The 103072-nt window shown below is 42.6% G+C and overlaps 1 protein-coding gene across 1 annotated transcript; it reads left to right on the top strand.

The window, feature by feature from the left end:
• The first annotated feature begins 10093 nt into the window (after positions 1–10093).
• Positions 10094–81986, top strand: LOC121552836 (sodium/potassium/calcium exchanger 4-like). Its single transcript, XM_041865903.2, has 17 exons — positions 10094–11661; positions 22162–22278; positions 58713–58789; positions 62109–62183; positions 62523–62607; positions 63726–63829; positions 64527–64601; positions 64856–64881; positions 65070–65123; positions 65908–66005; positions 69114–69283; positions 69569–69713; positions 74712–74878; positions 74960–75074; positions 75288–75400; positions 76055–76120; positions 80370–81986. The coding sequence occupies exons 1-17, from the start codon at positions 11505–11507 to the stop codon at positions 80517–80519; spliced, it is 1794 nt and encodes a 597-aa protein (XP_041721837.1). The 5' UTR covers positions 10094–11504; the 3' UTR covers positions 80520–81986.
• Positions 81987–103072: the final 21086 nt, after the last annotated feature.

Genomic DNA, 103072 nt, shown 5'->3' with positions numbered 1-103072 from the left:
CCACCAGGTTTGCACACATCTCAGGAGGGATTTTGTTCCACTCCTCTTTGCAGATCTTCTCCAAGTCATTAAGGTTTCGAGGCTGACGTTTGGCAACTCGAACCTTCAGTTTCCTCCACAGATTTTCTATGGGATTAAGGTCTGGAGACTGGCTAGGTCACTCCAGGACCTTAATGTGCTTCTTCTTGAGCCACTCCTTTGTTGTCTTGGCCGTGAGTTTTGGGTCATTGTCATGCTGGAATACCCATCCACGAGCCATTTTCAATGCTCTGGCTGAGGGAAGGAGGTTCTCACCCAAGATTTGACGGTACATGGCCCCGTTCATCATCCCTTTGATGCGGTGAAGTTGTCCTGTCCCCTTAGCAGAAAAAGACCCCCAAAGCATAATGTTTCCACCTCCATGTTTGACGGTGGGGATGGTGTTCTTGGGGTCATAGGCAGCATTCCTCCTCCTCCAAACACGGCAAGTTGAGTTGATGCCAAAGAGCTCGATTTTGGTCTCATCTGACCACAACACTTTCACCCAGTTCTCCTCTGAATCATTCAGATGTTCATTGGCAAACTTCAGACAGGCCTGTATATGTGCTTTCTTGAGCAGGGGGACCTTGCGGGCACTGCAGGATTTCAGTCCTTCACGGCGTAGTGTGTTACTAATTGTTTTCTTGGTGACTATGGTCCCAGCTGCCTTGAGATCATTGACAAGATCCTCCCGTGTATTTCTGGGCTGATTCCTCACCGTTCTCATGATCATTGCAACTCCACGAGGTGAGATCTTGCATGGAGCCTCAGGCCAAGGGAGATTGACAGTTATTTTGTGTTTCTTCCATTTGCGAATAATCGCACCAACTGTTGTCACCTTCTCACCAAGCTGCTTGGCGATGGTCTTGTAGCCCATTCCAGCCTTGTGTAGGTCTATAATCTTGTCCCTGACATCCTTGGAGAGCTCTTTAGTCTTGGCAATGGTGGAGAGTTTGGAATCTGATTGATTGATTGCTTCTGTGGACAAAAGAGTGTACTCCTGTCCCTTTAAGAGTGTACTCCTAATCTCAGCTCGTTACCTGTAAAAAAGACACCTGGGGGCCAGAAATCTTTCTGATTGAGAGGGGGTCAAATACTTATTTCCCTCATTAAAATGCAAATCAATTTATAACATTTTTGACATGCGTTTTTCTGGATTTTGTTGTTGTTATTCTGTCTCTCACTGTTCAAATAAACCTACCATTAAAATTATAGACTGATCATTTCTTTGTCAGTGGACAAACATACAAAATCAGCAGGGGATCAAATACTTTTTCCCTCACTGTAGCTATTCACCCTCCCAAAGTCAATACTTTGTAGCGCCACCTTTTGCAGCAATTACAGCTGCAAGTCTCTTGGGGTATGTCTCTATAAGCTTGGCACATCTAGCCACTGGGATTTTTGCAAGGCAAAACTGCTCCAGCTCCTTGAAGTTGGATGGGTTCCACTGGAGTACAGCAATCTTTAAGTCATACCACAGATTCTCAATTGGGTTGAGGTCTGTGCTTTGACTAGGCCATTCCAAGACATTTAAATGTTTCCCCTTAAACCACTCGAGTGTTGCTTTAGCAGTATGCTTAGGGTCATTGTCCTGCTGGAAGGTGAACCTCTGTCCCAGTCTCAAATCTCTGGAAGACTGAAACAGGTTTCCCTCAAGAATTTCCCTGTATTTAGCGCCATCCATCATTCCTTCAATTCTGACCAGTTTCCCAGTCCCTGCCGATGAAAAACATCCCCATAGCATGATGCTGCCACCACCATGCTTCACTGTGGGGATGGTGTTCTCAGGGTGATAAGAGGTGTTGGGTTTGTGTCAGACATAGCGTTTTCCTTGATGGCCAAAAAAGCTCAATTTTAGTCTCATCTGACCAGAGTACCTTCTTCCATATGTTTGGGGAGTGTCCCACATGCCTTTTGGTGAACACCAAACATGTTTGCTTGTTTTTTTCTGTAAGCAATGGCTTTTTTCTGGCCACTCTTCCGTAAAGCCCAGCTCTGTGGAGTGTACGGCTTAAAGTGGTCCTATGGACAGATACTCCAATCTCCGCTGTGCTTTGCAGCTCCTTCAGGGTTATCTTTGGTCTCTTTGTTGCCTCTCTGATTAATGCCCTCCTTGCCTGGTCTGTGAGTTTTGGTGGGCAGCCCTCTCTTGGCAGTTTTGTTGTGGTGCCATATTCTTTCCATTTTTTAATAATGGGATTAATGGTGCTCTGTGGGATGTTCAACGTTTTTGATATTTTTTTATAACCCAACCCTGATCTGAACTTCTCCACAACTTTGTCCCTGACCTGTTTGGGGAGCTCCTTCGTCTTCATGGTGCTGCTTGCTTGGTGGTGCCCCTTGCTTAGTGGTGTTGCAGACCCTGGGGCCTTTCAGAACAGGTGTATATATACTGAGATCATGTGACAGATCATGTGACACTTAGATTGCACACAGGTGGACTTTATTTAACTAATTATGTGACTTCTGAAGGTAATTGGTTGCACCAGATCTTATTTAGTGCTTCATAGCAAAGGGGGTGAATACATATGCACACACCACTTTTGCGTTATTTAATTTTTTGAATTCTTTGAAACAAGTTATTTTTTTCATTTCACTTCACCAATTTGGACTATTTTGTGTATGTCCATTACATTAAATCCAAATAAAAATCAATTTAAATGACAGGTTGTAATGCAACAAAATAGGAAAAAACGCCAAGGGGGTTGAATACGTTTAGATAATGAAGTTACTTATGTGAGGCTCATTACAAATGCCCTGTGCCCTCGCCGTGATGGCCCACTCTGTGCTCCTGTCCTCCATCCATCGTCTGAATCCTCTCAGACCTAAGGACAAAACTTGAATGTGAATCGTGGAAACATTCTCCCCTTTTATTTAAATTGAGGAACACCAAGTGACACTTTGGACTTAGTCACAACAAATTATCAATGGAATCCTAAAATGTAAACAGTTTGCCACTGAAGGGAATGCTCAAGGTCCTTGTATATCTTTGTAATGAGTGATTTTAAAGACAGTTACACCAATGACATAACACTGAGGGACAGACATTATACTAGTAAAAATATATATATATATATTAAAAGTTTTCATTGATCTATACAATATATTAAATACTTTTCACTTTCTAGCATTCAAAATAATAGATATCTCTAAATCCCCAAAACATGTCACTTTAACTCTACACAGCACTGCTGGGACAAGCACATTTTCTTACCCTAAGTACGTTAAACAATGCTTCTTGTTTCATTACTGACAAACAGTTCAATATAAACAAAAACATGTATGATGTGTAGCTATTTGTAATTTTTAAAGTGTTTTTCATGGTTGCAAAGGCAAGGGTTGCAACTGCCACTGCAATTCAAGAACGACCCTACTGTCAATCCACATTCCACATTCCACGACATCGGTTGACTAGATCCAGCTTTAGCCTATGCTTCAACCTCAAATAAATGTAAAAGATCGGAACCTGGAAAACTTGGGGAATTATACAGTGATTATCTTTTCAGTCCATTTCAGGTATATGCTTCGTAGTCAATACAGGTGATCTTGATCATTCTGGCACATTATGTCTACCTGCGTTTGAGAAATAAACCTCTTATGGGCAAATTGTGTTTGCCTGGCCTGGCTGTATCGGAGGTGACACTCAATGGGTGATTGAGTCCACTTGTTATGGAGCTGATATCAGTCAGTCATAGTGCTGGAGATGACTGTTGGATCCAGAATGCATACATCTCTTTGCCGCTTCTCTTGCTGTGCTGTTTACTCTTCACACCCGACCAGGCATACAAACAAACCTGCGGCGCTGCCACAGAACCAACGCTCTACGTTGATGATGAATATGCCATTTTTCCTGCAGCTGACTGAAGAGGTTTTTGCAAGAAGTAAATTCAGCCCTTCCACAGGGACGCTCCTTGTACACGACGACGCTGTAGTGTACTGTTTGTTCCACAGGGACGCTCCTTGTACACGACGACGCTGTAGTGTGCTGTTTGTGGCATCCGATCGGGTGGGGGAAGTAGGGGAACGGTATGGGGCGGCGTTAGCACATGGGAAACTGACAATAAAAAAGGGCAGTCCTGACCTCTGTGTTATGCTATTAATACAGAACCAGAGACTAGTGGACTAGCGTCCCTTGGACTCCCTCCCTCTCCTCCACCAGCTCCCGAACAATTAGCAAAATATTAGTTACAATGCCAGCGAGGCATTAATGCAAGGTGTCAGACTTCCTCCTTCAGCTCTGTGTCACCCAGGCCCAGGCAGCCTCTCCTCCTCCGCCATCCTCTCCTGTCCTCTCTAGAGAGACGGACACGTATGCTCGCTCGGCTGTCTGTGTGTTGCTGGTGGCCTCAGCAGAATTTGCCACTCATGAACAGTATGGGATATCCCAGCTCACCCTAGCAACTTGACATCTGATCCCATCCAAAAGAACATATCACTGTCATTATTTTTCTTTCCCCCCACTGCAGATGCAGTTTACGTAAAGCCTGCTACCAACTTCAGAATAAAAACAAATAATGTACCATGATAATGCAGACATTGCTCATTTGAATTGTGAATAGTGGGGCATGAATCACCCAACTGCTGAGGTACACAGCGGGAGAAACTGCTGCATGGTTGAACACACCAATTGTTATGTGTGTCACACAGTCCATTGTTTACGGCCTCAACACTTGTCTTCGCCGGGTAAGGACATGACACATGCTTCACACTTGGACTGAATGTTTAGTTTGACAGGCTGCTCGCCCCTATTAAAAACCTTCCATTCAATTAGGTTAGTGTTTTTTTTGCTTTTGCATCATATATAAGTTGTTTGGCCACAGCAGTCCACACACACACTGCTCTCTCTCTCTCTCTATCTCTGTTTCTCTGCTGCAGGTCAGATACACAGAAGGAGTAGGAGGGAGAAAGCAGGCAGACAAGCAGGCAATGTGTGTAGCTTTGAAATGACCAGGGAGTGTAGCACAGTGGATAAAGTCCTGTAAGGAGGCCCTGTCACTGCTTCCCGATTGCCTGCCTGCTGTGTGGGCCGTGGCCTGGGGGGGAACTCATCCCTTGACGTGTGTCAAGGGGTGAGATTGTAACTTCCATCAATGTAATTGTCTGCATCACTTCCAATACCCCATATGTATGCAACTTTTTGGTTCTGAAGCATAGATGAGAATTTAACGACTACTTGCGGGCAGTGGGTTCAGAACAACAACAAAAAATGTACATAAAATTATACCATCACTTAAAAGGGCACTTTGTAGACTGGAAGGGCAAAGGGGCATGTGCTCTGCATAGGTAGAGCCATATCTGTGCACGTGCCTGGTGCAAGGAAGTACACGTGAAGGTGCAGTACACGTGAAGGTGCATGCGCACACACACACACATTGCCTGGCTACCCAAACTCCTTGCTCTAGCCAAACGCTACACCACACCCACGGACGTTACGTTTTTCTCCACAATGATTCTGGATCTCCAATGACTTCTAGAATGCAAAGAAATTCTAACTGTTCTGATTGGTTCCAGAAACCGACGAATTGGTCCAGAGCCAGAACACACGTGGGTAAAGTGGAGTTTTGAAAATTCATGATTTGATACTCTTGTTAGAGATGATCCAATCGCTGATGACTTTTTGTACAACACCCCTCATTTTGACATTACCACAAATGACTTCAACGATGGCAGACTCAGACAGAAGTACAGAAGTACAGTATGTAGCGAACATATAGTCGCGGAATAATTCAGTTTGAGTCATCAGGCAAACACACAGGTGCATGCACATGACAAGCACACACATGAACATAAATGCTTGGACACAGCCTTTTACATATAGTAACACACTTTGGGGGGGACAGAATTGTATTTATTAATTTATTAGGGGTAAATCAGCTTTAATATTGCAGATTGATCGTGGCTTCCATCAATGTAATTGTCTGCATCATTTCCAATCCCCCATATATTCTTTGGGAAATATATACAACAACAGTCAAAAGTTTGGACACACCTACTCATTCAAGGGTTTTTATTTATTTGTACTATTTTCTACATTGTAGAATAATAGTGAAGACATCAAAACTATGAAATAACACATATAGAATCATGTAGTATTCAGTATTAAGTATTAAACAAATCAAAATATATTTTATATTTCAGATCTTTCAAATAGCCACCCTTTGCCTTGACGACAGCTTTGCACACTCTTGGCATTCTCTCAACCAGCTTCATCTGGAATGCTTTTCCAATAGTCTTGAAAGAATTCCCACATATGCTGAGCACTTGTAGGCTGCTTTTCCTTCACTCTGCAGTCCGACTCATCCCAAAACATCTCAATTGGGTTGAGGTCGGGGGATTGTGGAGGCTAGTTCATCTGTTGCAGCACTCCATCACTCTCCTTCTTGGTAAAATAGCCCTTACACAGCCTGGAGGTGTGTTGGGTCATTGTCCTGTTGAAAAACAAATGATAGTCCCACTAAGCCTAAACTAGATGGGATGGTGTATCGTTGCAGAATGCTGTGGTAGCCATGCTGGTTAAGTGTGCCTTGAATTTAAAAAAAATTACAGACAGTGTCACCAGCAAAGCACCCCCACACCATAACACTTCCTCCTCCATGCTTTACGGTGGGAAATACACATGCGGAGATCATACGTTCACCCACACCACGTCTCACAAAGACACGGCGGTTGGAATCAAAAATCTCAAATTTGGACTCCAGACCAAAGGACATATTTCCACTGGTCTAATGTCCATTGCTTGTGTTTCTTGGCCCAAGCAGGTCTCTTCTTCTTATTGGTGTCCTTTAGTAGTGGTTTATTTGCAGCAATCGACCATGAAGGCCTGATTCACACAGTCCCCTCTGAACAGTTGATGTTGACGTGTCTGTTACTTGAACTCTATGAAGCATTTATTTGGGCTGCAATTTCTGAGGCTGGTAACTCTAATGAACTTTTCCTCTGCAACGGAGGTAACTCTGGGTCTTCTATTCCTGTGGCGGTCCTCATGAGAGCCGGTTTCATCATAGCGCTTGATGGTGTTTGCGACTTCACTTGAAGAAACGTTCAAAGTTCTTGAAATGTTCCGTATTGACTGACCTTCATGTCTTAAAGTAATGATGGACTGTCATTTCTCTTTGCTTATTTGAGCTGTTCTTGCCATAATATGGACTTGGTCTTTTACCAAATAGGGCTATCTTCTGTATACCTTGTCACAACAAAACTGATTGGCTCAAACGCATTAAGAAGGAAATAAATTCCACAAATTCACTTTTAAGAAGGCACACCTGTTAATTGGATAAGAGCGTCTGCTAAATGACTAAAATGTAAAATGTAACTGAAATGCCTTCCAGGTGACTACCTCATGAAGCTGGTTGAGAGAATGCCAAGAGTGTGGAAAGCTGTCATCAAGGCAAAGGGTGGCTATTTGAAGAATCTCAAATATAAAATATATTTTGATTTGTTTAACACTTTTTTGGTTACTACATGATTCCATATGTGTTATTTCATAGTTTTGATGTACATTTTACATTTACATTTTAGTCATTTAGCAGATGCTCTTATCCAGAGCGACTTACAGGAGCAATTAGGGTTAAGTGCCTTGCTCAAGGGCACATTTACGTCATTTAGCAGACGCTCTTATCCAGAGCGACTTACAAATTGGTGCATTCACCCTATAGCCAGTGGGAAAACCACTTTACACTTTTCTTTTTTTTCTTTTTTTGGGGGGGGGTAGAAGGATTACTTTATCCTATCCCAGGTATTCCTTAAAGAGGTGGGGATTTCAAATGTCTCCGGAAGGTGGTGAGTGACTCCGCTGTCCTGGCGTCGTGAGGGAGCTTGTTCCACCATTGGGGTGCCAGAGCAGCGAACAGTTTTGACTGGGCTGAGCGGGAACTATGCTTCCGCAGAGGAAGGGGAGCCAGCAGGCCAGAGGTGGATGAACGCAATGCCCTCGTTTGGGTGTAGGGACTGATCAGAGCCCGAAGGTACGGAGGTGCCGTTCCCCTCACTGCTCCATAGGCAAGCACCATGGTCTTGTAACGGATGCGAGCTTCAACTGGAAGCCAGTGGAGTGTGCGGAGGAGGGGGTGACGTGAGAGAACTTGGGAAGGTTGAACACCAGACGGGCTGCGGCATTCTGGATGAGTTGTAGGGGTTTAATGGCACAGGCAGGGAGGCCAGCCAACAGCGAGTTGCAGTAATCCAGACGGGAGATGACAAGTGCCTGGATTAGGACCTGTGCCGCTTCCTGTGTAAGGCAGGGTCGTACTCTCCGAATGTTGTCTTCACTATTACACTATTATTCAACAATTGTCTTCACTATTATTCAACAATGTAAAAAATACTAAAAATAAAGAAAAATCCTTGAATGTGTAGGTGTGTCCATACTTTTGACTGGTACTGTATATATTTCAAAATATATATATTTTCCTTTATTATTTTCCCCTAACCCTACCATCCCTCCCCTAATTGGAGTAAACTAATGGACAACAACAGGTAGTCTTCTACTTCCAGCTTATACATACTATATACAGTGAGGGAATAAAGTATTTGATCCCCTGCTGATTTTGTACGTTTGCACACTGACAAAGACATGATCAGTCTATAATTTTAATGGTAGGTTTATTTGAACAGTGAGAGAGAGAATAACAACAAAAAACGCATGTCAAAAATGTTATAAATGTATTTGCATTTTAATGAGGGAAATAAGTATTTGACCCCTCTGCAAAACAAGACCGGCAAAACCCTTGTTGGCAATCACAGAGGTCAGACTTTTCTTGTAGTTGGCCACCAGGTTTACACACATCTCAGGAGGGATTTTGTCCCACTCCTCTTTGCAGATCTTCTCCAAGTCATTAAAGTTTCAAGCCTGACGTTTGGCAACTCGAACCTTCAGCTCCCTCCACAGATTTTCTATGGGATTAAGGTCTGGAGACTGGCTAGGCCACTCCAGGACCTTAATGTGCTTCTTCTTGAGCCACTCATTTGTTGCCTTGGCTGTGTGTTTTGGGTCATTGTCATGCTGACTATGGTCCCAGCTGCCTTGAGATCATTGACAAGATCATCCCGTGTAGTTCTGGGCTGATTCCTCACCGTTCTCATGATCATTGCAACTCCACGAGGTGAGATCTTGCATGGAGCCCCAGGCCGAGGGAGATTGACAGTTATTTTGTGTTTCTTCCATTTGCGAATAATCGCACCAACTGTTGTCACCTTCTCACCAACCTGCTTGGCGATGGTCTTGTAGCCGATTTCAGCCTTGTGTAGGTCTACAATCATGTCCCTGACATCCTTGGAGAGCTCTTTGGTCTTGGCCATGGTGGAGAGTTTGGAATCTGATTGACTGATTGCTTCTGTGGACAGGTGTCTTCTTATACAGGTAACAAACTGAGATTAGGAGCACTCCCTTTAAGAGTGTGCTCCTAATCTCAGCTCGTTACCTGTATAAAAGACACCTGGGAGCCAGAAATCTTTCTGATTGAGAGGGGGTCAAATACTTATTTCCCTCATTAAAATGCAAATCAATTTATAACATTTTTGACATGCGTTCTTCTGGATTTTTTTGTTGTTATTCTGTCTCTCACTGTTCAAATAGACCTACCATTAGAATTATACACTGATCATTTCTTAGTCAATGGGAAAACGTACAAAATCAGCAGGGGATCAAATACTTTTTTCCCTCACTGTAAATGCTAGGTTACACAGTTTCTTCTGATAACATCCTCCAGTATCACCATTTCCAAGCAAACAAAAACAGGGAGAAGAGAGAATCTGTAGACATCCTGAGATATGATTATCACTCGATTTACATCATTCGGTCTGGTTGGCTGATAGCCTATGCTCAGCAGCATTTTATAATTTATTTCCTTATAGAATCATTGCCGCGGGAAGGGTGCTGAAGGTGATGCAGCACCCCTGATACATTGAAATAAATGTGCCAAAATTATAGCATAAATTCTGTCTGAAATAAATTAATAATTCAGAATAGCCTACTACACCATGAGTAGGACTATTATTTAGCCACAGAGGATCAATAGCTTATTTTTAAAATAGCCTGGCTGTGGATTGCCTGTAGCCCAAGAACAAGACATAGCCTGCAGTCGGGAATGCGCCGCAAATCTGTCAGTGAACAGCATGCAGACAAAATATTTCAAATACAATGGAGGGAAAACACAGGTTGGAAAGCAAATGGCTCCTGCTGAAAAGAAAATACAAATCTGTCTGCTGTAGACTACCAAAATATTTGATAAACATCCAAATAGGCCTATTGAGCAAACATTGTTTAGGCTACAAGAGAGACAATATGTTGGCACAAGCGCATCGGCCATTGCCGGCCAGTGAGCTGCACATCATTGGGTGTGTCAGTGAAACTGGAAAACTTTTTTAGGACTATAATTTCCTCCTCCTATTGTACAATATGTGTCTAGGCCTAGGCTGTTGATGGATTCAATAGGAGGTTGTTTTTATTGATCTCAGTTTGTCAAAGCCTGTCATTTCAATCATTTGTGCAGTAGGCTATTAAAAAGATTATGCCAAAGTTTCCAGTCATGCAAAATGACATAGAATTGCATGAAATGTGATTTTATGTATGCAATGCTTTATAATAAAGGTGTTGTTTTTTTGTCAAAGAAACAGACGTTCGAGTTCGGAGTGGTCGATAAGCTGCTGTTGGGATTTCAGGTTGGATGGTCCAGTTGTTTTCAGTTCAGTTGTAACCGAGCTCTAGACAAGATAATTATCTATTGCTGCAAACTATCACGTGTCCGCACATGACACCCTCGGAAAAGTTGCAGTTGGAGGAATCCGTCGAGGTGTTTTAAATGGACCAAAGAACGTAGCCTAAAAGAAAACAACACCCGGAGCGACGAAGTTGATGATAGTCTTACCATCCGCGCGCTTATTCTTCTGCTCTACGAATTTAAGGGGAGGTGTTCGAACGATGTGACATGACTGCTACCCGAATGTAAAAATGAGGTTAACCTTGATGAAATCAGATTGCGCTCTTCCGCCGCGTATTAATTGAAACCAGTCGGGTACGTACAGTTCTACGGCCATATGCAGTTGAATCATTAACTGAAGAGGATGCTTTAAATGTACATTCAGTAGAACATTTAAGGCTACTTTGAAGGCAACCCGGAATAGCCCACAATTAATTTCAAATGCCATGGTAGCTTATTTGCTTAAACTTAAAGGGTAGAATCTGGGATTTGCGAGATAAATGCTTAATTGATTGGAGACCTTTGGAATTGACCGCCCTGTCATTGCCTGTTGTGCGGGCACGGAATTTTCACGCGCTGTTCTAGCAATCCAACAGCTGAACAGCATTGTCTCCGTGGCACATCCAAACTGACCGCTCCACTACTTCGCTTCTGCGCCCCAACCACTTGAAATGAGGACCGCGTCCGGATCCTGTTCTGTGTGAAGCGGCGAAAACGGTTAATTCCTTCGGACTCTCCCGTCCGCAGTGAGGCAAGGACAATACATCTCCGTTTGGCGAAGCTGCAGCCATGGACCAGGACGAGAACAAGAGCGTCTCGAAAAAGACCATAATCACAAATATTTTCAAAGTTCGCAAGAGGAGAGAAATGCTTTTCGTTCAAGTCTGTTTTCTCTGCAGTGTCCTCTGCATGACGTGGAGCATGTCAGTATTGCTGACAAAGACAGGTGAGTGTGAGCCGGGGAAACTGCTGAGAAACGTGGGGCAGGGAGGACGGAGCGGAACAGCTGAGAATTCTGCAGTGTAATCGTGCACCCGCTAGCCATTAATTATATACAGAGAATTGCCTTTCACCAGGCTCATAAAAATAGATTTTCAAGGACATGCAAGCAAAGAATTGTCCGAATCATTTATGGTGCGCTTCCCCCCAGCATTTCCAGATATTCATCTGCATCAAAACGATGGAGAGATAAGATGGAACCACTGATAAAGTGCATGGTTATTGCTCTTAATTATTCAGTGCAAAATGCTTAGTGATGTGATGGTTTATACCAATGTCGTGAGGTTTTGAGAAACTCTGCATTTAGTCTCAATGTAGACGCAGTGGCTGTAGCATGTTTGCCTCGGCATTATGACCCAACGCTCTCATGACAACTCCCATGTAGGGCCTACCTGTTAATTGTGAGGATACCTTATCTCTGTGATATGGGTCACTATCATTTTTCCTCATCGTGTTCGAGTATGCGTTAGTCTTTCCGTATGCCGCAGTGTGCGCGGCTGCAACACGTTTCTAATTTAAGAAGCGGGCAAGGTGTCTCACACCTCGACATCCATATACATCACCAAGAATGTAGGCTATCATGAAACCTCAACAATATTTTATCGTGTGTTGGTCGACATTTGGTTTGAGGTTGTCACCCAATGGCAAATGCCTGAGCCAGGCGCGAGAGCAACCAGCCTGGCGCATCAGTCACTCAGTGTTTGAGAGAGAATTAACGTAGGCATGTGGTAATGCTGGCATCATCGTGTTTCGCCCAGGGCTTCACACACAATTGCACACTGGACAGGGCCAGCTCTATTGGGGCCCCCCTATCCTGCAATACTACATATTTTGCCATGGGGCGGTGAACATTTAGCAATTTTATAACATTTCCAGAAATTCTACACATTTTGCCATGACTAATGCCAAGTTAAAATTATCTGAGTGAGAGTGGCTAACAAAATCAATGGGCGTCTGGGCCCCTGGGCACTTGCCCTTCATGCCTGGTCGTTAATTAAGCGGTGATAGCTGGCTAGACTAATTTACCAATCTAAAAAATGTTAGCTGACATTGGCTAATTGAGTGACTGACATAAGAGAATCTGCTGATGCACAACCACATTTTTAAACTTGCACCTTGTGTAGTCTACTATTCTAACTCTACAGTAAGTTGAGACCCTGACTGAGTTGCCCATTCCTGGGCTAGATGGTAGGCTACAGACTGAAGTGAATCATAAATCGTCTTGAGTCGTTTCGGGGATAATTTTTGTGTTGTAACTAACCCGAAACCTAACTATTGTCCTAACCTTAAACCTAATTCTCATAACCCGCTACATTATCCTAACCGGCTGTGTAAGTTCTAACCTGCTGGGCTTCCTGAGTGGCGCAGCGGTCTAAGGCACTGCATTGCAGTGCTAGAGGTGTCACTACAGATCTGGGTTCGATCCCAGGCTGTGTCGCAGCCAGCCGTGACCGGGAGACCCATGAGGCGGCACACAATTGGCCCAGCGTTGTCCGGGTTAAGGGAGGGTTTGGCTGGCTGGGATGTCCTTATACCATCGTGCTCTAGCGACTCCTGTGGCGTGCCGGGCGCATGCACGCTGACTTTGGTCACCAGTTGAATGGTGTTTCCTCCGACACATTGGTGCGGCTGGCTTCCGGGTAAAGCGGGCAGTGTGCCAAGAAACAGTGCGGCTTGGCAGGGCAGTGTTTCGGAGGACTCATGGCTCTCGATCTTCGCCTCTCCCGAGTTCTTACGGGAGTTGCAGCGATGGGACAAGACCGTAACTACCAATTGGATATCATGAAATTGGGGAGAAAAAAGGGTAAAAAGTACAACAAATATACCATGTAGTCTTCACCACTCATTTGGGACATTGCCTAAACATGGGGAGGTGTGTGGCTCTCTCTCTAATACATGATTCACAGCTGCTCAGGTGTGCTCTGTGTAAACCTTTTAAGGCAATAAACTTGATAGAAAAGCCCGTGGCATCGATTATTAGAAACATTTATTCTCCTGTCAAAATAGACTAGTGTAAATAGGATAATTTTGTTCAGAAAGTCAGCCTCGTCCAAAAGAGTTTGAGTTAGTCATGACTTACTTGAGGGATGGGTTGAGTAGGACAATGCTCACTTGCCCACTAATGGGATACACAGCTGCAATGATTGCGCTCTATCCAGTCCTACTGTATAACAGTGTGTGACAGACCTGCCGATCAGCGCAGCAGAGACATAAAAACACATCATGCACTTAACTTGAGAAATACTGCACCAAACACCTTAATGTAAAATTGCGCAAATGAAACTTCAGCAAAAACGTCAGTTTCTGGAGTTATCCTATATCCATTGACTGTTTTGAGGAAGTAATTCTGGCTTTGTAAGGTCTACACCTGTTGTATTCGGCGTATGTGGCAAATACAATGTTATTGTATTTGTTCCTATGGTGTCTCACGAGAGACAAACCTCTAACTGCCACATCAAACCACACCCAAGACTGAAATCTTGTTTTTCTTAATGAGCAACATGCGGAATCAGTGCGTTCAGTCGCTCTTTAAGTTTGATGGCTGACCATGTGCGTGACGTGCCCAAAAACCAAAGGACATGGGCCCCCACGCACCTGTCATAACTCACCTCAGGCACGTGTGAACATTCAGAATGAGTTGCTCACACATTAGCAAGATGTAATCAGACAAGTAGCCCTGTCAGTTTGCTTTTGAACAGAACATATGACTGATAAGGCCCACTTATAAGCACTGTCACTGACATTTTGTTATGACATGAATAGAGGTTTCACCCTAGATGAATTCTAAATGACCAATGGATGTCAGTCATCCTGTCTTTAGGCAGCAGTGTTTAGGATTGACACTAAGCTCGAAGAGCACAACTAAAACAAAGGACTGGAAGTTTTTTATAGGACTGTCTGGTTTAGGATTTCTGCTGTCACAATGGCACATCAGTCAGAATGCAATGAGGAGAGGGAGATGAGAAATCCAGGTTTAGGTGTATTTATTATTCGCAGTTGAACAGAGGCACATGGGGGGAGGGTTTGGATGGAGGTTAAGAGTTTGTGGCGGAAGGGCTGTGGCCTAGGGTAATTGGAAGCAATTGGAGTCCTATAGAGTGCCATTACCCTTCACAACACCACAACATGGGCCGTATGGTGTTTTCAAGACAACTCTGAACAAAAAAAAACTAGGTTAAATCATGACGTCAGTGATGTTCAGGTTGGAAATCTGAGCTCTAGAAAGATGCCAGAGTTTCCGACTTGGAATTCTGAGTTGAAAGACAGAGTTCCCAGCTGTCTTGAACGCTCTGATGTCGGAGATTTCCTAGTTCAGAGTTCCTAGTTCCCAGTTGTTTTGAACGCGGCAACAATCCTAACCATTATGAAACTTCTATTCGATCAAATAAGCCTCACGTAGCAAATTAGCGATTACATTTTTGGTTGACCAAATTCGACACTCATTGACCTCCATACAAATATTCCTCACTTCGTGGGCTTATTTTTCGTGTACAGATTTTGGGTGTAGAAACCTCTCGCTTCGCCTCTTCCTCTCTGCTGTGACCCTCCACCTCTCCAACCCAGTAGTGGAACATGTCCATCTGCGTCCACTCAGGCCCCTGAGCGCAGAAACCCACCACAAATCAGCTTATTATGGCATGTACTGTAGGCCGATTTCCACCCGCACTGATATATTGGAGTTTTTATTAATTACATTGGAAAACAACAAGAGGCTTAAAAGATTATTCTGGAATTATATCATACAGACGAGCTTGCCGCAAATCTCTTATCTCCAAAAGGCGGGCTCTACGGTGACCAAAGTTAAAGCTTTATTGTCAGTAATGGCTTGCCTTTTTTTGCATTTAATCAAGGTTGCATGACCTGTGTGCCGTGATTGGGGTATTTGATAAGAGAGCATGCTGTGTGAATGCCTACCATGATTGGACATGTCACGTTTGACCATCACCTTTTGTGAGGCAGATGTTGGAGGCAGGTGTTTGATCAGAGAGAAATACAGGTATAACCCCTCACCTCCCCTCCATTATCCTCCTGTATTCCTCCCCCCTGAACTCATCCGACTGCTCTCCATATTGCTCTCAATCCTGAACCACCATAAGAATAGGAACCAGGCATTCGTAATGTCATAATATGCCCATGTCCCTTCTCTGACTCCTGTTTTTATGGATGGGAGTACTCTGGGGTTGGTTGTCTGTGACAAATGTAGTGCCAACAGAATAAGGCCAGATGGATAGGAATTGAGCGATGGATTACTTAAGGGTTATGTCTCTCTGTCACCCTCCATTCTGATTGGAGCAGGGTATGTCTCCATGATGGGGAAGGTAGAGTATGTTTGAGAGTACGCCGGGTGGTTACAGAGCTAGGGCCAGGCCGGGTCTGACAGGTGTGTGTGCTGTAGGGTGATGGTGAGGGAGTAGGCGCTGGGACATCTCAGCAGTGTCAGGGCAGGGAGGCGGAGAGGAGCCGTGTTTGTGTGGGAGCCGCTCGTGGCACAGGAAGTTGGCAGAGATTGATGGGTGTCATTGGTTCATCTCCCTCGCCAGATGATTGGACCGAGTTGCAATATGATTATTGTCTCTCTCTGTCTTTCTGTGTCTCTCTGTGTGTGTGTGTGTGTGTGTGTGTTTGCAGTCCTAATAGGGCCCTATAAAATCTGTTTTTTATTTTTTTTGGCTGATTCTGTTTTGTTTTTTCCCAATTTCTGTTTTGTTTTTCCAGGTTTCAGTTTTCCCAGTATTTTTCAGGTTTTTGCTGACAAAATCACATTTTGATTTTTTTTGAGAAAAACAACACAATTTGATGTTCTAAGTCCACAACAATGCTTAAACCAGATCAGGAGACCACTTTTGAGGTCTGGGAAAAAAAGAAAGAAATGTAGATCTACATTTAGAATTGTGTGTGTAGTTACCCTTTAATGCAAGTGAGCACCAGCCAGAGATCAGTGTTTCTGTAGCGCTCATGTGATTGCAGAGTTTGTTAAACAAACGGCCACTGGATTGATGCAAATAATCATGATATCATTCTGCCAGGTATACAAGGGCTTCTTTGTAGTTAACATTTAATTGAGAAGGTTTTTGGGAAAGCCTTTCCATCTACCAGCAGACAGTTATCATTAGCATTAACGCTAATGGCTACACAACGTGTAGACCAGACATACGTATGCAAGCACCTCCCACAACACATCGATGGGGGCATTCCTGTTCCGTTTCAGAAAGTTGCATGTAAATATGAATCACTGATGCATTTTGTTCATGTCTTTTTTATTTTTATTTTTATTTTTTATGATTAACTTGGGCAAATTAATGCATTTTCCAATAACTTCAATACATTTAGTTTATTTCCTACTAAGTAAAAAATATAAACTGTAAACATTTACCTCGACCTTATGGCAAAATGTGTAGAATTGCAGGAAATTGCCTGTAAAACTGCTACATTTTCTCTCCGCCCCATGGAGAAATATGTAAAATTGCAGCAAACTTGCTGTAAAACGGCAACATTTTCTCTACGCCCCATTGCAAACTGCACAGAATTACACCCCCATCCCTGATCTACAGCTACCCTTTGGTCTCCCATCCAAGGTTTTACCCAAGCCCAGTCCTGCTTAGCTATGATATGTCACTGACTATTACCAAGAGCGTGATTGTTGAGAGATCCCCACTTAAAAACGAAATAGATTCACTGCTGCTATCGAAGTCATTCCAAAGGGTACATTTAACCATTCTTTATCAATCATCAATTATGCTATTTAGGCCTATATATTGTTTGAAAAGTCATCAACAGCAATTGTTTGAATTCAATCCAGAATTCAACAAAAAATTGACAATACAATAGGCCTAGGATTTCAAGCACTGGTTGATTTAAAATGTTATGATATTATTGAATTGTGTTTGGTTGTCAACGCAACCAAATATCAACATTTTGCCATCAGAACAGCCTTAATTCGTCGGGGCCTGGACTCTACAAGGTGTTGAAAGTGTTCCACAGGGATGCTGGCCCATGTTGACGTCAATGCTTCCCACAGTTATCAAGTTGGCTGGATGTCCTTTGGATGGTGGACCATTCTTGAGACACACGGGAAACTGTTGAGAGTGAAAAACCCAGCAACGTTGCAGTTCTTGACACAAACCGCTGCGCCTGGCACCTACTACCATACCCCGTTCAAAGGAACTTCAATTTTTTTGTCTTGCCCATTCACCCTCTGAATTGCACTCATACACAACTCAATAAAAATCTTTCTTTAATCTGTCTCATCCCCTTCATCTACTCTGATCTGAAGTGGATTGAACAAGTGACATCAATAAGGGATCATAGCTTTCACCTGGTCAGTCTATGTTATGGAAAGAGCAGGTGTTCTTAATGTTTTGTATACTCAGTGTATATGTTGGATTCACGTCTCCATCTCAACCAAAAATCTAAGTTAAAGTATAGTAATAAATCAAATCAAAGTGATTTAGTCCTACTATATAACTTAGATTTTTGGTTGAGACGTGAATCCAACATATCAATTATTCATTTGTAGACAAACTGGAATTAATGGCAGAATAAGTCAGTGGCACAGATGGAACTATCCAAGCAGAAGATGCATCTCCTTCAAATGTTGATATTTGGTTGCGTTGACAACCAAACACAACTCAATATCACTTTTGAAATACAACTAATAGCCTTTTTTAACTTGTCGACAAGTTAACAAATGATATGTTGGATTCATATCTCCAACTCAACCAAAAATAAAAGTTAAAGAATGGGATTAAGTCGGTGGCTCAGATGGAACTATCCAAGCAGTAGATGCATATCTTTTTAAATGTTGATATTTGGTTGCGTTGTCATCAAAACACAATTCAATATTACTTTTGTAATGCAGTAAATTCAGCTTAAAGTTAAGGCCATCTTACAAACCAATGTAACATTCAACCTTAAAATGAGTAACACATTCATGGCCACATTTTGAGGTTATTGCAACTATACATTTCTTATGTACACTACCGGTCAAAAGTTTTAGAACACCTACTCATTCAAGGGTTTGTCTTTATTTATTACATTGTAGAACAATAGTGAAGACATCAAAACTATGAAATCACACATATGGAATCATGTAGTAACCAAAAAAGTGTTAAACAAATCAAAATATATTTGAGATTCATCAAATAGCCACCCTTTGCCTTGATGACAGCTTTGCACACTCTTGGCATTCTCTCAACCAGCTTCACCTGGAATGCTTTTCCAATAGTCTTGAAGGAGTTCCCACATATGCTGAGCACTTGTTGGCTGCTTTTCCTTCACTCTGCGGTCTGACTCATCCCAAACCATCTCAATTTGGTTGAGGTCGGGGGATTGTGGAGGCCAGGTCATCTGATGCAGCACTCCATCACTCTCCTTCTTGGTAAAATAGCCCTTACACAGCCTGGAGGTGTGTTGGGTCATTGTCCTGTTGAAAAACAAATGCTAGTCCCACTAAGCCCAAACCAGATGGGATGGTGTATCGCTGCAGAATGCTGTGGGAGCCATGCTGGTTAAGTGTGCCTTGAATTCTAAATAAATCACAGACAGTGTCACCAGCAAAGTACCCCCACACCATAACACCTCCTCCTCCATGCTTTACGGTGGGAAATACACATGCAGAGATCATCCGTTCACCCACACTGTGTCTCACAAAGACAGCGGTTGGAACCAAAAATCTCTAATTTGGACTCCAGACCAAATTACACATTTCCACCGGTCTATTCTTATTGGTGTGCTTTAGTAGTGGTTTCTTTGCAGCAATTCGTCCATGAAGGCCTGATTCACACAGTCTCTTCTGAACAGTTGATGTTTAGATGTCTGATTCTTGAACTCTGTGAAGCATTTATTTGGCCTGCAATTTCTGAGGCTAGTAACTCTAATGAACTTATCCTCGGGAGCAGAGGTAAATCTGGGTCTTCCATTCCTGTGGCGGTCCTCATGAGAGACAGTTTTATCATAGCGCTTGATGGTTTTTGTGACTGCACTTAAAGAAACATTGAAAGTTCTTTAATTGAAACACAATCCAGGTGACTACCTCATGAAGCTGGTTGAGAGCATGCCAAGAGTGTGCAAAGCTGTGTGTATGTATATGTGTGTATATATATATATATATATATATATAAAAATTAACACTTTTTTGGTTACTACATGATTCCATATTTGTTATTTCATAGTTTTGATGTCTTCACTATTATTCTACAATGTAGAAAATAGTAAAAATAAAGAAAAACCCTTGAATGAGTAGGTGTTCTAAAACCTTTGACCGGTAGTGTAATCATCTAAAATGTGCATGTTCAAGATACAGCAGTATGCATAGGTCATCATCGCAGTTCTGTGGAGATCTTCACAATTGCTGGAATAATCGGTGCAGAATCACTTGCAGAATGCACTTTTAATGTAATCTCAACTGCAATCCAGGTCATTTGGTTCTGCTATTAGATGAAGCACCGTGATATCACATTTAATCTGTATACATATTCAAAATATCTGACATTGTATTCTCATTTGAACTTTGCTGTGCTTTTAAATGGTTGAAAGTGCAGTGATAGACATTTGGGTGACAACTAAACCAAAAATCAGACTTTGTTTTTCCATTGGAATTTGGTTGTGCTTTGAGATGGTTGAAAGCATAGTGACAACACATTGGAGATTCAACTAACTTTTGACTGTCTTTTTGAGTGGGTGAATATAGGTTGTGATCTCATTGATCAACGTGTCAACCAAATATTACCCAATTATCCATGTCGAAATTACGTAGGCTAATGTCTTTGTTTTCTGCCTCAGGAAAGCAAATTCGTTTTGGTTTTTAAGCCCCTTGCTCTGTAACCTAGCTTGTTCTGCCTTGCAATTATCATGGTTTCATCCCGAGGCTTCTATCTCCTATAGAATTCAGACGTCGTAACGCATCTTAATGTCTTACCTCAAAGCTTGAGTCTGGTTGGTCTGTTCAGTTCTTGACCGTGACTTGACCAAAAATCTATACCCTAGGGTAAAGGTTAGTTAGTCAGTGATTCGGTTAAGACACTAATCCTTTTCTGTTGGTGGTTGAAATCAGTGAGCCTATACTCTAACTAGGGTCCAACACTGACATCTTGCACATTCCAATCTCATTGAAAACCTTTGAGAAATGACTTAACAAAAGCCACAAGCATCGCAAGTTGGCCGTGTGTATGGGTGATTTGCATCCAGTAATTGGGAATTAAGCAGTTCTCATTTTGTATTCATCCCACTTGAAACCCTTAACATTCAAACCTGAAAGGAAGGGGGAAATTAATTGTAATGAAACCTACTCCATCCTACAATGTGATTCATTATCAATCTAGTTTGTGGTAGAATTTCCATGCGTATCAATTTCATTTCAAATGATCAGCATTCAAATCATTGTCACGATTTATGAATGCATCAGTATTTTTTTGCACCTTTTTCATAGATACATTGGTTATGTCTCGTTCTATGTTACTTAGTGGTGGGAAAAAGTACTCAATTGTCATACGTGAGTAAAAGTAAAGATACCTTAATAGAAAATGACACAGTCACCCAGTAAAATAGTACTTGAGTAAAAGTCTAAAAGTATCTGCTTTTAAATGTACTTAAGTACAGTGGTGGAAAAAGTAAAAAATGATCATACTTGAGTAAAAAGTAAATGCTATACATAAAATTCCTTATATTAAGCAAACCAGATGGCACAATGTTATTGTTTTTATCTATTATTATTTACAAAAATGCAGTATTTGTGTTTAGTGAGTTAACCAGACCAGAGGCAGTAGGGATGACAACGCTTTATATTGCTAGGTGCATGAATTCAACCATATTGCTGTCCTGCTTGAGCATTCGAAATGTAAAAAGTACTTTTGGGTGTCAAGGAAAATGTATGGGAGTAAAAATAACATTTTCTTTAGGAAAGTAGTGGAGTAGAAGTTGTCAAAAATATAAATAGTAAAGTACAGATACTACTTTTTTTTTTTTTTTTTTTGTGACGAGGTGTGAAAGGAGTCAGGCGCAGGAGGTAAAATACCGAAGTCCAGAGTTTATTCCGTTTACATAAATCAAACGCACCAAGCGTCAAACGAAACTATACAAGGGAAAACATCCACCTTGGCAATAACACAGTGAAATGTAGCTCAACCGAGCTACACGCTCTCACAACAAACAATCACTCACAAAGACAAGGGGAACAGAGGGAACACTTATACACATACTAATTAGGGGAGTGTGTGATTGACAAGACATAACAAGTGGAGTGATGAGAATGGGATCGGCAGTAGCTAGTACTCCGGTGACAACGAACGCCAAAGCCTGCCCGAACCAGGAGGGGGGGCAGCCTCGGCGGAAGTCGTGACAATTTTAAAGTATATTTACTTAAGTACTTTATACCACTGATGTTACTCTACTTATTTATGTAACGTGGCTATGGTTTTTTTTATGAGCAAGGATGCCTCTTTTCTTCCAGGGCATGGAATAACATTAAAAAATGGACACGAGAAGTATGAACATTGGGGAAGGAGGCTCATGGGACATGAACCCGACAACGACAACGAGACAGAGTCGAAGAACTGCACAGAGCCAGGTATGCTTCCATCACTGGGGAAAAATACTGCCGACCATGGCCATAGTTTTGTATTTATTATTTGAACCCTGATTACTGTTATGTAGAGCTTGCCAGCTTGTAGTCCTAAAAAACGTAAATTAGTTACCTCTGGTTTGTTCAGCCATTCCTATGGGGGAGATTAATGGGGAAAGAATGAGGTTTTGGGATAAATGCTGAAAATAAGGTCTGAGGTTAACACAGGCTTAGGAGATCTTTTACGTTTTGTTCTGAGATAATATCAGTCAGTTAACATGACCTTTATGAATTATGAAGCCTTTATGCTTTATGTTCTTGTTTTGATTACATACCCACATGAAAAAATACTATAGTATACTATGATATAAATACTATAGTATAACACTGTAGTATTTTTGCAGGCTTTACTGTAGTATTCATCAGGGTTACCCAACTGGCGGCCCATTTTATTTGCCCCCCCACAAGTTTTCTGAGCAAAATGTTTTTAAGTATTTACATTTTTTAGAGTTTTCATTGTTGGACATAAAAGATTGTAAAAACACCAGTTATTTTAATTTTGGAAATCTGTTCCCAAGTATTCCCATGCATAATAGAGACACATGATCGTATACAAATGTAAGCAACGTTTGAAATTATCATGTTTTTGTCAAATATTATATCTGTTTGTGATCAAATTGCAGTCTACAAATGATTTGTAATTATGTTCCGGACCCTCGACCATCCGCTCACGAAAAAATCGGCCCGCGGCTGAATCTAGTTGATGATCCCTGCTGACATGCAGTAATGTTAAATAATGGTGTAATAGCTTACAGCATGTTGTATTAATTGTGATAGGCTCACGTTTTACCGGTACTGCGTACCCCCACTATTTATTTTAACGGGACGCCGTACCGGACCGTACTGCCTTACTTTAACCCCAGAATGTGCTACAGCGACAAAATCACTCTCTCCTGCTGCGCTACGATGATAGTCGCTGTGATGTAGGGTTCAGCCAGGGGTTGATGAACAGTCGGAAGTGTGAATGAAATGGTAGGAGGGACATCCCAGCTTCAAGTGGTGTCAGATTTCACATCCTGCTTCACAAAGGCAAAAGAGACATACTACTGTGTCCGTGAGAATCAGGGCTACCGCTCAATGCAAGCTATTTCCATCTATGGTGTCCACCGATCAATTTATAAGCGGAAACGTAGGTCGGAACCGGTACCAGAACCACGCAGATCCCTAAAACAGAGGACTTTACATTTTTTAACACTCGGAGGGTGACACAAGGTAACAGACACTTTGGAAGGTAGTGTTGCCGGCTATTTATAGTTTCTTTGTGACACATATGGCCCAATGGAGATTGAGTGTCTCTTTCTCATTGCCGGCCACAGACAACAGAATCTTTTGAGGGCCTCACTGAAAGTGTTGAGGGTTGAAGCAACCTCTTATAAGAGGACGTTTTGAAGTGTTTTTAAAAAATGCAGTAGGGTCCTTTTGAGACGCGTGCCAGTTGACAAGATTATGTGCTGGAAATGTTACTACTTCTAATCCCGAGGGGGATTACCTATTTATTTATCTTCTTGCCCACTGCAGGCAGACTGCCCCAATCATTCCTCCTCTCTTTTGTACTACCCTTATCCTGGCAAACAATATGTTTTTATAAACTAAAATCATGGCTATTTTCCACGCTGCGCTCATTTGAGACCACGGTTTTGTTTCCAGGAATAGGCTCAGTATGACCGAGACGCCCACCTAACATCCTAGCGTCTCCCCAAGCACTCCCCCTCTGCCTTGGACACCTGGGGCAGAGCAGGGAGAGTTGGGGATGGCACCAGGGTAGTCTATAGATGGATGAGAATGATCATTATCCTAGGCCTTTTTCCTGTTGGTCTTTTAAACGATTGAATTTCTTTCAGGCCCACCTAACATCCTAGAATTTCTTTCAGGCCCACCTAACATCCTAGCGTCTCCCCAAGCACTCCCCCTCTGCCTTGGACACCTGGGGCAGAGCAGGGAGAGTTGGGGATGGCACCAGGGTAGTCTATAGATGGATGAGAATGATCATTATCCTAGGCCTTTTTCCTGTTGGTCTTTTAAACGATTGAATTTCTTTCAGGCCCCCAATGCTAATTTAAAGCTGCAGACTTGACACTGTATTGGTGTGGGGGAGAAGGAACGCAAGGTTAAATCGCAGGAGGAATATATTGGCCAAAAACATGTACTTTTTTTCCCCAGTAGCATAATTAATATTCTATGGTGCATTAGAACTGAATGCTAGTTTCAAATACATGCAACTTAAAAGTTGCACATCAGAGCAACCTTGAGGGAATCTTATTTGGGTCAGAAAAGGATGATCATATGATAGGGAAGATATCCAAAACCTTGCAGAGAGCATATCCAACTGACAATGTCTTAGATTTTTTTTTTTTACTATTGGAACCAAGACTTGAAAATAACTGATGTTTGCACAAGATGGAGGGAATGTTGAAGCATATGTCACAAAATTACAGTTAACAAAAATGTACACTTAATCCATTATAAACTAATGTATAGAATTTATTATACAAGAGACAAAATTTACAAATTTTACAGCACAACGGCAGAGTCATGTCTTAAGTGTAAAACCAATAATGACTCAATAATCCATGCTTTCTGGGAATGCAATGAAGTCCAAAAGTTATGGGCGGAGCTAGAAAGTTGGCTGTCAGAGGTATTACAATGTAAACCTTTATTCCGTCTGTCTGCATATTTCAAGACCTGGCATATGGGAGTGCAGTGAGATACCCAATGGGCTGGACACTTCTCTTCTCATCACTCATCTTGAAATAACAAATACTAAAAACGTGGAAATCAATCCGCCATCATTAACACATCAAATGATTTATTATTGAAATAGCATGGGTGACCGAGAAAAAACAAATTGGTACAATTAAGTGGCAAAAAATAATGCAGGCACTAGGGATTGAGGTGTGAGCATGTGGGACTGGGCAGATGAAATGTAGTCATTGTTTGTGTGCGTCTCTAAGTTGTTGTTCGTATGTATACGTCTGTATCTGGAGTAAACATTTTTTAAATAAAAATAGATTTGAATGCTAAAAAGCAAAGTAGAACTGAACAATAAAGGAAAGGTTTTATTATGGCTTGGTTTCTAGTATGTAATAATCCCCGGGGGGATTTTTTGATTACAGTGGTTTTAGATACTGCATCACACTAATCTGGAAGAGGGAACAAGGGAGGGAGGGATGTGGCGGCGTAGAGGTGTGTATGTTGTGTTTTTTTGGCAGAGGTGGCGTGAGAGGAGAAGGTGAGTCACACTGCCCCAAAAACTGAAACGTCATGGCGCTGGCATCCTTCAAACGGCTGTGTCTGCGTTTTTTGTGTGTTGTGTGTGTATGTATATACATATACAGTAACAGTCAAAAGTTTGGACACACCTACTCATTCAAGGGTTTTTCTTTATTTTTTACTTTTTTCTACATTGTAGAATAATAGTGAAGAAATAAAAAATATGAAATAACACATATGGAATCATGTAGTAACCAAAAAAGTGTTAAACAAATCAAAATATATTTTAGATTCTTCAAAGTAGCCACCCTTTGCCTTGATGACAGCTTTGCACACTCTTGGCATTCTCTCAACCAGCTTCACCTGGAATGCTTTTCCAACAGTCTTGAAGGAGTTCCCACATATGCTGAGCACTTGTTGGCTGCTTTTCCTTCACTCTGCGGTCCAACTCATCACAATTGGGTTGAGGTCGGGTGATTGTGGAGGCCAGGTCATCTGATGCAGCACTCCATCCCTCTCCTTCTTGGTCAAATAGCCTTTACACAACCTGGAGGTGTGTTGGGTCATTGTCCTGTTGAAAAACAAATGCTAGTCCCACTAAGCCCAAACCAGATGGGATGGCGTATCGCTGCAGAATGCTGTGGTATCCATTGCTGGTTAAGTGTGCCTTGAATTGTAAATAAATCACAGACAGTGTCAACAGCAAGGCACCCCCACACCATCACACCACCTCCTCCATGCTTCACAGTGGGAACCACACATGCGGAGATCATCCATTCACCTACTCTGCGTCTCACAAAGACACGGCGGTTGGAACCAAAAATCTCAAATTTGGACTCATCAGACCAAAGGACAGATTTCCACCTGTCTAATGTCCATTGCTCGTGTTTCTTGGCCCAAGCAAGTCTCTTCTTATTGGTGTCCTTTTAATAGTGGTTTCTTTGCACCAATTCGACCGTGAAGGCCTGATTCACACAGTCTCCTCTGAACAGTTGATGTTGAGATGCGTCTTACTTGAACTCTTTGAAGCATTTATTTGGGCTGCAATTTCTGAGGCTGGTAACTCTAATGAACTTATCCTCTACAGCAGCGGTAACTCTGGGTCTTCCTTTCCTGTGGCGGTCCTCATGAGAGCCAATTTCATCATAGCCCTTGATGGTTTTTGCGACTGCACTTGAAGAAACTTTCGAAGTTCTTGAAATGTTCCGTACTGAGTGACCTTCATGTCTTAAAGTAATGATGGACTGTTGTTTTTCTTTGCTTATTGAGCAGTTTTTGCCATAATATGGACTTGGTATTATACAAACAAGGGCTATTTTCTGTATACCAACCCTACCTTGTCACAACACAACTGATTGGCTCAAACGCATTAAGAAGGAAAGAAATCCCACAAATTAACTTTTACAAGGCACACCTGTTAATTGAAATGCATTCCAGGTGACTACCTCATGAAGTTGGTTGAGAGATTGCCAATAGTGTGCAAAGCTGTCATCAAGGCAAAGGGTGGCTACTTGGAAGAATCTCAAATATATATTTTGATGTCTTCATTATTATTTTTATTATTATTATTATTATTATTATTATTATACAATGTAGAAAATTGTAAAAAATAAAGAAAAACCCTGGAATAAGTAGGTGGGTCCAAACTTTTGACTGGTACTGTATATGTATTTGTATATATTTACATTTACATTTTAGTCATTTAGCAGACGCTCTTATCCAGAGTGACTTACAGTTAGTGAATGCATTCAGTGCCTTCGGAAATTATTTAGACCCCTTGACTTTTTCCCAAAAAAATTACGTTACAGCCTTTTTCTAAAATTGATTAAATTTCCCTCATCAATCTACACATAATACCACATAATGACAAAGCAAAAACAGGTTTCTATAAATGTTTGCTAATTTATAAAAAAAAACATTTACGTAAGTATTCAGACCCTTTACTCAGTACTTTGTTGAAGCACCTTTGGCAGCAATTACAGCATTGAGTCTTCTTGGGTATGACGCTACAAGCTTGATACACCTGTATCTGGGGAGTTTCTCCCATTGTTCTCTGCAGATCCTCTCAAGCTCTTTCAGGTTTGATGCACAGCTATTTTCAGGTCTCTCCAGAGATGTTAGATCGGGTTCAAGTCCGGGCTCTGGCTGGGGTACTCGAGGACATTCAGAGACTTGTCCCAAAGCCACTCCTGCGTTGTCTTGGCTGTGCGTTTAGAGTTGTTGTCTTGTTTTCATCAAGGATCTCTCTGTACTTTGCTCCATTTATTTTACCCTCGCTCCTGACTAGTCTCCCAGTCCCTACCGCTGAAAAACATCCCCACAGCATGATGCTACCACCACCATACTTCACCGTAGGGATGGTGCCAGGTTTCCTTCAGACGTGACCCTTGGCATTCAGGCCAAAAAGTTCAATCTTGGTTTCTTCAGACCAGATAATCTTATTTCTCATGGTTTGAGAGTCTTTAGGTGCTTTTTGGGAAACTCCAAGCAGGCTTTCATGTACATTTTACTGAGGAGTGGCTTCGGTCTAGCCACTCTACCATAAAGGCCTGATCGGTGGAGTGCTGCAGAGATGGTTGTCCTTCTGGAAGGTTCTCCCATCTCCACAGAGGAACTCTAGAGCTCTGTCAGTGACCATTGGGTTCTTGGTCACCTCCCTGACCAAGGCCCTTCTCCCCTGATTGCTCAGTTTGGCCGGGTGGAAAGCTCTAGGAAGAGTCTTGGTGGTTCCAAACTTCTTCCATTTAAGAATGATGGCCACTGTTCTTGGGGACCTTCAATGCTGCAGAAATGTTTTGGTACCCTTCCTCAGATCTGTGGCTCGACACAATCCTGTCTCGGAGCTCTACGGACAATTCCTTCGACCTCATGGCTTGGTTTTTGCTCTGACATGCACTGTCAACTGTGGAACCTTTATATAGATGGGTGTGTGCCATTCCAAATCATGTCCAATCAATTTCATTTACCACAGGTGGTCTCCAAAAAGTTGTAGAAACATCTCAAAGATGATCAATGGAAACGGGATGCACCTGAGCTCAGTTTCGAGTCTCATAGCAAAGGGTCTGAAGACTTATGTAAGTAAGGTATTTCTGTTTTTTACATTTAATACATTTGCAAAACGTTCTAAAAACCTGTTATTCTGTGGTATTGTGTGTAGATTTCTGAGGATTCTTATTTATTTAATCCATTTTAGAATAAGGCTGTAACGTAACAAAATGTGGAAAAATTCAAGGGGTCTGAAGGCACTGTATATACTTCCCGAAGGCACTGTATATGTATTAGTATATGTGCGTGTGTGTGTCTGTTAGAGAGACAGGGCTGGAGAAAATGAGGTGCAGTAGAGGCTGTAGTGTTGGGATAATTGATTTATGGGGCGAGTGCCAGGGCCGGTGCCGGGTGGCGAAGAGAAACGGTAACCTGCTTACCCACCCTCGGTGGCGAGTCACGCAGGTTAGTCCATTTTGGGGAAACACCAGAAGGCATTTTAAAAGGGGAATTACACAAGCAGAGGATTATGCTGCTACCTCATAATGGAAGCTGACCTTGCTTCTGCTTCTTGCTCACAAGCCAACAGGAAAAACAATACAGGGCCCTGTTAATTTGCCACCAAACTGTGGGGGGGTGTTGCTTAACTCAATATTAGGAAGGTGTTGCTAATATTTGGCAAACTCAGAGTACTTGTTGAACATAGCTATAACCATCAGTCTTGCGCGTTTTCATGGCCACTCACTCACTTAAGTTTGTCAAGGTATTGACATCAGCGTTAAGAAATTGCTCTATTGCAAACGCTAATTTCCTTTTTTCCGTTGCAAAATGTTTTAAAATGTTGGGTGCCCTATTGAACAGAACCCAGTAGAGAGAATGGGGGGGTGTGAGTGAGTGTACCAGGAGGGTGAAAAGATTTGGCATGGGCCCTCTAATCCTCAAAGTTCTACAGCTACACCATTGAGAGCATCTTGACTGGCTGCGTCAACTGTTGGTATGGCAACAGCAAGACAACTGACCGCAAGGCGCTACAGAGAGTGGTGAGTACGGCCCAGTACATCACTGGCCCCCAGCGCCATGCCATCCAGGACCTCTATACGAGGCGGTGTCAGAGCTCAGAGGAATTCCCAAAACATTTTCAAAGACTCCAGCCACCCAAGACTGTTCTCTGCTAGTTCATGGCAAGCCGTACAAATGCACCAAGTCTGCAACCAAAAGGATCCTGAACAACTTCTACCCCCCATGCCTTAAGACTGCTAAATAGCTTATCAAATGGCTACCCAGACAACCTGCATTGAACCTTTTTTGCACGAAGTCTCTTGCACTGACTCTATGTGCACACACTGGACTCTACCCACACACTCACACATACTTACACTGACACCCCAACACACACACTACATACGCCCACACACACATAACATGCGCACACATGCATACTGACGCCACACACTTTCACACTCACCACATACGGTGCTGCTACTGTCTATTATTTTGCCTAGTCACTTTACCCCTACATACATGCCTTCAGAAATTATTCACCCTCCTTGACTTTCTCCACATTTTGTTGTGTTACAGCCTGATTTTTAAATAGATTACATTTAGATTTTGTGTCGCTGATCTACACACAATACCCCATAATGTCAAAGTGGAATTATATATATTTTTAATGTTTACAAATTAATTTAGCTGAAATGTCTTGAGTCAATAAGTAACATAAATTGCATGGACTCACTGTGTGCAATAATTGTATTCAACATTATTTTTGAATGACCAAGTCATCTCTGTATCCCACACAAACAATTATCTGTAAGGTCCCTCAGTCGAGCAGTGCATTTCAAACACAGATTCAACCACAAAGACCAGGGAGGTTTTCCAATGCCTCACAAAGAAGGGCACCTATTGGTAGATGGGTAAAAATCAAAAAAGCAGATATTGAATATCCCTTTGAGCATGGTGAAGTCATTAATTACACTTTGGATGGTGTATTAATACACACAGTCACTACAACGGATACAGTTGTCCTTCCTAACTCAGTTGCCGGAGAGGAAGGAAACCTCTCAGGGATTTCACCATGAGGCCAATGGTGACTTTAAAACAGCTACAGAGTTTAATGGCTGTGATAGGAGATAGCTGAGGATGGATCAACAACATTGTAGTTACGCCACAATACTTGTAAGAGTGTGATTTGAAGGAGTCAGGCGCAGGAGGGTAAATCACTGAATACAGAGTTTATTCCGTCGTACACAGTTACGCTAGATAGCATCAACAGTCCAGTGCGCTAAACAGGCGCACTGGAACAAATACAGGCACACAGGGAAAATATACCCCGGTAATACAACGTACAGGTAGCTCCACCGAGCTATTATCATCTCACATGAAACAATCACCCACAAGGACAAGGGGGCAGAGGGAACACTTATACATGTATTAATGAGGGGAATATGAACCAGGTGTGTGTAATTGACAAGACAATTGGAATAATGAGATATGGAGCGGCAGTGGCTAGAAGGCCAGTGACGACGAATGCCGAAGCCTGCCCGAACAAGGAGGGGAGGCAGCTTCGGACGAAGTTGTGACAATACTAACCTAATTGACAGAGTGAAAAGAAGAGAGCCTGTACAAAAATATTCCAAAACACACATCCTGTTTGCAACAAGGCACTAAAGTAATACTGCAAAAAACTCTGTCCTGAATACAAAGTGTTATCTTTGGAGCAAATCCAATACAACACATTACTCAGTACCACTCTTCACATTTTCAAGCATAGTGGAGGCTGCATCATGTTATGGGTATGCTTTCTATTGTTAAGGACTGGGGAGTTTTTCAAGATAAAAAAATAAACAGAATGGAGCTAAGCACAGGCAAAATCCTAGAGGAAAACCTGGTTCAGTCTGCTTTCGATCAGACACTGGGAGATGAATTCACCTTTCAGCAGTACAACCTAAAACCCAAGGCCAAATCTACACTGGGGTCGCTTACCAAGAAGACGGTGAATGTTCCTGAGTGGCCTATAGCAAGACCTGAAAATGGTTGTCTAGCAATGATCAACAATCGATTTGACAGAGCCTGAAGAATTTTTGAAAAGAATAATGGGCAAATGTTGCACAATCCAGCTGTGGAAAGCTCTTAGAGACTTACCCAGAAAGACTCTCAGCTGTAATCGCTGCCAAAGGTGCTTCTACAAAGTATTGACTCGGGTGTGAATACTTACGTAAATGAGATTTCTGTATTTAATTGTCAATAATTTTGCAAACATTTCTAAAAACATGTTTTCACTTTGTCATTATGGGGTATTGTGTGTAGATGGGTGTGAATTATTATTATTATTATTATTATTATTTTTTTTTTACCATGTTGAATTCAGGCTGTAACACAACAAGTACCTCATACCCCTGCACAACAACTCGGTACTGGTAGTCCCTGTATATAGCATGTTATTTTTACTCATTATTGTTATTCACTGTGTTTCTATTCTATTACATTGGTTATCTTTAACTCTGCATTGTTGGAAAAGGACCCTTAAGTATTTCACTGTTAGTCTACACCTGTTGTTTATGAAGCATGTGACAAATAACATTTGATATGACTGTCTCTCTCTCTCTCATCTACAGTATATGGTCCAACACGCCTGTATCAGCCTCATGTATATATTTATATTCCAGTGGTGGTCCCTGAGGGGGAGTAGGTGTTTTGCCTATTGCCCCGTTACGCCGCTGAATGCATGCATTCCACAGCGGTGCCCCCTTTAGGTTATTGAAGCAGCAATCTTCTGGTCCAACAAGTCTGCTTCCCTTCTCGCCGCTACATCTACCTTACCCTGGCACTCTATTGCCATGTACCCTACTCTTGCACATTATTGTTATGTTCGCTATGTAGCCCCTAGGGCTGGGCGAAATGGCCAAAATATAATATCACATTATTTTATATTTATTAATAATAAAAGTTCTAAATATGCTTTGAGTAGTTCATTACCTTAGGGTGGCAACACATACATTATAAGGGATTTCAATGGGTCTTCCCCATTCTGATTGTTTTATACTGTTCAATCCAACTTCAAACCAAAATAATTTTAAGCATTTTCATCAATTTCTGTATTTCCTGCACTTTTGTTATTATTTCCACACTGTGCTACGCAGGGCTGTATGATATGGGCAAAAAATCTAGGGTTAGTTAATTGGTGAACTGTTGGAATCATGAAAATATAATTATTTTTCTAATTCTAAAGTTGGAATATAGTGGGAAGCAACTTGAATACATTGTTGTCTGACATGACGACAAATAAATAAGCCAGGGAGGAATTATTGACAGGTTAGTAACCAAATTGTTGGGACGTTTGACTTTCAGAAAAACATATTGGTCAAGCTCAAGCACATGTATATATTTTAGGTGCATTTTCCAACCTGTTAGGTGCCTAATTGAGCTAGTATAATGGTGAACACTTGAACAGGAGTTTTTGGCCAATTTGCTGCAAATTTGCGGCAAGCTCATATTTTCACGTGCAAATTAGTTTTGTGGCAAACTGTTGCAGTAAACTTGCGGCAACTTGTAAACTTCTGGCAAACAATTCTGGGAAACTTTTGGTGAACATTCTGTTTGCTGCAAACTCCATATGAATATGCAATATAACTTACAGGGAAAAAACGAATGTAGTTAATATACTAAACAACATGTATTCAATGTCTAACAGATAAAAATAAATCCAATAAAACTTGAAATCATCAGCATGGTAATGAAGAAAATAGCAAAGACTGGATATTTCTCAAATAAATTGTTTTATCTTTTTATGTAGCTACAACATTAACATGGGAGAAATGTGAACAATATGGGGATGTTGACCTTAGGACGTTTAAAGGGACAACTACAGAATGATTTACATGATCTAAGTGATAACTGAGCAATAGATTAAACAATGGACGTTTTTAAAAGATAATTTAAATAATTAAAACAACAAAAACGAAATTAAACCCAGTACAGAACTCTTGCCTTTTTGCTTGAACTCTGGAGATGTGTAAGTCCTTCGTCCAAACCTTGTAGAATGCATGCACTGAAACAACCAGAAAACAAAACAAAATTAGGATACTGAAAACAAGTACTGAAAACAATATTTTGGCATCTTCAAAAGTAGAAATTGAGTTATGCTTAATGGCAATTCATATTATTTTTCCAAAATGAATTATTGTTACTAAATGCTGGGTAAAAAATAACCCAATTTGGGTAATTTTGATAACCCAAACACAGCCTTGGGTTAATTCAATCCAGCGGGTTTGGGTTGTGCTTATAACCCAACACCTTGGGTTGAGTGCTTGACCCAACTGCTGGGTAAATTAGATTATATTGCTGGGTTAAAACAACACAGTCTGTTGGGTTGTGACATAAACCCAGCACATTGCGTTGGGGGATTGACCCAGCAGCTTGGTAATTTATATAATCCTTGAGTAATTTTTTTGTCATCACGTCAGAGAATGTACAAGAATATATACAGTAAGGGGAAAAAAGTATTTGATCCCCTGCTGATTTTGTACGTTTGTCCACTGACAAAGAAATGATCAGTCTATACTTTTAATGGTAGGTTTATTTGAACAGTGAGAGACAGAATAACAGCAAAAAGAAACAGAAAAACGCATGTCAAAAATGTTATAAATTGATTTGCATTTTAATGAGGGAAATAAGTATTTGACCCCACTGCAAAACATGTCTTAGTACTTGGTGGCAAAACCCTTGTTGGCAATCACAGAGGTCAGACGTTTCTTGTAGTTGGCCACCAGGTTTGCACACATCTCAGGAGGGATTTTGTCCCACTCCTCTTTGCAGATCTTCTCCAAGTCATTAAGGTTTCGAGGCTGACGTTTGGCAACTCGAACCTTCAGCTCCCTCCACAGATTTTCTATGGGATTAAGGTCTGGAGACTGGCTAGGCCACTCCAGGACCTTAATGTGCTTCTTCTTGAGCCACTCCTTTGTTGCCTTGGCCGTGTGTTTTGGGTCACGACCCATCCACAACCCATTTTCAATGCCCTGGCTGAGGGAAGGAGGTTCTCACCCAAGATTTGACGGTACATGACGCCGTCCATCGTCCCTTTGATGCGGTGAAGTTGTCCTGTCCCCTTAGCAGAAAAACACCCCCAAAGCATAATGTTTCCACCTCCATGTTTGACGGTGGGGATGGTGATCTTGGGGTCATAGGCAGCATTCCTCCTCCTCCAAACACGGCGAGTTGAGTTGATGCCAAAGAGCTCGATTTTGGTCTCATCTGACCACAACAATTTCACCCAGTTCTCCTCTGAATCATTCAGATGTTTATTGGCAAACTTCAGACGGGCCTGTATATGTGCTTTCTTGAGCAGGGGGACCTTGTGGGCGCTGCAGGATTTCAGTCCTTCACGGCGTAGTGTGTTACCAAATTTTTTCTTGGTGACTATGGTCCCAGCTGCCTTGAGATCATTGACACGATCCTCCCGTGTACTTCTGGGCTGATTCCTCACTGTTCTCATGATCATTGCAACTCCACGAGGTGAGATCTTGCATGGAGCCCCAGGCAGAGGGAGATTGACAGTCTTTTGTGTTTCTTCCATTTGCGAATAATCGCACCAACTGTTGTCACCTTCTCATCAAGCTGCTTGGTGATGGTCTTGTAGCCCATTCCAGCCTTGTGTAGGTCTACAATCTTGTCCCTGACATCCTTGGAGAGCTCTTTGGTCTTGGCCATGGTGGAGAGTTTGGAATCTGATTGATTGCTTCTGTGGACAGGTGTCTTTTATACAGGTAACAAACTGAGATTAGGAGCACTCCCTTTAAGAGTGTGCTCCTAATCTCAGCTCGTTACCTGTATAAAAGACACCTGGGAGCCAGAAATCTTTCTGATTGAGAGGGGGTCAAATACTTATTTCCCTCATTTAAAATGCAAATGAATTTATAAAATTTTTGACATGCGTTTTTCTGGATTTTTTGTTGTTATTCTGTCTCTCACTGTTCAAATAAACCTACCATTAAAATTATAGACTGATAATTTCTTTGTCAGTGGGCAAACCTACAAAATCAGCAGGGGATCAAATACTTTTTCCCTCACTGTGTGTATATATTTATTTTTAAATAGCACATTGAAACAAAGCCCTATTGTGTGTCTAAATATGTATTATTTCACAAGAATTTATAAGATAGGATTATTATAATAATCTATTTGTATTATTTCATGAACCAAACAGTCCAAACATCAGACTAAAGCCTCAGTTGAAATGTATGTACACACTCCGATTGCAATCGGAGAAAAAAAAAGCATGCATGCGTGTGGCTATCTTAGGTGACAGCACACACACACACCATGCTGTTTTGCCATACAATAATGTTCTTAATTTGGGTCAATTTAAAACATTGTTACACAGAACAAGTATAAAATATTACATTTGAAGTTCACTCTACAAAGGACATGGACTAATGACTCATTACTTAATAACTGTATTTCATTCATAAAGCCCTTTTCACAATCCCCAATGTAGCATTTGTATTTAAAATAAATTGTGATAGAATGAAAGCATACGAGAACACACTTCAGTAGTTGAACAAAAGGCAAATGAGCCACATACAGTGGCTTGCGAAGGTATTCCACCCCCCCTTGGCATTTTTCCTATTTTGTTGCCTTTCAACCTGGAATTAAAATTGATTTTGGGGGGGTTTGTATCATTTGATTTACACAACATGCCTATCACTTTGAAGATGCAAAATATTTTTTCTTGTGAAACAAACAAGAAATAAGACAGAAAGAAAAGAACTTGAGCATGCATAACTATCAATACTTTGTAGAGCCACCTTTTGCAGCAATTACAGCTGCAAGTCTCTTGGGGTATGTCTCTATAAGCTTGGCACATCTAGCCACTGGGATTTTTGCCCATTCTTCAAGGCAAAACTGCTCCAGCTCCTTCAAGTTGGATGGGTTCCGCTGGTGTACAGCAATCTTTAAACCACAGATTCTCAATTGGATTGAGGTCTGGGCTTTGACTAGGCCATTCCAATACATTTAAATGTTTCCCCTTAAACCACTCGAGTGTTGCTTTAGCAGTATGCTTAGGGTCATTGTCCTGCTGGAAGGTGAACCTCTGTCCCAGTCTCAAATCTCTGGAAGACTGAAACAGGTTTCCCTCAAGAATTTCCCTGTATTTAGCGCTATCCATCATTCCTTCAATTCTGACCAGTTTCCCAGTCCCTGCCGATGGGGAAAAACATCCCCACAGCATGATGCTGCCATCACCATGCTTCATTGTGGGGATGGTGTTCTCTGGGTGATGAGAGGTGTTGGGTTTGCACCAGACATTTTCCTTGATGGGCAAAAAGCGCAATTTTAGTCTCATCTGACCAGAGTACCTTCTTCCATATGTTTGAGGAGTGTCCCACATGGCTTTTGGCGAACACCAAACATGTTTGCTTATTTTTTTCTGTAAGCAATGGCTTTTTTCTGGCCACTCTTCCGTAAAGCCCAGCTCTGTGGAGTGTACGTCTTAAAGTGGTCCTATGGACAGATACTCCAATCTCCACTGTGAAGCTTTGCAGCTCCTTCAGGATTATCTTTGGTCTCTTTTGTCTCTTTTTAATGCCCTCCTTGCCTGGTCCGTGAGTTTTGGTGGGCGGCCCTCTCTTGGCAGGTTTGTTGTGGTGCCATATTCTTTCCATTTTGTAATAATGGATTTAATGGTGCTCCGTGGGATGTTCAAAGTTTCTGATATTTTTGTATAACCCAACCCTGATCTGTACTTCTCCACAACTTTGTCCCTGACCTGTTTGCAGAGCTCCTTGGTCTTCATGGTGCCGCTTGCTTGGTGGTGCCCCTTGCTTAGTGGTGTTGCAGACTCTGAGGCCTTTCAGAACAGGTGTGTGTGTATATATACTGAGATCATGTGACAGATCATGTGACACTTAGATTGCACACAGGTGGACTTTATTTCACTAATTATGTGACTTCTGAAGGTAATTGGTTGCACCAGATCTTATTTAGGGGCTTCATAGCAAAGGGGGTGAATACATATGCACGCACCACTTTTTCGTTATTTATTTTTTGAAACAAGTTATCTTTTTTATTTCACTTCACCAATTTGGACTATTTTGTGTATGTCCATTATATGAAATGCAAATAAAAATCAATTTAAATTACAGGTTGTAATGCAACAAAATAGGAAAAACGCCAAGGGGGATGAATACTTTTGCAAGGCACTGTACCGTGCAGTAGGCAAAAAGTAGGCACAAATGCATTAAAAAACAAACTAAAAGTCAATTTAACAGAGCTATAAATAGTGTCTTAATAGCATATTAGAATTGGAATGAGACACTCATGGCTCTTCCAGCCATTGATCTATTAATTCCTATCACTTCTCACACTATATACAAGAGCAGATGCTTATCCACTATTGTTCAGTGGAAAAAAGACATGCGCGCAACAGTCTTACTGTGGGGGAATCTGTTCCTGGCAGCTGATACACCGTGGTCTGTAGGAATTCCCATGCAGAGGCACAGTGGGAAAGTTGTTATCAAGCACATAATAGGACTTGAAATACATCCAGTGCCCCAAGCAGTGTACCTTGCTCCAATGCCGGTCCACTAATGACTGTAAACACCTGTGAGCAGTCCCCAAGAGCCAACACAAATGGGTAGGTCTGGTCACATTCACCTGGTGCAGATACTCAACCATGTTGGTTCCAACCTGTTAGAGAAATAATTTGATTTTAGAATATGAGGACTTGTGCAACGCATGGAGGCACACTGACAATGCCAACACACAATTTATTTTGTATATTTTATAGCCATTTAAATCAATCAACACTTAATCCCTGATTTATGCCTACAGCTTCCGTTCATTTGGGGTTAGGTTAATTTACACAACACTTACCACGTTTCCATCCAAACATTCCATGCCGATGAATGTCCTGACACACTAATAAAGTCATGACCTGGCTGATGGAAACATGAAATGCCGGTACAATTGTATAAATGCCTACAGACTTGTTTGTTCGACATGGTGGGATCTTTTTTGTGTCGTTAAAATTAATTACGCGAGAAATGGCAGTGGAAACTCAGCAGTTTATTAGGCTACAAATTTAATTAATTATGATGAACTTCAAATGATGGTGAACATGCAAGGTGATGAGCTTGAGTTGAAAATGCAAGGGAAACCCATGTAACTGTTTTCTTTTCTTATTTTTTTACATGGGAATTTAACGGCAAAAGTAATTTTTATGTGCATTATGTCATCAAGCACAGCCTTTTAGCCGCAAAAAGTATGTTTCCTGGAAACATGTCCGGTGGGAAAATGTGCATATTGTCTAATGCAGATTTTAGAATATTCGCAGGAAAATCTGTCGCAAATTGGATGGAAACCTACCTAATGTCTTGGAGTGTGCAGTTATGTGTAACAGATTTTGGAATGCTGTTCCTTTCATTCAAGGATTACAAAATGCCATCTAATTTCCCCATGCCTATCCACTATTTAAACTTACAGGCTGCAAGTTAATGAAGGACTTTCTGGTCTCATTAAAGCTGGGTCGGAATGTCTTCCAGCCTATCTTGTAGACTGGTGTTGGGAGGACCACTGGCAGAAGTCTTAAAGCGATGTCACCTTGTGTATCTGGAGAGAAAAATGTTTAGTGAATAACTTCATTTTTTCCATGCTAAAAATAAATTGGCATCTGAGGCACCACCAGCAGGGTCATTTCAAACTATGCCTACACTTCGAAGAGAAGAACTTGGGCCTGCTTCTCACTGGGCTGGCAGTTTTTTTTTGTCATGAAGACCACGATCCAGTTATTAGTGAGTTTCCCCAAGCAGTCTGGGTTTAAAATGTAGAAGTCCTGAGCAATCTGTAGTAAGCAGACACATTCTTTATTTTTATTTTACTTTTTTTTATTTTTTAAACAACAACAACATAGATTGACAAAAACAATACACAACTTAACATTTATATACAGTACATATCCACAAAAATATATGACATCACTCTTGCTCAGATGTTCCCACTGAAGCCTTGACCTGTCTGGTGCACACACATTTCTCTGTCCTCAGTTTGATTGAATGCCTCAATCTGTATTTTTTTCCTTGTAACTGATTGCTTCTAGAAAGAAAGAAGGGACAACACATGATCAAGATGAGCTAGCTACTAGTTCAAAGCAAATAAAATATGTAATTGTTACAAAGAATGAATGTATGGGCTACATTTATGAGAATAATACATGCATTTACTTACCTTTATCAATCTTGAAGACAATACACTCATTTATCACGCAAAAAAAGTGTTATGAGTGCACCACAAACATGTTTCCAAGGTGTTGATGCATCCTCCTCCCAATAAAGCCTCTTCCAACACCACGGGTAGGGAAGTGGCAATAAATATTATTGTTGCCAAAGGTTTGCTGCAGATTCACCACTAGTGGCAAACATTTGCAAACTTTTGACAACATTTTGTGGCACACTATTTACTTTGCAGCAAATTGTGGGAAGTTTGCAGAAACAAATTCATTTTTGTAAGGGTAGTGATATCAGGGACACACAGAACATCTTAAATAAAATATACTGAACAAAAATATGACCACAAAATGTAAAGTGTTGGTCCCATGAGCTGAAATAAAAGATCCCAAAAATTGTTTTAGAGAATTTGGCAGTACGTCCAACTGGCCTCACAACCACAGACCACCTGTAACCACGCCAGCCCAGGACCTTCACATCCGGCTTCTTCACCTGAGGGATCATCTGAGACCAGCCACCCGGATAGCTGAGGAAACTGAGGAGTATTTATGTCTGTAATAAAGCCCTTTTGTGGGGAAAAACTCATTCTGATTGGCTGGGCCTGGCTCCCCAGTGGGTGGGCCTATGCCCTCCCAGGCTCACCCATGGCTGCGCCCCTGCCAAGTCATGTGAAGTCCATAGATGAGGGCCTAGTTAATTTATTTCAATTGACTGATTTCTTTAAATGGACTGTAACTCAGTAAACCTGTTAATTGCTGAATGTTATGTTTATATATTTTTTCAGTATAATAATCAATACAATAATTATGAAAAAAACATTATTGATGAGAGAATTTAACTAGAACTATAAAAAATGAAGAAAGAATTCTTATTTTATGGCTTATATTTCTTGTGGAATGTTTTTTTCTCCAAAATGCATAAAATTCCATTTACCTTAAAAACACAAAAAATATATTTAAAGGACACCTGACCTTTATATTTAAAGCCTTTTGGAATCTACATTTTACACTAAGTAAGAAGTGATATATTCATACCCCTTGACTTATTCCACATTTTGTTTTTACAGCCTGAATTCAAAATGTATTAGATTTTTTTTTCTCACCCATGTACACACAATACCCGATAATGACAAAGTGAAAACATGTTTAGATTTTTTTGCAAATGTATTGAAAATGAAATACAGAAATATCATTTACATAAGTATTCACACCCCTTTGCTATGACACTCCAAATTGAGCTCAGGTGAATCCAATTTCCTTTGATCATCCTTGAGATCTCACTACAACTTGATTGGAGTCCACCTGTGGCCAATTCAATTGTTTGGACACGAGTTAGAAAGAAACACACATGTCTATATAAGGTCCCACAGTTGACAGTGCATGTCAGAGCACAAACTATACCAAGTCCAAGGAACTGTCTGTAGATCTCCGAGATAGAATTGTGATGAGGCATATATCTGGGGAAGGGTTTAAAACAATTTCTAGAGTGTGGGAAGTTTCCAAGAGCACAGTGGTCTCCATCATTGGGAAATTGAAAAAATATGGAACTACCCAGACTCTGCCTAGAGCTGGCCGTCCGACCAAACTGAGCAACCGGGCAAGAAGGACCTTGGTCAGGGAGGTGACCAAGAACCCAATGACCACTGACAGAACTACATAGTTCCTTGGCTGAGATGGGAGAACCTGCCAGAAGGACAACCATCTCTACAGTACTTCACCAATCTGGGCTTTATGGGAGAGTGGCCAAATGGAAGCCACTCCTGAGAAAAAGGCACATGACAGCACGCCTGGAGTTTGCAAAAAGGCATGTGAAAGACTCTGAGACCATAAGGAAAAAGATTCTGTGGTCTGATGAGACAAAAATGTAACTCTTTGGCCTGAATGCAAAACGCTATGTCTGGGGAAAACCAGGCAAAGGGTGTCTATTTGAAGAATCTCAAATATAAAATGAATTTTGATTTGTTTAACACTTTTTTTGGTTACTACATGATTCCATATGTGTTATTTCATAGTTTTGATGTCTTCACTATTATTCTACAATGTAGAAAACAGTAAGAATAAAGAAAAACCCTTGAATGAGTAGGCGTTCTAAAACTTTTTACCGGTAGTGTATGTAAATTAGATTAGTCTGTTTTTCATTTTCAATACATTTGCTAACATTTCTAAAAATGTTTTCACTTGGGATATTGTGTGTAGATGGGTGAGAAATATATTTAATCCATTTTGAAGTCAGGCTGTAACGCAACATAATGTGGAATAAGTCAAGGGTGGCGTTTCCCGAGTGGCGCAGTGGTCTAAGGCACTGCATCACAGTGCTAGCTGTGCCACTATCCTGGTTCGAATCCAGGCTCTGTTGTAGCTGGCCGCGACCGGGAGACCCATGGGGCGGCGCGCAATTGGCCCAGCGTCGTCCAGGGTAGGGGAGGGAATGTAGCTCAGTTGGTAGAGGTTGTGGGTTCGTTTCCCACGGGGGGCCAGTATGAAAAAAATTCAAAATATAATGTATGCACTCACTAACTGTAAGTCGCTCTGGATAAGAGCGTCTGCTAAATGACTAAAATGTAAAATGTAATGAATACCTTCTGAAGGAGCTGTGTGTGTGTCAATGTGTATTGTGTGTGTGTGTCTGTTATGTATCGAGTTTAACCAGCCATGTGGTGGGGAGGTTGAGGGATGGTTGGAATGTGACAGGGAGGCACAGCTTGGACTGGTACGTCAACTGCAACATGCCAACAGTGGGATTTACAGTGTTGACATGGTTTCTGGGTGCCACGGCAACATACTCAATGTGAGGCCTGACCCTGACCAGCAACTCCCCAGAGAGTGGACTGTATGATTTGGCCTCCATTGATGTCGTGTAATTCTTGTGTACCTGCACTCACCTCTGTATTTATTTGGACAGTGTAGCTAAACATTTTACATTTGGCTCTATACTCCAGCATATTTTTTTTTTTGAGATCAAATGTTTCGTATGAGGCGACCGTACAAAATGTCACCTTTTATTTGAGGGTATTTTCATTTTTGCCCAATAGCAACTGAATGGGGAATAATGTATTGTCATTTTAGAGTCACTTTTATTGTAAATAAGAATAGATGTTTCACAATACTTCTACAGTAATGTGGATGCTACCATGATTACTGATAATCATGAATTAATCATGAATAATGATGAGTGAGAAAGTTACAGAGGGTCAAAGATCATACCCCCAAGAAAATAACCGTTTACCAATAATAGGGGAGGTTTTCAATTTTGGGGGGGTATGATTCTTTAACTTTCATCATTATTCACAATTTATATAGAGCTGAATTAATTAAAATTTTAGTTTCACTGTCCAAATAAATATGGAGGAGTGTATGATGTCATTCGTCATGCCTCCCAATGATGTCTGTCTGGTGACAGAAATGAGTAATTATCTACTTTTTTTTTTTTTTTTTTTACAAATAATGAGTCACTGCTTCGTGATCGGTTACTTGCAAGTTTAATCATTTGTATTTTCCAGTTGAATATTATGAAAGGTACGCCAGGATAAAACATAAAATGCATGCATTACTATAATTGTTTCCAAATCTCCCATAAATTGGATTCTGAATCAGAACATGGCATGTGTGTTTCCAAGGGGGTACATCTTTGGATCCCGTAAATTTGGCAGAGAGTGCAGACCATATGCATAAAACATCTACTATACAAACACATACTGTAGCCTATTCAGTCATGTTGATGTACTAATACATATGAAGATCTGTATGTCAAGTCCAAGCTTGACAAATGTAGTTATGTTGTGTGTGTGAGAAACAGAGAGATGTGGTGAGGAGAGCACTACTTAGGATCACAGGCCTAATGCCCAGACAGTTGTGGCCTATAGGATCTAGTGTGCGGCAGGAGATTGTTGGATAAGGACCGTATTGACCTATCAGTGGGTTGGCTAATGACTCGTGAACTTGGGATACGCTAATGCCCACGTGCTTAGCACTAGCAGGCAGAGACTTTTTCTTGTAAACCCTTCAACACTTCCTCTGCTTGGGCTCTGTGGATTACTCCAGGGGCTGATTATGTGTGTGTGTGCGTAGAGAAGATTGATGAACAAAAGTGTTGCCATTTATTGCATAAGCAGATGCCACTAGTCAGGTGTCCAAATTGAGAATCCAGTGGTTTATTTATAGATAGTTTAACCTCTTTAGATGATGTTGTGGTTTTCTCCCTCTCTCTGGCTTCACTGTTAGACTTCCCAAAGAAACAATCCCAAGCAATCGCGACAAAGGAGGAGCAACTTTGTTAGTTATTCTGCTGTTGTCCTTTTCAGAAGGTCCTTTGAGCATAGGATGTATTTACTTGGTATAAGAGTGTAGCTTGCTTGTTTATGCCAGACATTTTAGTGCAGGTGTACACCGACTGCCGTTTTGGAAAAATCTATCAATAGAATGCACATTTTGTAGACTTACTTTAATACTAATTGGGCGTTAAAAGGTCATAAAAACATCCTGCTCAGCTCCAGTGATGTAACGCAACTGTGACAGCATGCACTGCTACTATTTTTGGCCCGTAAAGTAATATGATAGAAGTTAACATATTATTTAAGGGCACCATACTATTTTAACCTCGCATGTGTGCTATATGTCACTAAGACAGTGTCTCTTTTAGCCAACAACTTTGTGGTTGTCATGACAACACAACACAAAGGTCTTCTAGCTGAAATTGATTCGCATTAGTATGACTTTGTGGTCTAGGACCCTGTACACACTCAAGTTGTGCAACTGATGTGCAACACATTTGGCACAAGAGTTGTGACTTGTGACACAAAGGACTTTTTCTGTACAATAAATGTTACACAGGATTTGTGGAGACACCGCACAATGGTTTAGGAAACATTTTAGTCCAAATGTTTACTGGGCAGACCTGGGATAACTATAGTTCTAACTATGCTTTGTGGAAAGTACTTATTTTTTTGGGGGGGGGGACGGACGACTAATATAATTATACAGATAATTATAAATACCTTGTGACGCTCTACTACTGATTTACTCTTTCAATATGTCACTGAAAAGGTTGAAAGCTGCAATTAATGTTAAGATATAAATTGCAAACAGCAAGCTGGATGCTTAGCAAAAACATCTTCGAAGTGTTCTTGTTTCAAACACACTATACCCCTCAAACTCAACTCTGGACCGCCAAGTTTTCTTAATTGTTCCCCTTTAATCAGGGACTGATTTAGACCTGGGACACCAGGTGGGTGCAATTATCAGGTAGAACAGAAAACCAGCAGGCTCCGGACCTCGTAGGGTAAGAGTTGAATACCCTTGCATGATACCATCTTTAAAGGGATAGTTTACTCAGAATACAAACTAACATGATTTTCTACCTTCCTTGGTCGTAGTTGATTTAAGACGGCAGTTTTTGAATATTGTTTCCTTTGAAACTTAATAGCCATATTTTGTTACAGTTAGTATTCTCAGTAACACAACATTAAACTGTTCTGGTGCCTGTATAATAAAACTAATTACTTTTGGAGCAACGTTTTATTAGAAGGTTGTTACATAATACTTTGGTAATTGCATTTTAAATGCATAGCAATGAGCTGAGTTTTTGTAACTACTGTACATGAGGAATAGTCACTGTTCCTTATTCCACTTATGTAATAACTTGATTATTATGCAATTATAAAGCAATGTAACAATGTTGCTATTTTAATAATCACAAAGTTAATACACATGTATAAGAACTTGATGTAAAGTGTTAGTTTTACCTTATGCCCTCATTATGAAAATATATTTGCTAGTCATTTTGAAGCTGCAAAAGTGGTCTACTCTAATGTCCCTCATGTATTTAATTTTAAGATTAAGATTAATATCTGAAAGCCCTCCAAACCATGTGCTAATGATCATATATTTAGACTAATTCAATTAACTGTTCTTCATCAAATATTTGGCAGCCATCAAATACATATTTTGTTTGTTTTCAAATAACTTGCATATATTCACATACCTTCAAATATAATTTGGTTTTCTGAGAGATATTCAAAATACTTAAACAAATACTATTTTATTCTGAGACTTGTATTTGAATATCAAAGAAAATAGTTGCCTTTTAGTTGAAACTCTATAAAAAACTATATTCAACTACCTTGAGTATTTGAAAAGTTGGTATTTTCAAATAAACTACAAAATAGTTTTCTGCCCAGGTCTGGTACAGTGCCTTGCAAAAGTATTCATCCCCCTTGGCATTTTTCCTATTTTGTTGCATTACAACCTGTAATTGAAATGGATTTTATTTGGATTTCATGTAATGGACATACACAAAATAGTCCAAATTGGTGAAGAAAAATTCAAAAAAAAAATAACGGAAAAGTGGTGCGTGCATATGTATTCACTCCCTTTGTTATGAAGCCCCTAAATAAGATCTGGTGCAACCAATTACCTTCAGAAGTCACATAATTAGTGAAATAAAGTCCACCTGTGTGCAATCTAAGTGTCACATGATCTGTCACATGATCTCAGTATATATACACCTGTTCTGAAAGGCCCCAGAGTCTGCAACACCACTAAGCAAGGGACGCCACCAAGCAAGTGGCACCATGAAGACCAAGGAGCTCTCCAAACAGGTCAGAGACAAAGTTGTGGAGAAGTACAGATCAGGGTTGGGTTATAAATAAATATCAGAAACGTTGAACATCCCACAGAGCACCATTAAATCCATTATAAAAAAATGGAAAGAATATGGCACCACAACAAACCTGCCAAGAGAGGGCCGCCCACCAAAACTCACGGACCAGGCAAGGAGGGCATTAATCAGAGAGGCAACAAAGAGACCAAAGATAACCCTGAAGGAGCTGCAAAGCTCCACAGCGGAGATTGGAGTATCTGTCCATAGGACCACTTTAAGCCGTACACTCCACAGAGCTGGGCTTTACGGAAGAGTGGCCAGAAAAAAGCCATTGCTTAAAGAAAAGAATAAGCAAACAAGTTTGGTGTTCGCCAAAAGCCATGTGGGAGACTCCCCAAACATATGTAAGAAGGTACTCTGGTCAGATGAGACTAAAATTTAGCTTTTTGGCCATCAAGGAAAACGCTATGTGTGGCGCAAACCCAACACCTCTCATCACCCCGAGAACACCATTCCCACAGTGAAGCATGGTGGTGGCAGCAAGTATCATGCAGTGGGGATGTTTTTCATCGGCAGGGACTGGGAAACTGGTCAGAATTGAAGGAATGATGGATGGCGCTAAATATAGGGAAATTCTTGAGGGAAACCTGTTTCAATCTTACAGAGATTTGAGACTGGGACGGAGGTACACCTTCCAGCAGGACAATGACCCTAAGCATACTGCTAAAGCAACACTCGAGTGGTTTAAGGGGAAACATTTAAATGTCTTGGAATGGCCTAGTCAAAGCCCAGACCTCAATCCAATTGAGAATCTGTGGTATGACTTAAAGATTGCTGTACACCAGCGGAACCCATCCAACTTGAAGGAGCTGGAGCAGTTTTGCCTTGAAGAATTGGCAAAAATCCAAGTGGCTAGATGTGCCAAGCTTATAGAGACATACCCCAAGAGACTTGCAGCTGTAATTGCTGCAAAAGGTGGTTCTACAAAGTATTGACTTTAGTGGGAGGTGAATAGTTATGCACGCTCAAGTTTTCTGTTTTTATGTCTTATTTCTTGTTTGTTTCACAATATTGTGTAAATCAAATGATACAACCCCCCCCAAAAATCTATTTTAATTCCAGGTTGTAAGGCAACAAAATAGAAAAATGCCAAGGGGGGTGAATACTTTCACAACCCACTGTAGTTGACTCACTGCATGTGATTTGAAGTTACATTATGGCAATACACAAATGTATGGTGTGCCACTTCACCTTCATATCAGTGCTAATTTTGGACATTTAGGTGCTACCCAGATATTCCTTTTTATGTATGGCTAGGTGGTGAGAGCCTGAGTTTGGATTATTGTTTACCATGTTCAAGAATGTTGATTCCAATCCAACAAGAACATTAGGCTATTTCAAGGTTGAATCATGTTGAAACTGAATGATACATAGCCTACTCTCAAAGGTATCCCACAAGGTTACTACACAGACACACACTGACGCATTGTTTCACACTGACAAACTGCAACACAGCAGAACGCAGCAGCGACTTTCCAGTGCAAAAATACCGTCAACTCTGATCCACTGACTTGTCAAATGTGCCACCTTTTTAAACCTCAAGCCTACACTAGTGGAAAATGTACCAAATAACTTGTCTATATGATGCTGTTCACTGGCCAGGTTTGGAACATGTCATTTAATCAAGCAGCACGGGAGCACCCTCCTTCTGCCATGCTATACCCTGCCTATCCCCATATGGAAATGGCTGTTGAAGCAAGTTCATGTCCGGACTACCCTCTGCAGGCAGGTACATGGGCAAACCCTGTGCAGATGGTGTCTGGTTCACCGTTACACCGGTGGCGTCCTTCTAAAGTCTTTTGGAATACTGACTGTCCAAACAGCAAGTTACCATATCGGATGTGTGTGTGTGTGTTCAGACAGCAGTCATTTGCTGACATGGTTACGCTAGTTGTCATAGTAACGATGAGTGTGTGCACAGTGGTGTAGGCTGATTGGTGGTGGTGCTCCTGCTTCTTATCACTCAGAAGTTACAGTTGAAGTCGGAGGTTTACATATACCTAGGTTGGAGTCATTAAAACCTGTTTTTTCAACTGCTCCTCTGTCTCTCACTGTTCAAATAAACGTACCATTAAAATTATAGACTGATCATGTCTTTGTCAGTGGGCAAACGTACAAAATCAGCAGAGGATCAAATACTTTTTTCCCTCACTGTATATACAGTTGAAGTTGGAAGTTTACATACACTTAGGTTGGAGTCATTAAAACTAGTTTTTCAACCACTCCACAAATGTCTTGTTAACAAACTATAATTTTGGCAAGTCGGTTAGGACATCTACTTTGTGCATGCCACAAGTAATTTTTCCAACAATTGTGTACAGACAGATTATTTCACTTATAATTCACTGTATCACAATTCCAATGGGTCAGAAGTTTACATACACTAAGTTGACTGTGCCTTTAAACAGCATGGAAAATTCCAGAAAATGATGTCATGGCTTTAGAAGCTTCTGATAGGCTAATTGACATCATTTGAGTTAATTGGAGGTGTGCCTGTGGATGTATTACAAGGCCTACCTTCAAACTCAGTGCCTCTTTGCTTGACATCATGGGAAAATCAAAAGAAATCAGCCAAGACCTCAGAAAAAAAATTGTAGACCTCCACAAGTCTGGCTCATCCTTGGGAGCAATTTCCAAACGCCTGAAGGTACCACGTTCATCTGTACAAACAATAGTACGCAAGTATAAACACCATGGGACCACGCAGCCGTCATACCGCTCAGGAAGGAGACGCATTCTGTCTCCTAGAGATGAACGTACTTTGGTGCAAAAAGTGCAAATCAATCCCAGAACACAGCAAAGGACCTTGTGAAGATGCTGGAGGAAACAAGTACAAAAGTATATATATGCACAGTAAAACAAGTCCTATATCGACATAACCTGAAAGGCCGCTCAACAAGGAAGAAGCCACTGCTCCAAAACATCCATAAAAAAGGCAGACTACAGTTTGCAACTGCACATGGGGACAAAGATCTTACTTTTTTTTTTTTTAAATGTCCTCTGGTCTGATGAAACAAAAATAGAACTTTTTGGCCATAATGACCATTGTTATGTTTGGAGGAAAAAGGGGAATGCTTGCAAGCCAAAGAACACCATCCCAACCGTGAAGCTGTGGGGGTGCTTTGCTGCAGGAGGGACTGGTGCACTTCACAAAATAGAAAAATTGTAATTGCTGCAAAAGGTGGCTCTACAAAGTATTGACTTTGGGGGAGTGAATAATTACACACGCTCAAGTTTTCAGTTTTTTTTGTCTTATATCTTGTTTGTTTCACAATAAAAAATATTTTGCATCTTCAAAGTGGTAGGCATGTTGTGTAAATCAAATGATACAAGCCCCCCAAAAAAATCCATTTTAATTCCAGGTTGTAAGGCAACAAAATAGGAAAGATGCCAATGGAGGTGAATACTTTCGCAAGCCACTGTATATCTGTTGTGACATGCAGCATCTGACCTTGAGAGGACTCTCCATAGACTGTATAAGGCTCCCTGCCTTACAGAGATTTCAGAGGGGGGTGTGGTGTCACGTGGCAAAGGACCGATACCTGCGCTAATATAAACAAATCACGCTACTAGCGGAGATTCAGTACCATGGACAACAACCAAGGAAATCCTGGACCCCTATCTGAAGTTTACAGTCCTTTTTTCTTTCCTTGTCCCTCTTTTTACCTGTATGCCTACTGGGTGAGGGGATATCATAGACTACTGTACATATCATATGATATCCCTTGGAAGAGTTGGGCCAAAGCAGTGTTGCCAAGGAGGATTCAGAACTTGGGTTAGTGTAACGATCCCGGCTGTCTGAGTCGGGTCCTGTCTGGTGACTAGTGTTCCGGTTCGTAATCTCCAGTTTCCCGAGGGTTCGGGAACGCTCCGGGGAGCGCTCTTGTTTTCCGCACCTGCATCCCATCAGCAATCTGCACACCTGGTCCTGATCATCACCCTTCTTAGGCTCTGGCCTAACATCCAGTTCCTGCCGGATCGTTAGCTATGAACAGTATGTTTGTCAGCGTATCAGCCTCTGAGCCATTAGTGTTAGTTTTGTTGTTTTGCACTTTGTGACTTGCTGTGTACTGACCTCCGTTTTTGTTCTGTCTGCAGTCTCTCACCCGGAACCTTCACCCAACCTCTGCCTGATGGTCGGGCGGCTGCCGAGCCAGTACCGGACCAACCACTGCACCCTCAACAACCCATCCACGCCACCCGCTCTGTTCCCTGGATTATTCAGCCTCACTCGGAATCTATTAAATAAACACTCACCTTTCTCTCAACGTACCTTGTCCTGGTCTGCTTCTGGGTTCTGGCATAGTAAACCGTGACAGAACGATCCGGCCAGTAATGAACCCAGCGGACCTGGACTCTGTTCGCCATGCTATTACCCAGCAGGAGAAGATGTTGGGCCATCATAGCACGGTACTACGGGAGATCGCGTTGTCAGTTCGGAACCTTTCTACCGGTCTGACGGAGGTCCAGAACCAACGTAAGTGTCCGGTGGAGGATCCACTACCGGTTTCACCCATCTCGCCTGCCGCTTCTGAAGCTGTGTCCATCCGTGAGCCCAAGGTTCCGACGCCGGATAAATATGAGGGGGAGCTGGGAAGATGCCGTTCCTTCCTTATGCAGTGTGGATTAGTGTTCGATCTACAGCCCTACTCTTATGCCACAGACAAGGCTAGGGATAGCCTTTGTGATTGAGTTGCTGCGTGGTCGAGCGCTGGAGTGGGCTTCAGCCGTTTGGGAACGACAGGATCCCTGCATGGCTTCATACCAGGGGTTCACGGCCGAGATGAGGAAGCTCTTCGACCATTCCGTCCGAGGGAGGGACGCAGCTAGGCGCCTGTTTTCGCTTCGCCAAGGAACTCGCAGCGTGGCCGACTTCGTGATCGAGTTCAAGACGTTGGCTGTGGAGAGTGGGTGGAACGAGGAGTCTCTGCAAGCGGCCTTTTACCAGGGTCTGTCGGAGCAGCTCAAGGATGAGTTGATCTCCTATCCGGAGCCTAGTGACCTGGACAGCTTGGTAGCCTTGTCTATTCGGGTGGATAATCGAGTCCGAGAGCGAAGGAGGGAGAAGCAATGGGGTCCGTCCAATCGATCAGCTTCTCAGTTCCCAGTCGGGTCGGGTGGTGGACCAGAACACGTCGATCATTCTCCACCACAATGGATTAGTGGAGAGGTCCTCTCTCCCGATTCTGAACCCATGCAAGTGGGGCGGCACGGGTTAACCAAGGGGGAGCGTCAACATAGACGTAAGACCAACTGCTGCCTCTACTGTGGTAGCTCGGGACATTACATCTCCACTTGTTCCCGGCGGTCGTCAAACTGCCCGGCTCGCTAAAGTTGGGAGGACTTTTAGCGAGCCAGTTTCAACCTCTCAGTACCTCTGTCAGACCCCGTTTCCCGGCTACCCTTGTGAACAGGAATCAGAGCTTAGCGCTTAACGCTTTTATCGATTCAGGTGCCGATGGAAGCTTTCTTGATGCCGAGTTGGTGGAACAGCTGGGGCTTTCCAAGGAGCAATTGCCGGAAGCCATTGAAGCGACCACTCTGAACGGCAGTAGTCTGGCACGTATCACGATGAGGACTGAACCGGTTAAGATGCGGTTGTCGGGGAATCATTCTGAGATGATTTCATTCTTCATTCTGCCGTCTTCCCATGTTCCTCTGGTCCTTGGATACCCCTGGCTGAAGGAACACAATCCCACGTTCGATTGGGTGACGGGCAAGGTAACGAGTTGGAGCCTTGATTGTCATGCTAACTGTCTCAAGACTGCCTGCCCCCATTCGGTTCCCAGTCAGGTGATTGAGGCTAAACCCCCAGATTTGTCCCTGGTTCCCGAGACATATCACGATTTGGGGGAAGTTTTCAGTAAGCAGAAGGCTCTGTCACTCCCTCCCCACCGACCATATGATTGTGCCATCAACCTGGTCCCTGGAGCTGTCTACCCCAAGGGAAGGTTATACAGTATCTCCCGACCTGAACGTGAGGCGTTGGAGACCTACATCAAGGAGTCCCTAGCTGCTGGTCTCGTTCGTCCCTCGTCATCACCCCTGGGGGCAGGATTCTTCTTTGTGGGTAAGAAGGATGGCTCTCTTCGACCGTGTATTGATTATCGGGGGTTGAATGACATCACGGTCAAGAACAAGTATCCCCTGCCCTTGATGAGTTCTGCCTTCGACTCCTTACAGGGTGCTACGGTGTTCACCAAGCTAGACCTACGCAATGCGTATCACCTGGTCCGGATCAGAGAGGGGGACGAGTGGTTGACGGGTTTCAATACACCGATGGGTCACTTCGAGTATCAGGTGATGCCGTTTGGACTGACCAATGCTCCAGCGGTATTCCAGAGTATGGTGAACGACGTCCTGAGAGATATGATCGGTCTCTTTGTGTTTGTTTACCTGGATGACATTCTGATCTTCTCGAAGGAACCTTCCGACCACGTCCAGCATGTCCGGCAGGTTCTGCAGCGATTGTTGGAGAATCGCCTGTTCGTGAAGGCCGAGAAGTGCGAGTTTCACGCCCACACGACATCCTTTCTCGGGTACATCATCTCCAGGGGAGAGATTAGGATGGACCAGGAGAAGGTTAGAGCGGTTCTGGAATGGGCCCAGCCCGGTACGAGATTGCAACTCCAGAGATTTTTGGGGTTTGCGAATTTCTACCGCAGATTCATCCGGGATTACAGCCGTGTGGCCGCTCCGTTAACTGCCTTGACTTCCAGTATCAGGACCTTCAAGTGGAATCCGGAGGCGGATCGAGCGTTTCTGGATTTGAAGAGGCGATTCACCAACGCACCGATTCTCTCTCAACCGGACACGGCCCGTCAGTTCGCCGTTGAAGTGGACGCGTCTGATGTGGGAGTTGGCGCCATCCTGTCGCAGCGATGCTCCACGGACAGTAAACTCCATCCCTGCGCCTACTACTCTCGCCGCCTTTCGCCTGCGGAGAGGAATTACGATGTGGGTAACCGGGAGCTTTCGCGGTGAAACTTGCCTTGGAGGAGTGGCGCCACTGGTTGGAGGGGGGCGGAGCAACCGTTTATTGTCTGGACTGACCACAAGAATCTTGCTTACGTGCAATTGGCTAAACGTCTCAACTCCCCGGCCAGGCCAGGTGGGCGTTGTTTTTCGGACGATTCAAGTTTGCCCTGACGTTCCGACCTGGATCTAAGAACGGCAAGGCGGACGCCTTGTCCCGGATGTTCTCCAAGACGGAGGAGAGTGGGTCCAAGACCGAGACAATCCTCCCCCGGAACTGCGTCGTGGGAGCAGTTATGTGGAAGATTGAGGAGGAGGTGCTGGCGGCCCTTCGGACTCAGCCCGGTCCCGGTAACGGTCCACCCGGTCGGTTGTTTGTGCCTGAGTCGGTTCGTCCTGCTGTCCTCAAATGGTCCCACGCCAGCAAGATGGCTTGTCACCCTGGCGTGGCTCGGACAATGGCGTTTCTTCGCAGACGTTTTTGGTGGCCTGCCATGGCCGAGGATACTCGGGGTTTTGTTGCTGCCTGTCCAGTGTGTGCGCAGAATAAGAGTACCAATCGGTCCAGTTCTGGACTACTTCACCCCCTTCCTATTCCCCGGCGACCATGGTCGCATCTGGCCCTGGACTTCGTCACTGGGTTGCCCGCTTCTGAGGGGAACACGGTCGTTCTGACTATCGTGGACAGATTCAGCAAGTTCGCCCACTTTGTGCCTATTGCCAAGCTTCCCTCTGCCTCGGAGACGTCCGAGATCCTGGTTAGGGAGGTTTTCAGGGTCCACGGTTTGCCCAGTGATATCGTTTCCGACCGTGGCCCTCAGTTTACCTCTGCTGTCTGGAAGTCCTTCTGTTTGGCCATTGGAGCTACAGTCAGTCTCACATCTGGTTTTCACCCCCAATCCAATGGTCAGGCGGAGAGAGCCAACCAGAAGATGGAATCCACGCTACGCTGTCTGGTCTCTTCCAACCCCACCTCCTGGGTCTCTCAGTTGCCTTGGGTTGAGTATGCCCACAATACTCTTCCTACATCTGCCACTGGGATGTCTCCCTTCCAGTGCCTGTATGGCTACCAACCTCCCCTGTTTCCTTCTCAGGAGAAGGAGCTCTCAGTGCCTTCTGTTCAGGCCCATATTCGTCGTTGCCACCGGACCTGGCATCGGGCCAGAAAGGCACTCCTTAGAGTTTCGGACCGGTATCAGCTCCAGGCGATCGTCGCCGGATCCCCGCTCCCACCTATACCATCGGAGATAGGGTTTGGTTGGCCACACGGGATCTTCCGTTACGGACTGAGTCTAGGAAGTTGTTACCGAAGTTCATTGGTCCGTTTGTGGTGGAGAAGGTGATCAATCCAGTGGCAGTTCGACTCAAACTACCGAGGACGCTCAGAGTCCATCCCACCTTTCATGTCTCCTGCCTCAAGCCTGTCTTCCTCAGTCCTCTGTTGCCTCCTCCGCCTCCTCCTCCTCCTCCTCGGATGATCGGAGGTGGTCCTGCCTACACGGTGCGTCGCATCATGGATTCCAGACGGCGGGGCCGGGGTTTCCAGTATCTCGTGGACTGGGAGGGGTATGGCCCTGAAGAGAGGAGTTGGATTCCGCGGCGACAGGTCCTAGATGCGGACCTCATCAGTGACTTCTACCGCCTCCATCCTGGCGCTCCGGGAGTCCGCCCGGTGGCGTCTCGCCGGAGGGGGGTACTGTAACGATCCCGGCTGTCTGAGTCGGGTCCTGTCTGGTGACTAGTGTTCCGGTTCGTAATCTCCAGTTTCCCGAGGGTTCGGGAACGCTCCGGGGAGCGCTCTTGTTTTCCGCACCTGCATCCCATCAGCAATCTGCACACCTGGTCCTGATCATCACCCTTCTTAGGCTCTGGCCTAACATCCAGTTCCTGCCGGATCGTTAGCTATGAACAGTATGTTTGTCAGCGTATCAGCCTCTGAGCCATTAGTGTTAGTTTTGTTGTTTTGCACTTTGTGACTTGCTGTGTACTGACCTCCGTTTTTGTTCTGTCTGCAGTCTCTCACCCGGAACCTTCACCCAACCTCTGCCTGATGGTCGGCGGCTGCCGAGCCAGTACCGGACCAACCACTGCACCCTCAACAACCCATCCACGCCACCCGCTCTGTTCCCTGGATTATTCAGCCTCACTCGGAATCTATTAAATAAACACTCACCTTTCTCTCAACGTACCTTGTCCTGGTCTGCTTCTGGGTTCTGGCATAGTAAACCGTGACAGTTAGTAAATCAGTCATGATCGCCATCTAATGTTAATAGGCGGTGGATGGCATTAGGTGTGTGGGACAGGTACAGTGTCTCAGGTGATCATTGTCATTTCATGGGTCCATATGCGACAGAAGATCAAAATGTATTGGTGCGTTCTGTGTTATACTGTGCGTAGTACTTCTGCTGGCTATGTGAATGGTAATGCATGATTGTTTCAGTTTCTGTTACAATGATCTGTGGTAAGCATTTTTATCAAGCCACATGCAAATGCACCAGTACATCAAAACAAGTCCCTACGGTCTATCTGATCTAAATGTAGCCTACTAAATATGTTGGAAAATCTATGATTATATAACTTCATGCTCTAGTATCCTTGCTGCCTGGCACATTATTGTACATTATGGAAGAGAGAGGAAGAGAAGGCACATGCAGGTGGGTGTACATCTGACATCTTGTGGACTTAACACCATTCCTAATCCAGACACTAGCTGCTCCCATGGAGGGCCAGTCTGTTTCTTTCTGCCAATAGTGTCCTACGCTGTCATCAAGGCAAAGGGTGGCTACTTTGAAGAATCAAAAATCTAAAATATATTTTGATTTGTTTACCACTTTTTTTGGTTACTACATGATTCCATGTATTATTTCATAGTTTTGATGTCTTCACTATTATTCTACAATGTAGAAAATAGTAAAAATAAAGAAAAACCCTTGAATGAGTAGGTGTCCAAACTTTTGACTGGTACTGTATATATACAGTTGAAGTCGGAAGTTTACACACACCTTAGCCAAATACATTAAAACTCCGTTTTTCACAATTCCTGACATTTAATCCTAGTAAAAATGCCCTGTCTTAGGTCAGTTGGGATCACCACTTTATTTTAAGAATGTGAAATGTCAGAATAATAGTAGAGAGAATGATTTATTTCAGCTTTTATTTCTTTCATCACATTCCCAGTGGGTCAGAAGTGAGTATTTGGTAGCATTGCCTTTAAATTGTTTAACTTGGGTCAAACTTTTCGGGTAGCCTTCCACAAGCTTCCCACAATAAGTTGGGTGAATTTTGGCCCATTCCTCCTGACAGAGCTGTTGTAACTGAGTCAGGTTTGTAGGCCTCCTTGCTCACACACGCTTTTTCAGTTCTGCCCACAAATGTTCTATAGGATTGAGGTCAGGGCTTTGTGATGGCCACTCCAATACCTTGACTTTGTTGTCCTTAAGCCATTTTGCCACAACTTTGGAAGTATGCTTGGGGTCATTGTCCATTTGGGAGACCCATTTGTGACCAAGCTTTAACTTCCTGACTGATGTCTTGAGATGTTGCTTCAATATATCCACATAATTTTCCTTCCTCATGATTGCATCTATTTTGTGAAGTGCAACAGTCCCTCCTGCAGCAAAGCACCCCCACAGCATGATGCTGCCACCCCCGTGCTTCACAGTTCGGATGGTGTTCTTCGGCTTGCAAGCCTTCCCCTTTTTCCTCCAAACATAACAATGGTCATTATGGCCAAACAGTTCTATTTTTGTTTCATCACACCAGAGGACATTTCTCCAAAAAGTACATTCTTTGTCCCCATGTGCAGTTGCAAACCATAGTCTGCCTTTTTTGGAGCAGTGGCTTCTTCCTTGCTGAGCGGCCTTTCAGGTTATGTCGATATAGGACTAGTTTTACTGTGGATATAGATACTTTTGTACCTGTTTCCTCCAGCATCTTCACAAGGTCCTTTGCTGTTGTTCTGGGATTGATTTGCACTTTTTGCACCAAAGTACATTCATCTCTAGGAGACAGAACGTGGCTCCTTCCTGAGCGGTATGACGGCTGCATGGTCCCATGGTGTTTATACTTGCATACTATTGTTTGTACAGATGAACTTGGTACCTTCAGGCATTTGGAAATTGCTCCCAAGGATGAACCAGACTTGTGGAGGTCTACAATTTTTCTTTACATTTACATTTTAGTCATTTAGCAGACGCTCTTATCCAGAGCGACTTACAGTTAGTGAATACATTTTTATTTATTTTTTATACTGGCCCCCCGTGGGAATCGAACCCACAACCCTGGCGTTGCAAACGCCATGCTCTATCAACTGAGCTACATCCCTGCCGGCCATTCCCTCCCCTACCCTGGACGACACTGGGCCAATTGTGCGCCGCCCATGAGTCTCCCGGTCGCGGCCGGCGGCGACAGAGCCTGGATTCGAACCAGGATCTCTAGTGGCACAGTTAGCACTGCGATGCAGTGCCTTAGACCACTGCGCCACTCAGGAGTACTCTTCTGAGGTCTTGGCTGATTTCTTTTGATTTTCCCATGATGTCAAGCAAAGAGGTACTGAGATTGAAGGTAGGCCTTGAAATACATCCACAGGTACACCTCCAATTTACTCAAATGATGTCAATTAGCCTATCAGAAGCTTCTAAAGCTATGACATCATTTTCTGGAATTTTCCAAGCTGTTTAAAGGCACAGTCAACTTAGTGTATGTAAACTTCTGACCCACTGGAATTGTGATACAGTGAATTATAAGTGAAATAATCTCTCTGTAAACAATTGTTGGAAAAATTACTTGTGTGATGCACAAAGTAGATGTCCTAACCGACTTGCCAAAACTATAGTATGTTAACAAGAAATTTGTGGAGTGGTTGAAAAACGGGTTTTAATGACTCCAACCTAAGTATATGTAAACTTCCGACTTCAACTGTATTTTTTTTATTTGTGTATCAATTTTGACCAGCCCAACCAACAATAAAATGGTCCGGCCCATCTGGCATTTGCCAGAATTGCCAGTTGGACAAGTTCAGGTAGTACATCCCTGTTTTATAGATTTCCAAAGGTTTACTCCCTACTGAAAATAAGACCCAGTTCGTGCTTTTGAAGTATTACCTCACTGTATTTTTTTAGGGGTTGAGGAGGATCCTTTGGTGACATAATGCAAATAGAAATTAAAGTAATGGGTTTCGGAGTTGACTTGAACATTTAAAAGTATTTTCAACCTCTTTGTCAGTGCCGCCACCACACAAGGTGAACTCATCCTTGGGGCAGGGACAAGGTGGCATCCGGGACATCAGTCACATTCCTGACTGACCATGATGATGTTGTTTTCTCTTCTCAGCTATCAAGGAGTTCCCTGAAGACATGTTTTCCAATGACGAGCGCAAGAGTGGGGCCGTCCTGCTGCACATCGTGGCGGTAAGAAAGCGCTTTGAATGCTTCTATCACTAGGTATGACACGTTTATCACTAACCCAGTCCAAAATCAACCTGTAGTTCCCCCACCTAGTTAGTGGACACTTCTTGATTGTCCCTGAGACTGTAGGTATTTTTATTTTTCACCTTTATTTAACCAGGTAAGCCAGTTGAGAACAAGTTCTCATTTACAACTGCGACCTGGCCAAGATAAAGCAAAGCAGTGCGATAAAAACAACAACACAGAGTTACATATCGGGTAAACAAAACATAAAGTCAAAAATACAAACAGAAAATATATATACAGTGTGTGCAAATGTAGTAAATTATGAAGGTAAGGCAATAAATAGGCTATAGTGCAAAATAATTACAATTAGTATTAACACTGGAATGATAGATGTGCAAAAGATGATGTGCAAATAGAGATACTGGGGTGCAAATTAGCAAAATAAATAACAATATGGGGATGAGGTAGTTGGGTGGGCTAATTTCAGAATGGCTGTGTACAGGTGCAGTGATCGGTAAGCTGCTCTGACAAACTTATACTTAAGCAATAAGGCATGAGAGGGTACGGTATATGGCCAATATACCACGGCTAAGGGCTGTTCTTATGCACGACGCAACACGAAGTGCCTGGATACTGCCCTTAGCCCTGGTATATTGGCCATATTCCGCAAACCCCCGAGGTGCCTTATTGCTATTATAAACTGGTTGCCAACGTGGCATACCCGTGGCTTTCAGCCAATACAACGGCTTTCAGCCAATTAGCATTCGGGGCTCGAACCACCCAGTTTATAACACACTACACTATATTCTACGCCAGGGGGATTCAAATCTTACCCTACGAGCGAGGTCCGGAGTCAGACTACTGCTAGTTTTCTGTTCTACCTGATAATAAATGTCCTAGGTCTAAATCAGTCCCTGATTAGAGAGGAATAATGAGAAGGAAAAAAAGCAGCGGAGCTGTTAAAAAACTGGCTATTTACACAAGGACACAGAAAAAAACACGACCGCACTGCTACGCCATCTTGGAATGGGCAATATAAGAATGACTCCACCTAGACCTTGCTCTTAGAATGATGGCTGGAGTTTCCACCAGTGGTGTCATGCACCACAAATGTTTGAAGGGGCACTGATGGCGTCATTCAATATCTTCACATTAATTATGTTTATCTTGTTTTTTAATATCCTGAAAATGTAAAAGATTTAACGGTCATAGGACCCCCACATTCTTTCAGATGTACAAGTATGATCAAGAGGTGTCTCGGTAGGGGGCCAAGGGTTGAATTTGGACTGGCATACCTCGATCTCCTTTACCCACAATACACCTCAGCTTGATCTCACACCAGGGGAGAACGACGTCCCCCTCTCATTAAAGCCACGGAAGTTCAAGGCCGACCGCGGTACTGCAGGTATTGTTAGCAGAAAACATAATCCCCCATTAGAGGGAATGGAAAAATGGCAATCTTCGTGGTCAATATTTGTGTAATTTTTTTTTGGGAAAACAATATCAATAATTGCATCTAATACACCAGATGTATGTCCTTGAACCGATTTATGAAGTTACGGTAAAACTTCAATTAATAGCCCAGCTGTTTATTTGCTTAAATCACTGAACACAACAGGCACTTATTAGTGACAGGTTTCTATTTGAGCCAGGTGTGCATCTATTTCCTTAATGCACACAGTTTTTGCTCATTTGCATAGTTAATTGTTTAATTCCAGCATTCACTTTCAGCATTTTAATAAATGTCTTCATTTCCTGCACTAATGTGTTATCATTTACACACTGTCATGTTTCTTTCGTCTTAGTATGCCTCTATTTATTTTTTAACAACACTTTTCCTTGACAGAATAATGATTCTCCTCTTTGACTGTGCATTTTCGGCAGTTCTTACTTTCGCCACTAGAGCGCGATCGGGCGATTTCTAGGGGTCTGTACTCCCGAAGTTGTTGACTGTTTTTGTGCTTGCCAGCTGTTCTCAGCTGTTAGCAGCAAATGGCTAGCAGTTTGCCATCATTTTCTCGAGTCATTAATAAATTATTTGTAAACAATACATGGTAATTCATGTTAACCTTGTAAACAATTCATTTAGACCCGGCGTTTATTTGAAAAAGGTGTTTATTTGCTGAAATGTGTGCCGTTGCCCGGCAATTAAAAGGGACAGGCGGCTATTTGAGACTGCATTTATTTGAAGTTTTACCGTATAAGGATAATTTAGTTGCTAATGGCAGCCTGCAGTACCCCAGTCGACCTTCAACTTGAGTTACTCAATGAGAGAGCCAGCAACGTCACTTCCTGGAGTAACTCAAACTGCGCATGTTATATCTCCAAGACTCAAGAGATGCTGTCTTTAACCAATTTAATTTGGCTTCAATGCGCTATTGAGTCTTCACATAGGAATGAATGGTGTCACGTGATCAATGGCTTTATCCATTCATATATACAGTCATTGTCTCACACTAAAGCAGGGGCTCATGCCCCCTCCTATATCCTCACAAACCCTGGCCTGCTGTGTTCTGCCCTGGTCTAGGAGCTATTTCTCAATTACTTGCTCACATTATGTAATAGGTGTGAAGTTAAGATGAGGAATCTTGATTCATTGTAATGTAATGCTATGAGGGTGAGATAAGAGGATGGATGGTAAATTGGAGCCAATATACAATGGTTGTACAGTGCCCCCTGTGGATGGGCTAGAGCACAGCACCCTCTCTGGAGCCCCATGATGTCAGTCCTGATCTATAATTTAAATAAATATCATGTCAACTGTACTGAAATAGGATTATTTTCTTCTCTCACACAAGGGTAAAGAACAATAGCCTGGTCCCAGATCTCTTTGAGCTGTCTTCCCAACTGCTATGGTTATTCAGCATGACAATGATCATAGGAGTTGGCTATACAGCACAAACCGAGATCTGGCACCAGGCTAGAGGAATACTATGCACTGCAGAAATTGTCTAAGCAATGAATACAGTTTTCGAAGTGATGGGATCAATCCCAAATCAACCCCTAGCCCCTACCCAACTAGTCAGTTGTTTAGATCTGAGAGGATCGGATCTGTATTATTCTACCTAATCCAGTAGTAGCTGTTCCATCTTTCCTCCAGATACGATATTTAGCATTTTCACCACATTTCTTACTAGATGTATCTAATCCTAGATGTATCTCATCTTCTTTGATGTAGTGCTCTTTAGCTTTATCCTTCAGCTCTCCTTCATTCCTTCATTGAGATCTTCCAAGTTTCCTATCAGTTCAGCCAATTTCTGATGAGTTAACGTTTCACACACACATACACACTGCCTCTTCTCTCCCGTCTCGACAGGCCCTCTATATGTTCCTGGCTCTGGCTATAATCTGTGACGACTACTTTGTTCCGGCGCTGGAGAAGATCTGTGAGGTGAGAGACCCTTGTCAGGACACACAATCTGGTGAAACTGGTCTGAGATATTAGCATGGGCCACCATGGCTCTAGCATTATGTCCTTACCACGGGTGAGTTTTCTGCCAATTTAGCAGCTAGGGCGGCACTTTACTTCTCTCAAGTAATGCTTTTGATAATCAATATGTTCTGCATGAGCTGAATAAAATCTTCCTATTGAAGTACTTTGCTATTCTATGAGTGGTCTTGGTTGTCGAGATGATAAATAAAGGGCCACATTAACTACAATGCTTTTGGGAAACTCAGTCCTGACTAACCACTCCTGTCTCCTTTTTCATGCTTTCTCTCGGTCTGTCAGAAACTAGACCTAAGTGAGGATGTTGCCGGAGCCACTTTTATGGCAGCTGGGAGTTCTGCTCCAGAGCTGTTTGCCTCCGTCATTGGTAATATATGACACACACATGCAAACACCACCACAAACACACACACACCCCCACACACACACCAATATACACCGGCACACTCACACACTCCTTTACACAACACAAAAAACCCAGAACTAAAATCTTGTCAAATCTAATTGTATTTGTCACATGCTCCGAATACAACGGGTGTAGACTTTACCGTGAAATGCTTGCTTATAAGTCCTTACCAACGATGCAGAGTATAAAAAATAAAATGGTAACACAAGGAATACAATAAAATACACAAGAATAGAGCTATATATAACAGGGAGTACCAGTACCAGTACCAATGTGTGACTAGGCATCAGGATAGATAATAATACCAGTAAAATATAGAACAGAGTAGCAGCAGCAAATGATGAGTGTAAAAGTGTATGCGTGTATGTTTGTGTTGTGTGTGCGTGTGTGTGCGCACGTATGTAGTGTGTGTGGGTTTTGTTTTGTGTGGGAGTGTAATTACGTCAGATGCTCGATTAGGTTCTGGGGGGAGTTGTATGAGAAAAGACACTAACGAAGTCTCCACCTCCCTAAATGGAAACTCTCAGCCGGGGGACAGGGGGAGCAAGGTATTGGCCAGTCTGATAGTTTTAGCCATGATGCTCCTGTACTGCCCGCGTCTGAGTGATGGAAGCAGGGAGAACAGGCTGTGACTCGGGTGGCTGAGGTCACTAATGATCTTCTTTGCCTTTCTGCGACACCTGGTGTTGTAGGTGTCCTGGAGGGCAGGCAGTGTGCACCCAATGGTACCCATGGGCATTCTATGTCTGTCTGCAAGAGATTAACCAACACACACCAATATGTCAAAATTCAACAACAAAAAACAGACACACCTACACACCAGGGCTGGGGTCAATTCAAATTGAAGGCAGTCAATTTAGGAAGTTATTTTAATGTAAAATTACAAAATTGAAAAACTTTATTGAGAAGTTATTGAAATTAGCTGCAGTTTTTATTTTTATTTTGAATTTGTATTTAAGTTTACTTCCTGGATTGACTGCTTTCAATTCAAATTGACCACAGCCCTGCTACACACACACACCCTCTCCCAGAAAGTTGTTGTCAAGGCTGATTGTGATTGGTTGCTTCCCTATGTACAGGTGTCTTCATTACCCACGGTGATGTGGGGGTGGGGACAATCGTCGGCTCAGCGGTCTTCAATATTCTGTGCATCATCGGCGTGTGCGGAATATTCGCCGGACAGGTGTGTGTGTGTTTGTGTGCGCGTGCAGGTGGCTGTTTCTGTGTGTGTTACTGTGCATCTGTGTGTGCGTGCATGCATGTGGGTCTCGTTTAGTGCAGCATTTGCATTTGGATCACTTATGGGCTGAGAAGTAAATAGAAAGATTGAGTTCTCCTATGGGGAACCATGTCCAGATGTCTGGTAGTTAGCAATTGCTCACAGCTGTCGTTCGTCTCTGGAAAGCATATTTCTGGGCCCGTATTCACAAAGAATAGGAGTGCTGATCTAGGGTCATTTTAGCCTTTTCAATCATAATAAGATTCTATGGAAATGTAACGTGTACGCTGGGAGTCGGGATGCAAGTACAGGGAGTGAATTTAATAATAAATGAAACAAAACAAGAAACACGAGTAGCGTACAGACATCAATAACGCCTGGGGAATAACCCGAAGGGAGTGACAGATATAGGGGAGGTAATCAGGAAGGTGATGGAGTCCAGGTGAGTCTCATAATACCGCGCAGGTGCTCGTAACGATGGTGGCAGGTGTGCGTAATGAACAGTCAACTGGCGACCTCGAGCACCGGAGAGGGGGAGCGGGAGTAGACGTGACAGGAAAGGAGGCACCTGATCCTAGATCAGCATTTCTAGGCTGAGACACTTTATATATACAAGGATGTGATCTCTTTCCTGACTGACTGTTCCTCTCTCTCTTTCTAGGTTGTCATGTTGGGTTGGTGGTCTGTTTTCCGAGATTCATTCTACTACGTCTTGTCGATCCTCGCTCTTATTGCGGTAAGTCTGACAGTAAAATGCACATTACATGTACTGTATGTGACCATAAGTAATATATTTATTTTGATATTTTATTAGGATCCCCATGAGTTATTCTGAAAGCAGCAGCTGCTCTTCCTGGGGTCCACACAAGTCATGAAACATGACATAATACAGAACATTAATAGACTAGAACAGCTCAAGGACAGAAGTACATATTGAATAATTCCTAACTGGCATTGTTTTCATTTCTGCCTGTGCTCTTTTTGTTCCAGTTCATCTACGATGGGAAGGTAGTGTGGTAAGCGAGCCCCACCTCTTTTCGATTGGTCCTTAAATAATACCTTGATGTGATGGAATTTTCATTAGTTGCGTGTCTGAACTGTGGGGCTCCTTATTGGGTGATATGATGGGATTTAATTGGTCTTTATTGGGTAACTGTGATATGATGGGATTTCAGTCGTTGACTCTCCCCTGTGTCCGTCTCAGGTGGGAGAGCCTGGTGTTGGTGCTCATGTACTGTGGATACATCATCATCATGAAGTAAGTGCTGCACTACTGAGTCAGTGAAAACTCAAGGCCCAATGAAATTGATGTGGTGGGGGAGACAGATTTTCATTTTTAAGATATAATCTTTTTTTTTCTAAGAAATATACAAAGACTCAATGCAATAATATTGAATTTGAGTGCGCCCTGATTTTCTGCGGGCCGGAAGTTTTTAATCTGTTTGTCTCTGGGTCATCCAGGTCACTCCCCTAGTAATAATCTCTCTCAGCCCCAGCCTGCTCACTCCCAGCCCAGCCATCTTCCCCCTCTGCAGTGGCTAAAGAGCACCAGGCTTAACTGGATATCACTTGTCTCCTGTCTTGTTTGGAGGAAGGGAGTGCTCCGACTGCCCTTCTATGACCCATTATGATGCCACTCAGACAATAGCCTACTCGCTGACCATTTCAGATACCATCCTATCTTGCCCATAGGGTTTGCTGTATAACCTATGTGTGCATACATACTGTAGGATGTAAAATCTACAACATGGTTTCACATTCACCTGAAGTTGCAGGACTGAGTTTGCCACAGTTATTGTACACATGAACAGTTGCAAAATTTTTACTGCAGTTTACTGTATACACAGGGACAGTTTCCCAGACACAGATTAAACCTAGTGCTTGAATAGAAATATATTTCAATTGAGATTAAGTAAATTTATTAATCAGTGTCCAAGTAACTGGTCCCTAGAATTTACAGACCACTACATAGTGTTCAATTATTGGCTGTTGATGAAAAAGTGAGGCGTTAACCAGTGTCCCTCTCTCCCCCCTTCTCCCAGGTTTAACCAGAGCCTGCAGAAGTTATTCACGAGGAAAGGGGGCAAGGACAAGAATCAGGCCAATGGTAACGCAGCGGCCAGCAGCGAGATGGAGGATGGTAATGCTAGTTATGATGACAGTGTGTGGGATGACGACCCCATCATTGCCTATACTCAGCACGGCAGTAGGTAAGGCTAACCAGGCAGGCAGTAGTACACACCAAGGCTTCTCTCAAGACATGAGCTTATTCTCTGTATCTGTTCTCGTCTTTTTTTAACCCCAAAAGTTGATTAAGATGAACTATTGGTCATTTCTGATCAAATAGGGTCGAGGGAATGGCTGGCGTTTTGGTTCAAATATCATAGACTTAGATGACTCATCTTTGCATCTGTCCCATTATGGTATCTGAGAGCACGGGCAGTGCCGTTGAATCAATCTCCATTTTGAAGTAGTCAAATTTATTCTGCTCCTCCTTCTATGAGTTGGTAAACAAACTGAAAGGGTGCATACTGCCACCTGGAGGAAATTGTTTGAACCGGTATAAAGTCAAGGTTGGAATGTGGACCATCTTTGAGCATGCTTTCTCGCGTGGAAAAGTATTCTCACGCAAAAGAGGGAACGCCCACTTACACAGACAGGAACTGCGACCATTTTTTAAATTGCGGCCTTTATGCAACATCTTCATTAACTACCAGCTTGGAGTTTACTACTTCAAATTGGTATAAGTCCTCAATGCTGCTGCCCATGCTAAAACAGGCTTTTGGACACTATAGTTGTCTAGATCTAAGTCTGTGTTGGGCAGGAATATGAACTTGTGGGTTCATGGGAGTTGGGTAGGACTTCCTCTGTCAGTGTGGTGAAGGTGTTGCACTTCTACAATCTCCATTCTATTGTGCTGACTAACAGTGGGTAAGAGGTAACCTTCAGCTCAACCACAGCACTTGGTTCTCTCTAGCTCTACCAGAGGAGGCTGGTGGGAGGAGCTATAGGAGGACGAGCTCATTGTAATGGCTGGAATGGAAAATATGGAACGGTATCAAACATATGGAAACCACGTTTGACTCCGTTCCATTTATTCCATTCCAGCCATTACAATGACCCTGTCCTCCTATGGCCCTTCCCACCAGCCGCCTCTGATCTCTACCTCTCTCTCGCTCTTCCTGGCCTCCTTATCTTTGGTATTAATGTCATAAGTGGGTTGTAACTTGTCTAGATGCGGCCATATCTTCCACTTTCTTTTCACTAATGTCAAAGTGCCTGTCTGTTTAGCCTTACTAAACCCACTGTTGCTTGTTGTGTTGTGACTGTTTCTGCATGCTAGCTTGCAGTGTTTCTCTGCTGTTTCTCTGCAGTATGTTTCTCTGCTTGTCTCTTGAGGTATCAACCCACTGCCTTGTGGTAATGACTATCCAAATATATGGAATGTTTGTGTCAGCTTTGTTTTCTTAGTAATTCTATATAATGAATCAATTTAAGAATGTAATATAGAACCCTTATCAGACCCTGAATTCGTCCATTTTACCAGGAATATGTGTAAAACACAAGTGGAAACTTCTCATGGCAAGGTGTTTTTACACCTTTAATGGATTTTTGGTGTTTGATGTTAGCATGTTTGTGTGTCAGTCAGGGTTTCTGTTAGCTGGTAATGGCCGGCATTTGGCTGATAAAATAAATTAATTGAAAAGCCGATAAATAAAATTGCTGCTGGCCAAATGTCCAGAAGATGAAGAAAACATCCCATTGCGAAATAATGCTTTTTAGCCTATTCATTGATGGAAATACATTTGACTGGTCATGCTTATCGGTCTATAGGTACATTTTCAAAATGTTGTGGAAATAAATTGGTATAATAAATAGGTAAATACAGTATATTCGCTGTGCATCTTATTTATCACACCCGCACAGCATACAGATGCAGAGCCTTTGAGAGGAACATCTGTCAGACAGCGTGAGAGCTGCTACTACAGCATCTCAATCAGCAAATGCATAGGCAACTGAAGGCAGGCATCATCAGATGTCACACACCACTTTGCAATGAGCTGGAGGCAGTATGCATTTTGAAAACATATACTTAATTGTTTGAAACCTGAACGTTTTACTACATATTATGAGGCATGTCTTACCTTGCTTCAAAGTAGCCTAGCCAAAATCAGACCATATCCGTGGAGGCAATTCTTTTCTATAACCTTTCTTTCATTGTCTAGTAGCCAAATGCACAATCCTAGTCTTATTAACAACCCACGCTAGTTGTTGCATATTAGATCTCCCCTCTTTCTACATTTCTAACGGTATTTTCATTTCTGTCACATGAAACCGCTGGCTTGTGCAGTGTGTTTTGACAACAATGTTTTCCCATTAACTGCATTATGGAACAAACATTCACGCGTAGTCTACTACCTTGTGCACATTGCTGCCCTTATAATGTGAAGAAATAATAGTTTATCAACATTTTAAGCTAAACTTTCTGATCTGTTGCATCACTCATTGCTTTTTAACCTTTCTTTAATGTAGCCTAGGCTACTAGTTGTATTAATTTAGGATCTATCATCCCAAAAACGTCCCATAGTCTGTTTGGAATAGGCTATTTCTTTCTCGACAAGCTGACCAATAGAATAGGTAAACGTTTCTACTATGGGGGATAGTATATTGACATAGGCCCCATGTAGCTCAGTTGGTAGAGCATGGCGCTTGCAACGCCAGGGTTGTGGGTTCGATTCCCACGGGAGGCCAGTATAAAAAAAAAAAAATTATGCACTCACTAACTGTAAGTCGCTCTGGATAAGAGCGTCTGCTAAATGACTTAAATGTAAATAGGGTAGTGATTTTGCTGTTCGTTATACTCTTGTTGGCTGAGGAAAAGTAAATGTGGACAGTTATTCTTCATCTTCAAAGTGCACATCAGAATTCGGTAAGAAGGACATCGTTGCATCCTCGGTTTGCATGTTCTGTTCATATGAATTACCATGATCTAAATGCGATTTCTGTCATTCTGAGCACCGGGTGGACGCCCTAATCTGGTTACACACCCAATGCATATGGGTCCGGTAAATTTCTCAAATGTCCAGTAAATTAAAATGCTGTTCTCAAATGTCCAGCGCCACATTTTCCTAATGGAAACCCTGGTGTGAGATTATGTGTGTGGGAGAGAGCGAGCGAGCGTCTGTGTGTGTGAGCGTCAGTCTGCGTGTGTCAGTTTTGAAGGTCTAACGTGTCTGTCCGTCTCCAGTCAAACCCAGTAAGGCTTACAGTCGTGGGTCTGTGGTCATGGTCGATGAGATGATGCATGCCAACCCTTCCAAGATGCGCTTCCCCGAGGCCGGCCTCCGCATCATGATCACCAGCCATTTTGGACCCAAGACCCGGCTGCGCATGGCCAGTCGCCTCATCATCACTGAGGTACGGATAGAGAGGGATGTAACTGCAGGAAAGGGATAGGGGAGCAGATGGTTTGTTTCCATATTAGAGAATGCAATGGTCTCAGTTGCATTGTATAGATTTCATAGTGCTGTCATTGCTGTACAGTTGACTACCTGGGTCGTGTTCATTAGGCACCAAATGAAAAAAAAACAGACTGAATCAATCTGGTCTTGGTCCAATACCAAACACTCCCTTTCATTTTTCATTGAAAAACGTGTTCCGATGTGTGCCCTAATGAACAACTCCCTGTTTTGCCTGTGACAGCGTCAGAAGCTGGTCCAGGGCGCCAACGGAGTGGAGACCCAGGTGCTGGAGGGGAAGGTGGACGTTGAGAACGGCAACGTGCCCGAGGACAAGCCTGCAGAGGAGGAGCCCGAAAACGAGACAATCTCCCCCTTTCATATCCCAGGTGTGTGTATGTGCAGTGTGCATGTATTAGCGAGTTGTTTATCCAGACAGAGCTTGACATTACTGTAGATAGTACAACATTACTGTGGATAGTACATGTTTTGATGTTAAGATATGGCTAATCAGATTTAAACATTTGCTTACACTTCAGTAGACGTATTGCTCTTACCCAAATTATCCTGTGACTTTATCATATCATGACTAATTCTAATGATCTTTGACAGACAGTTATGTGCATGGCAAACACTGCTCCAATGTGTGTATGAAACATACTACGAAGTGCTTTATGATTGAAGTAGCTGATGAGTTAAATTGTTTGTGTTAGTGCTGGGCTAGACCAAATACCTGCACCTTAGACTGCTGTCCTATGTTCATAGTCATTGAACACTGGTCACTTTAATACTGTTTTAACCACTTCATATGTACAGTCCATTCGGAAGGTATTCAGACCCCTTGACCACATTTTGTTACTTTACAGCCTTATTCTAAAATTGATTACATAGTTTTTTCCCCTCATCAATCTACACACAATACCCAATAATGACAAAGCAAAAACAGTTTTAATTAAAATAAAATATATACAGTACAGTCAAAAGTTTGGACACCTACTCATTCAAGGGGTTTTCTTTATTTTTACTATTTTCTACATTGTAGAATAATAGTGAAGACATCAAAACTATGAAATAACACATATGGAATCATGTAGTAACCAAAAAAGTGTTATGTCTATATTTGAGATTCTTCAAAGTAGCCACCCTTTGCCTTGATGACAGCTTTGCCCACTCTTGGCATTCTCTCAACCAGCTTCACCTGGAATGCTTTTCCAATAGTCTTGAAGGAGTTCCCACATATGCTGAGCACTTGTTGGCTGCTTTTCCTTCACTCTGCCATCCAACTCATCCCAAACCATCTCAATTGGGTTGAGGTCGGGTGATTGTGGAGGCCAGGTGTTCTGATTCAGCACTCCATCACTCTCCTTCTTGGTCAAATAGCCCTTACACAGCCTGGAGGTGTGTTGGGTCATTGTCCTGTTGAAAAACAAATGATAGTCCCACTAAGCGCAAACCAGATGGGATGGTGTATCGCTGCAGAACGCTGTGGTAGCCATGCTGGTTAAGTGTGCTTTGAATTCTAAATAAATCACTGACAGTGTCACCAGCAAAGCACCACCACACCATCACACCACCTCCTCCATGCTTCACGGTGGGAACCACACATGCAGAGATCATCAGTTCACCTACTCTGCATCTCACAAAGACACGGCGGCTGGAACCAAAAATCTCAAATTTGGACTCATCAGACCAAAGGACAGATTTCCACCGGTCTATGTCCATTGCTCATGTTTCTTGGCCCAAGCAGGTCTCTTCTTTTTATTGGTGTCCTTTAGTAGTGGTTTCTTTGTAGCAATTCGACCATGAAGGCCTGATTCACGCAGTCTCCTCTGAACAGTTGATGTTGAGATGTGTCTGTTACTTGAACTCTGAAGCATTTATTTTGGGCTGCAATTTCTGAGGCTGGTAACTCTAATGAACTTATCCTCTGCAGCAGAGGTGGCGGTCCTCATGAGAGCCAGTTTCATCATAGCGCTTGATGATTTTTGCGACTGCACTTGAAGAAACTTTCACAGTTCTTGAAAATTTCCGGATTGAGTGACCTTCCTGTCTTAAAGTAATGATGCACTGTCGTTTCTCTTTTGCTTATTTGAGCTGTTCTTGACATAATATGGACTTGGTCTTTTACCAAACAGGGCTATCTTCTGTATACCCCCATACCTTGTCACAACACAACTGATTGGCTCAAACGCATTAAGAAGAAATTAACTTTAAACAAGGCACACCTGTTAATTGAAATGCATTCCAGGTGACTACCTCATGAAGCTCGTTGAGAGAATGCCAAGAGTGTGCAAAGCTGTCAATTCTTTTTTGGTTACTACATGATTCCATATGTGTTATTTCATAGTTTTGATGTCTTCACTATTATTCTACAATGTAGAAAATAGTAAAAATAAAGAAAATCCCTTGAATGAGTAGGTGTGTCCAAACTTTTGACTGGTACTGTGTGTGTGTATGTATGTATGTATGTATGTATGTGTATATATATATATATATATATATATATATATATCTTTTTGTTTGTTGTTGAAATATGACATTTACATAAGTATTCAGACCCTTTACTCAGTACTTTGTTGAAGCACCTTTAGCATTAATTACAGCCTCGAGTCTTCTTGGGTATCACACTACAAGCTTAGCACACCTGTATTTGGGGAGTTTATCCCATTCTTCTCTGCAGATCCTCTCAAGCTCTGTCAGGTTGGATGGGGAGTGTCGCTGCACAGCTATTTTCAGGTCTCTCCAGAGATGTTCGATTGGGTTCAAGTCCGTGCTCTGGCTGGGCCACTCAAGGACATTCAGAGACTTGTACTGAAGCCACTCCTGCGCTGTCTTGGCTGTGTGCTTAGGGTCGTTTTCCTGTTGGACGGTGAACCTTCGCCCCAGTTTGAGGTCCTGAGCGCTCTGGAGCAGGTTTTCATCAAGGATCTCTCTGTACTTTGCTCAGTTCAGCTTTCCATCGATCCTGACTATTCTCCCCTGTCGCTGAGAAACATCCCCACAGCATGATACTGCTACCACAATGCTTCACCGTAGGGATGGTGCCAGGTTTCCTCCAGACGTGAAGCTTGGCATTCAGGCCATAGAGTTCAATCTTGGTTTCATCAGACCAGAGAATCTTGTTTCTCATGGTCTGAGAGTTCTTTAGCTGCCTTTTGGCAAACTCAAAGTGGGCTGTCATGTGCCTTTTTACTGAGGAGTGGCTTCCGTCTGGCCACTCTACCATAAAGGCCTGATTGATGGAGTACTGCAGAGATGGTTGTCCTTCTGGAAGGTTCTCCCATCTCCACAGAGGAGCTCTGTCGGAGCGACCATCCGGTTCTTGGTCACCTCCTTGACCAAGGCCCTTCTCCCTCGATTGCTCAGTTTGGCTGGGCGGCCAGCTCTAGGAAGAGTCTTGGTGGTTCCAAACTTCTTCCATTTAAGAATGATGGAGGCCGCTGTGTTCTTGGGGACCTTCAATGCTGCAGAAATGCTTTGGTACCCTTCTCCAGATCTGTTCCTCGACACAATCGTGTCTCAGAGCTCTACGGACAATTCCTTCGACCTCATTTGTTCTGACATGCACTGTCAACTGTGCCTTTCCAAATCATGTCCAATCAATTCATTTTACTACAGGTGGACTCCAATGAAGTTGTAGAAACATCTCAAGGATGATCAATGGAAACAGGATGCACCTGAGCTCTATTTCGAGTCTCATAGCAAGAGACTTGGCTCTGTCATATCCTCACATGGTCTCTCCTATCATTGCTACGCAGACGACACACAATTAATTTTCTCCTTTTCCCCCTTCTGATAACCAGGTGGCGAATCGCATCTCTGCATGTCTGCCAGACATATCAGCGTGGATTTCGGATCACCGCCTCAAGCTGAACCTCGGCAAGACGGAGCTGCTCTTCCTCCCGGGGAAGGACTGCCCGCTCCATGATCTCGCCATCACGGTTGACAACTCCATTGTGTCCTCCTCCCAGAGTGCAAAGAACCTTGGCGTGACCCTGGACAACACCCTGTCATTCTCCGCTAACATCAAAGCGGTGACCCGATCCTGCAGGTTCATGCTCTACAACATTCGCAGAGTACGACCCTATCTTACACAGAAAGCGGCACAGGTCCTAATCCAGGCACTTGTCATACCGTCTGGATTACTGCAACTCGCTGTTGACTGGGCTCCCTGCCTGTGCCATTAACCCCCTACAACTTATCCAGAACGCTGCAGCCCGTCTGGTGTTCAACCTTCCCAAGTTCTCTCATGTCACACCGCTCCTCCGCACACTCCACTGGCTTCCAGTTGAGGCTCGCATCTACTACAAGACCATGGTGCTTGCCTATGGAGCTGTGAGGGGAACGGCACCTCCTTACCTTCAGGCTCTGATCAGACCCTACACCCAAACGAGGGCACTATGTTCATCCACCTCTGGCCTGCTAGCTCCCCTACCTCTACGGAATTACAGTTCCCGCTCAGCCCAGTCAAAGCTATTCGCTGCTCTGGCACCCCAATGGTGGAACAAGCTCCCCCACGATGCCAGGACAGCGGAGTCACTGACCACCTTCCGGAGACACTTGAAACCCTACCTCTTTAAGGAATACCTGGAATAGTATAAAGTAATCCTTCTTCCCCCACCCCCCATTAAAAAAAGAAATTTTAAAAAAGGTAGTTGTCCCACTGGCTATCATAAGTTGAATGCACCAATTTGAAAGTCGCTCTGGATAAAAGCGTCTGCTAAATGATGTAAATGTAATAGCAAAGGGTCTGAATACTTATGTAAATAAGGTATTTCCCTTTTTTATTTTTAATGAATTTGCAAAAATGTCTAAACCTGTTTTCACTTTGTCATTATGGGGTATACATGCATTTAATACATTTTAGAATAAGGCTGTAACGTATCAAAATGTGGAAAAATTAAAGGGATCTGAATAATTTCCGAATGCACTGTATTCTAGTCATGGCTCATCCTATATAACTACTGCCGTACACCTTTTCTATTCATATGCTGTCCATAATGTCTATACACAATATCAAATACATATATATTTATATTCTGGACTCTGACATTGCTTGTTCTAATATTTATATTTTATTATTGTTTTGTATGGTTAGGTATTACTGCACTGTTGGAGCTAGAAACACAACATTTCGCTACACCGCATTAACATCTGCAAAATATGTGTACGTGACCAATAAAATGTGATTTGACCTAGTTTTTCCCGGACCAGAACACTGTTTTTAGAAAGAATTGTACGTCCTCCTAGGGTGCTATTCCTCGCCACTATGCTTCTGCTTGCTCTTTGGAATTCTAGACTGGGTTACTGTAAAACACTTTGACTTGATATTAAAAGGGCTTTATAAATACATGTGATTGATTTTACCTGCCCCTTCCATCCTACAGTGGGCATCAGCAGCAAGTGCAAGTGGCTGATTTCGTGGCCCCTGCTGCTCCTCCTGTTCTTCACCATCCCCAACTGTGCCAAGCCTCGATGGGAGAAGTTCTTCATGCTCTCCTTCATCCTCTCTACTGTCTGGATCGCTGTCTTCTCCTACTTCATGGTCTGGATGGTGAGTCTCAGTGTGTGTGTTGGGGGGTAGTTGTGTCTGTCTGTTCTGGTCACTTATCAGTTGTAACGTGTGTGGTCACAGGTCACCATCATCGGCTACACCCTTGGCATCCCAGACGTCATTATGGGCATCACTTTCCTGGCAGCGGGCACCAGTGTGCCAGACTGCATCGCTAGTCTCATCGTTGCTCGGCAAGGTACAATTCTACTTTCTGTAATTTCCCTTTAACTGTTTGTGAGGATGGAAATCAAGGGCATCTACTCATTGAAAAACAAATGGTCCTAGACTGAGGTATCTTCGGACTGTACCATCTTTGGCAATAATCTTGTCTTAAGGCTTTTCAAAGTTAATTCTGGAGGTTGCTTTTATGTAAAATGCTTATATTTGAATGACAACTATTTCTGTTTAGGAATGGGTGACATGGCGGTGTCCAACACCATTGGCAGTAATGTGTTTGATATCCTGGTTGGGCTGGGGTTGCCCTGGGCGCTACAGACCATGGCGATCAACTACGGCTCTGAGGTAAGAACAGCTATAGGTAACGGAGTAGGGTTCAGTTGCCCCTAGTCGCTGATCTTGGATCAGTTTAGCATTTTCCCCACTAATGGTTAAGGTTAGGATAGGGGGTGGGGAAGCTGATCCTAGATCTGGACCTTCACTCTGGCGCATAGGGAACAGCTATCCTAAGAGATTACTGCTTTGCTTGACGTACAACTTTGTAACTCAATATGCACTGTAAATACTTGTAGTTGTAGTAGTCATCTTTCAGGAAGCGTGTACACTGAAATGAAGTCAAGTGATCTTGACTCTGAGAGCTTGAGTTGGAAGTGTTCATCAGTCATGTTTTGGAGAGGGAATAACACATTTTTTAAGGACTAAATAACAAGTGTTTCAGTACTGAGTGATTGAGTCCTTGACCCTACTGTCTCCAGCTCTCTCCTCCTCTCCCACACTTCTACTAGGGGTGCATCTCAATAGTATAAAGCATACTCCTGGCCAGAGAGGAAGCCACTTAAGACTATTGAGATGCACCCCTTGAGTTAAATATGACCAGAGCCATGTATTTAGAGAGTTGGGCCAACTTTTATAATTTTGAATATTGCTTTAATCTATACATTCAGTTAATAGTATTTTTAAATATTCCCAATGTAATGTTAACTATGACTTCCCCTCTAGGTCATTATCAACAGTCGAGGACTGGTCTACTCTGTGGTGCTGCTGCTGGGTTCTGTGGCTTTAACGGTGAGCAGATTCCATCCTCTATAAATCAGTTGATAGAGCATGGCGTTTGTAATGCCAGGATAGTTTTAGATTCCCAGGACCACCCATAAGTAAAACATTTATGCACGCATGGCTAAGTTGCTTAATGGCATATATTATATTATACATGTATTATATTATACAACTGACCAGAGTCTTACTGTGTATAGAGACTACAGTATCTGTCTCGGCCACTGTAAGACTGCCAGTGTATTAGGCTGTGGCCAGACAGATTTTGTTTCCTAAAATTACGAATTGAACCAATGGTTTTTCAAAGGGAGTCATCCGTTGACTGATGACGGACAACGGAGAAGATTGTCCAACAAAAAACACGCGTCTTTTTAATGTACGTATGCAAATTTTAGTTGACAGGCAAAAAAAGAAAAAAAAGAAAACCGGACAGTTGATGAATGCAAATACGATTTAATCTGTGTTCTTGCGCCTCTGTGTGGCCTTAGCTTTTTATTGGAATGGTTCTGTTTTGTGGATATGGATAATGCTACTGTTCTGTCTCAAACTGCTGTGTGTACGTTCGATTTCAAGAGGCACTATGCAGAAATCGCTCAAATTCTAATAGTTCACCTACTTTCAGTATACAGTGCTGTGAAAAAGTATTTGCCCCCTTTCTGATTTTCTCTATTTTTGTATATTTGATACCTAATATTAGAGGGAACCTGAGTTTACAAATAACAAAAAAAATTATACATATTTTATTTATTTAATTAGCAAAGTTATGCAACACCTAATTCCCCTGTGTGAAAAAGTAATTGCCCCCTTACGCTCAATAACTGGTTGTGCCACCTTTAGCTGCAATGACTGCAACCAAATGCTTCCTGTAGTTGTTGATCAGTCTCTCACATCGCTGTGGAGGAATTTTGGCCCACACTTGCATGCATAACTGCTTTAACTGCTCGTTTCAAGTCCTGCCACAACATTTCTATTGGGATTAGGTCTGAACTTTGACTAGGCCATTCCAAAACTTCAAATTTGTTGATTTTTACCAATTTTCATGTAGACTGTGATGGTTTGGGGATGCTTTGCTGCCTCAGGACCTGGACAACTTGCCTTAATAGGAACCATGAATTCTGCTTTGTATCAGAGAATTCTACAGGAAAATGTCAGGCCATCCATCTTTGAGCTGAAGCTAAAGCGCAGATGGGTCATGCAGCAAGACAATGATCCAAAACACACAATCAAGTCTACATGAAAATGGCTAAAAAGCAACAAATGTGAAGTTTTGGAATCGCCTAGTCAAAGTCCAGACCTAATCCCAATTGAGATCCCTTACGAAAAAAGATTGCAGTCAGAGTGCAATATAACTGCAGTATGCTGCGCCCAAAATAAGTTTGTTTTACTGTAGTAATTTTGCAGTGTAACTGCAGTTCAACTACAGTATAACTGCAGTTATTCTGCAATTACTGCGTCCAAAATACTACAGTCGACTGCAGTTTCAAAACGTTATTTTTTTGTAAAGGATGTTGTGGCAGGACTTGAAACGAGCAGTTCATGCTTGAAAACCCACAAATGTCACTGAGTTACAGCAGTTCTGCATGGAAGAGTGGTCCAAAATTCCTCCACAGTGATATGAGAGACTGATCAACAACTACAGGAAATGTTTGGTTGGAGTCATTGCAGCTAAAGGTGGCACAACCAGTTATTGAGTGTAAGGGGGCAATTACTTTTTCACACGGGCATTGGGTTTTGTATAACTTTGTTTTATTAAATAAATGTAATAAGTATGTTTGGTTATTTGTTAACTCAGGTTCCCTTTATCTAATATTAGGTTTTGGTTGAAGATCTGATAACATTCAGTATAAAAAATATGCCGAAGTAGAGAAAATTAGAAAGGGGGTAAATACTTTTTCACGGCACTGTATGTGACAAAAGAAGCAAGTATCGTGTAGATAATCAGTGTACCGTCTAAACCGCTGTGAAATAGAGTACCAGTCAAAAGTTTGGACACCTACTCATTCAAGGGTTTTTCTTTATTTTTACTATTTTCTACATTGTAGAATAATAGTGAAGACATCAACTATGAAATAACACAGATGGAATCATGTAGTAACCAAAAAAGTGTTAAACAAATCAAAATATATTTTATATTTGAGATTCTTCAAATAGCCCCCCTTTGCCTTGTTGACCGCTTTGCACACACTTGGCATTCTCTCAACCAGCTTCATGAGGTAGTCACCTGGAATGCATTTCAATTAACAGGTGTGCCTTAAAAGTTAATTTGTGGAATTTATTTCCTTTAATGCGTTTGAGCCAATCAGTTGTGTTGTGACAAGGTAGGGGGGTATACAGAAGATAGCCCTATTTGGTAAAAGACCAAGTCCATATTATGGCAAGAACAGTTCAAATAAGCAAAGACAAAAAAGACATGAAGGTCAGTCAATACGGAACATTTCAAGAACTTTGAACGTTTCTTCAAGTGCAGTCACAAAAACCATCAAGTGCTATGATGAAACTGGCTCTCATGAGGACTGCCACAGGAATGGAAGACCCAGAGTTACCTCTACTGCAGAGGACAAGTTCATTAGAGTTACCAGCCTCAGAAATTGCAGCCCAAATAAATGCTTCACAGAGTTCAAGTAACAGACACATCTCAACATCAACTGTTCAGAGGAGACTGTGTGAATCAGGCCTTCATGGTCGAATTGCTGCAAAGAAACCACTACTAAAGGACACCAATAAGAAGAAGAGACCTGCTTGGGCCAAGAAACAAGAGCAATGGACATTAGACCGGTGGGAATTTGTCCTTTGGTCTGGAGTCCAAATTGGAGATTTTTGGTTCAAACCGCCATGTCTTTGTGAGAGGCGGAGTGGGTGAACCGATTATCTCCGCATGTGTAGTTCCCACCGTAAAGCATGGAGGAGGTGTTATGGTGTGGGGGTGATTTGCTGGTGACACTGTCTGTGATTTTATTTAGAATTCAAGGCACACTTCACCACAGCATTCTGCAGCGATACACCATCCCATCTGGTTTGGGCTTAGTGGGACTATCATTTGTTTTTCAACAGGACAATGACCCAACACACCTCCAGGCTGTGTAAGGGCTATTTTACCAAGAAGGAAAGTGATGGAGTGCTGCATCAGATGACCTGGCCTCCACAATCCCCCGACCTCAACCCAATTGAGATGAGTCGGATGGCAGAGTGAAGGAAAAGCAGCCAACAAGTGCTCAGCATATGTGGGAACTCCTTCAAGACTATTGGAAAAGCATTCCAGGTGAAGCTGGTTGAGAGAATGCCAAGAGTGTGCAAAGCTGTCATCAAGGCAAAGGGTGGCTATTTGAAGAATCTCAAATATAAAATATATTTTGATTTGTTAGTTACTACATGATTCCATATGTGTTATTTCATAGTTTTGATGTCTTCACTATTATTCTACAATGTAGAAAATAGTAAAAATAAAGGGAAAAACCCTTGAATGAGTAGGTGTGTCCAAACTTTTGACTGGTACTGTATATTTTCCATTGCCACACATATTGTATTTTAAGCTGTTTGAAGCTGGTGTACAAAACCGAAAGTAAAGAGTCACAAAAACGACACTTAAGAACGGGACGCATAGAAATATAGTACAGATCTACCGCTTCTTAGACTTGCTTTCAATGAGAATTACAGATATATAACTCATATTCCTATGTGAATTTGGTCGGTCGCCCAAAAAGTTACATATTGCAGCTTCAAGTGATAAATTGGTGTTATTGAAAAAAGTGTCCAATAAGCTCAATTACACGAATGGAAATCATTATTCGATTAACAGGCGTCTTTTAATTTCAATTAGCTAATAGCATTTCCTATTTTTCTTTCAGAAATGATCATTCGCTGAAATAAAATAGAACATTTTATAAATGTATATATTTCTGTCCCATTCTAAACCGTGTGTGCGCACGCGCCTTCTTGCACGTGTGTGTGTGCCAGAGACAGATTAACAAAAGTGTTGCCAGTAATTTCTTGCTTAACCTTCAGCCACTATTCAGGTGTATAAACAGTCTGATGTACCTCTGACAAGGGTCGCGTTCCCCTGCTCGGACGTTACATTAATCAACCAATGTTGCAATGCCATGTCATCGACTGTCGGCCACCAGTTTGCTATAACATATGATGTGGTTAGCTGAGACGTAATATACCTATCAAGGCGTTGTAAGATCTGGCATGCGTCAGCAACGCCTGGGCATAGGAACACACCCTAAGTATGGTGTGCTGTGTGTGTGTTCCACCTCTGCAGGTGGGGGGGATCCACGTGAACCACTGGAAGCTGGACCTGAAGCTGGGTATCTACACGCTGGTCCTCTACGCTGTCTTCTTGTGTTTTTCCATCATGATCGAGTACAACGTGTTCACCTTCGTCAACCTACCAATGTGCATGGAGGAGTAGCCAGACCCTGCCCACCCACGCTGACCTCTGAACCAGGAAGCTCCATCCCCTCAACCTCAGACAGCAACCAATCACAAACAACCTTCTCCACCATCATCCACCACATTACTAAACCTCGTAACTGAATCTCCTGTCTGACCTTACCTTTCATTGTCATAACAGACCTGTTGACCTCTTGATCTGCTCCTTGTCTTTTAAATCTTTCTCTCCCTGTGCTTGGACACGCTTTCCCATGAGGCTTTGTTCTGTGGAGTGGATGGACGCCTCTCCATGCCTCAAACGTCCTCCTCTCTCACATACAACAGACTGGACCCATTGTCAGACTAGTCTATTTTCCATTTACCCCCTCCCACTATCTCTAGTCTTACTGTGCTTTCATTAGCATGCCCTCAAAGGCTTTAGAATCAAGGGGACCCTACACTATTTACAGTCTCCCTCTCACAACAACCCACACATACCTCAGGTTAGGGTTAGTCGTAAACCCCAACATTGATCCTCCCCCTTTCTCCCACTCTCCCCAATCCAAACCTCTTCTCTTCTCTTCTCCTCCCCTCCCCACCCCACACCACAGATCTACCCAAAGACCCTATGAAGAAAACACAACCTCACCTTCTCGCCCTAAATCTCTACCTCTCCCCCAAATCCTGCTTGTGCCCCCACCCTTTGGAGGAGGAACCTTTTTTGGCAGCTCTCCTACTCCTCTTTCTGGCCTGGACCCCTCTGACATGGTCCGAAATGTGATCGTTTCCTGTTTCCATATCACTACGTCCCACCCCTCTGCACCAGACACTCATCTTTCACTCCTCTATCTAGTCTACTCTTTTACTTTTCTCGATCACCTCTTAAGAAGGACATTTTGTCAGGAATCTTTGTGTCAAATGAGTCCGCGGTCAACTCAAAGCTGAGACTGTGAGAAGAGTGCATATGATGTATATTTGCAGCACTGCACAATGTTAAACTTGTAAACATATCTTTTTTTATTTTCTTTTTGTATCATGTGGGTTTTAGTTTTTCAGAGTTTCAAAAGAACTATGAAATATGTTGAGGAGAGCTTGTTGCAATCATAAAGGACATTGCCTGTTTCACAGTAAGGAATTGCGCACTGAGAAAATGCTTTTCTTGTTTTTTGCTGTAAGGAGATTTGGCCCCCCTTGAAGGGATGGCGTCTGGCTGATGGAGGCGACTCTATAACCCATGTGCTGAAAGTTCAGCTGTTGTTTTTTTTTCTCGATCAGAGACTGATATCGCTCACACACCCTCCGACTGCAAAACACTAAAGAGAGAAACAACTCACTCAAGATCTTGGGGAGATGTGACAGATACGTCATATGAATGGGGGGATACGGTGTCCATATTAAGACATCTTTGGAATGGTGTCCATATTAGGACATCTTCGGACAGCAGCATGGAGAAATGTGTATTGTATCACAGATGATCGGAATCGGTCTGTTCTTCTCATCTCCTGTCTGCTCGACCCCCCCTTTGACCACTAGGGGACAATGCTGCCCCCCACTCGGATTTATCTGTGCATGCCAGGGGTCACAAGGAACCACAGCCGTTTGGTTATCAGGGAATATTTGGAGCCTCTGAAGTTCCAGTAGGTGGCACCATTGGTGGTGTTCGCTCGATGTTAATTACATGTAGATATTGCACTTTAAAACAAGCAAAGCCGTCCTCTCATTCTGAATCAACTAGTGCTTCCTTTGAGTGTATGTACATTATGTGTGCGGGGGGGGGGCGCACACCCGTGAGCCCACACCTGTCTCTGTCTGCAGTGCATTGTACTCACTGGGACTATAAATGCAGGCTCCTCCTCCGCGGTACGAACACCGATAAGCTGAGGGGCGTGTGCCCTACCCACCCACTTTACAAAAAACGGCAGCTACAAGCTACTGCAATCTAAGACATTTGACATCATGCAAAAACGCCTGCGGGGACTGAGTCTACAATAAGCTGGAAAGACTTGCTTTAATAGGGGAGTGTTAATTATGAAAACATGTCTTTCCTTTTTTGTGTTGGCAGCAGGTACTTGTATATGCAATCTCAATGTTATGCGTTCTGTGTGTTGGAATCAGAAGGGCCCATATGGAGGATGCCATAATGTTAGGGGAACGTTTGAGCTTGCTAGTGTGAATGACAGCTGAGGAACCGAGCCAGAGGACATGTATGGGACGTTCTGGAATGGGGGATTCTGTGTGTGCGGGGGGTCCGACCCTCTTGGCACAAGGGCATTATTCAACCACCAACTCTTCCTGAGGAGCAGAGGGGAAGGACTCCAGCCGGGAAGCTGGGAAACACCCCCCGGCTACAGATGGTTTAGTCCAGCGTCCTCTGAACTTTCTGGAAATTCTCCTCCAGGAAAGATTACTTTTGTGAGATGAGATCTCCTCTGTGTGTGTGTGTGTGTGTGATGGACCTGAGTAGCAGACATTTTAGGAGTTGGACCCCTAAGCTGCTACCCCCGGGGGAGGTTTTTGACACTAGCCGCGTTCTCTTGGAAGGAGGTGACCACACAGGTCCTCAAGACTCTCGACCCCTCCTACTCATCACATCTCAATGCTCTCAATGCTACTCGTGTCGTGTGTGTCCCACCCCGCTCGACTATCAACTGATAGCAGTTACCCCACTGCACTGTATACCCCCCCCAGTTGGTCTTTTCCCCATAGAAGAGTGAAAAAGTATTCTCTACTAGTGCCATTTGGATCTGATTCTCATTGCTTTCTCATTGCTTTCTTCTTGTTAACGATTGTTGCATTCTCAATCTTTTCAGTGGTTGTTATTAACTGTACATACAGTGGGGTCCGAAATTATTGACACCCTTGATAAAAATAAATAATTCAAATACTGAGCTATATTGTATGCTAACAAAAAAGGGAAAAAATGCCTTTTTACTAATACAATTGCTCAGAGAAAGAGATTTTGTTTAACAAGCAATATTTTATTTCCTCAAAAAGGTAGGGGTCAGAATTGACACCCCTGTTTTCAATACTTCACCTTGTGAGGATAACGACACTGAGCCTTTTTCTAAAGGGTTTTATGAGTTGGAGAACACATTGGGAGGAATCTTAGACCGTTCCTACATACAGTATCCTTCCAGATCCTTGATATCCTTTGTCTGCGCTTATGGACTGCCCTCTTCAATTCAAACCACGTTTTCAATGGGTTTCAAGTCAGGAGACTGAGATGGCCATTGCAAAATCTTGATTTTTGTGGCCAATTAACCATTTTATTTGTGGATTTTTTGTGCTTGGGGTTATTGTCTTGCTGGATCATCCACTTGCAGCACAGTTTCAGCCTCCTGTTAGAGGGAACCAGGTTTTGGGGGGTACATTTTGAACCCTACTATGTTCAGAAATAAAATGACTTGTTAAACCAAATCTCTTTCTCTGAGCAATTGGTAGTATATTAGTTTAACAGAATATATTTTCCCAATTATTTGTTTGCACACAATATAGCTCAGTATTTGAATTATACATTTTATACAGTCATTTTCGGTCATCTCAAGGGTGTCAATAATTTCGAACCTCATGGTACATATATCCTTTTTTGAACAGCTTTTTGGGTCCGCAGGGACAAGCATATACCTGAGTTGATTCAGAATTTCAAATGTTTTTCGGGGGTTTGTTGATTTTTCTTTGTACATTTCTGTTTGTTTTTGTTTGTCATTGGTTTTGAGCTGTGTGGTCGTGTCCTTGGTCCAATCTCAAATGGACCCCTAGAGCCTATGCCTTATACACTCTGTGGAGATCTGAGAGGGTTTGACACGCGTAAGCAATCAGTAATAGCTCCACATAGCCATCTAACGTCCAGGCTCTGTGAAAGTTTCACCAAATTGCGCTAATGGGGTTTTGCTCGATTTCGAGGGTTGGTTCTGTTTGGGTGTGGCTTGTCCTGATTGGAATCATCCTTGTTGGTCAGGATGTGTTGCACCTGTCACCTCGTTAGTCAGCCAATAGTTTCACCTGTGCTGGCACAGGGGATATTTAAGAGCCGCTGGATCAGCGTTCCAGTGGAAATGACAGATGTTGGAAGAGCTATATGGCAAGTTAGCAGTGGAGGCTGGTGGGAGGAGCTATATTTATTTTGAGCAACGATTTTTGTTTTTTCATTGGGGAACTTTACAATACCAATAAAATCCTTGGATCTCCACAAGTGAATAGAGCATAGGGTCTAGGGGTTGCCTTGGTATTGGGCCCTCGTTGCCAGGTCCTGAGAGTAACAACAGCACAGCAACTCACACTGCTCCTACTGTTTGACTATCCTAACTCATCCAACACACACATCCACACATACCATCAGGTTATCTGCCACATACATTTATTATCAATCACTTTTTAAAAAGAAGTCGAATTCAGATACCATAAATGTCATAGCTCTGCATTAAAAATACATAGAAACCAAAAATACAAAATAAATTAGCACACATAGCCACATACACCCAAGGCAACATTTACTTAGTGCTAAAGAATTGTGAAAAGTGCAACAATTACCATAAACCTCATTATCAACCGGGTAGTTTGGGTCCTGAATGCTGATTGACTAAAACAGCATTCAGCCGTGTGTATATCAGACAATATACCACGGGTGTGACACAAAAATACTTGTTTACTGTTCTATTTATGTTGGTAACCAGTTTATAATAGCAATAAGGCACCTCGGGGGTTTGTGGTATATGGGCAAAATACCACAGCTAAGTGCTGTATCCAGCAAAAAATGCTGCGTTAGAAAGGATTACCTACACATACTGACCAGCTCATGTTATAGACAGAAGCGAACTCATCTCTCGGCATGCCCAGTTATTATCTCAGCCAATCATGGCTAGCGGGAAGGTTCCTGTCTTTTTCCGTGGCTAAACCAACTAGGCTCGTAATTTAACAATTTTATTCGTATTTACAGATGGCATACAAGTTTGTTATTAAGGCACATGTCGTATCCAGGCTCTGTCGTAGCCGGCCGCGACCGGGAGACCCATGGGGTGGCACACAATTGGCCCAGCGTCGTCCAGGGTAGGGGAGGGAATGGCCGGCAGGGATGTAGCTCAGTTGGTAGAGCATGGCGTTTGCAATGCCAGGGTTGTGGGATCGATTCCCACGGGGGGCCAGTATGAAAAAAATAATAATAATGTATGCACTCACTAACTGTAAGTCGCTCTGGATAAGAGCGTCTGCTAAATGACAAAAATGTAAATGTAAACATGAAAGTTCACATGTTCCAGAATGCATTTCTGCCAAAAAATGCATTTTGATCAAATAAAAAAAAGTTTGTTCAAATGCCTCTCCTGTGAAGTAGTGACGCGACATATGCCTAGTTTCCTGAAACGAGTCACATATTTGGATATACAGCCATCTAGTTTATCCCCTGAAAGTTAGCTCGTTAACTAGCCATATTGACGTGATCTATTCTTAGCTAGCTAGCCAATTTGATGTGGTTCATCAATCAATACCTATCCTGTCTGTCAGCAGCAATCATGATTAAAAACGTAAAAAACAATGTTGAAAAGGTGATAATGCTAGCTAACTTCACTAGGTTGTTGGTTGGTTGGAGAAAAAAGTACATTAGGTCTACTTATCACTATGTTTAGCCAACTGCACAACGTTTCTACTGGTAGCTTTCAAAGTAAACATTATCAGCTAACTAACATTACATTGGCAAATGCGCCCTTCTGCTGCTTGACAGGCAGACCCCACAAAGGATGGGAAATTAACCTAAACCATTCATACTTGTCAGGTATAGTTCACTTTTATTTTATATCAGTCATATCAAATTAATGGTGGCCAATATTGAGAGATATCATGAGGCTACCCTCACGTATCTGAAATTACATGATCAATTGATGTTTACTGATCATGAAAAGCATGCAGTTACTTGCTGTCGAACTCAGATGATAGAGCTAAATGTCCTCAACTGAATAATCTGAAATGTGTAGTTTTGACTATGCTCTTCAAGAGGTGATGATATTACAACCAAATAGTTAACATGTATTTAACAATCCCTTTGAAACGGCATGCAGTTGTCAATGGATTTAGCGGAACTGGGGGTCTCCTTGTCCCCCAGCAGGCAAATCGAACACTCTGCACCTTATTGTGAGGTTTTATTAATAATGACCTATTGGTGTGTATTCTCCCTCAAAACGTATGATACTTTATGTGCAACTTGTTATGACATTTTGGATGCTATACCCTTTGGTTTAAAGTAACTTAAAGGATTCGGGCATGCTTTTTGAAGCACCCTGCCATAGCCCCTACCACTCCCATTGTTTCACTAACATAGATGCTAATGCTGGCTGTGGGGTAAGTAGATAAAGAAAACTAAGCCATATTTTTTGTCAGTGTCTCTCAGGGTCACTTTTTAAAGTGAATTGAATTACTTAAATTAAATCACTTAAATTATTTCAAATGTTGGTGTACTGCCCCTTTAAATGGCAGTCAATTTTACCACAAATTAATATTTTCTTCCAAAAACGGAAAACTAAAAGATACTATACTAAAATGGTAAATTAGCTTTTTAGTACTAATGTGGAATTGTACTTTGGAAAAAAAGCTGCACATTATATAAAGGAAACTTTTTTTTTTTTTTTGGGCTAAAATAATAGTCTGTTGGTCTTTTTCTTTCTTCAGATAACATTAATAACATGTCTAATGATGTTTTGATAATAAATAAGTTGATATTTTGTATATTGTTGCTTTTTCCAATAATTTCTTATTGGGGTCAAAATGTCACTTGATGGTGAAGAAGTTTCACATTTTGTCACGCTATTAGATTGAGGTTTATGGTATTTCTTTGCTCTTTGCACAATTTGTTTGCACTATGAAAATGTTGCCAACACACACACAAATGTTTAATAATTATAACTACTGAACACCGGAGTGGAACCATATGTAATTATCTTGAATGAAAGCGACCTGATGCACTGTGAGCTCAATGTGATGTGGGAGTCATTTGTCAAACAATGAAAATTGGAAAACATAATAATAACAATAATGATTATGATAATACATTATATATATAAAAGTATGTGGACACCCCTTCAAATTTGTGGATTCGGCTATTTCAGCCACACCCGTTGCTGACAGGTGTATAAAATTGAGCACACAGCCATGCAATCTCCATAGACAAACATTGGCAGTAGAATGGCCTTACTGAAGAGCGCGGTGACTTTCAACGTGGCACCGTCATAGGATGCCACCTTTCCAACAAGTCAGTTTATCAAATTTCTGCCCTGCTAGAGCTGCCCCAGTCGGGAAACGTCTAGGAGCAACAACGGCTCAGCCACGAAGTAGTAGGCCACACAAGCTCACAGAACGGGACCCCGAGTGCTGAAGCGCGTAAAAATCGTCTGTCCTCGGTTGCAACACTCACTACCGAGTTCCAAACTGCCTCTGGAAGCATTGTCAGCACAATAACTTTGTCAGGAGCTTCATGAAATGGATTTCCATGACCGAGCAGCCGCACACAAGCCTAAGATCACCATGAGCAATGCCAAGCATCGGCTGGAGTGGTGTAAAGCACACCACCATTGGACTCTGGAGCAGTGGAAACACGTTCTCTGGAGTGATGAATCACGCTTCACCATCTGGCAGTCCAACGGACGAATCTGGGTTTGGCGGATACCAGGAGAAAGCTACCTGCCACAATGCATAGTGCCAACTGTAAAGTTTGGTGGAGGATGGTCTGGGCCCCTTAGTTCCAGTGAAGGGACATCTTAATGCTACAGCATATAATGACATTCTAGACGATTCTGTGCTTCCAACTTTGTGTCAACAGTTTGGGGAAGGCCCTTTCCTGTTTCAGCATGACAATGCCCCCGTGCACAAAGCGAGGTCCATGCAGAAATAGTTTGTCGAGATCGGTGTAGAAGAACTTGATTGGCCTGCACAGAGCCCTGACCTCAACCCCATCGAACACCTTTGGGATTAATTGGAATGCAGACTGCGAGCCAGGCCTAATCGCTCAACATCAGTGCCCAACCTCACTAATGCTCTTGTGGCTGAATGGAAGGAAGTCCCTGCAGCAATGTTCCAAAATCTAGTGGAAAGCCTTCACAGAAGAGTGGAGGCTGTTATAGCAGCAAAGGGGGGACCAACTCCATATTAATGTCCATGATTTTGGATTGAGATGTTTGACGAGCAGGTGTCCACATACTTTGGGTCATGTAGTGTATGTTTAATGTAAAGTTAGTTACTATGAAACATTATAGAAGACATCTGTATAACTTATATGAATGTATTGTCTTGCTGTACTGGACATATCCAACCGATGCATTTTACTGTAAAGCAATAATGTGAAAAAAATTAAATGGCAAAATAATTCCTGTACATTTGTCTCAAAGTCCTTGAATATAGGTCGTTATCAATAAAACGTCACAATATGGCTGCTGGGGGGCAAGGAGACCCCCAGCTCTGCTAAAACGATTGACAACTAACTACATGCCGTATTCAAGGGATTGTTATAGTCCAGGTAGCAGATAATGGACCCTATCACATATTTGTGTAGTTGGTGCTGTATTCGGAAAGTATTCAGACCCCTTAACGTTTTCCACATTTTCTTATGTTACAGCCTTTGAATATTTTTTTTTACTTCATTTATTTCCTCATCAATCTACACACAATACCCCTTGATGACAAAGTGAAAACAGATTTTTAGACATTTTTACACATTTTTTAAAATAAAAACCGGAAATACCTTATTTACATAAGTATTCAGACCCTTTGCTATGAGACTCGAAATTGAGCTCAGATGCATCCTGTTTCCATTGATCATCCTTGACATGTTTCTACAACTTGATTGGAGTCCACCTGTGGTAAATTGAATTGATTGGACATGATTTGGAAAGGCACACAACTGTCTATATAAGGTCCCACAGTTGACAGTGCATGTCAGAGCAAAAACCAAGCCATGAGGTCAAAGGAATTGTCCGTAGAGCTCCGAGACACGATTGTGTCAAGGCACAGATCTGGGGAAGGGTAATAAAATATTTCTGCAGCATTGCAGGTCCCCAAGAACACAGTGGCCTCCGTCATTCTTAAATGGAAGAACTTTGTAACCACCAAGACCCTTCCTATAGCTGGCCGCCTGGCCAAACTGAGTAATCGGGGGAGAAGGGCCTTGGTCAGGAAGGTGACCAAGAACCCGATGGTCACTCTGACAGAGCTCCAGAGTTCCTCTGTGGAGATGGGAGAACCTTCCAGAAGGACAACCATCTCTGCACTACTCCACCAATCAGGCCTTTACTGAGGAGTTGCCAGACAGAAGCCACTCCTCAGTAAAAGGCACATGACAGCCCACTTGGAGTTTGCCAAAAGGCATCTAAAGGACTCTCAGACCATGAGAAACAAGATTATCTGGTCTGATGAAACCAAGATTGAACTCTTCGGCCTGATTGCCAAGCGTCACGTCTGGAGGAAACCTGGCACCATCCTTACGATGAAGTATGGTGGCGGCAGCATCATGCTGTGGGGATGTTTTTCAGTGGCATGGACTGGGAGACTAGTCAGGATCGAAGGAAAGATGAACGGAGCAAAGTACAGAGTGATCCTTGATGAAAACCTGCTCCAGAGAGCTCAGGACCTCAGACTGGGGTGAAGGTTCACCTTCCAACAGGACAACGACCCTAAGCACACAGCCAAGACAACGCAAGAGTGGTTTCGGGACAAGTCTCTGAATGTCCTTTAGTAGCCCAGCCAGAGTCCAGACTTGAACCCAATCTAACATCTCTGGAGAGACCTGAAAATAGCTGTGCAGCGATGCTCCCCATCCAACCTGACAGCGCTTGAGAGGATCTGCAGAGAAGAATGTGAGAAACTCCCCAAATACAGGTGTGCCAAGCTTGTAGCATCATACCCATGAAGACTCAATGCTGTCATCGCTGCCTAAGGTGCTTCAACAAAGTACTGAGTAAATGGTCTGAATACTTATGTAAATGTCATATTTCCTGTATATGAAGGCAGGGCAAAGTGACTTGGCATCAGGATAGATAATATTAGTCAAATAGAGAACAGAGTAGCAGCAGCAAATGACGTGTAAAAGTCTGTGTGTATGTGTGTTTGTGGGTATACATGTGTATTATGTGTGTGGTGCGTGCATATGTGGTGTATGTGGGTTTTGTGTGGGAGTGTCAATGTAGTGTGTGTGTGAGTGAGTGTTTAAATATACTGAACAAAAATATAAACGCAACATCTAAATCTGGATAAAGCCCTCTATAGATTCCGCCATGATGGGTGACCATCTCCCCGTCCATCCACGCACATCACATCCAGGATCCGGCCATCTGGATCTAGCAGCATGGCCCCATGTAGCAAGTGGTGCTTCTTCCACTAATGAGATACCCACTTGGCTAATATGTTAGGGTGACTTGGGTTTAAATGCCCCCCTCCTGTTATTCTCACAGAAACCACTGTCATTTTTGTCTTCACTTTCCCTGGATGTCTTGTTCAACAAAAAATCTCAACTTTTTAGGTCACTCCAACAAAACTATTGAGGCACATTGATCTAATATTTTGTCATTTAGAAAAAGTTATGTATATAATCTAATGAAGTTGGATCTATACATGTTTTATATGTACACCAGTAGGGGAGCCTAAATATAAATAATCCACTTGGTTAGAGAGAAAATTTGTTATCAGTTTTAATAAAGTAGTACAATTGGGGCAAACTGCCCCCGGCCAATCAAGTTAATGATACCTACGTTGTGTGGTTCAGTCGTAGTGTGGTCAGTAGTTGTGTGGTTGTGGTCAGTAGTGTTGGTCAGTAGTGGTCAGTAGTTTTGGTAAGTAGGTGTGTGGTTCAGTAGTTGTGTTGTTGGGATCAGTAGTAGTGGTCAGTAGTTGTGTGGTTGTGATCAGTAGTAATGGTCAGTCGTTCTTTGATTGTGGTCAGTAGATGTGATTTAGTAGTTGTGGTCAGTAGTTGTGTGGTTGTGGTCATTAGTTGTGTGGTTCAATAGTTGTGCTGTCAGTAGTTGTGGTCAGTAGCTGACTTGTTGGGAGAGTGGTCAAAATGGCAGTTGTTTGGAAAAAGTTGGGGAAAAAATTGTTAATGCAGTTACTAAAACAGCTGTATCGTTAGACCTGTAGAATATGCAATATTTTTGTTCTGTGAACAGATTTGAGTAGCAGAGAAGTAGATGAAGATGTCATACCCTCGATTTTTTTGTCTAACTGGCTGGAGAAATGGTCCAAATTTATGTTTATAGAAAATTACAGAAAATGTTGTTGATACGGTTACTAAAACAGCTGTAACTTTTTATCGGAATAAGATATATTTTTGTTCAAACGTCAGATTTGAATAACAGAAGGAGACTAAGATTTCATACACTCTAACCTTTAAAAAAAGTTGTTGTCAAAGTGGTCAAAGTAGCTGATTTGTTGGAAGGGATGATGTCACAATGGGGCCTTTTAGAACCTTGAGGATATGCCATGAAAGTGAATGAAGATGAACAAAAAAAGGACAAAGTTTAATAGTTTAAAAAGTATCAAAGATATCAAAAAGTTGTACACAAGCACACTATTCATTTGACATTTTAGTAATTTAGCAGACGCTCTTATCTAGAGCGACTTACAGGAGCAATTAGGGTTAAGTGCCATTTTAAAGCTTGAATGACGTTACTAGCTTAAACGGTGTAGGAGGAGAAGCGTTCCAAATAATAATTATAATTATAATAAGTATGATGACGATTTCACTGAACCAAAATATAAACGCAACATGTTAAGTGTTGGTCCCATGTTTTATGACTTGATATAAAAGATCCCAGAAATGTTCCATAAGCACAAAAAGCTTATTTCTCTCAAATGTTTTGCACAAACCTGTTTACATCCCTGTTAATGAGCATTTCTCCTTTGTCAAGATAATCCATCCAGCTGAGAGGTGTGGCATATCAAGAAGCTGATTAAACAGCATGATCATTACACAGGTGTATCTTGTGCTGGGGACAATAAAAGGCAACTCTAAAATGTGCAGTTTTGTCACACAACACAATGCCACAGATGTGTCAAGTTTTGAGGGAGCATGAAATTGGCATGCTGACTGCAGGAATGCCCCCCAGAGCTGTTGCCATATAATTTAATGTCAATTTCTCTACCATAAGCCGCCTCCAACGTTGTTTTTAAGAATTTGGCTATATGTCCAACCGGCCTCACAACCGCAGACCATGTGTAACCACACCAGCCCAGGACCTTCATATCTGGCTTCCTCACCTGAGACCAGCCACGCGGACAGCTGATGAAACTGTGAGTTTGCACAACCCAAGAATTTCTCCACAAACTGTCTCAGGGAAACTCATCTTCGTGCTCGTCGTCCTCACCAGGGTCTTGACCTGACTGCAGTTCGGCGACGTAACCCACTTCAGTGGGCAAATGCTCACTTTCGATGGCCACTGGCACGCTGGAAAAGTGTGCTCTTCAGATGAATCCCGGTTTCAACTGTACCGGGCAGATGGCAGACAGTATGGCGTTGTGTGGGTGAGCGTTTTGCTGATGTCAACATTGTGAACAGAGTGCCCCGTGGTGGTGGTGGGGTTATGGTATGGGCAGGTATACTGGACTCGCTAAATGTACAGTAGCTCTTATCCAGCTATCCCGTTAGCTAAACACTGATTCAAATAACTCCATGAGAAGCTGGGTGCCGTTATGGAAGTTTACTTGAGTAACAGTGTGAAACTGCAACAAATGCAAAAGGACATGTTTCAGTTAAAGACATAGAGCACAGAATGTCTTACACAATAACTGTACTAAATGTACGAAATAAAGTTACTAAAATGCAAATGTATGCTTGATATTGCTAAGCTAGGTGTCCCCACTATGGAGAAACAGCACAGAAGTTGATGCTAAGTAGCTAAAAGCTAACTACATTTGTAATACTTACAGAAACAAAACAATGGTCGATAAACATTCATCGTGTTAATAAACAAATGTACTTACAGACATTGCATCTTACAAAGCTTATAAAGAAGGATGTTGAAGGACTGTAACTTGCAAATCTTTCAAATTGCTTCCCTTCTGGAACTGCTTCCTGTCACATGACACAAACAGGTAAATTCTGCACTGTTGTACTTAAACTACCACTAGGGGGTGCTAAAACAACTAACAGGTCCAGAACACCAGGCATCAGCTACTTACAATGAACAGAATTCGATTTTATCTATGGCAATTTGATTGCACCGAGATGAGATCCTGAGGCCCATTGTCGTGCCATTCATCCGCCACCATCACCTCATGTTCTTCCATGGCCTGCATACTCATCAGATATGTCACCCTTTGAGCATGTTTGGGATTCTGTGGATCGACGTGTACGACAGCGTGTTCCAGTTCCCGCTAATATCCAGCAACTTCGCACAGCCATTGAAAAGTGGGACAATATTTCACAGGCCACAATCAAAAGCCTGATCAACTCTACACGAAGGAGATGTGTCACTGTGTATGAGGCAAATGGTGTTCAGACCAGATACTGACCGGTTTTCTGACCCACGCCCCTACATTTTTAAAAACGTATCTGTGACCAACAGATGCATACCTACACAGCAAATTTGAAAGTGTTAATTTAACACCAGTCGTGTTAATTTGAACACTCGTCCAGTATTTATATAGGTCCACTCAGTGGTCATATCACTTTTTGTAATGTTAATATTGAAACACTGAGTGTTAAAATATAACACTACAGATGTTCAAATGACCCATGGGAGTGGTTTTTTCCAACACCCTCAGTATTAAGCAGCAACACCTTTCAGAATGCATCCTGTAGCTGAATTGACACCAGGAAGTGCTAAATATTCACACTAGGAAAGAACCATTTTTTGTCTGGTTCTCTCCCACTCATAAATCAAGCCTGCAAGTAGTAGGTGAGTTCAACAGGAGCAATAAAGGATCCGTTACAAGAGTAGTGACTCTGCTTTGTTTAATTTATTTAGGCCACAAATCAGTGCATCACAGGCACATCAGAATGAAATCAGTGCATCACAGGCACATCACAGTGAAAACAGTGCATCACAGGCGCATCACAGTGAAAACAGTGCATCACCCTGTCGTTCTCCGCTAACATCAAGGCGGTGACCCGATCCTGTAGGTTCATGCTTTACAACATTCGGAGAGTACGACCCCGCCTTACACAGGAAGCGGCACAGGTCCTAATCCAGGCACTTGTCATCTCCCGTCTGGATTACTGCAACTCGCTGTTGGCTGGTCTCCCTGCCTGTGCCATTAAACCCCTACAACTCATCCAGAATGCCGCAGCCCGTCTGGTGTTCAACCTTCCCAAGTTCTCTCACGTCACCCCGCTCCTCCGCACACTCCACTGGCTTCCAGTTGAAGCTCGCATCTGCTACAAGACCATGGTGCTTGCCTACGGAGCTGTGAGGGGAACAGCACCTCCGTACCTTCAGGCTCTGATCAGTCCCTACACCCAAACGAGGGCACTGCGTTCATCCACCTCTGGCCTGCTGGCTCCCTATCTCTGCGGAAGCATAGTTCCCGCTCAGCCCAGTCAAAACTGTTCGCTGCTCTGGCACCCCAATGGTGGAACAAGCTCCCCTCACGACGCCAGGACAGCGGAGTCACTCACCACCTTCCGGAGACATTTGAAACCCCCACCTCTTTAAGGAATACCTGGGATAGGATAAAGTAATCCTTCTACCCCCCCAAAAAATAAAAAAAATAAAAAAATAAAAACATTGTAAAGTGGCACCTATTTGTAAGTCGCTCTGGATAAGAGCGTCTGCTACATGACGTACATGTAAATGTAAATGCATCACAGGCGCATCAGAATGAAATCAGTGCATCACAGTCACATCACAGTGAAAACAATGCATCACAGGCACATTAAAATGAAAACAGTGCATCACAGGCGCATCAGTACATTACAATATCAGAATAAGAGTATTTGCTATTTAACACAAGTGGAAGTCCTAAGACTAGGTATGCAATTTTCTGACTATTACTCAATCATGTCAAACAAAGGAACATAAAGGCTCTCAACAGCACCATAAGCACTTTGAAGGACAAAAGGCTTATAAAATATCAGATCAACAACTTTGTCTTCAACACCATCAAACACAGTGAATGCATGGTAATGTTCACTGAAATTATCAGTATGCAACTTGTCCAGCAATAGGTGTACATTATTGTCAACCACAATGATCTTAGCATTTCATGCTTCATTTTACAGCAAACTAACAGTCCTTCACTGTACTCCATGCCATCCATCTTAACCCAGCTGGTAGAGTAAATGGCTTTCTGCATAGTGACCTGAAGTGACGCTGCCAACTCCTCACCACCAGTAAAATCACTCAGGAAATATGCTTTCATCGGTTCATTCTCAGTATGTCACAATGGTGATGTCTCCCAGTGATGGCCTATAGCAAATTGGTGTTTTTTGGCAAGGGACTTGGTAATGTTCTTGAAGTTTTTGTGCCTTGCCTCATACCTCATGCTCCACATATGTAATAAAGGACCGATTTGTCTTATGCATGCTGGGTAATGTATCATAAAGTGGTGTTTGGGTATTAAGTTATGTGGGTACAGCAGTTTGAAAAGTGTGTGATGTTCAATTATCAAATGCTTCAGATACACAGTCATGCCCTGGCTAAGAAAAGGGGGGAAAAAACAATGTTGATTATTTGCAGTAAGATGAGCAGCAAATTCCAGTTATCATTTCCTGGTTGAACAACATCACCCAAAAACAAGGGAACGTTTCTCACAAAACACAGAGTTTGAATAGAATTAAGTGCAAAGCTATTTCCACTGTTCTCTAGGTTGACTTTAGTTGGACGGTTTTTGCGCTCCAAGTACCCATAGTCAAACAAGTAGATACTAGAGAGAAGAGCACGTTTCGAAAATAAAAGTTTCAGAGACATATTCAAACAACAATTTAAACTCAAACTGAGCCACCCCTTCAAGAATGTCATGCATTATGTCCACAGAAAAATGACTACAAACATGGAAGTGCTGCAAACGGTTTAGTTTAGAATAGTTATTTACACCATACACAGATGGGTCTGATTGCAACTGATTCAAATTGATCTTTACCACGCAAGACAATCTTAGGGTCATCCTCACTGTAAACCGTCTGAGCATTAGACTTTTCTATCAAACAGAACCGGCAAAAGTAATGACCACTGAAGGACTCTGAAACCAAGGACTGCATGCATTCCCAAATTGTATCCAGTTATTTGGCAGATAGTGCCATAAACTCTATCAGTTGAAAGAGGTAAATTTACACCATCACTCTCCAGTTTTTTTATCATCATTAACCAAGGGCTCTAGAATGGCATCAAATCCATATTTCTTTAGATCTTGATAATGAAATGACAGTAAATGAATATTCATCACAGCAGAGTTAAACTTGGGTGGCAGATTCCTGAGGACAAAATAAATGGCGCCTATCTTGTGAACACCACGCTTGGATCCAAGCGGGTTGGCAGTTTCAAAGTCATCATAGTACAATTGGATCTGTAAAGCATTTCTGTTTTGAGAACAAGGGATGAGTCTTAAAGTAACTTCCATCACAAAAGTCTTCATAAGTGTCTTCCACAGATGTATCCCTATGTGCATTTTCCAATAACTTACAGATTTCAGAATTGTGACACATGAACGTCAATGTTTCCAGTATAGGAATATATTCAAAAGTGTCTTTCACTGGGACTTGATCATACATGCCTGTTTGTTTATTTTGCCTGCAATCATATCCAACTCCCAACACTACTTCTACTGGCTCCACAACACCCAATTTTTGGTTGAAGAACTTTGTTCTCTTGGTTTCTGTTTTAAAACTGGCAAATGGGTTTTCAAAGTTCTCAAAACTATCCTTTACAGCAGATGCAGAGGAGTTATCCATAAGCATAACTGACAGAACATCTTGTTTAATTTGAGAGTGCTACCCAGTAGTAAGCTCTTCTAAATCACACACTACTGTTGACACAACACTATTTGCAACACCACTAGCTTGCAACTTGGCAATGATGGAGGCACACATCTTTAGCAAGACTGTCCATTCTTCTCAAAACAATCACTTTGAGTGTTATCATGTGGGACACCAACATCGCCACACATTTATGGAGCTTCTGACTGGAATGGAGAATCAGCAACATGAGAGGGCCCTTCTAAGCTTAATGCATCAACTACTTGACCAATATCCTCATGAATACTATTCAAATGTTTTCTGAAACCTGAGTGTTGAAAACTGCCGTCTACAACCATCTTGAGCACAGACCAATCTAAACTTGGTGGAGGGATAGAAGCTATGCTCAATTCTCAAATGAGATATCACTGACTGGCTGTTTCTGTGCAACACTTGACAACAAAAGCACCATAACATACATTTATCTAGTTAAGAAGTTTTGTCCTCAACTCTATCACGCTAGGGGCCTCTCTTGTTTTGCCTCCATCAATGTTGTAGATGGTTGTCTGCCAAATGTGTAGCAGTTGACAAGAGCATCATGTCAGGTTAAAGACAAAGTGGGCTTTGAAGAGTTCATCAAATGCACACAGAGCACTAGTTGCCTGGCAGGGAACAAGCCTCTTGTCCACCACAATGTAGTAGTTGTCAATCTTGCTCCGTCTTCTTCCGACGGCAAGGAGGTATGGCTGTCGACCATGGCTTCCATCAAGATGATCTTCAATGCTAAAGCATGACTGCAACACAAAGGGTATTGTTAAGACAATGAAGACACAACCAAAAAAAGAAATTACACAACAATTACTGTATCATCTTACCTTATGAAAGTGCACTAGTCTGCCCACAACACTGGCACTGATCTTGGTCCTCTTCTCTCCTGCTGGTGGTGGGAGGAGATGAAGCAGCAGCAGGGAGGACATATCATTGTCCCAGTCTGAGGGCAAGAAAAGGCAAACACTCCAAATCACATAAAACAATACCGCTGAGTTTGAAACATTGCATTACCCACAAGAGAATCCACTTACTGGTTTCGCTGTCATTCTCTGGCAGTTTTTCTGCAGACTTCAGAAGGCGACGCAAATCGGTGGTCGTAGTCAGGGATTTTGCCAGTTTGATGACTTTAGGCTTCAATACAGTGTCCCACTTTCAAGGAGCTTAGAGGATGTTTCATTGTCGAACATCAGCAAAAGTCCTGATTCACCTAAAACAAAGTGGATCAACTCAACTTCATGACCAACACAAAATCATGTTCTCAATCAGACAAATAGCCTGTAGTTCTGATTCCAAGACATACTACATCACTCACCAATCCTTTGATGTCCAGAAACCTGGGAAAGACTGAGGACATCTGTGCTTCTGTCTGGACTATAAACTAGCTCCTGGTGATACTGGAACACCTCCTTCATCTTCTGATAGATTTGTTTTTCATCAGCCGAGTGGACAAGGAATGATATGGCCTCCTTGCAAGCATCACCAACAAGCTGGTGGTCCAGGTCAGTCTTCCTCCTATTGATTGGGCCTCCCGACTGGGGTGAAATACTCTACTTGATGGGTCGACATGAGGTCTTCCTTGATACCGTCTTCAGGCGATAATTCAGATATCCTTTGCCCATGTCAGGATCATAGAAGTGTTCCTTAGATGTGAGAAAAGGTGACCAACATGGTAGTCAAATGGTTATTATTTTTAGACTTGATACTATGACTATTTGATGCCCCTTTCAGTCCATAGAACAAGTGTCAAAATATTAAAGGAAGCATGCTCCTCTACCAGCACTTACATAGCTTTTGGCGGGAAAAGGATCTCTCAACGAAGGAAAGAGGGTCACAATTCCAAGAGCATAACGTTCTCTCTGTTGACGAATGGGAAGCCTCCTGCTCAAAAACAGTAAAGCATACACACGCCAAATATGTTTAACCAAAGTTTTGTTGATGAAGGTACTGCATCTTTCTACAGTCTCATAATGATGCCAAATAACATTAATGCATAGTTTGATCGCTTTGATACATTGTTTGTGGCCAGATTGACTAATGAGAAGCTTACCCATGCATCTCTTTCATGTGGCTGACTAAGATGGTAATCATCGCTCTCCTGGTTCTGTGGTCCAATGTTTTGGTTGTCTAGTACTCTTCTAATACGTCTTGTCCACCAGGTCTACTAGTCAGGGCATCTTGGACCATCTATTAAGACAAGAGAAAAGTTAAACAATTTAGGATTGGTTTATGGTTTCTGAATCTCCATGAAGAGCAAACACAGAAATGGGATTATCAACATCCAATATCAGTTATCATTATACATATTTTGCTGCTGCGGAGTCGATGGACTCATCTCAGGTTGCATTGGCCTATTTAGACGTCTTTCTGGAGATCTCAGGTCTAAATCACTTGACGAGAGGGATAATGTGTCTGTGCACAAACTAGGTGTTGAACAGCCTGCAGGAGAAAAGTCTGAGCACAAACAATGGATCAAAGCAATCAATCTATACATTCATGTTATTTGATATCATTATGTGAGACTGTAGAAATATACCTTCATTAAGATCTTTGATTGTGAAGCACAGGTCTGGATTGGCCTAAATCATGTTCAGCAGGACATCCTCCTCCACCTCAGTTTGGGAATCATCAAACATTTGTATTTGTGCTGCAGAGGGCAGTCCTAACCTATTTTGGACTACAAAAAAGAGAGACTGATCAGAATACAGGGAGATAAGCCACCTAGGGGGCAACAGAATGGGTCTGACCCAAATCAAGGCCAAGGGTTCAATTAAGAAAATACATCAGACAGTTAATATATTCACCTTGATTGATGAAATCTCCATAAGAGAACCCAGGCTGCAACTTCATGAACTTCTTGCATTTTTGGTGTTGGACCTTCAACATGTTACACTGCACTCCTGCAAAATGCAATTACACACAATGTCATATTTAAATTAAATGTGGTTGCAAACATTTCATGGTGTAGCTGTACATATAGAAACAATCACACAAAATGCCCCCTTTTTTTTTTTTTTCACCTTTATTTAACCAGGTAATCCAGTTGAGAACAAGTTCTCATTTACAACTGCGACCTGGCCAAGATAAAGCAAAGCAGTGCGATAAAAAAAAAACACAGAGTTACACATGGGATAAAACAAAACGTACAGTCAATAACACAATAGAAAATCTATATACAGTGTGTGCAAGTGTAGTAAGTTATGGAGGTAAGGCAATAAATAGGCCATAGTGCAAAATAATTACAATTTAGTATTAACACTGGAGTGATAGATGTGCAGAAGATGATGTGCAAATAGAGATACTGGGGTGCAAATGAGCAAAATAAATAACAATATATATTTTTTTATTTTACCTTTCTTTAACTAGGCAAGTCAGTTAAGAACAAATTCTTATTTACAATGATGGCTTACACCGGCCAAACCCGGACGACGCTGGGCCAATTGTGCGCCGCCCTATGGGACTCCCAATCACGGCCGGTTGTGATAACACCTGGAATCGAACCGGGAGGTCTGTAATGACACCTCAAGCACTGAGATGCAGTGCCTTAGACCACTGCGCCACTCGGGAGCCTATATATGGGGATGAGGTAGTTGGGTGGGCTAATTACAGATGGGCTATGTACAGGTGCAGTGATCGGTAAGCTGCTCTGACAACTGATGCTTAAAGTTAGTGAGGGAGATAAGTGTCTCCAGCTTCAGAGATATTTGCAGTTCGTTCCAGTCATTTGCAGCAGAGAACTGGAAGGAATGGCGGCCAAAGGAGGTGTTGGCTTTGGGGATGACCAGTGAGATATACCTGCTGGAACGCATACTACGGGTGGGTGTTGCTATGGTGACCAATAATCTAAGATAAGGCGGGGATTTGCCTAGCAGTGATTTATAGATGACCTGGAGCCAGTGGGTTTGGCGACGAATATGTAGTGAGGGCCAGCCAACGAGAGCGTACAGGTCACAATGGTGGGTAGTATATGGGGCTTTGGTGACAAAACGGATGGCACTGTGACAGACTACATCCAATTTGCTGAGTAGAGTGTTGGAAGCTATTTTGTAAATGACATTGCCGAAGTCAAGGATCGGTAGGATAGTCAGTTTTACGAGGGCATGTTTAGCAGCATGAGTGAAGGAGGCTTTGTTGCGAAATAGGAAGCTGATTCTAGATTTAACTTTGGATTGGAGATGCTTAATGTGAGTCTGGAAGGAGAGTTTACGTTCTAACCAGACACCTAGGTATTTGTAGTTGTCCACATATTCTAAGTCAGACCCGCCGAGAGTAGTGATTCTAGTCGGGCGGGCGCAAGCAGCGCTCGATTGAAAAGCATGCATTTAGTTTTACTAGCGTTTAAGAGCAGTTGGAGGCCACGGAAAGAGTGTTGTATGGCATTGAAGCTCGTTTGGAGGGTTGTTAACACAGTGTCCAATGAAGGGCCAGATGTATACAAAATGGTGTCGTCTGCGTAGAGGTGGATCTGAGAGTCACCAGCAGCAAGAGCAACATCATTGATATACACAGAGAATAGAGTCGGCCCGAGAATTGAACCCTGTGGCACCCCCATAGAGACTGCCAGAGGTCCAGACAACAGGCCCTCCGATTTGACACATTGAACTTATACCCTCTCCCCTTTGTCTTCCCTGCGCGCCGAAACCAGTCATCCACCGCAGGAGCCTCAGTCTGGCTCTGGTGTCACGGTGCCAGAACCGGTTGGTAACCTAAAACACATTGGAATGGCGTTAGGTTAGTAGAGGAGTGGCGGAGAGAGTTCTGGGCATATTCTGCCCATGGCAAGAACACCGACCACTCCCCCGGCCGGTCCTGGTAGCAGGACCGCAGGAACCTACCCACATCCTGATTTACCCGTTCCACCTGCCCATTAGACTCGGAGTGGAACTAAGAGGTCAGGTTGACCGAGACCCCCAGACGTTCCATGAACGCCTTCCAGACCTTGGATGTGAACTGGGGACCTCGGTCAGACACTATATCCTCTGGTACTATATCCTCCTCAGTTTGCAGAGCGGTGGGGAGACCGGGCAGAGGAAGGAGGCGGCAGGCCTTGGAAAAGCAGTCCACAACGACCAGGATGGTGGTGTTACCTTGGGAGAGGGGAAGATCAGTCAGGAATTCAACACTTAGGTGAGAACATGGTCGTTGTGGAACTGGTAAAGGTTGTAATTTACCCGCAGTGAGGTGCCTAGGTGCCTTACTCTGGGCGCACACCGAGCAGGAGTAGACATACATCCTCACGTCTTTAGCCAAGGTAGGCCACCAGTACTTTCCGGTTAGGCAGCGCACTGTACGACCGATACCTGGGTGACCAGAGGAGGGTGACGTGTGTGCCCAGTAGATCAGCCGATCACGGATAAGAGCAGGCACGTACCACAGCCCAGCTGGACACTGAGGTGAAGATGGATCTGTGCATAATGCCTGCTCTATATTCACGTCCATCGTCCATACTACCGGCACCACAATGCAGGAGGCCGGGAGTATGGGGGTGTTGTCTCTGGGCCTCTCCTCTGTGTCATACAGCCGTGACAATGCGTCTGTCTCCACGTTCTTCGTACCCGGGATGTATGACAGTGTAAAATCGAACCGGGTGAAGAATAGGGCCCACCTGGCCTGGCGAGGATTCAGCCTCCTCGCTGCCCGGATGTACTCCAGGTTACGGTGGTCCGTCCAGACGAGGAAAG

This window comes from Coregonus clupeaformis, chromosome 36 (genome assembly GCF_020615455.1).
Source record: "Coregonus clupeaformis isolate EN_2021a chromosome 36, ASM2061545v1, whole genome shotgun sequence".
NCBI classification, from domain to species: domain Eukaryota; kingdom Metazoa; phylum Chordata; class Actinopteri; order Salmoniformes; family Salmonidae; genus Coregonus; species Coregonus clupeaformis.
This window is presented reverse-complemented; position numbering and strand designations above follow the sequence as displayed.

Coding starts and splice junctions, on each gene's coding strand:
- LOC121552836 (XM_041865903.2), top strand. CDS start 11,505: ATGGACCAGGACGAGAACAAGAGCGTCTCGAAAAAGACCATAATCACA. Junction 63,830..64,526: donor GCGGAATATTCGCCGGACAG/GTGTGTGTGTGT, acceptor CTCTCTTTCTAG/GTTGTCATGTTGGGTTGGTG. Junction 64,882..65,069: donor TACGATGGGAAGGTAGTGTG/GTAAGCGAGCCC, acceptor TGTCCGTCTCAG/GTGGGAGAGCCTGGTGTTGG.